This window comes from Coturnix japonica, chromosome 6 (assembly GCF_001577835.2).
Source record: "Coturnix japonica isolate 7356 chromosome 6, Coturnix japonica 2.1, whole genome shotgun sequence".
NCBI classification, from domain to species: Eukaryota; Metazoa; Chordata; class Aves; order Galliformes; family Phasianidae; genus Coturnix; species Coturnix japonica.
The window spans coordinates 25,758,957-25,902,592 of record NC_029521.1 but is presented as its reverse complement, the minus strand read 5'-3'; the positions used below and the strand labels follow the sequence as shown (position 1 = coordinate 25,902,592).

Below are 143,636 nucleotides of genomic sequence, written 5' to 3'. Positions count from 1 at the left end.
GCGTGCGGGGCTGCGCGGAGCTGTGCGGGGCCGCAATGGAAGGGAAAGGGCCGGATCCGCTGGCAGGAAGCTCCCGGCGTGCCCTAACCCAGCGAAAGGCCGTAGGGGGATTGGGGCACCTTTGCTGCCCCCGCACCTGACCCTGCCTCTCTCCCCGGCCCGCAGGTAAAGGTGTGGTTCCAGAACCGACGCACCAAGCAGAAAAAGGACCAGGGCAAAGACTCGGAGCTGCGTTCGGTTGTATCCGAGACCGCCGCCACCTGCAGCGTCCTGCGGCTGCTGGAGCAGGGCCGCCTGCTCTCCCCACCGGGGCTGCCCGGCCTCCTGCCGCCCTGTGCCAGCGGAGCGCTGGGCTCGGCGCTGCGGGGCCCCGGCCTGGCTGCGGGCAGCGGCACTGCGGCGGCGGCGGCGGCGGCGGCGGCTCCTGCCGGGGGATCCCCGCACCCCCCGAGCGCCGGCACCGCGGCGGGGCCGCCCCCTCCGGCAGCGCTGCACGGAGCGGCCGCCGCCGCCGCCGGGCACGGGCTGTTCGGGCTGCCGGTGCCCACGCTGCTGGGCTCGGTGGCGGGGCGGCTCTCCTCCGCACCGCTGGCCGTGGCGGGTTCGCTGGCGGGGAACTTGCAGGAACTGTCGGCCCGCTACCTGAGCTCGTCCGCCTTCGAGCCCTACTCCCGGACCAACAATAAAGAAAGCGCTGAGAAAAAAGCACTGGACTGACTCGAAGTAACTTCCCCGTATTTATATTTATAGTATCTATTTGTGGCGATATTTATGCCCCCCCCCTCCCTCCGTCCCTCTCTGTGAGGCTCCTTCAGAGGGCCGGGGCGGAGCGGGGACCCCGCAGCCCCCGCCTGGCCGGGAGCGTCCGTCCGTCCGTCCGTCCGTCCACCCGGGGTTGTCTGTCCGTGCGTTCGTCCGCTTTGGTAGGAAAGGGAGAGCGTACGGGGCGCTCGATGCCCGGAGACGATTCGGGGAGAGGAGCTGCCAGGTGATGCCCGGGTTGTTTTCTTTTGCTTTTTTTTTTTTTCTTTTTCTTTATTTCTTTTTTTTTTTTCTTTCTTTCTTTTCCCCCCCGGACTTCAGTGACTTAAGCACAAAGGTTTGGCTTTACACACCCCGTCACGGCACCGCTGCCCGGCCCTGGCCGCAGCCGGGCGCTTCCCGGGGGTCGTTCCTCTCTACGGTCGATCCCCGCTGCGGACGGAGCGCTCCGAGCCCGGTGGGACTCAGCCCCGCGCCGAGCTCAGCCCACGGGCTGCAGCAACGCCCTTTTTGCCTTCCGCCCCGCTCTGCTAAACGAGTCCGCGTAGGGAGAACGGAATCGCGACTCGATTTGCACCCAGATCCGTTGCGATGGTCGATTTTTTTTCCCCCTTTCTATTTGATTTGATTTTTTTTCTTTTTTTTTTCTTTTTTTTTTTTTTCTCCCACACAATTTCAGTGCGCATCACAAAGCCGTCAGCGTTCTTCCTCCTAAATAACCCTCTCGGATATCGCTCACACTTCAATTAAAACGAACGTAAAACATACAAAGCTCATCTTTGGTTGTTATTTTTGTACTTTAAGATACATCTCTGTAACGGCCTTATCCCCACCGCTTCCCGCTGCTGTTTTCTCCACCACCGCGTGTATCCCACCGGCTACATCCCGCATCGATCTCCCGTTCGATTCCAGTACTTGAATTTGCCAGAAAAGGGATTCTGTATTTACTTAATTCTTCGGGAAAATAATAATAATAATAATATTCCTTTGCTTTGGTTTGAAGTTTCTTTCTCTAAACTTTAACACATGGCGTTTACAAACTGTATAAATGCGTGCCACCAAACTGTAACCAAAAAAAAACAACAAACCCAGACTGACAACGAGTGGAACGGTTTCTGTAGTGCATAGAATTAATAATAGACCAGAAGTGGACAGAAGGAGCTGGACAGAAAGAAAATAGTAATTTTATTGTAAATTATTGACGTCGGAAGTCTCTAGGCAACTAGTCGGGAAATACGGAACGAACCGAGCGCTGAGCCCTTGCTACTAACTTTTGTTCTGAATGTTTTGGATATTTGGATGTTTTGTATTTATGTGGTGAGAGTGAAATATATTATATCTATATGACGACGGAATTAGGTGTATTTTCGTCTTATATTCGTAGCACCCGAACTGCCTCGATCGAACACTCGCGCTGCCACAAGAAAAAACAAACAAGCAAACAAACAAACAGACAACCCTGTCCCTACAGAACTCCCCTAAGTTTGTATATTTTATTGATTATTTTTAGTGTATTTTCTTCGAAGCGGATACAGGAGCCGCCAGCAGCCGGGCTGGATGCAGACATCGCTCTTCGCCCGCAGCACCCGGCGGCTCCGGCCCCGGTTCGGCCCCGTTCCTCCCGATGCTCCCGGCCCACGGGCGGCTCCTGCCCCACGGTGCTGGGCCTGAGCACTCTGCGAGTGTATTTCTATCTCTTTAAGTGCACAGAAATACATACGCGCTCACAGGCACGTGCCGAACGATGACTATTTAGAAGGGTTTTCTTAGCAGCTGGTGCCTCCATCCCGCTTGGCAGCCCAGCCCTGAGAGCTGTGCGGGGCAGTGACGGCGGGCAGCACCCACGTTTTTCAAAGCCCCCCCAGCTCCTGGGTCCCCCAGGGCCTCTTCTGAGGGGCATCAATGCATATCTGCCTGTGTCCCACCAGCGGGGCACTGCTGGGATGCTCTGAGGCCTGTCCCAGACAGGATGAAGAGGGAATGATACGATGGCTGTGGTGGTTGTGTTTTTCATATTGTTATTACTTTTGCTGCTTTTTCTTCCCTCCCCCCCCTTTTTTTTTTTCTTTTTTTTTTTTTTCATGAACTGAGGAAAGGCAATGTGGGCAAAGGAGGGTTTTGTGGATGACTTTTGAAGAAGCAACACTTCAGCTGCTGGTCAAGGTTGAAAAAGTGCAAGGGGAAGCAGCGTTAGTTAGAAAAGAGTGGAGTGTGGCAAAGCAGAGTTGCCTGCGGGAGACGGTGGTGTTTGGGCTCTGACTCACCGGTGTGTTCAGGGCAGCATCACCTCACGCAGAGTGGGGAGCCCTGACTGCCTTTGCCGAGGAGGTGATCACCATCCCTGGGCCCCCAAACCGGTGTGATGGCTTCACTTTGTACCGCAGGGACCTGTCTGCTTTGTTGGGGCTGATTCCTCACTGAAACCCACTGCCACAGGAGGACGTGAGCAGCGGTGTGCCTTGCCAGGGCTGCCCGTGTGCCTTCAGCCCAAGTAGGGATTTCTCCACTACTTTTCAGCTGGGGGTTTCTGCCTCCTCATACAGTTCTGCGAGGCCCCAGTCTGAGTGCTGGAGCCATGCTCAGTGAAAGCTCTCTGCTCCTAGCCTAGGACCATTTAAGCAACTGTCAAGCTCAATAGTCTGCACCGACACTGGCTACAACCTTATTCAGCAGCTTTGCAGTCCTCTTCAGCATACATATGAAAAGCAAACATTAAAAAAAAAAAATTATATTATTAATTGTTTGCAAGTATTTCTGAATAAGGATCTGCCGCTTGCTGCAGTGGAGTCTTGTATAAGCATTCAAGTGAAAGAAATACTTTGAGACGTTCTTCTTTGAAACATTCTTCTTTTTCCTAATGTCTTTATTTTATTTTATTTTTTCTTGGCTCCAAATCCCATCTGTCCCAGCTTCTCATGGAGACTACACTGGGGCTGGAAGTAGAGGAAATGCCAAACGCTGCACCCCACCAGGGAAGGAGATGATTTGTTTCTATTCAAACTCCCCACACCTCAAAACCATGGAATTCCCCTCTTCTTGTAGCTGGAAAAACTAGAGTACATTCACCTCATTTCTGTAAAAGTGAGGGGAAATGCCACCTGTGGCTGTGTTGCTGCATGGAGAAGTTAGAAGTCATACTCGCATGCACCCATATGTACTGCATGTCTGAACACAAACTGCTGACAAACAGGAGCCCCATTTTTCCTTTCTTTGCCAACTGTATCAGTGCTGTTCTGAGCCAGGCATGCTGCCTGCTTGTGTTGATGTGTTGAATTTCTTCCTCCTAGAGCAACACAAACCTCACTCCTGGAAGTAGCTGCTGCTACTAAAAGCATTATGCTACATCTCATGTGGAATCATTATTTGTGTCCATCCCTGCTGCACCTGAGCTTAAACTGGGGAATATTTAGTAGTAAAGCAAGTAAACAAGAAATAAATCTACTTCCAGTGTGATTTTTGAAGGAAATAGGGAAGGGTTTCTGCAGCAGGCAGACCTCATCAAACTTCAGCAGCAGCTGCACTTACTCAGGGTGATGAAGCAACAACAAAAGAATGGGCTGCTCAGGTTATCACAGCTGATTCTGTTGAGTCTGAGGACTATTTCACAGGTATATCATACAGCATTTGGTCCTGTGGCTCCCAGGAGGGTACAACTCCTAGAATCAGCTCCAGGGTGAACACAAGACAATGTTTGCCAGGTCCACGTAGGGGGAAGAGGAATTAGTCTATTTAGAGGGGTTTTTCAAAAGCATTTGTCCACCCACTTAACATAGGCCCTGCTTTATTTGCTGCTCCTCCACTTCCCTCATGCCAGGGATTAGTGCAGCCCCTGGCCACTTTGTCTCCATTTGCAACCCTGTCATCAGCCCGAGATACATGACCTTGTGACATGTAAAAAAGCACACAAGGTCCCTGATTAACTTCAGAGTATTTTATTTCTTTAGAGAAAAGAAAAACACTTCAAAAGAATAACTCTTGAACAGAATCAAATCGCAGTCACTGGCAAGTGTTTAACAAAATTACCAGGGAAGCGAAAGTGAAATCCATCGATGTAATGCTGTCTATGCAGCAGCCATAGCACGAACGTGACCCTGCATCACAGCCGTGGTCCTGAGTGCTGTCTGGCAGGAGCCAACACGCAACGTTGCTGACACAGAGGTAAGAAGCCTTCAATATGCAGCTTATTCCCCGTGTTAATTTTCTTTGGATAAGTATTGATGAAATTTAAGCACAGTGTTATTGCTTCTATATGTTGTTACAATTAATACTGTTATTTGTATCTGTAGGAGTGAATGACTCTAATCCGAATGTTGTCTTAAACGTTTCTAGTGGCAGTGAGTTGCGTGGTCAATCATATAGGGAAGAAAGATTACATTTTGCATATCCATCTTCTATTTTGTAGCAGTGTGACTAGTCCCTAATTCCGTCATTAGAAGCAAACAATGTGGATTTCACAAACAACCTTCTGAAACAACTTCCTTCCTTTTTAATTCTCTTTTACACGTTACCTCTCCTCCGTCTCCTTTCTATATGAACAATCAAAATCCTTTCAACTTCTTTTCATATGTGATTCTTACAAACTGCACTTAGTATAACTGTTTGCCAAGAGGGCTGCCTTTTCTTTTTTGTTCTCTCTGTGGAAAAAAAAAAAAATCCCACAAAAATAACAAATTCCCAGAGCCTTCCCCCCCCCCCCTTCAACTCTGCATCCCATTCTTCTGTTCGCCCCCCCTGCTGTGAGCGAAGACGAAAACATCTCATCGGTAGGGACTCACCCAGAACACAAACCTTTGCCTGACACATGGTGTTAGAACCAACACAAGAGGGCTGGATCACAGGGTGCAACTTCTGAGCTTCCAGAGCTGGTGTGAAGGAAATGGCATTTCTGACTTTCAGCTGAAGCAGCTAACCCATGAAGCAGGTGTAGCAGAGGACAAGTAACACAAGCCAATCCACACCAAGCTAAACCTTTGGGTATTCCTTATGCATTCAGTGATTCTGAATCAATGGGATTGGAGCTAGATCTGAAAGGTCTCTTCCAACCCAAGACACTCTTTGATTCAGTGGTTCTCTTTTCATTAGCCTGTCTGTGCTGGGTGACACCCATGAATCTGCAGAACATTTTGCAAGGAAACCTCAAGATATTCTAATATTTTTTAAGTTCCTTCTCTAGTTTTGTTTGTCTTATTTTAGAACATAGAAAATGCAGAGGTATAAAAATAAACTCATGCTGGAATGCATCATGTTGGCAAGTCCAGAGCTGCTGCTTCAGGGATTTAGGGTGGACGTTGGAAGGAAGTGACCTAGAATTGACAGAACTCTGGAAAGTTACTGAAACCACATCTAGGAAAAAGCTGAAGATCGCCATTCAAAAAGTCAAACAAAAGAAGCCTCCACCTCACATACAAAAGTGTTGTCAGAGTGAGGTTGGTGAAGAACAGAACTGTGTGTTCAGAAGCATGGAAGGATGTTTTCATGGCTCTAGAAGAAAGAGGAGAAATTAAGAACAGGAGAAACAGTGCTTGTTTAAGTCAAAACAAATTTGACAACCAATATAGTCAGTCATTTCCTGATACAAGCTTGATCTCTCTTCCTTTCCTTCTTTTTCATGCCTGTTCTTTTTAGATTAAAACCTTTAAACAGTGCCAACTGCTATATGGTCATAATCTCCTCGAGGCCTTTGAACAATTTCATGAACCTAATCCTAAATGGAAATCAGAAGTTGAAGAAAGTGTCTGTTTCCACAGAGAGCTAACTGGGGATAAACAGGCAATCCTAGCCATTCTGAGTGCACACTCCAAGATAATCTCTACACTTCTCTGGACACAGCATTACAAGCATCCTCAAGATCACCTGATTACTGGGATGAATTAGTAAATAAGAACCCATTTCATCAGGTGTTGAGGAGGACTTTAATTGTGCTCAAGCTACAAATGTGAAACTTCATACCATGGCCACAGCTGTTAAAACAACAGAGTCTTGTGAAAACAGTCTTGGATTACTGGCCCCATGGAGTGAAACATTTTTAATGAAAAGGGATTAAGTTTATTTTTTTCTTAATGCATTGTGTCTTTTTAAATATCCTTACTGTCATTGTTATTATTTACTAAGAGAGCTGATACACACTCCCACTTAAATGTGTTCTGGCACATGTTTAATGCTCTATTCTATTGGCATAGTTTTGATGTGGGTTTACAGAAAATAGTGTGAGACAAATGAGTTACTTACCCTTCAGCATGTACAAGATTCTGAGAAACTCAGTGTGTTTATCTGCTCCTCTCTCACTTGCCAATTCTCCTATTGATTTACTTGATGAAATCAGATCCCTTGTCAGATAGAATTTAAATAGTGTTTTATGAGCAGATGATCTACACAGATGACACTAATGCTTCTATCTTAATATAGGCAATTTGTGTTTATAACCACTTTAAAAAGAAAAGTGCATTGGGAGATCCAAGTGAGTAAAAATCTAGGGGAAATGATTTAAAATTATAAGTGTGAAATTTATCCTTTGCAAAGAGAAAGCAGCAGCCATATAAGCTGTATTTTCAGCTCTATACATTAGAGCTACATATTAGGCTATATTTGATTTCCAGTATGAGATAATGATGTTTTTATCCAGAACCATGGCAGTCAGATCTACCAGCAAAGATGCTCTAGGGAAAAAGCCTTTTACCATTCACACAGACCTTCACAGAAGCAAGGTCTAAGATTTATATATGGAAGAAGAAATGTCTATTGGCCATCAAATCAGCTAGTGAAACTCTTCCATGGCACATCTTCAATGCCTAAGAAATATGTTCAATGCTGAGAACAAACACATGAGAGCTGTTTGAGCAAACTGGATTAAGAGGGAAAAGATGAATAGGATAGAATAGGGTAGAATAGAATACAATGCAACACAACGCAATACAATACAGCAGGCCTCTCAGCCATCTCTTCTCCAGACTAGACAACTCAAGTGTCCTCAGCCCTTTACCAGCCTTGTTGCCCTCCTCTGGATGCTTTCAAAGACTTTAACATCCCTTTTATATCGTGGAGCCCAGAACTACATGCAGCACATACCTCAATGTATATAACATTTGATATAAACCTGCTTCAAAACTAGTGATGAAGAAAAGCCTTAATCTTAATGGTAGATACTGAAATTGTGCTCTTCAGTCTATGTCCCTAGGAATCGCTTTCTTTGAATGCCTGAGTTCTGAGTATGCAATTGCCAACTGTGAGCTTTGGGGGACAGTGAATACTGTTTTGATGACAAGATGGTGTTACTGACGGAAAACACTTCTGTGAGTCAAACCTTGCATCCATCAGGACATAATTAGCATTAAATCGAAGATCTGAGCTTTATTTCTGCCTTTTTCACCTGTAGAACAGTCAGGCACGTGAATCTAGATGGGGAAGACACAATGCAATCCTTCAGAGCACCAGCTCATCCAATGAGGACAAAGGTATCGCAATTTCAGACAGAAGCCTTTTGTACGAGTGTCCTGAGCACCAATGATGCTTTGGAAAAAAAAATAAATAATAACATCAATAACAGCCACTCCAGGGAGGTGGAGGCGCGGACCTCGGGCTCCGGACGGGCTCAGCACCGCGGACAGCGCCCGCTCCGCCGCGTGGCCGAGTCCCCGCGTGTGCGCGGAGCCTCAGGCGCTTCAATCTGAAGCCTCCGCTGCTCTTTCCAGACCTATGGTTGTGTCTGGAAATCTGCAAGGAATATCACACTGTGACAGTCAGTTGGGCCAGACCGTGCAGACATAGTCTGGCATTCACAAAGCTCCAGTTCTAGCACTTTGTCCATTTGTTTTCCCTATATGTACTCCTCCCACGCTCATTTATACCACTTGCAGGTATAAACTCTCTCCTGCTATGCATTTACATAATTAGGCTAGTCAGTAAGCACTGCTTTAATATGAATAACAACAAAAAACTGCTTTTCTATACTTCAGCATATGGTAAATGCTGAAAACTATAGTTTCGGCATCAAGCTATTTAATGAATTGTAATGCTAGTTTATTTTAAAACCAAGATAAATGATCATTTTCTACCTGTGGATACAGTACCACAATTAAATGCAATTGTTAACTTCCACGAGACTATACTAATAAAATAGAGATTTAAGGAATTCAGTTGTTTGAGAGCTTCCAAGAAGAACTTACTGAGTTTATTTACCAATAAACATGCTTCTGCTAAGAGAGTCCTTGAAACAGCCCAAGCTTCATGACTAATTGACATGCAGATAACACAGATGGCAAGATGGAGAATTTTGGTGACAAATAAGATTTGTAATGTTCAATTCTGTTGGATAAAGCAGTGAAAATTCCAACAGCAGGACAAACAAGTAACAGTAAAGGAATAAAAGTGTATGGGAAATTGGTAATCACAGCCTGAACCTCTGATTAATCAGCTGAGGAAAGTGTTGGGTCAGCTGTGGGAGCACAGTTGAGGGTAATTTGGCTGTGCTCCCGGAAAGGGTGGAGCTTGACTCCATCTCCTATAGACCTCATTTAAGGGCTGACCACCACTAAGGCAGCATCTCTTGGAGACTGCTCCTCAGTGTAGAGTGCCTTAGTGGTTCCCAGCAGACCAAAAGCTTCCATTGGGTGAGTCCTGTAAATAACCTTATGGGTATTTACTACTATCATCTTTTCATTATTTGTCACTGTACAAAAAGCATACAGCCATTTATCTCCTGTGAGCTGCATCAGCATGGAGGGGTCCTTGAGGAAGCATTTCTGCTTCTATGTGGCTCCATAAAGTATGTAGATGTGAAGTATGATCTCTTTCAATCAAGATCCTCAATAGCTCTGGTGCAGCAATTGGTGAAAAGCTGAGTATTTTTACCCTGGTTGTCCTAAACTGCTTATGATTCTAAAGAAGAGATGACAAAAGTTTCAGCTAGGGATTTCTTGACTTTTCATACAGAATTATTACATGCACTGCTCTAAGTTCTGGATGTGTGAAGAGTTGTAGCATTAGAGGCAAGAGGTCACAAATACCAGAAGAAAGAGAAAAACCAATTCAGCTTATGTAAGATACAATTATTATATGTAATGTGCTTCCTGTTAAACAGCTGCAGATTGAGAAAGTGGAGGACTTCTGTACTTGCAGAGATTGATTTGGCAGGCAGTTGGCACAGCATGGGGATTACCCAACTGTGTGTGGGTTAATATCAAATCTATTAATTCCTGGCAGTTCTTGAATACCATCCTTCTAATACCTCTTCTAACAACACTAGCAAGAAGTATATATAGTCTCAATTAATGTAAGAGTTCATCTGCTGGAAGATTTCTAAAGTACTTTTCTAGAGCTGGTGTAGCAAAGGGATGTAGGACTTGCCTTTATCATTTTTTCCATAGTTGGAAATGTTTATGAAGAATGGACAAATTTTCCCCTGCATTTGGGATTCAGGTCTTGAATCCTGAGTGGGATTCAATATATATGAGGAGCTGTGCTTTAGTCTACCTAACAATTTAAAGAGATGTTGAATATTTGCTTTTGGAGCAATGTGTTCTATAACTTACCAATTGCAGGTCAGCTGAAATGCTGGATGTTGGCTGAAGTAGAATACTCCCCAAATGATCAGTAGATAATATAATATGGCATATTGCTATGTAACAAACACAGTTCCAAGCATAGCTGAACACAGGGTGCACTGAGAGAGGGGAAAAAAGAGAGTAGCACAATCAGCACCTCTATTATTTTAATTGATCACACTAGGAAAAAAAAAAAAAAAAGAAAAAAAGAATTGTAATATTTTCTAAAATTACATAGAAAAAAGAAATATTTTTATGAGCAAAAAATTACCAGCCTTAATGGTTGGTTATTTTTTACAGGAGAACAATTCTTCTTTGAAAAGGTGTTTAAGAATTCTGCCGTGGAGAACTTCAAACTTGAACTATACAACTGCACTAGAAGAAAGCTGAAGGGAAGGCTTGGAGTACAAGCTCCCATTTACCTGATGATAAATACTGGAGCATGATCCTGCAGCCCCATTTACAACAAATTCTGTCTGACTGTATTTGGCATCGTAAGGCCTTTGGGGTCAAGATGCTCAGTTTCTAGTTTTGCCTTTTGGGTCTCAGAAGTATGGAAGCATTTCAAACCTTGTGCTTCAAAAAGAATTTAGGAAATGCACAAGAGAGCCAACTTTTAAATGAACTGGAAAGATTTTATGAGGACAGAAGATCAACAAGTGACCAGGACTCCAACTGTGAAAGAAAATGTGAGAAACAGGCACCTCTTCTACTGTGAAATTGGTCTAATTCTTGGGGCCTTTAGAGTGGCAGTATCAAACAACTGGCCAATATCGTGTACACTTTCTGCCATCCACATGGCATCAACTCCATTACCACATTCTGTGAAGCACTCAAATTTGCCACAGGTTTATTTAACCCTTCATTTGAAAGTGGAGGTGGAAATTTCTTTCCTCACTGGAAGCTGAATGTGCTTTTTCTAACACACCTGGGAAGCCAGCCTCAGCCCATGACTCCATCCTACACAGAAATAGCTCTTTAAAAAAAACAAAACAAAACACCTATACAGCTAGGAGCCATATGAACTCAGTATGCAGAGGTAGCTGATGGGGTGCAACCCCCTTTTAGTAGACTGCAGGGTAGGCATGTGGTGTGTTACCCCCCACCCTACAGCTGCAATGCTGGCATGCTATTTATTTAAACATGACAAGTATTTGTGGGGTTTAATTTACAACATCTGATCGTTTTGACGATTTGGGAGAATTCTATGTATCATTAATGAAACAAACTAGAGCTTTGGTAAATGTAGTCATGACCTATGCTTCACAGACCTGATATGTCTTTGCCTCCTGCCCTTCTCTGTCACTTGAAGGAATGAGTGTCAGTGGGTCTGGTTGACAGTTCTGCTTTAGTTTTTATTCTGTGCTTGTGTTGCCAGGACTTAAATCTACTACTGCAAGACTCTATGGTAGGAAAAAAATGCAGTGTGCAGAATAGCTCTTCCTTGTTCCTTGGGAAGCAACTCTTGCTAGCCTAGCCACCCCTCCTGTTTATTGACAGCATGCAGGAGTAGCTTTTTAACGAATGTACGTGCTCTTGTGTGATTGTGTCTTTCTGGAGGGCAAGTCAGGTAAAACTGCTTTTTACTAAAAGTGCAAACACAAAGAATTGTGAGATTCCTTAAACATGGGATCTGATTCCTTACAGTCACAAATTCATAACAGATCCTGGTTCACAATGCTGTATTGATCATCTTTCCAAAGGAAGGAATCTCCACAACGACATTATTGAAGAAAGGAGGAACATTTTGTTGAGGAGCTGTATTTCAAGCAAAATAACCCTCCAAGGAGCATTCACTTTCAAATCAGTAACGTGCAAGTGTAGCTAACTCACAAAACAGCAGCCAGTTACATGCGCAGATTTCAATGAGGCTTTTACAAGAAACAATGGGTCTGTTTTTAAGGGCGGTTGCCCTGTTGAAGTGCATTTCTCTGAATGGATACAATGCTGTAGTGCTGAATGGATTCAATGGTTCTGTCTCAAACATGTCCAGGAGTGTCTAGAAGTGGGTGGAGGTAGAAAGAGCTGGTGAGACCCTTCTGGTGGTTGACTCGGGCTGCCTCTTCCAATCCTTTCTTTGCTCTCACTGGGGCCGCGGTTTCCTTTTCCTCTGCAACAAGCTTCCTTCTCTGCATGAATTTTCCCTGTCTGGATATAATAGACTGAATTTTGCAAAAGTGGACTTAAAGAATTCAGGCATAACTTTGCCTGAATGAGATGTCTGAGTAGCAGAGGAATCTCTTAGGAGAAGTCAGTAATGCCTTGGTTGTCAGGTGCCTTGGCTATTTGAAACTGGGAAGGAAAAATACATGCACAGATAGAATATAACGTAGGAATCAATCCTGCCTTGGCCTCTGTAAGGAAAACAAGTGACCTTAATGATCTATTCTCTCTCTAGAGCACTCACAGAGAAAGCCGTGCTCGTTCCAATTCAGCTGTGTGCCCAGCACACAGCACAATGGATCTCACTCCTCGGGAAGCTCTAAGTACCACTGCAATACAAATAAACAAGTTCTGCACAAGATGGTGAGGGCATCAGCAGCCTACAAAAAGCAGCTCTTGGGGCCACATGGAGACTGGGAGTGGGGGCTGTTTAGCAGCAGTGTTTACTTAAGGAAATTCACTTCCCTCGTTGAAGGCTACAGTTCAAAATGTATGCTTCCCTTTTACCTTTATCGAATTTTGCATGCGCGCTCCTCTGCATGTCAAAATTGGAACACAATGACTGCAAGCTTATGGGGGACACCAATGAACAATGCCATAAAATACAAGAGATGAGGCAGAAATATATAAATAGCTTCAGGCCGTGATCTGCTCTCACTGCTTGTGTGTAGCTCTATTAATACTAATAGGAGTTAAGTGTGCAGAATAAAGTGACAGCTATTGCCCCTCAGCTCTGCCAGCAGTTCTCAAGTACTGCAGTGTCCAGCCAGCACTTCTACATGCTCTACAGGGCTGCCTCTGCCATCACGCAGAAGCTGCCTCAGACCTCAGGAATAACACGCTCTTCCGGTCCTGCCTTCTGCTGTAGGATGTTTTTTAAGGTTCTCACCTCCAGGCTGGGATGAAGTTGCTGAGTATGGCCTGGATAGGGCAGGGAATTTATTCAGCACTGTGTAATGCTCCCAAAGGAATCCTTGGTCTGTTCTTGGAGTGGCATTAGAGGGGTGGGAGGGGTCCTGACTACTTCAGAAGATGAAGTCATTTGATGTTGGAAAGGATGTTGAATGAATAATGTATAAAATAAGGATGGTGGTTACTTCTTTGTTCTTGCACTCCATTTTTGAAACCCATTTCCAATATATTTTCAAATACATTTTAAGTGCAGCTCACTACACTCCAGTCCCATTCCAGTGGTTAGCAGGTTTTTATGTACTGAGCCAGACCTTCAGGGGAAGTTGCTGCGTGAATTACGTGAAGATTTTATTCATCCTAGGGTCTAAACATGTACGTGTTAGCTCACACATAAATAAAAGAAGTTGTAGAGCAGATTGCCCTTGGAGGTTCAGTGTACTTGGACACCTGTGCTCTACTGCCAGCGTTCAGGGTACAGGTTGACCTACTCATCTCTGCTGCTGACGTGCCATCATGGCCCAGCCCCATGCAGTCACAGCCCTCACACCCCTACAGACCTGATGTTCCCATGCAAAATCGTGGGAGCTTGGGACATGATTCACATATCGCTGTCAGGGGGATTCTGGGCACCTGGAAGGAGGGAGATGCTAAGACAAGGTTGTTGCTGCAAAATCAAAGCTACAGGCAGAACTGTGAGGTAAATATTCTTCTAATCCACAATTTAAAGGGAGTGATTTCTCCCTCTTGCCCCTACTACGATGCCCGCTATGCAGGCAGGGTACTTAGACTTGGCTCCAGAAGCAGAACTTGAAGCTTACTGTGCCTTTTGAAAGAAAATATCGAAGGGCCCGTTATATCTCTTTATTAATAGGTTTTGACTAATCCTCTATTCATTGATGTCCATTATGAGATTATACGGCTAAAATTAAGTTAGTACATACAGTATGTCTACAATGAATTCAATAATTGTGTGTTTCTAAAGGAAAAAATGGTTCAATAATTATGGCTGAGACCAGCAACTGGCATCACAGTCTTTGTTGGCTGAGGAATATTGCTAAAGTGGGGCAGCTTTTATTTTCCAAGTTAAACCCCAAAATTGAAGTGGTTCAGCTCGCTTGGAAGAAATGTGAAGGAGTGGAAGTAGTGTGCAAAGGGCACAAGCATGCATTTTTAGGAGGAATCAAAAGCCCCAAGCTGGCATCAGCGAGATGTCTGGTGGCAGGAGCTATTCTCAGAGGAGAAGAGATTTATTAGCAGTAACGTTTGCTGTTTATTTCATTCAATAGGATTTGTATGATCAGAAAATATGTCAAACGGTCTAAATCCTTTTTTGAAATGGCTGTATAAGTGAAAAATTAAATAGTTTTTTTTTTTTTCTTCCCCAACTAATTACATGTATTTTTAAGAGGCTTTTTCGGTGCATATAGTGCATGTATTTGCTTTCAACTCATGCTATTTCTCATAGATAGGCACGTCATTTTCTGCAGAACTTAGATCTAAAATGAGATAATTCCCTGACAAAATAAAAGGGAGGGGGAGGATGTAATTAATTACGCAGTCCTTGGGTTTATAAACTAATTCCATGTGGTAGCTTGGAGGTGGATTTGAGACCGTAGCACTGGACCTGGAGGCCAGGGAACTGGTATGACTCCAAGCTCTGCAACTGTCTGACAGCAATGACAGCAAGACACTCTGCTCCCTTAGGGCACAATGCTAGTGTTGCTCTGCTCCTCAAAGAAGGACTTTCTCACAGCTGTGCCTGTGTAGTAGCCCACCCTTGTCTATTCAGGTGACCTCTTTGAGATGAGGGTTACGTGTCTGATAAGCATCTACTGCAGTTGTGCACAAATGTGGTAGCTATAGTCACCAACAAAGCCAAGCTGTATTACTTGCTCCTGGGAGGTTTTGTGGATCTGACACGCAAAGAACTACATCATCTAGGGACCAAACTATGTTCATGATATTTTGAAGAGAAGATGAGGTTTGTTTGCTGCTTTGTATGATGAAAGGTATTTCTGTGATGCTGAACTAGCTAAAGCATTTCTTTCTATTAATCGTAGTTTACTTTATATCTGGTTCTCATTATGATCAGGCTTGGATGACGCAGCAGTTCTCTATGCTTAAGACAAAAATAGCGTACCTAAAATATTGTTCTGCCTGATTACTACTTACATAGACAGAATATGGGCACAGGTGCCTTTGTGAGGAGCTTCCAAGATGTGCAGAATCTCACTATAAAAATAAAGAGCCCAATACAAGATGTAAGTAAATGCTTCTGGGCAAAGTCAATACTGTATGCTACAAATGGCTACTTGCTTGTTATGAATTGTAAGACCTTTGCAGGATGCTTGCTTCTAACCACAGCAGGTTTTGGTTCCCCCAAGATCTCTCCCTCTGTGTTGGCCCTGCTCCTGGCTGTGCTGCCTGCAGGATGGCACCCAGGAACCAGGCAGGGTGACCTGTGCAGTCCTTAGGCACACTGTTACTGACCCGTGCAGGTGTTACTTGTACAGTCAGGGTAATACCTTTGTTTAGAAGGGGAATCATCTAAAGGGCAGCTGCAAAGAATGAAACAAGGCAACATGAGAGCTCCCATCTTCACACTGCATCTTGACAGTGGGTGAAACCCTGCCCTCATCAAAGTCAGTGAGATTATTGCCTCTGACTTGCAGAACCAGGAGCTTCACATTTTAAATAGATGTGATATGATCTCTGCAGACGCCTGAAAGAACTGCAAGACTGACCTGAACGATTTCCCTCTCCAAATATGATATATTGATCTGACTCATGCCACTCACATTAGCTGTGTTGCCTTTTAAATCCTAGTCTGCCATCTACTCTGGTCCCTGGTGTGTGCACCAGGCCCAAACTGATCTAGATTTCATTTTCTGCTGCTCCTCCTTTTGTCCTTATGTTTAGTAATAGAAATCGGTCAAATCTTTGAGCTAAGGATGACTGCTACTGTGCTTGGATGGGATGCATAGCACCCTAGACTGGCTAAAGAATCCCTCACAGAGAGATAGCATACTCAGTAAAGCAGGCAGTGAAATTCACATCCAAATCCACACAGCAAAGAAGCCTCTTAGCAGGCAGTGAGCTCCCTACAGACCACGGAAGAGCAAGGAAGGAAGGAGAGACGTGCAGCAGAGCAGGCAGCTGAAGAGTAATTCTTAGAGCCATAAAAATTCAGGCAGGGGTTTGTAGTTCCTGAATTATTCCAAATACTCTTTGTTCTTGTTCTATCAGTCTAAAATCAGGAGCAGTGCAACATACCAGGTATAGCTTCTCCTGTTTTGTGTGCTTGCACTCATCCAGTGAGAGTTTGCACTCTGTGTTACAGAAATGGCAAACGCTAAACCCCTGCTGTATGCTGTCTCTGGAGAGATGCTCATGCAAGACATTCACCTGGCCATTCTGAACAGCAAACCAATTTGAAAACCAACAAACAAACAAGAGCCCCAGCAAATTATTTCTCTTGTACACTCATGAAAAGAAAAAGAGAGAAAGTCCTTGAGTACATTACTGGCTATAAATCGTGCCAGCCTTCATAATCATGTTCAGAGACAGTGGAGGAGAACAAATGGTGTACGCCTGTTTGCAGCAAAACTAACCCGGTTGGGTAACAGGAAAACAAGCAGGAAAAAACCCATTAGGAAAATATTTTACATTCTGTCAGCTTTTGCCTTTGTCAGACAAGAAGTAAAAAGGCAGGAGAGCATGATATTAAGATGCCACTACCTAATAATTTCTTGATAATTGCCCTTCAAGAGCAAATGACAATGAAATGAGTAAGGTAGAGCTTTCACCCACTCTATCCTGATTTAGGCAGTCTGCTTTGGTACACACTTCCTTTGAGTAAACAGTACCTATAGTTATACGGGATCTATTCACCCATTGATGTACCAGGGATTTATGTAGGTGAGTCCCATTAATGCTAATGGAAGTTATGTGTGTAATTCCCCTTTTTCAGCAATGAGAGAATAGACCTTTATGTTTCTAAAGTAATTACAGCCTTAGCTCTGGCGAAGCTGTTCTCCCTTCCCTCCCCCCTTTGATAACTTCTATGCTTCCCTCCCCAGCATTGACTCTGGGAGAAAAAAAAGGGATAAATTCCTCCATTCAGAAAGGAAAATTGGAGAAATAGCTGAAAGGTGAAACAAATGTAACTAGATCCACTCATTGTGTGGAGGAAATGCAAATACAGGAAGCCAAGCTACATCCCCTAGGTTTGCTGTACTTTTGGGGACAGAAGTAGGTTCATTTTCCTTAAATTGTGTATTCACTGCGTATTCAGTTTTCTGGGCATGTAGGTTATTTAGAGAGAATGAGTTGGGGTTTATTTTTGGCACTTTATCCTCAATCTGCTTTAGAAAAGCTTCACGTCCTGATACTGCCAGACTTTTGCAGAAGGTGAAGGGTGAAGTGAATGGAAAGTTTCAAGAATGAATTAGTTGATTCACAGAAAACACTGTTATCATCTGGGACTGAGCTGGGGGATAGCATAACCCATCTGGGAGCTCAAGCAGCCCGGAGTTTTGTGACACCTCCTCATAATGGGGTTTCTCAGCCTGGGGCTCAATGCAAGTATCAGAGGGCGTGCTGTACATGCAATCAGACTTTCAAGTTGTAATGTTCCATTCCTGATTTTGTGACAGATTATCACCAACAGTCATATGGCAGCCCTTTTATTAAGCCACCCCATCTCTAACATATAGGTGCTAATATTTTCTGAGTGCGAAGAGAGGGAGTCAGATTCATTGATGCGTACAGGTGTGCAGAACAACTGCTTTATTTACCTGTTTGATCACTGGAGGCTCATCTGCTTAGAAAACCATGGGCATTAATATTTAGCATCCTTTCAGAATGCCTAGGTCAGTTTTGCAGCAGCTGGCACTGTGCACTGTGAGCCCCCCTCCCCAAACTCAGCACAACTGCCCGGTTTGGGGCTCACTGTCGCCTGCAAGCAGGTAACAAGGGCTGTTCTGCATCCTGCTGCTCACTCTGTTCACATCTTGGGGCAACCCCAGCACACTGGGAGCCAATGAGGGCAGGTGTGAGTGTGGCTGTGGAAACTCTCCTTCTGGAAAAGCCACAAATGTAAATCCAAGGGCTGAAAATGCAACTTTAGAAATTGACAGAGGATATGTAGCACACAGCTCAAAGTTTTGGAATCCCACAGCACATTCTGCCTCCACTGCTTTCTTTCATTTAAATTCTTCATCTTTTTTTAAATCTGCACTAGAGATCAGCAGGGACAGACAGGACCCAGCAGGATCAGACCCTCATTTAGGAATCCTTCTATTTTGTTAATCTGCCATAAAAATGAGCTGTATACTCTTGTGGGTCTTTGCCACCTGGCAGGACAAGCAGCAAATATCCAGCAGTTTCCTATAGGCTCACCCAGAGTTTAATACCCCTCCTGCCATGTCAAGAGAAGAAAGGAAGAGTGGGTGGAAACTTTTTTTTTAAGTATCAAATCAGTCAGAATGCTGATTTATTTTCTTAAAAGCTCGGTAGAGATTAACCCCAGTGACATTTACAACACACATACATTAACTGGATTGAAATACCACTGGAGCTGTGACTGTGAGGGGGAGTGAAGGGAAATGATTGGAATGGGGAGGAAAAAAAAGTTCAACCTACACACTATGCACTCACCTCCCCAAGGACACCAGAGTGGTGTTCAGAGGCCACTTCTCTCCCTGTTTTTTTTTTTTTAAGTGCAGTAATAGCGATGGGAAGGCATGGCTTTGTGTATCTTGGACAGGTAGTAGACCACAAGCTTCACCTGAAAGACCAAGGAAAACCAAGAGCTGCTTGGTGCTTTGGAGCAGTTACTTTTTCCTCACTCTGGAAATAAGTAAAATGTGGATTTCTCTCTCTCTCTCTCTCTCTCTCTCTCTCTCTTTTTTATAATTATCCAGTCTGTTTTTCAGGGCAAGCCTTTTCTTTGCTATAAACTTCATCTTCCGCTCTGGATCCCATGCATCTCAAGAGCCCTGCAAGGGCTGTGGGAGGCACAGGTGGGGTCACAGCAGTATTACTCACTCAGTGCATTCCATCTGTTTTGCTGTCTTCAGGCTTGCTTTATAACAAGGACTTTTTTTTGTTGGAATGTCTCAAATATGCCTCTTTTTTCTGGGGACAGATAACTTGTGCTTGTAGGCAGCTCTCCAGGTACATCACAAGACAGTATGTGGTAGCTGCACCCATCAACATCCTGCTCCACAATCACTCCAAATTCCTTCTTCTTGCCTTTGTGCCACGAAGAAGTGAATTAAAAGAGAAATAATCCCATAAAACATCCAACATTATTGGCATATGTGCCTGTGCCTCATGGTGACAAATACACTGACGGTACCTCAACATTGGCAATTAATTTTTGGTACTTCCATTCACTTCATTGTCAGCTTACAAGAAAAAAAATATATTCAGCCTGACCATCTTTTCCACCCATCTCTTATGGTACTTTAGTGGTCCTGCGCTGTTCCCAATATATATTCCTTACCTCAACATTCTAAAGCATTTGGCACAGAGATGATGATAGTGATGAATCAGCCATTCATTTTGAAAATGCACCATGAGATAACCACAAATGACCAAATCCGAACTTCTACCATTTCTTTATTTGGCATTAAAAAAAACACTCGTTTCTCAAAACACAAGCATGGAAGATGCTGACGACCTCATTTGCAGACCTTCCAACATCAGAGATATTTTTTGCTGCTATGTCCAAATGGGTACTCAGCATTTCTTCAGCACATTGTATTCTGAAGCGTTGGTTGGTTTTACACAATTAGTGCAACCGTTGTGCCTTTGTCTCACCTTGCATTTCTAACTACAAGTCCTTGTTCTTTAAACAAGTTTGCTGGTTAAGGGATCTATCATTTTATATGCCTCAAGTTTTTTCTTGCATTGCAAATGCTCATGGAAAAGTCGTTGTCCTTTGGTGCAAGAATTGCTACTGTATTTTCTTTTCTGTGTACACTCATGTTCTATAGAAGCTTTTATTACCAGGTTTTTACATTTAACACCTTGAAACACTTCCATGAAAAGACTCCTAAGTGTTTTGCCCTTGCCTAGAGCAATCTCTAATGAAAAAGATTCATTACGAACAAATGCACAGATGAAAATATACCAAATGTATTCTGTCTAAAAACTTGCGTTCAGCGAAATTATTATAATACGCACACTTGATATCTTTCTGCTTTATCAGGCTGTGGGAGGCAAACTCCTTTGACCTATGAAGTTGATCTGTGAACTGTGTCAAAAAATTCAAAACCTCGCGGTTGAGGTTTGTGCATTCTATTAGCATAATTTACCACCCAAGCTGTAAATGTACACTTTGTACAATGGCATGCTGAACAGATAGCATTTTATAGCGTCCTAAGGGGGATTGTTTACACCTAACATTTCTTCTGCAGGTTTGATTATAAGATTGCAGTAATAGCTATTTTTTTTTTCCTCCATTTTTCCTCCCTCATTTCTTCTTCCACTCCCCCCTCCAGCTGCTCTGAAAGTGCCTAATAGCAATGTCTTCTCGACTTCATACTCTGGATGCTTATTTGTGGCTCAGAAAGGGCAAGTGGAAAGCAGAGGGAAGCATGATTTGACTTGGGCTTGTGCCACTCCGCTTGGGTGATGGAGAGGACATTTGGGGCCCTTTTTCAGACTAGCCTTGTGCAGCTCCCCCCAGGCAATGGGAGAAGCCATGTTGAACCCTCACACTGTGTTTGGGTTTCTCCTTCCACGGCCCCCAGCCTTGCCAGATGCGGTCTGTGCACTGGCAATGCCAACATGGAAGAAGAAAATCCAAACGTGGGGCTGACACACATGCAGCCCACAGCTTTTTGTGTGGAAGGGATGTGTGCTGAGCTTACTTCACTGCTCCTCCTGCTTTGTACACCCGGCTCGGAACCAGGAGGATGTTGTGTGCTGTCCCCCCGCTGCCACAGCCCTCTAGCTACACCCTCCCTTTTTTTTTTAATTCCTGAAATTAAAATGTGTTGGAATGCTCAGTGCCGCTTTTCACTCTCTTTTGAATGGGCCCTTTAGTTTTTCACACCAAGGTGTCCTTTGGGGTGCCAGGTCAGGCTACCAAAACAGCTTCTAGGAGGGGATTAGGACCAATTAACATCTTTGTACACAAAAGCCACTGGCAGCTGAACAGGCGGCCTGGTGGCCTGCTCGGGAGCTGCATTTTAAATAGGGGCCTTCTGTACTTGAGCTCAAGTGGGAAGAGGCGGAGAAAGTTTTTATTTATAATTGAAAATGCTGCTCCTGGATGAAGTCTAATGAAAGGCAGAGTGGTGTTCAAAAGTATCTAACAAATACCATTTGAATATTGGCCTTTATTGTATGATTTCCATCAAGGATAGCGCAACAATATAGTCATTTCTCCTACATATTGAGATGGAGTGATTTTTCTTGTAGAGGAAAACAGCTAAATCCACACGTTGCATCGGCCCTTCTAGTTTTCATTTCTTCTTTTAAAATCAGCTATACATTAAAGGCGGTTGGCAGGGCGGCTGCTCGGGAGTGAGAGGCATCCATCTCGGTGCTTTCTAGGGGGAATTCTGTTATTCAGCCACTTGATCCACCAAAGCTCAAGCCTATAGGAAAAAATATATACATAAAAAGCAAATTCAACTACATACATCAGGATGGAGTGGGAAGGAGACCTACAAGGGAATCTCCGTGTTTTACGCAAGTAAATTTGCATTTCCACCCCTTCAGTTAGTGCAGAGGGGAAGAAAAAGGACTCAAAGCCTGAACCATTGAATTCAGCTGAGCCAGATCCTCAGAAGAGGTAATGGACTTCTTAGCTTGGCCTTGGGTATTTTGCACCTGACTTAATATCTTTACTCATGCCCTGCTTTGTTTTCAGCACCTATCACTTCTAAATCATCACTCTTGCAATCTGGCCAGGCATTAAAGCCGAGGAAAGGGAAGGAAATATATGGTGTGTGAATTACTATTGTACAAGACCCAGTAATTTACAAAGGTTTGTAAGTGGGAGTTTTGTGAATTCTAAGCGATACTATGTTATAAAGATTGTAATGAGACTGATTTCTGTTTGTAGAGGATGAGTCTTTCTCAAATACAATATTTGTAATCACAGCATAAGCATTCAACCTCACCCTTTCATAACAGTAATAGCAGTGCAGTTTTGCATATTTTTATCCCTCGGAATGAAAAGTCATTTCTAGAAGTTTTCTAACCACATGTTTTGTAGGGAGAAGATTCATGACAGGAAAAAATTGCATGACTTCCAGGCAACCTGGAACCAACATCCTGATTGATATGGCTAAAAGGAAGGAATCTCACTCTGGAAAGATGGTGCACAAAGTTTCTGAGAGGCCTGCAATCAGATAAAGGAAAGCAAATAAGAGGGAGACCATGAGCCCACTCTGTGCTGGCTTAGCTGCAGTGATGTGTGTGAAGGATGGGGTGTGTTAGAAGAGCGCTGGGTGCCATTTGATATGGTGTTTATACATTCATTTTTGGTATGTAGCTAAAATATGGATTTTTCCCCCAGTTGACGTGGGTAGAAAAACCCTAATCACGATCATTTTCAGCCTCCCAGCTCAAATAAATAATGAGAGATTCCACAGTGTGGTGTTCTGCAGCAAACATTAATACACTCTATGTGTGGCTTTGCCCCGTCCTACCCCCTCTTTAGTTTCAGATACTGTATTGTATTTCTTCCGACATGTTGATTCTACCTAATGTTAAATGGTAATTGGTAGTAGTATAGGTGGGGAGAGAAACATTGTTATATTTTGTTCATTTTTCACACTTCAGCAGTTATCCCTTTCTCTCTCTGGCTGTACGCTTATTAGTGTATGAAATGCAGGTGTGTGGGAAATGGCAAGCACACATTGACAGGTTATTTTGTTGGCCACTGCCTAATTAGTAGCATAGTGGATGCACCCTGCTAAGCTTTAGTGTGGTGCAGTAGAGCTGGTCTGTTCTAATTTCCTCACAGCTTTGATATTCAGCAAGAGATTGACGGTTAGCACAAAGAGCCAAAGCGCGACGGAGGCCTGCAGAAACAATGGCCCTTCTTGCTTGTAGACACCACAGATGTGAGAGAAAGCTGACTAAAAACAATTGGCCGACACTGTCTAATTGTCTCCAATGTCAGCATCATTAATGTTTTCCCATGTAAAAAGTAAAAGGCCAAGGTTGTATCCTCCCTTTATTTTGAGTCACATGATTATGTAACTTACTGAGATTCAGATTAAGTGTTAATTGTATTTGTGCAATAAAGAAACTGAAGCTACCTTGAATTTAATGAATATGTACTTAATTAATTTTGACAGCCTTTATCTTTATTACCTATTGAATAATCACAATCAGAATTAATAACATTTATAGGCAATTAAAATTACAGCCTATTTAATGATAATATATGTTTACATCTTTTGCTGAGATACAAATTATGAATACTTATTAGCAAAGAAGTTGTTTCCCTGCCAGGAGGGTTTCTTGTCTGTGTTAACAGCAACAAACAACAATAATCAGTTCAACGTGTAATAGTGCTTTTCACATCAGACAATCTCCCAAAGCACTACACAAGGGCACACGAGAAAAGGCTTCACAGAATTTAAAGGTAATCACTAAATGGCAAAAATTGTAGTGTGCCTGGAACAAATGCTTCGAAATTACACACAGTCAGACAAGTCCGACAATATTTTAGCAGTTTTAAAGCTTTATTATTTTCTTTCCAAAGAAAATACTAAAAATATAGAAGATATTTAAGGGTGCAACATCAGATTCTCTGGCGATGTGGTAATATCTGGCCAGAGCCACAACAGGCAGCATCCAGAATGGTTCCACCAATGTCACTGTGGCTTTCTTGGCCTGTAGTTCTTTTGGGCCCAAGGTTTTACACAGAAATCCCAGCTCTTTGGTACTACAGAGTTAGAACAAGCACAGCTCTGGTTTTACCAGTGTTTGCAGGAGAAGCAGCACGATGGGAAAATCATTAAATCTTATAAATAAGCATGTTTTGAAACTATGGATCCTTCCTGCCACCACCAAAAAGTAGTAGGGCCACTGAAATGAAAAGGTCCATAAGCAGCAAGGATACAAGCCAGTCTGAGCCCCTTGTCTTCAGGAATACTGATTTCCCTTGGATCTCTTTTGTTTACTGATATACATATAGGCATTGTAACATATTTCCTATGAGAAACCATCAGTAGCTGACAAACTAACAGTATTCCTAATAAAACCAGCCCTGTCTAGTACGTGAAGAGAACAACAATCTAAAAAAGGGGAGGGGGAAAAAAAAAAAAAAAAAGAAAAACCAACAAAAGGAGCTAATAGTGTGACACAGGTGTGAAAAACAGGAGCTCTAGAACTGAAGCTCTTACAGCTGTTGCAAAGAGGTATGCAGAACCCCACTGTTCTCAGGTGGCTGTTTTCCTAGATGGATGGGCATGGGGCTCCTTAACTGGGAGCAGGGCTGCCCCAGCTGAGGCCACCTACCAATTACTGGGGAAGAAAGAACCTTCCCTGGCTCCTAACTGCACCTGTGGGTACTCTGCTGAGTGCTGGTATTTAAAACAGCCCCATGGGGGAGAGTGTTTTCCTTCAGTTCATATCAACTTGGTGTGAGTGTTCTTCAGGTTTGTGACTTGTGTGTTTGGTTTTTGTTTGACCTTGCATTACCGGTGTGTGTTTCCTGATCTTCTATCTCAACTACTGAGTGATTTAGTTTATGCATTAATTTATTTCATATAAGCAATTTTTTGTATAAAAACATTTAGGTTCTAAACAAGCAGTACCTTTCTGGAAAGTAGGTGTGAAGATAAAATCCTATGCTTTGTGCCACTGTAATCCTAGTGGAACACAGCTGTCAAGAGCTTACTGGTTATGGTGTCTATGTGGAGCTCATGGGATACTGTGCTTGAGTGGCTGCTAAGGAAGCAGTTACCTACGTGCTGGAAAGGAGGAGAGGAGTAGAACAAGTGTGCCAGGGGGTAGAGAAGATTGGGGAACAGGAAGCCTATCATTCAGGGAGGCTGATGGCTTTGTTTGCTCACCTTATCAGGCTGAGAATGGAAAAGTTGAGCATGTATGGAAAAAAAGCCTTAAGAGAGAAAAGCTGTTTAAGCTATATGCTAAGGTTGGTGCAATTAATAGGTAGCTAAATTCCACCTAACCTTTGGCTTATCATCTGCATGGGCTGGCAACTAGGTAAGTGTGAGCAGTGTCTATCTGGTCCCCAAAGGGAGGCTGGTAATAATATGAAAGGTGTGGTAAGAGATGATGCACAGGGCTGGACAGGGCATCTACTGCAGCTCAGGTTTCCTGAGTACTGGAGGATCTGGTCAGATTGGATGTGTGCAGGTATCTTTGGTGTGAGAAAAAGGGCTTTTTGCCTATCCTGACCTGGGAATCTGGGCTGTTAAATTAAACTGAAGTAACAAACAAAATGGCAAAACTAACTGGACATTATATCTCCAAAGAAATGCATGCTAACATTCCTAAAACTGAAGTAGCATATTCAAGGGCTTCTTGCTTACTATCTAAAAATTAGTCATGTGACTGACTCCCAGATAGGCCTTTGGCTGACTGGCCTCATGTGCAGGGAGGGAACAATCAATAACCAGTAACTGCTGGTTATTGACAGGAGCAAAACAGTGCATTGCTTTAGAATAGCTACAGTGTATGAAATCATTATGTTATCTTATAAAATCAATCAGCACTTATATATTAGTACACCACTAATTAAGCTGTGGAGCACATGATTGGTATTTTCTGCAACCCTGAATGTCTGCTGCAGTCTCTTGTATTCAAATGCAAGACCCAATTCGTTAATGCCATAATACATCAACTTTGTTATACTTGAGACTCTGGCTTTTCTTTTTGATCAAGCATAAGGAAAAGAACTACTCATCCATTCTGCAGCTGTATGTACTTACATTAGCTTCGCTCACCTTAGAAACATGTACTTAGTTGTATCTAAGATAATTGAGAGCTCAAAGACAGATTACTTCAATTTAGGGCTGAATGTTACCCTTTTCTGCAGTGCAAGCAGGTGCAGGGAGGCTGTGCTCCTTGCATACCTACTCAAAAAGTGTAAAACAGGGGCAGATGCTGCTTGTGTCAGATGAGCGACCTGGGAGGGCAGAGGCATGTTGGCCTTCTGATGGAATGACAGCTAAAGGTGAGACCTTGGGGGGCTCTCTTAGACCTGATTATTTCCAGGGATTTTATTTCCTATTGTAGAGGTCCTAGGGTTCAAGTCTTACCAAGCAGTTAATTTTTAGTTGTTGGGTGAGTAACTGCTTTTTACAACTTGCCCAGCTGTGTGCTGCAGACAGAGCCTGCCTGCAACTGTGACTTACATTTAAAAAAAAATGAGTATTCAGCTTGGTTTTCCTCACTTGATCTCTAGGCAAAGGGTAAGCTACAGGGGTCTGCAACTTCTAGGGCATCATCTTTTCCTTGGTGTGGCAGAGTAAGCAGTGCTGCTGGATGGTTGTTCACAGTGAAGCACTGCCCTTGCCTTCCTCAGAGCTCTTCAGTGCCATACTTGACAACAAAATGACAGAAGGTAAGCGCTTGTCAAAAACACTGCAGCCATATAAAAAAAAATAAATCACAGGTTCTGTCTGAATTGTACATCTCTAGGGAAAATTCTCCCTTCTTCTGCAAGGTGCTTTGGGAAGCCTTTAAAGGACAGTGCCTTCACTACCTGTGCTGGGAGGCCTTGAACCCCAAATGTTGTGGGACATAAGATCCCTGTTCCCAGCTAGGAGCTTCTGCACCTAGTAAATACCTGTTTTCTCCTTTGGAGTGGTTGGAGCTTTGCCTCTAGAAATTACATTGTATTTCCTGCCAAAAGTACGTACTATATCTAGGTTTCAAAATCTAATCCTCTACAAGTACTCCCCTTACCATTTTTTTTCTTTTCCCTGTGTCTATTTTCTTAGTGCTCTGAGAGTTTACCTGCATGTGTTTTGTTTACCTTAATAAAAGGCAATTTAATTAAATGGTCACGTTTCATCCATTACTATAGCACCCAACAGAGAGATCAACAAATGAAGTGAATCTTCCTGGAAATAAGGAGGCCAAGGAAAAAATGTAGGTGAGTTTTCTAGTATCATTCACTTGGATAATGGCAGCGTGCAGTAATGTATGCAGGAACAACAGTATCGACTTGTAATCCATTATGAACCAAGGTGTTAGCTTTGTTTCATGGTCTTGTTTTCGTTTTCTAAGACTTCCCAGTGGCTTTTAATACTTCACATCTTCATTAAGGATTTTAAAAGCAAAGATCTTTGCTTACATTTAAAATACTTTCCTAGTGCTGTAATGAAGCAGTCACTTGCTAATGGATTTCTGAATGCCATTTTCATTACAATATTTTTCTAAGACCCCTATCTTCCTCTATTATTACATTTGCTTTAGTAAAATGGTTGAGACTGCTCATCATGTACTTTAGGTCCTTTAAACATTGTTCATATTTACCATTATGTGAGGAGTCAGTGTTTTATTTATGTAAGAATAAAGCCATAATCCAGTTTGTATTTGGCAGCTAAGTGCGTTTATGTAGCACATACGTTTGTTCCCAAGACAGATAATAGATCATCCTCCAGTATGAATCAGTTGTGTAGTTCACTTTGAACTGTATGTATGGGATATTGGCTGAAGTATTAGTCAATGCAGTCTTGTATGTGTGTAAGGATACCATGATGCCATAAAACTAAACTCATCTGCATAGGATAAATGGTGTTATTTAGGGGAGATGAGGCAACGTCAGCTTGACCATCTCAAGCCTGACTGTGTAGCCTGTAGGAGCAAAGGAGGATGAAAAGCTATGAAGTCCTACTCGTACGTGAGTAGTTACTGATAGTAGAGGACACATGAAATTACCCTAATTAAGGCACTTTGGAGTGGTTTAGCTAAGGAGGCTTTGGCACAGAGTCCACCCTTTAGTTAATGCGTTAGTCCCCAGGTCTGGCAAGATGCTACCTGCACACCAGACATGGTGGGTTGGCTGCTTTTCTCCAGTCTCTTCAGACAGCTCAGAGGAGAGGCTCATGAGATGGGGACTGAGAGCCCAGATCTTCCCCCATTACTCCAGTGCCTGGCAGATGAAACAGGTCCTTCATTGCTGCTGGCCAGGCTGGTACCTTGGCTGAGGGTTTGTCTCGATGGTGCTTCTCCCAGGGTGTCCAGTACCTCTCTCTGCTTTAAAATTCTCTTCTGAACTGTATTAAAACACAGAGGGAAGGCAATTGTAGTTATTAAAATACAAATATCTCAATGGCAGACTCTCTATCATCATCCTATATTGCAGTTATCTTGTTAATTTTAGTCCAATAGAAAGTAGTGCTGGCTGTTGTTGTTGTTCCCTGGAGATAGTTTTCCAAGTTGATGACCACTTGTATCTTGTGTAAGAATTAAACTAAAACGTATGTTGCTTTTGGTTCCCCAGAGTACAGAGCAATTCTGTGGAGTAATGGTGAAGAGTGACTCTAGTAATAACGTTAAGATGCATCACAAAAACTGCAATAAAGTTCTGTATTTTTACTAATCTTTTCCAGTTATTCCTGAACAAGTATGTCAAGAAGCTGATTCAGCAGCTCAGGATTTGCTCCAGTGGGTAGAAGTCAAGGAAAGAAAAGCAATTCTTGGGCTTCATGAGTGTTATGCTCTACCTTAATGCATCTTTTAACTGATCTGTCAGAAATGTTTCAGACCTATTAATCCTGAAAATCTTCTCTCAGTTCATCTGTGATTCATGCTGATGGCTCTCCTCTCTTGGAGCAATGATAACAATGCTTTGTAGAATTCCTACGCAGTAAAAAGCAAATGTTACCCTTACAAGGGTGATGAATTCCACATGTTGAACGTGCCAAAGCAAGGACAAAAGGCCCAGAGCCTTGAGCCTGAGGGCTGCTGATGGGCAATAGGAGTTGTGAAAAACAGCAACAGAGGTTATTTAATGACAGTACTGGTAGTGCTTCCTTTCTGCAGATTTCTATTCTTGTAATCTATTGAAGATTTCTCTTTTTTTTGGAGGTGGATGTGGGTGGAGAGGCGTAATTGCTACATACTGTCTCCAGGCATTTTTATGACAGGTAGGATGATGAGCATAGGGCTCAGTGAGAGCTGGATAGGTGCCACTGTAAAGCAAACACTGGTTATTGAATGCAACCCCAAACAATTCTGGGTGGGGAATCCCTGCCCCAACTCCAAAGGGTGGGCATCACAACCAGAGTAGCCCCCCAGATCACTGTCATGCTTTTAATCCGCTGAGCAGGTGAGAGAAATGAAGAGGGCAGGAAGGCAGGGGGAGACAAAGTACACACTAGAAGGCTGATTCTTATTACACTGCTCAATATTGTCTGCCTTGTTGAACTCTCATTCCTGTGATACAATCTGACCTTTTGCTTGAGTTTCCCCCTGCATCAGTTCCGCTTCTAACTTGCGCTGTTTGACCATCTGCAGACACCCTGAGCCTGTAGCACTACAGTGGGGTGGTTGGCTTTGTGTTAGACAGGAGAGCACTGAGTGTTCAAAAGGTATTTTTCTCCTGTGCACTTGATGAGAGGATGATTTTTCTGATGTTTGACAAAGCCGGTTTGTTCTTAGCTTGGAACTCATAAGTAAAGACATGTTTTGAAAGCATTACTCAGATACTAACTGTACAGCCTAGAAACAAAAGCTGTGGAGCATTAGAAGCAGCAGAATAAGAAAATCTATATTGAAAGTGCAGCTGGCTTTTAGTAGCTCAGGTTGTGTGGGAATGTGTTCTGGTGCAATGGTGTAAGAGGAGATAGAATTTCAAATACCAAACTGTTCATCTTTAGGCTGTCAGCTCAGATTGGGTCAAGGTTTATTTGCTGATGTCAATAGCAAATAAAATTCTAGAAAGGCATTTGCATCTGTCAGTGCTGCTAAATTTAGATGTGAGTTGTGGGTGGAACAGTTTGCAATGGCCTTTAACTGCAGCGTATTATTCTTCAGCAGGAAGAGTAAGAGTAGGGACTATCTCACCACTATGCTAAGGGCTTTTATCAGATCTGGGTGGGCTTTGGGCCTGCTGTCTTGCTTACACCAGAGCCTACTGGATGGGTGCTCTGGGACCAGCAGCTCTGACCTTAGCAAGCTGTCTGTTTCAAGGCTATTGCCTGCAAGTTTTGTTAGGGAATCTGTTCTCACTTCTACAAAATACACCTAGTTTATTTTTATAAGTCAAGTGATGCTTTGATGGTGTAGAACATGCTGTTCAGACCTGTTAGTCAAGATGGACTATGATCCACGCAATACACAAAAACCTGTTTCTCACTAACCATGCCAGAATGTTGCCTTTACCAGCTTAATGAGCGTGTGCTAGTAAAACAGATGCTAGTCTTGATGTGCTATAGGAAGTAAAATATAAAAGTATATTCTTGCCAAGCATTTGTTCCAAAGAAATCTGCTGCTCACTGAAGGCTGCGTGTCCTTGGCTTTTCCACTTCCAGGCAGGCTCATAGCCATGTGTGCATGTGCACGTGTGTGTTTGTATTTGCTGGGAGGAACAGCAGGGCTTTTATACTTTTTGTTGTTGTGAAATCTATTGTGGCTGTAGGTCAGTTCATCCAGCGTGGGACCCAGAGCCAGGATGTGTCAGTGTAACATTTTTAGTGCAAGATTATGCTATGCCCATTTGAACAGTTAGGCTGCAGACTTTGAAGCTGGTCCAAGATGCTACTGTACAGAAGGATGCCCTGCCCCAGTAGTCTAGTGCCATGAGAAGGGACAGCCTGACTGGCTTGTTTAGCTTGGAGAAGACTCCAAAGAGACACCATTGAGGCCTTGCAGTATGCAGGGAGAGCTTACAAACAGAACTGGGACTGACTTTTTATGTGGTCTGATAGTGGCAGAATGTTTTTCTTTAAACACCTTTAAACTAGAAGAGGGGAGATTTAGGTTAGATGTTGGGAAGAAATTTTTTACTCAGAGGATGGTGAGGTGTTAGAACAGTGTCCAGAAAGACTGCAGATGCCCCATCCATGGAGGCATTCAAGGCCGGGTTGGTTGGAGCTCTAGGCACTTGATCTAGTGCCTGGTAATCCTGCCTGTGGTAGGAGAGTTAGAACAGGATGATCTTAAAGGTCCCCTCCAGCCTAAGCCATTTTATGACTGCAGTGACAGCAGAGAATGAGGCAGCTCTGCATCTCCCCCTGCTCAACCCTATGGCTGTTGACAGGGATGCATGCTGTACCAGCTCCTGCTAACAGGGGTCATTTCCCCTTTGGCTGCATTCCCCCTTTCACTTCCTTTCTCCCACACCTGCCACTGTAAATTCCTGCTCCCCTGAGGAATTGTGGAGATTAGATCCTTTGTTTAGGGCACTCTGACCCAAATCTTTTATTTGCTATGCTGAGTGCCTAAGTTAAGCTCCTTGTAAGGGTGATAATTTTGCATTTGTCTTTAGAATATTACCTAGAGGTCTTAGCAGACTTTGGGTGGGCAAATGCTCAGGTTGTTTTTTGTTTTTGTCTGGAAATCACAATCCTTTAGGCTTTTCTCTAATTAGATGCTTCCTGGCAGAGACCAGAGCAGCTTCACTGATGTTACTGAGCTGTGTAAACCTCTTGCAGCAGAGATTACTGCTTTGCAGTGGCAGCCTTGCAGATGTTCTACTCCAGATGTGTATTACATAAAATGAAAGGGGATGCATCCATTACACTGTGTTCTGGTTGCATCTCCTGGATGGTTCAGAGTCAATGAACACGTGATCTCCCTGACTACTAAGTCTGAGGTTATCATATCTAAAATCCAAATGGAGAATGAAAATGAGAGGAAGCTTTGGGTCAATATATACAGAAAAGCACTGAGCGTTCTTCCAGACAGCAGCCCTGCAGAGTAGCCAGCAGTGGGAGATGAGGCTGTTCCCTTCTGTAGCCAGGGTGGGTGCTATCCACATAGAAGATGAGGTGGTATTAAGGCTCAGATCTTCATCATCCTTCTTTCCACACTGGGGCATGTGGCACCACACCTGGGGTCAAGCAGCTCTTGTAGGGTTGAGCCCCCTTCTGGTATTACTTCTGAAGTGTGCTAGGCAACAGGGTGAGTTTCCTGTCAGTGGCCAGGTGGTAATTTCTTGTTTTATCTGGGATTGCTTGAGCTGGCATGCTTTGTTTTGAAGAGTGCTTGAATAAACTGTAACACCTGATGTATTTTAAGTCTTACTTATAATTCATGTGTACATCTGCTGACTGCCATGAGGAAGTTCTGTGCTGTGAACTCAGTCCTTAAACTAGATCTGAACTCCCTGTGCTCTAGAAAACTTTACACTCAGTGTGGGGAAAATGGAATTACATTGTCAACAAAACAACATGAAGTCTCTCAGACAATGCAAGCAATAATCTTAGCTCAAAGAACAGGATCGTCTTTGATAGTATGTGGTAAGACAATCCAGACCTACTGTGGCAACAAACTCACAAGCTTTTCAGAGTTGAATAATGCTAGAAGTTATGCTTCAGGATGCCGCTTCTGAAGTTTCAGAATATTAATGCCTAGAAGAAGGAAGGATAGGCAGATAGGAACATCCCTGTCCCTTCCCTGCCTGTCTTCTGCTTTGGAAGAAGCAATCTGTGTGGCCAGTGTATCCCTGGTTGGCTCTTAAGAACGATGGCAAGATGATAGAGCTTCTCAGCCAGGTGAGAGTATTTTTTTAATTTATCTAAAATCAGTGGTAATATAAATAATGAAATGTGAAAATGTGGCGTTAGGCAAGAACGTGACCCTGATAACTTTAGCCTAAATCATTGAATTTTTATGGCAATGATAGAAACAAAGATAAGCTACCCCTTATAATAACATATACCTGGCACAAAGAGGCCTGTTTTTTGTTTAGTCTGAAAGCAGTTTCAGCATGTACAGAAATGTTTTGATTCCTATTCATCTGTACGTAAACAGTGAAGTACCTTTGTAGGAAGTGTCAAAAAAAAAAGTAATTAGTGTATTACAGGGTTTTTAAATAGTTATGTGGCCCACTGTGATGTCTGGCTGCAGTACAATGCCCACCAACCCAACCCTTGTCGGTGTTTACAGCCTTTAGCGTTACCTATGAGATCATTCACTGAATGGTGCAAAAGCTGGTTTTATTTTGTTTTGTTCTCCTCAATTTTCAGAGGCACTTAGCATCAGCACAGCCCATCAATGTCTACACATTTAGGTCTAGGCCTTCAAACAACCAGGAAATGAAGTGGATGCTGTCTCTTCAGTTTCTTTATTTGAAGCATAACGTTTTTAAGATCAAAGCTAAGCTCTTTTGTGTGATCTCCTCTCCAGAACTTCAGCTCAGGAATGCAGAAGCAGGGTGATTTAGTTATCTCAGACAGACTTCTGCATGTCATCTTTAAGTGGCTTATACGACAGAATGGCCTGATCTCTGGCAAACAGCATCCCTTCCTTAATGCTTTGTTGAGTGCTTCTGTATGCAGCTGCTGATGATTCAGAGTTTAATGCTTGGCCCTTTGCCTACGAGTGTGCAGTAGCGGTGATGGAAGCAGCATCCTGCAGGAGCCACCGTGGGAATGGCACTGCGGGCCCTGCAGCACGTCCTGCATTGTGCTGCCCGCATCACTTGGGTTGTGTTTTGCATGTAAGCTTTCTCAAAGCATTTTCACCTTATCAGGAGTTGCTTCGTATGGCCAGTGTAAATTATATCCTTATCTTCCTTAAGCAGCAAAAGGAAAAAATAATAGAGGTAGGGATATGGGGGTTGCTTGGCATTCTAGCATGTGGTGTAAGTGTCTATCAATGCAGTGTGAAGCGAGTTCTAATATTTCCTGTTGAGCAAACAGTCAACAATGGCAATAGTTGCTCATTCACTTGCAAGACAACATGGTGAGTTGATGAAAGTAGATGTCTCCATCTCAGACAATGGTAGCGGAAAGCTCTGCTGCAAACATTCAACTTGAAGCTTGAAGTAGCTCAAGCCCTACTTGGGGAACAGTTTTCCCATCCCTGCAGATCAGGGACGTGCAGCTGTGGCCTCTGATCCACATCTGAATGAGACAAGCAAGTCAGGAGTATCCAGTACAAATCAGATCACAAGCATCTCATTCTGAATTTCTCAGCTGAGTGCTTTTGGGGGAGAATAATACAAGATGGCTATGCCGAAGGCTGTAGGGACAGTGCTGCTCTATTCAGACAAGCAGTTAGTACAATTTTTCTGCTTCTTTCTACCTTTTTTCCTTAGGAATAATGTTCTTGAGGAACCTTTTGACTTATTAATGCTTATCATCATCTATATTGTTTTTTATCTTTCAGTTATTGCCACATGTTATTGTAGGTGGTGTTCATAGGAACTTATAGAGAAAGGAAAAATTATTAACCCCTCTTTTGCCCTTCTATCTTCTCTTGATTTTAATAAGACGTGAAAGGCAAAAATTTGAGACATCTGTTGTTTCTTTCAGCCATTTCCACAGAGACATTAGATTGCATTTCAAGCACTCGGCTGAAACAAAACAACTCACCTTGCGATAACACTGCTTTATTAGATTACTGCATTGCACTTGTTTGGAATGATGTAGTTTTTTTTTCTCAGCCTTCCTCCATTTTTGCATTAAAACAGTGTTTTTGTGCAGTTCTATGATAATTTATTATACATGAGTAAGCATGTATGTGATATGCAGAAAAGAAGCTGGTTTAACAAGTGTAACTAATGCCCTGAATCTTTTGATCAGACCTAGAGATGCAGCTAATGCAGGATTTTCCATCCACCTTAATAAGCTGTTGTGCGGAGTCTATATACCAAATAAAAGTGCTGACAGTGAGTAAATGATACACGTTACTTCTGGTGATATAAATAGAATGCTATGACCCAAGGAATGCTGTAGACTTCACTTTGTTAAAATAGATTGAAATTAATAACTTTAAAACCAAGTGGTTAATAAGAACTAATCTTAGCATGCTGAGCAAGGTTTTTACACCAACTGTTCACTCTAAGGAGTTCTTCTGTTTGGATGGGGATAGTATAGTCAGTGTCATGGTCTGCTGGCTAAAGTGCTCTGCACAGGGCCATGGTTCCCCTGTTCACATTCTGTTTGCAGCTTTGGACTCCAAGTAAGAGCTTACAATAACCTCTTGCTGCAGATCTGGAAAGGTCATGTGAGACTGAGAAGTTACAGAGCAAACCATGGGCTCCATCCAGCTCATGCAACAAGTTCATTTGGGTGGCTGAGGGCTCTGAGGAATGAGCTGTTCCGCATAGGTGCCAATAGCAGGGAGAGTCCTCTTCCATGCCAACAAACACTCTGGGCTAGGCTCAGTCCCAGAACAAACTTCTTAGGACTTCTATTGCAAAAGAATGGATTTGATCCATTACGCAGTTCTCTCAGTATATAGCATTGCCAGTAACAGTGCTTGAGGATATTATAGCAGCTGCCCCATGGTATGGCATATCAGCAAAAATTAACCCTGTTGGAAAGGATGTAGATTTCTTTTCCACGTGATGATGAGTGGTTGGGTATGTGGGAGAAAGTTTGCCTGATAGCTCTATGGATGTAAATTTTCTTGTTCCTTGGTCCCTTTATTTCTGTCTTGTTGAAGGACTTCCAGACATGCTAGTTAACTTGGTGAAAACCCTTATGTCAACTTGAAGTACTGTCTCTGGCCCTAAATTCTTACAAATTGCCTGATTTTTCTACTGGAGTGAATTAATAGAGCTCTATAGCATACATTAAAGCCCTGGTGATTTTTATCAGCAAAATACCTGGCATAATTATCTTAGCATAGCAAGTGAGGTCAAGTGGTGTAATGTAATCCAACACCATCTAAAGAATGCATGTGACAGCTTTGTTTTTCAAGAAGGGAGTAGAAGGGCTTGTTGGAAGGAGAGCCCAAATGATCTTTAATTCACAGAACTAGCATCTGACCCTAATTATGTAGTGAAAATGGAGGTAGTGCAGGCACCAGAAAATGGTCAAGTCTGCAGTGGGAACAAAAGCATCAACTACTGTTGAGGTCTATGTAAAGTTCAGCAGAGAGGAGATGAGAAAGAGAGAGAGAGAGGGAGGCAGAGTGGCTCCAGTTGCACATAAATACTTGATGGAAAGTGCATTGAGGAAGCAGGGCATTGGGTTATTTCTCATAAGCTGCAAAATTGCTTGTAAGTGAAATGAATTGTTCTTCCTGGAGAAATTAATTATGAAAGTAACTTTTCAGTGCACTGTAATAAGGATGCAAGCAAAACAACAGTGGTATTGAATTCAAAAGCTGTGCATAATGAAAGGGTTATTAACATGTCTATGATCAGTACCAAGGGACCTTGACTGTTGTATAGTAATGTAAGTTTCTAACTAACTGATTTTATTTTGCCTGACATGAGGTTAGCTGTTTACCAACGAACAAGGTCTAAAACAGCATTATCAACTCCTTGAGTAACTTAGTATGGAATAACTCTTATTCAGAGACACTTCATTAGCTTTTGGTGTGTTCTTTCCTTATGATTTCTCTCATGGTAAACATCTGTGCTTGCTGAAATCTAATTCTGTCCTTGTTCAGCAGTCAATGTATGGGCACAAAGATACTTGCCGAAGATTTTGTGACTAAGATTTATATTTTTTTCATCCAAGCTGGTAGATCACACTTCCTAGGATAGAAAGGTAGCTTGTTTTCTATTGTCATTTACTGTCATTACACAGACCGTCAGGTAAAATACTGCAACTGTTTAGAGGTCTCAGAACTTGAACTTCTGCACTCCACTCCTGATTCAGCCCAGGACACCATCAGCCCCTTCTGTGGCAAGGGCTCATTGCTTGCTCATGTTTTACTTGGTGTTCAGTGTGATCCTCAGAGCCTTCTCTGGAGACCTACTTTCCAGCTGGATGGTGCCCAGCAGGTACTAGTGTGTGGGGTTGCTCCTCCATAATGCACGATGTTGCACTTTCCCTTGCTGAACTTCAGGAGCCCATAAAACCCTGGTGGGTTTCTTCCAGCTTGGGATATTCTGTGTTTCTATGATATTCAAAAGAGTATTTGTGATGCTGTAGAGCACAACAAAAAGTTTATTGCCACAATATCCTCATGCATACCTAAATCTCTGCTCTAATGGTCCATTTTGTCTAAAGAGTGATGGAATACACCAGGGAAATACTTCAGAGAAGTGCATAAGAGAAACTGCAATAACTACTGGAGGTTATTACAGCCTCCCCAGTGTAATACTGGTGAAGCCGGGTTCCATACATCAGGAGAGAGCTCTGGAGACTGAGTCACTTTCTTGCTTTCCGAAAGCATGTTACTTGTCCCTGACAGGCTGGGAGCAAATGAGATCTCTTGTTTTGTGGGTGGGAACATAGTGAATCACTTCTGAGCTATTTGCTTTCTCTAAATTTGTGTCTTTGCATTCGTTGGCAGGTGTTCACATCTCAGTGGGAGAACGTCACCACCTGTCTGTCCTTATAGATAAGGGGAGCGCCTATTTCATCCAAATTATGTGAAGTGAGCATCCATAAAGCAGGGTGTACCACTACGAAGGGCAGGTTGCTGTAATTTGCCTAGTTATCCTTTATAGCTGTAAATTCAATTTGCAGCATTGTTAATTACAACACAAAGTATTTTAAAATGCCATGTTAAATACTTAATCTTCTAATTTATTCTCCAATCAGTTTGTGCCTTTTTTTGTGCATAGGCATGACTGCCATCCTAGGAGGGAGGAACTAGGAAAGATCATGCCTTTATCTCTAATCAAATGGTTATGTTTTTCAAATGAATCCATATTATCTGGGGTTTTTATTTGTAATCATAGTTGTACTTTGCTTTGAATGTGTGCTGATTAGTTACTTGTCATCTTAGGGGAACATGAAATGCTCATATTTACCCAGATACATTATGCTAGCCGTTATTCAGCACTGATTTGTTTGATGAAAAAATATACATTATTTCAGCAGATTATCTGCTTAGTCTTATTCATCGTGTCAATTACGTACTCAAATAGCTATTCTCATTTCATTTTTAGTGGAGATTATTAATAATTGCTTATCTATGCAGTGATTGTGTAGTTTATTTTTCCTTGTCCCTATTCTCTCTGTGTTCCCCTGAAACATGTCTGCTGTAAAGTGATTAACATATGGCTGCAGTCGTGCCCTGAGGGTAACTTCAGCCTGTAGCCACAGTAGTATCCACAGGGCAGCTCTCCTCAGCAGTGCCATGACAAGAATTCATTTAGGCTTTGCAGGGATGGATGGATGTCATGTCTCTAGAGGAGACTGAGAGAATGCAGTGACAGTCACAGAAGGTCCATGCTCCCTTCTTTCTCATAGAATTGGAAGTAATGACCTCAAGTTGTACCAGAGGAGGTTCAGATTGGATATTAAGAAACATTTCTTCTTGGAAAGAGAGGTAATAAAACAGCACAGGCTGCCCAGCAAGCTGGGGTAGTCACCGACCATGGAGGCTTTCAAGAACTATGGAGACATGGCACAGAGAGATGTGGTTAGTGGGGATGGGTTGGGTTTGGACTCGATGATCTTAATCTTCAGCAGGGAAGAGCTGCTATCATTCAGCTCTAGTTCTGTCTCCTATCCCTCTCATAACTTAGAGGCAATCACTGGTTCACATGTCTGTGCAAATCTGCATGGAGATAAGAAATTGTGAAATGCTAGAAAGATCTTTTCATGATATTAGCTTTGGTGTAGATGACGGGAACCAGACACAGAGGTGTGATATTTTGTTCTCAGCCCCATCACCCACAGACCTTATCAGGGTGGCAGAGCATATGGGTCATATAGTCCCATTAGAAATTTCTGGAGACTTTGCTTTCCCTCTTGCTTGTAGCCTGTTTCAGTGCTTTCACTAAGAAAACCCTTTTTTAATACTCATCCCCTTGTCTCCCTCCTTACAGTATAAAACCTGCACAAATTCTCCAATCCAATGATTACTGAGAACAGGTTATAAACAATTTTGAAGTAGTCTATTACTATATATAACTTTTTTTTCCTCTCAGTTTCATCTACAGCAAATAATCTCCCCAAATTCACCCTCATTTTTTCTTGCCAAGTCTTCTTAGTTGGCCTGTGCTTCCATTTGAAGCGTGCCATTAGAAGCTAACATGCTGTTCTCTCTGATGTCCCACCAGAGCTAAACTCAGCATGAAGAAATTACCATGTGTCTTATATATGTATTTATATTCCAGTATTTGTCTTTTGTTTGCAGCCATGTGTTGCCTTAATTTAGTGTAACTTCCAGAAATGATGCACTTATTGTTGCATATATAGAATAGTTCATGTGTAAAATAGTATAGAACTGTGTATAATGATACCCAGCTTAAATCACTGCTCCACTTGAACAAGAACCTGAATTTTAATCCCACTTTCTAAAGTGCCTCTAGTCTTTCCCTAGCAGTAATCAGCTGTGGTTCTCAAAACCATGTACAATCGGTGATTAAAACTATTCCAGGTCTTGGAAGAAGAGGTAGAGAAGGCTAAAACCTAAAGACAGTGGTGAATCCATCTGAATTTTCCCCTCCACAAGGATATGGATAGCTATGATGTCATTCACTGACATGGGTTTTACATCAGGAAATGACCTAATCCAGGGTTTTCTCCCCCATCCCAGTGCTGGTACTACTTGGGAACTAGACAAGTTTAACACATTCAGCCTTAGCTTCCTGATTTAACAAAGAAGTGATACTGTTGAAGTGCTACAACAGACTGGCTATTTATGTTCAAAGTACAATCCTGCTTCTCCTTCTCTTATACAGGAAGCAATAACTACCTAATCTCTATGTAAACATTGTGAAATCCCATGTTGGATGCTTGTATTGCCTGTCCAAGCTTTTTATGGTCTTAATGGTTTACTGCATCAGCTGTCAAATCATGATATAGACATTACTACACAGAATAGTATGGGTAAAATGGGCTATCTCTTATTTAAAATAACTTGGAAACAATGAACTGAATTCATGATCCAAGGAAGCTCTTCTGGAGATGTGAAGTCCTTTTAGAGCACAGGGACATCCATTAGCAAATTCAGCAAGAGTTAATTTCTCTGTTGTCTGCTAACTCGAAAAAAAGTAAGCTTGTCTGGCAATTAATGATTCATTAACACCATGTCAGTGTGGCTTTCATCCTACCTGCTATTGCAACCAAGAGGGTCTGTAACAAAGACATGCTTTAAATGCTTGCTTTTCAAGGTACTGTAACTTGACCTAGTTCAAAGTGAATAAGAACAATGCTGAAGCTGCAATATTGAAATTATGGAAGGGAAATGTTTTTGACCCATAATGCTTTAATTTGAATAAATAAATAAAATAATGGAAGAATTGCTTTACTGTCTCTGTGGAAATCAAAGAGATTTTATGCTCTGTTCTGGCAGCGCACAACAGACAGAACATTGTTGCAAGATGAAGATGCCTGGTGTCTTGGCACAGTGCAACTCTATACAATGGATCTTTTGCAAATCATACTACAGTGCTGTATGAAAGATTGGTTTGGGAACAGAGAGGGTGATATAAGCAAAGGGATGGGGAGTTTGGAATGAAACCTGTGGCTGAAGGGAAGCCAACGGGCAGCCCAAGGAAGGATGCTACAATTCAAAGCACTGGCAAAACTGCTCTGTCTTAAAGTGGGGCTATTTGAAATCAAGGTCAGCCCAGAACTCTGAAGACTTAAATAACACCTCTGTGTTACTCAAAATGGATGCATTTATTGATGTATAATCCTATTTGTAGCCTTCATGTTCAGCTTCTGGTTGCAGACACGGATTCTGGTTGAGTCTTTTCCACTAAGCCAAAAAGCCCTCAAGTACCAAGGATTTTCTCCTGTGAAATTAACATAATCCAATAATTTGCTTCCTGTTTTCTCAATTAAAAAAGATCAACAGTTTGGAGTCTCTCTCCTCAAGCCTCGTAGCACTTAATTTTTCCTATTTTGCTTTTTCTACTAAGAACTCTGTGCCATCTTTTGAAAAGCTGGATTATAGTATCGTTGTTTTGATCTTGTTGATACCATGGGAGAATTTTTTTCCTGTAGTTAGTGAACATCCCCTTCTGCTGCAGCATCTCACGGGCAGCGTGTCTGTTATTATTTGCACGCTGCTTCCCACAGCTGCTACAGAGCCTTTGCTTTCCAGCATAATTTTCCCTTCTCTGAGTATGGCTGCCTGCAGGAGCGTGGATTTATAACTTTACTTTTAGAGGAGTTAAATGCATTTTATGCTGACTAGTTCCAAAGAAGCTGACTAGCTTCTGAACTTCCCCACGTGGCCTCAGTAGCTGTACCTGAGCATATTGCAACTAGTACAGCTCACATGGGCTCCTGGCTCCTTTCCAGGGCACCATTACACGTGTTATTAACCAGGTCTAGTATAGATAACACTACGGAATAACAACACATCTGGTTGTTTTTTAAAGGTTTACTGGGTCAAGAAGAATCCGGGATGCAGTCAGGTAAGAAAGAGGCAGGAGGTCTGAGCACCAATTCCTAGTGAAGCTTTTTTTTTCTTTCTTTCACAGATCTTTCTAACTAAGGTCACCATGTTCCGTTTTCTGGATGCCATGGTGTGCTATGGGCACTTGCCAAGGAAGGAGATGGAAAAGCTTTGCCTTTGCCAGTGCTTAAAGAATGAATCTGAAGACTGCTGCGGTTCAATGGACCGCTACTGTGAGCAGCTCCAGTGTGACTGACAGGAGGTTTTTAAAAGTGAGCTCAACTTCAGATTTATCCTAGCACTGTCCATTATGAATCACGAGACTCACAGCATTTGGTTAGTTAGCAACAAAGACAGCAATTTTATTTCAAACTTTTCACTTTTTAAAGTTTCTAAAGTTCAGCAAAAAAATAAATAAATAAATAAATAAATAGGGTAGAAACAAACTCTGCAGTGACTGTGTGCATTCAGGGCCAGGATCCAGAGGAGCTTGGTAGGGTCACTGCTTTAGCACAGGGATAGAATCAGAGAGAGAGCTCTGGTCTGCTGTGATAGGACAACAGGAAATGGTTTCAAACTGAGAGAGGGGAGATTTAGACTGGATATAAGGAAGAAGAGACTGGATGTAAGGAAGAAGTTTATTACAATAAGGCCAGTGAAGCACTGGCACAAGTTGCCCAGAAAGGTGGTGGATGCCCCATCCCTGGAGACACCCATCAGGCTGGATGGGGCTCTTAGCACCTGATGGAGCTGTAGGTGTCCCCATTCATTGCAAGGAGTTAGACCAGACAGTCAAATGCTTCTGTGATTCTATGCTCATGGCCAGATCCTCTCCTTCCCCCCTCTGGGGTTGCTGGCAAGAACAAATGTGTTCTTCACAGACAAACAGAGCACGACCTCCACCAAAACCTGATATTATCCCAACTTTTAGTCTGCGTTGGACGCTGGAATCACCCCGCAGCTGCTTCAGGAATCTTTGGGAATGCTGCTCTCCGTACAAGCGCTCATTAAAGTCCCCTTTCTCTGCCCAGGAGCTCTTCCCTCCTGTACCAGCCGGGACAAGGCGAACATGACGAGAAGGCAGTTTTCATCTGCTCACAGACCCCTCGCATAGCAGCACACCCAGCACACCCAGCACACCGCCTGCCTCCTTCGCACCCCTCCGGATCCCGCTCCCTCCCCGCCGCCCCGGGGGTCGCTCCGTGCCGTCATTACGGTCCTCACGGCCGCCCCCCATCACGGAGGTGCCCGCTCACAGCCCGGGGCTCGGCTCCGCCGCACCCCGCACATGCTCACTGTGGTGCCGGGGGAGTCTGGGCATGTGCAGAGCGGAGCGGGCCGGGCCGTTCGCCGCGCCCAACGCGCCCCGGGGCTACGAGAACCGCCCGAACCGTGCCAGGTGCGGCCGGGAGAGGTGAGATAGAGCGGGGCAGGATGAACAGCTCGGATGAGGAGAAGCAGCTGGAGCTGCTGGCCGGCGTGAAGGACACAGGTAGGGGCGGGCGGCGGCTCTGGGCGGACCGGCTGTCCCTGCTTCCTTCCCTCGGCTGCTGCGGAGCTCGGAGCGCGGCCGCAGGGAGGGGTTGAAGCGGGGGCTGTGCGGGGCCGGGGCGCGGCCTGCGGCGTGGGGATGGCGGTGCGGCCTGGGCGGCCACGCTCGATTCCAGGCCCCTTTTGGGGGAAAAAAGCCTCGGATACGGGCCTGTCTGCACCTGCCGGATTTGTGTGCTGTCAGGGTGGGCATCGAGTGAGTGATGGCGTGGGGCTGGCACGTGTCTGGGTGCTGCTGCCTCGCGTGTAGTCTGGGTGTCAGTCTGGGCTTCCACGGTGTCGGTCCGTCCTCTCCCCTTTGGAAGTGGAACTGGGCAGGAGTGCTGAGGGATGGAGAAGTGAAAACGTGTCTGTGATGGGCTTCCTGCAGAGAAACTCTGTGTCTGTGGTACCTGTCAGGAGGTGTTAAACCAGCCCATGAAACGTCCTCTGCTCCTCTCCTAATCAGCACATGAACTTCTTGGTGATAGAACCCAGGGCTAGTCCTGATATGCCACGAGTTTCTATGGAGCCTTTGTAGTTCCAATGTAAATGAATGGAGGGCTCGTTGGGTTCCCTGTGTGAGTCACTGCTCAGTGCTTTTGTAGGGAAATTCAGTGCTTTGGCCTTATGAACACTCAGGTTCTAAAATATTGGAACACACTGTGTTGTTGGGAAGAATGGGCAAGGAAAGAAGTTGGATACTCAAAAGGTAGCTGGTATTTTCACTAGTCAGTCTGCTTCCAAACCAGACTGGTCTAGAAAAGTTTCTGTCTTGCCTGGTTAAGCAGGTGGCAGTCATTGGGCTTAGTTATCACTCATCTGAGTCGTGAATGTTTTCTTTTTGGTTGTCCCAGCTGGATTCTGACTTGTAAGGATTACAGTTGTTGTGAAGTGTATCATAGTACATAACTATGAGTTTTAATAGCGCGGGACCAAAAAATAAGGCTAAAAAGCTGTTCCCAGTTGGTTGCTTCCTTCTAGTGCTGTTGGCTTCTGAAGAGTTGTCTGTACCAAAATGATGGCTGCTAAAATGGCAATAGTTATTCTTCAGAAATCCCAACATCTTGAAATTGCTTTGAGTTTTCTCATTGACTTCAATACTGATGTCTGAAAGTCTTCTGCTCGGGTAGACTGAATGTCCTTTAATGTCTGAAGAAACTTTATGGGACTTCATGAGTTAGTTCAAAGGAGGGACGCTGTAACTTGAGTGCCCTAGATCCTCTTAAGCTGTTGAAATAGAAACTAACAGGCAGATCCTGCTGTTCTTGATAGATGTTCCCCAAATGTGGGAGTATTAGTAAGTTGTTGTGGGACTGACAGATGTTTTTCTAATTGTATGGCTGGCTGGGAAGCTGATCTTTATGGGAGAAGAATTATCCTGTGGAAAACTATTTGAAAATATTTACTTTTTGAGATTGCATTGTTTTAGATGGAAACCAGCACGTTATGCTACCATGCTGCAGTTCAATGGTGTTAACTGGCGGGGCTGAAGTGTCCTTAGTAAAGAGCCCAGAGAGGGTTGGAAAGAGGAAGAAAAAAAACCAAGTAATTTTCCTCCTTGCTGCTTCTAGGTATATAGATAAGAATATTACACTGAAAGTAAATGCAGGTGGTGGAATGACCTGCAGTTCCTGAAGGCTTTGAGATTCTGGGTGTATGTACTGTTCAGGAGTCCTGTGTTTATTGCATTCAAAGTGGTATATGGCTTCAGCTTACTGCGGTGTTATGGTCTGTTGTCAGATTTCTGGATTACATGCATTGATTTGAAGGACTTCAAACACGTTCTCTCGGTAGCCTGCACTCAGTGTGTTTTTCCAGTGTTGAGAAACATCCTGGGTGTGATGCCAGGTAGCTGTGCTGGCTGGGTAGGTGAAGAGGGCAGCAGTTGTGTACGTGGCTGATTGCAGTAACGTCCCGGTGCTGCTTTTACTTCCCTTCCCAAGGTCAGCAGATTGCACCTGAGGCAGGTATGGTGGCTGCTGTGCGATTCTCAGTGGCAGCTGTGACACTGACTGGTGTCTGGACAAATTCACTTGGCTGTTTGGCACAGCTCTGCGCAGCGACAAGGACACTGAAACTATCTGTGAGCATGATAGGCTTATCTTTCACCCATGCTGAATTTTCCAGGTCCTGTGGATTAGACCTGGATATTTGACACTGCTTGTTCTTCTTCTTGCTCTGTTGCCAAGTTTAAGGTGAATGTTGTGGAGAAACACGATCTCTGTATCAATGATATTTAAGCCTTACAAGTATTATTTTAATTTTCATTCTGTAAGTAGCTTTCTGAGATGGCTTGATTAGATAAAGCAGGTATGCTGTGAATATTAGCATTACCTAAAAACTCCTTTTTTTACCTATAAGTGGTGTTTTCAGCACCACTTTTTTTACCTGCCTAACAGCTGCATCGCAACCAGCATGGAAGTTTGCCATGTTTGTCTTTGACTTTATTGATGCTGCTGAAACTTTGCTCGTAAAGAAGCACCTTCAGCTGTGTCACGTCTTTGTTCAGCTGAAGACAGCAGTCATCAACCACAACATTGGGAGTTATATATTGTGTAAGTGCTTCACCTGCCACAAACTCCTGGTCACGTTTAGAGTACTGCGTGTTATTGACAAGCTCTTGATGTGATCACACAAACTTGTTCTTTGTGGCAGGAAGGTAATTTTTTTATGGTCAGAGGGATTTCTTTATTCAGTTGGGATGTCCTGGTGGCTTCTGCATTCCCTTCTGTAGGGAATGTATCTGTGTTTTTGTATGCAGAAGCCATCGTTTCCCCAGCAGAACCCATCGTGTTTAAGTGTTTTCTTCATTTGTTAAACAGTGTTTCCTGCTTCAGCTTTTTGGTGCAACACTATCTGGCTTTTTTTCTTCTCAGAAAGTTGTGAAGGCAAATTGTTTGATATAAGCTTAATGATTACGCTTTATCAGGCTGTGGTATGTTTAATTTCCCTTTCTGTTTTCCAGGGAGCTGTGGGACTCCCAGGATGCAGTGCAGGATACAGTGTAGTGCTTGCTAATTGTGTAGTTTGTACGTGGCTGAGATGTCCAATGCCATGTCCTGCTGGAAGAGAGGTTGCCTGGGCTTAATGCAAGGGATCTTTGACTGCAAAATTGGGAACAACAGAATAATAACAGAATAACAGTCCTTCTGGCCTTTTACTCTTGGAAACAGTTCACAGGTCTTCTGTGCACTTGGCTAGTCAGGAGATTGTTGTACTAATGATATCCCTGATAGCAACAGATTTGGCCTGACTCTTCATTTTCCAGGTACACTGGGATAAGGAGTGTGGCAGAAGCCAGCCTGATGGAGCTTCTCTTGTGCTCTCCCTGTCAGGAATGTTTCTCCCCTTCACGGTGTCCAAAGCTGCCAAAGGCCAATTGTGGATTTGCTGCTACCAACACATCAACTTCATTAGGGTAGTTTTTTGCACTGCAAGCTTTGGCTCTTGCCTGCACCAGTAAATACATGCCCAGCCTGCAGTGCAGAAGGACGGGTAGTGGAGTGACATGTGCTTTCCTTGTACACTGCTTATTTTTTATGATTAAGTCTGGAATGCTGAAGTGGCATTATAGGCTGATTTGACGTGGAAGGGCTCTCCATCTACTTGAAGGCCACTCTGGTTTGCAGTATAAATGCTGAAGTATATGAGTGTAGGATTTTCTTATTTGTGGTTTTTAATATGCGGCTTTAGAAGGTGGTGGGTTTTTTTGTTTGTTTTAATAAAAGACTGGGAAATCTCACTGTGTATACATGCAGGTGTCTTTTCTGTTGTTCAGTGTAAATTATAATCATTACATGCTTGTTAGTAAAACAAGGTCAAAAGAGTAACAAGTGCTTTTTAACGTAACATGTATGTAAATTTATAAATCAACTAATTGAGGTGACGCATCTTCTGTTAGTAAATCCAGGTTCAGGCTAGTTAAAAATCAGTGCTGGCTGGGAGTACATTTTACGTGGGCTGGGAGCTGTAGCCAAGAATATTCTGTTCTTTTTCCTTCACAAAATGTTTGTTTCCTTGGTGTTGAAATCAACTCATAGCATTGTACCTCAGTCTGCATGGTTAACCAGCAGCAAAGGAATTTATATCCTGCTACGTTATTTCCAACACACTAATGTGTATCAGGGATAAGTCTGTTAAACTGAAATCAGTGTCAGGCAGTGGCAGTATTCCAAGGTATGTGACAGGTATTTAGTAAGGTGGTTCAGGGGAGGTGAGTGGATGCAGACTAGGAATTTTACAATCCATATGTGTTACAGTGCTGGTCCTTTGAGAAAATGATGTAAAGCTCTAGAATTTCAGTAGCATCTTTTTAGTATGGCATCTTCCCTTGTTTGTTTTGCACGTCGCTAATCTTTATTTGCAGGGTAATGTAAGTATTGCATGATCTGAATGAGCCAATGTGAGGCGTAAGATTTCAGATGCTGAGATGCCATTGTCAAGGATACACAGTGTGGGAGCCTTCGTAGAGTAAGGAGGAAAAGTAGTCCTGGCTTCTACAGAGGAGTTAGATGCTGTTGTACCAGGACTTGCCTATGGTTTGTCAATTAAGGGAAAAGTGATAATGATGCTTTTTCTCCCAAAAATGTTTTTAGGGCTAAAAACCCTGAGTTCTATATCATGAAGTGACATCTAGTTGCTGCTGTATTAGTTTTCCTAGGGCAGCTTGAGAGTGACGAGATCATTTCCACCTTTATGCACTTCAGCACTTGCGTGAACGTTGGTTAGATTTGTGACACATTCAGGGGTAGCCTCAGAACTCTGTTGAACATTAAACTTTGAAAAGGTTTGTATAAAATCTCCTCTATCTAATTAAAAAAACTCACACAACCTCTGCTGTTAAAAATTACAAGATCCACCAACTTTTCACTCACCCTTCATAACTTCTAAGTTGTTTGTTTTATTTTTTTTTGGTGGAGAATCTAATATACAGCAGAAAATTTATGGTCATTTTTTAATCATTATTTCACTTTTCTCATAAAAAGAATGGACTCTTCATTAGTATTTTGTAAATCCATACCTGAAGAACCATAGAGTTAGATCAGTATGGAAACATGATGATCCAGAACTTGCCTTGTGTGAAGATCTCAAAGTCAGATTGCAGAATGTTGCTACTTATATTATTTTCTTAATTCTAACAAGGGGGGGTGGCTGTAGTGAAAAAGACACAACAGAGTGAGTTTGGCACAAAGCAGCTGATGATTTTATGTTCTCATTCCATGATGGATGTGCTCTGCTCTACCACAACAGCAGCTGGAGAGGGAATGGCTTCCTCCAACGTGCAGTTCAATTCCCAGTCACATACAGGTGAGCTGCAAGCACGGGTTGCTGGAGGGTTGTGTAAGTTCCTGTCTGCCTGGCTTCGTACTAACTTGTTCCTGTGTCCCGGCCTGAGGGGCTTATGACTTCAGAACTGTTGGTTCACAGAGCAGATGAGAGCTGCACTCACATTTTTCAGTCATTTACAAAGTGTTGCATAACAAATGTGAGTTGGCCTTAAAGTGAGCACATGATATCAGTTTCCAAGTACAAGGAAGCAGTATCTGCAGACACAGTCTTCATCCTTCTCTTGCATGTCAGCGCTGGAGCACAGAAATGGCTTAAAGTAGAGCAGTGATCAGGAGGTGTAGCTTTTAAATTCCTATGTAAGAAGTGGGTTTTGTTTCGCTTCACGAGCTCTTTTTTAGAGCAGCTACACCAGCGTGGTTGCTTTCAGGTTAACTTAGCAGCAAGGTTTTGCCATGGCCCTGTGCCACCAGAGCCCTGTGTCAGAGTGACTGTCCGAGGAGCTCCAACTGCAGCCTGTCTCCCAGACTCCTTGTACTTTGCAACCACATCACTAAAATAAAACGATCTTGGAGAAAATAATGTGAGTTTGCTATGTTTGATATATTTCTATGTGAGTAACAGATGTGCTTAGTGCAAGCAGAGCTGTGATGTCTTGGACACAGCTTTCAGGAGTGAGCTGAATTTCTTTTATTTCGACAGATTTTGAAACACTGGGGGTAGGGGAGAAGAGAAACATCACAGCAGTGCACAGTGGAACAAAAAATCGGGGTATTTAAAAGCTAGAAAGGAATAGTGTGTTTTCAGGTGGCTCATCTACCAGACTTTACGTGGTCATGCCTTCAGATGAAGCTTCTCTTACCATCTTACCCTACAACATGTCTATTGCCTGTAAGCTATGTATTAATAACCTTTATCCAGTTCTGCTTAAGTTGGCTTAAAATAACACTGGTGTGCTGGTGTAACTTCCTCTTTTATGTGAGAACATTTTGAAGAAGTGGGTACTGAGGGGCTGGAATAAGAGGTAGGATAATGTCTCATTTTATTTGTATCGTATGCCTCTTAAGGACTGAAGAGCTTCCCTCTAGCACCCTTAGTTTCTTTACCACTTTGAAGGTTTCTTTACCGCTTTGAAGGTGTGTTCACACTTTTCATAGCAATGGTAGAATTTCTTAAAGGCCAAAACAGTTCTGGCACGCACAGAAAAATATCCCATTATTTTTATATATTCCTGATTATTTCTGTGCATCATTTACTGATTTGAAACAAGGACCTTCAGCAGCCCGGAGGCAGAGCTGTTCCTTGCTGATCCCTGCAGCCAAGTTCTTGTGTGATCTTGGACAAATCATGCTGTCTTCTTATGTCTTCCTCATGGAGTATAAAGGAAAAAAGCGTCTCATGGGACTTCTGCTGTGAGAAAATAGTTAAATAAATAAGGTGATCAGCTCTTCTGGAGGTACATATGCGTATCTGTGTGTAACAGATTTGCATTAAACACCCTTTCTGCCATTAATCTGTAACCTGAGCCAGTGTGGGTTTAAACTGGAGTCTACAAGGCAGTACATTCACCTTGTAATTTTTGAACTCAGTCAATAAGATTGTTTAACTTTCCATTGATCAAAAATTGATTGTTTTGAGAGCTACTGTCTTTTTCAGATGCTTTTCAATTACTTCAGTTCTGAAAGGATGTCCAGTTCATCCATAGGCTACTAATAAAGTTTACGATCCACGCTATTCAAAATCTGTGTAGATGGTCAGAAGATCTTTAAAATGAATAAGTAGAAAGCTAATCTGAATAAAAGAGATGCTGCAATGTTAACCTTTTTCTTTCTTTTTCTTTTATAGATATTGGCGAATATGAAGAGCTTAGAGCAGAAAATAAGAAAGCAAAAGAAGAGGTTTGTATTGAAGGACAATTTCCTTAATACCAAAATGTTAAATACCAGAATACTTCATTGGATATGAGTGATTAATCTCTGCTTTTGTCAGCTCAGCTGATTATTTAAAATGGCATCATTAATCAGTACTTCTTGTACCAATGTGTTGAGGAGCAAATGAAATAACTCCCAGCACCTATTCTAGCTTTCTTAGACCAGAAAGGTTGCTATAAATGTATGTGTATATATATTTAAGTGACTATTTCTATAGCTGGTTTATGTTGTCAGTGTAGGCCAAAACAAGTGTTTAAATATTCTTAGGAAAACTTGTTTCCCTTGGATCTAATCGTGGTTATGTTACAGCTTGATTTGTGTACTGATACTTAACAAAGAGGAAATAAAACAACTTCTGCCCTAACCCAGCCCTTCTAAAAATTCACAATGTGGGAGTAATATTTCTGAAGGCACTCAGTTCTCCCCACAAAATTCCTTTGAATAGGAGATATCTCACCTCAATGTTCAAATGCAGCTTAATACAGATTTGCAGTATATGGCATATCCTTTTGTGAAATATGTGCACCTGTGTAACTTGAAAAGAGACTTTGAATTTATGGACTGAACTCCATTCATTACTGCAGGCTTTATTTTTTTAATGTTCCGAAGTTTGCTGGTACAAACATAAGGGCCACTTTCCTTGTTGTTTAGTGTAATTATGATAAGCTGTCTTTCTAGTAGTGAAATTCAGCATATTTGGCAAGTATCTCTTCTTACCCCAGACTCTTGTTCATACAACACACTTGTTTTCTGTGAGGAAGCCCAACAAGAAGAGAGAACTTGGAGAGGGGTTAGATGACAGTGTTGTCAATCATTAAATCATTGTCAATGTTGTCAATCACTAAATCATTGTCAGTGTGCAAAAGGTTTTTAGTAGGTGTTTGCCAGAAGAAACTGTGACCAGTGAAAACCTCTTTAACAGTTCTAGATAGTGGGGAATGCAGTGAGGGCACTGCCCCTCTGTGTGGTGAGCAGAAAATTCCCCTTTCTCCGGTACTAGGAGACATTATTAGCTGCCAGAGCATGAAGGTTTAGTTCTGCTTTCTGTGAAGTCATTTCTAAAACACCAGTTTTAGTCCGGTTGTTATAAATGTTGCAATTCAAGGCTCTAATGGGGGGACCTTGTCCTTAACTACTTTCTCATTATTAAAAAAAACCTCAGAGCTTCTTTTCATATTATGTTTCAACAATGATTCTGTATATGTCCACTGAGCTCAGCATATTCTGCTTCGCTCCCTCCTTCCCACTGATACTGTCTCTTCTGTGCTTGTTCCTGCATTCCCATTCACTGTCCTACACCAGAGCCCCAGATATCCCAGGAAATCTGTCCTCAATATTCATTGTGGCAGTTAACTTCTAGTGCATGGTAGGAGTCTGTCTAGCACAGTACACAGTCTCTGGCAAAGGCCAGCAGCGGAGAGGGAGGAGCGTAAGGTCATATGTAACACCTCAGAGTATTCCTCTAGTCTTCAGGCTGTCTGTAACTGTATCTTGAGCTGTGTGTTTTCTGTGTGTTCTGCCCCCAACAACTCTGTCTTTATTGCATGCATGGTCCATAAATCCACCAGCCCCCTGAGTTGGTGAATTGGCTTCCATCACATGCAGGGAGTTTCCCATGCCTGGAAAATGAGTGCTCCAGCTTTGCCCTGAAACCTTGTTCTACTTCCTTGGGAGTTTCTTCAGCAAAGCTTTTTTTTTTATGTAAGGGGAAGGACAGGGATTATTGTTCAGGAAGGTTTCTTTGAACTGCATTTTTATTAAGAGTTTTTTTTTTTTTTTGCTTTCCAAGGGCACTTTAAATGAAAAACAATCTTTCCAAAATCAAGATGAAATGAGATGTTCTGAGGTTACTGCTACATTCTGCTTTTCTTTCCTGTTCCTCTTTTCCACAAGATGTCTTATTACTGCATATGTGTAGTCACTGTCGTGTGCTTCTTCTGAAACCTGCTATGATGTTTTTCAAAGTACTTGCATAACAGTTGAGAATCCTCCAGCACTGAGCACGTTCTTAACTGATTTGCCCAGCTGTAAGATGAGAGATGGAAGAACCTCCATCCTATGGACTGGTGAGCTTATGTATGCAGTTCTGCTTAATTGTTGAAGTGCTCGGACTCAAGTGGTTAAGTGCGAGGCTGTAAGTGCATTTCTTCTGTGCAAAAAGAATCTACTGTTAAGGAGTTCATGGCTGTGTTTTCTTACAGCATTCTTACAGTATTAGTACTGGAATAAACTATTGTAGGGCTGTGTAATCCCGCAAGTTTATTAGTGTAAACAGTGTATATAGTATGCACAGCTCTGTAACTATATGTCTAGTTTATGCTGTGCAGGATCAAACACGATGTTGGAGGAATTATGACGCAGGCTATCTGTGCCTTTGCCTCATGGAAGCTGCAAGTAAACTGTTCCAATTTCTGCCACTGGCTTCCTCTGTATCTATTATGGATGCTACAATTGCATTCAAGATGAGAGAGAATCTTCTAAAGACTTGCAGATGATTTGTGGGAAGTACCACATAAATGTAGACTTTATGTCTGTGATTTTGACACACTCAGTGTAGTTTTTTTTCCCTAAGTCACCAGTACATACATATGACTGAAACATGAACTATCTCAGTTAAATAATGGGAAAACGATCCTGCTTAATATTAGATCTTATTGGGATTAAGTGCATTGCAGACATGTAACTCAGAATCAAATGTAATTTTAGTTTTTGAAAATATGTGCTCTTTATCCCTTAACTTTTTCTTTTTCAGATTAGAAAGTAAATTGTCTTTTATGCGTGTCACTTTGTTTTTAAACGCTGCTTAAGAGATTGCTACTAACCTTGAACATTCAGGGGTAAAACGTCAGATCTTTGGTCCACCGTGTCTCTTCCTCACTCCCTCATTTAATTAAGTAACCAACTAAATATGTGCTAGTTCACAAAAAATGAAAGGTAACTAACATTCAGTTACGCACAAATATAGTTGATATGCAGTTCTGACGTATTCATAGTCAGATCATGAATAAATATTTGACTACTTGCTAATCAGCCAGAAATGACTCCAAACGCTGGTTTTGACAGTGTTTTGTCATTCTGCCAGTAGGGAGAAAAAAAGAGCGAGACAGCTTTCCAAAACAGTAGGTGTAATACTGTATCTCTGATACATCATTCATGGTGTTTGTTCTGCTAAAGCACGTGTGCAGACTGGATTATATGTTTTGTCACCAGATGGGAACAGAGAAGGGATTCTGCCATGATGACATGTTCATTCTTTCTAGGAGCGTAGCAAATGTCATAGGATACTTTTGCACACTGCGCCAAACTAATAATTTTAGAACAAGCATTAAATCTGCATAAATTGTACAATCTGTGGAAAAGGGACAGAATGTATCTTGTGTTGCTTAGCAATGGCTTAATTGACTATATGGCTACTATGTGAACTTCTTGCATTTTAATATCTGGGCTGAACAATCTCCTTCTTGTTTTTGCCCTTTGAAGGCCTTTTACTGAAAGCAGTAGGAGCTTATGCAAAAAGTAGCTGGCAAAATAGATGACTGTTAGATGAAAATCAGAGAAGAAATCCACCAATTGCCTCCATGAAACTAATGGCAAAAGATCACGGGGTGAGCAGAGTGGGTGTGCAGACCACAGCGTTCCAGGTGGTTGCATGCACTAACTGTACATCTCCTGGTCGTATCAGGTTCCCATGCTGGCATAGCACCCTCTTGGGACTGTGCTTGTTCCCAGTGCAGGCCAAGTTCATTTACTATCAGTCATGTTACTGAGTATGGAGTGTTTGGAGTGAGCACCACTGTTTGCCATGTCGGTGATTCCCTTCTAAGCAGTCGGCATTTTAGTCAGTTCTCTGCATTAGAATGGAAAGGATCATCTCCGATTGTTTGCCTCAAAAGCAAAAATCTCATATTGAGCTGCATTGGCAAAGGTCTTAACATTGCTACTTTAAAGGTGAAGAATCAAGGAATTAAAAGAATGAGTTTTGGAAACTGAGCTGTTACTTCTTTCTAAATGTACGAATGCAATGACTTCTTATTGCCAGGAATTTAACGTTGGCTCCTGTACCAAGTTTAGGACTAGAATGTCTTTTGCCTATTAGCATGGGTTTATATTGGGATAATGATTCTATAAACACTAGGCTAAAACATAGTAAATAAGATGCTATAAATGGATATTTTACTGGAACTCTTAGCAGAATAAAGTTTAAAACAGCCAGGTATAATCTACTTTTATTCCATTTGAGGATATTCTTGAGTTTGGAGCTGTTGGTTACTTCTGACAAAGGAACGTTTGCTTGAAAACTGCTCTTCTCTGTGACAGTTCATGCACTTGAATGTGAAAAGCAAGTGAAGTATTTTACAGGACACTGCTTCTCTTTTAACATTTTAGGATGAGTAGCACGTTTGTTAATTAACAACTCTGCTGTATGTGCCTCGTGCTGCCTTTTTGAAATGAAGCGGCCTTGAATTTTGATGACTTCTGTACATTTTGTCAGAGCAGTTAATATATCTGCATTTGATGTTTTTCACCATTTCCTATCGGTGTTTTTTTGTCACGAATCTTAATTGCTTTGTGTGAATAGCTTGCAGAACTTTCAGGTTATAAACAGTACAAGGAGTTAAAGATGGTCTCACCTTTCTCTTATTTTTATCCAGTTTGAAGATAAACTATTTTTTGTTTTTGTGGGGCTGTGTAATGGCTCTGCTTGTGCAGGTCTGATTGCAAGACAAAAGGCAAACCGCTTTCCATTGATCATTTCAGCGAGGGCAACAATCTGCCACTGGCCTTTTCTTCTTGCTCTTTTATTCTGAAGTGCAGCAGCCACCAACAGCAAATATTCAGAAAGCTGTAACTGGGAGCAGGAATTGCTCTGCAGAGACCCAAACCTGCGGACCCTGATTGTGCAAAGAAATGTGTAGCTATCAGGAGAATCATCTAGTTTGCTGTGGTCCGAGTGGAGCTCTCTGCAAATAGCACTCAAGGTGAAGTGGAATGGGTCATTTAACTTCCCCTTTTGCTGTATGGGGAAAGCTGTTACGCTTTGCAGCATGTTACTGGGGGATTTCAATAGGAGCTTTTTCTACTGTGATAGAGGATGCAATATGCTCGCTACATCAAGGCTTCCATCAGCAGGAAAGCATCTTTTTGACTTCCACAGGCAACAGATTAGATACTTAAAATGCTATTTTTTTGTATATATTTTTTTATAGTGAGCATTAAAAAGTACTTTCTCGCTTAATGTTCAGTGGGCTGTAAGCCTGCAGAGTGCAAAAAAGTCCGTGGGTGAACTATGCCAGTATAGCACAGTGTCTCTGTTGTAAGATGTGAAGAGGCAGCAGCAGCTCACGCTGCTCCTCCTTTGCAGTGCAGCTGTGCTCTGCAGGAACAATCAGAACTGCTTCCTTTCTGTGTCTTACTGCCTTCTGTTCTTAGACTGAGCTGCTGCTGGTAAGGTAAGACAAAATTCTGCTGAGGAAGCTAAGAGGGAGGGTGGCAAGTGGCAGGATTCTAGCACACATTTCCCTTTCCACCTTTCCTATGCAAGGCTCTCCTGACTTCTTTAACACCCCACAGTGCCAGATGAAACAGTGCATCTTTGTCTGGCACTGCCTGGGCAGCATAACTTGTTCCTTCTGCATCTCTTCCCTGTTTCACAGACCCTCATCTCTGCTTAACAGCTGTCCCTCATCTCATCACCCCAAAGCAGGAAGAGGAGAGATTGCTCGAGTGCAGCTCCTGCAGGCAGCCATCGGCAGTAGCTTCCAGTGCTAGAGCTGAGACTGCTCCCGTGGTGCCACCGATGACAGCCTTTCCTTATCCAAGAGCAGGTCCTTCTTTGGGATTCATCCAAAGTCCCTTGGTGCTGAGAGAAGGCCTCTCTTGAATTTGGCTTACTGTGAATCGAGCTCTCCCCCTTGTTACTTAACAGCAGGCTCCTTTCCTGGCTAACTCAAAGTGGGTCCTCATGTGGAAAAACTGAAAATCGAGCAAAATCGTTTCAGCTTTCTTCTTTTCCCAGTTCTGTTCCAGTGATTGGAATCCTTGTAACTGCAGGAGGAGTTGCACTGTAAGGAACTCAGTCACATAGATCTTTTCCAGTAGTTGATTTGTGATCTTGAATACGCACAGCTGTGTGCGAGGAAGAATGTTGGTACACCATGAGTGTGAGATGTGTTATGTGCCAGTCATACTTCCCCTCGGGTCATGTGTTTCTCAGTGTGGTTAATCTCTGACTGTGCCTCTTGTGAAGTTTACTCATTTCTGTGGTTTCTTTCATTTGCTTATAAAAGAGGTCTTATTAGAAAAGTCTACTGAATGTCTGTTTTGTTCTTTGTCTTTGATGAAATCTTTCCATCGTAAGATTGGTGATTGCAACCCTTTGTAGTATTACTGTTAACCTGAAAATTAATGAAAGTGAGATAGTATGAGAATGAGTATCCATTCCTTTTTGAGATTGACTCCCTGATAGTATGAAAATGAGTATCCTTCCTGTTTTGAGATTGAGTTCATAGTGTTAGGAAACTCAATTGAATGCCCCTGGTTATTGACTGTGGGTATTTCTATCACATGTGGTACGAATAGAAAGGGATATATTTTCTAAATCTGTTTATGCCAAAGGAACTGGACTTAAAGTATATTCATGACATACAAAGCATTACCTTTTCTGTCACGTGGTACCTGGATGACTTTGTTTTTAACAATTTTGGATAAAATAGATTTTCTAAAACGTTTTGAGTAGCACTGAGGTGGAGCCAAAAATCAAGTATTTGCCATTCTGTAAAGAAACGCTCTGGATGATGACTTTCAAATTAAAGCTTCCATCAATCTAATGTGACTGAAGGTAAAAAGATATTATGCTTTGATAGGCTTCTGTACGTTATTGTTCCAGTAGGTGATCTTTGTTTATTTTTGCGTGTTGTGACTGACTGCTAATTAAGTAACTGGGATCAATGTTTCATTTCAGTTTTCTCTTTTCCTAGTGTGACAAAATCAAGCAAGAACGAGATGAGGCTGTCAAAAAACTGGAGGAGTTTCAGAAGAGTAAGTTGATGTGTTAGTGGAAATTTCGTTGATGTAAAGGGGTTACGAATATAGTTCTACATTCTATAAAGTGATGTGCTGAGATTGAGGTCCACTTGCTGTTTCTCCTCCAAAGTCTTATTTTAAGGAGCTAATCGGTAAGTGTTCAATCATTGCCAGACAAATTGCTGTTGAAGAGTTTACAGGTTCTGACACAGGTAGCTATTTTTAAGGTACAAAGTGGTAAAAACAGTGGTACAGATGTGGCACTGTCTCAGCAGGACATTGCAAGTGAGAGAGTAACACGTGCTTGGAGTAAGTGGGATTTATCCTACTGTTGAAGCTACTGCTATTAATAATATTTTTATTGAGAAAGCAAAAAATTGCTTTAAGCACAGACATATCACCAGAAGTTTTTAAGATGATCTGACATCTCTTGATAACTTTGAGAGCAAGTTCTTCCTCGCCTAGGCTGCGAGAATGTCAATATTCGGTTCTGCACTTCTATGGTAATGGTTCTATTGAAACTGTATGGTGTCTGGAAGCAACAAAGCACATCTAATGGGAGTGGAAGTATCCTGGTGGACTAGCTCCTTAGAAGAGACAATTACAATAAGATTGTGGTCTGTTGTGTCTGGTTTATGCCAGTACGGTGAACTGCACGATGAAGAATTAGCAACATGGTTGAAGTTAATGCAGGATAAGGAAATCACATGATCTATACTTTTGTGTGTGACTGCGTTAATAGAGGAACTTGTTTGCTTCTGTTTTATAATTGTTCACATGATACAATTATGGAAAACACTGTAAGATCAACAGGAATCATCTACTGCCCTAAATGATCGTAGATAACTATTCTGTGAGGCAAGAATGTTCTCTAAGAAGTCTGTTTCCTCTGGGAAAAAATGAAGCCCGTTCTGTTTTTGTTACGATACGAGGAATACCAGAGTGTGGCAGAAAATGCCAAGTAGTTAAGACATAAAATTTGAAGTAATATTTGATGTTGTAAAATTTTATAGGTTTCTTTTATCTTCCTTTCACGTTTCTAAAGGACATACCTTGTAAACATAGTGATAAAATGCCAGAAATATTAGGATTTTAAGGCAATAATAGAGCCCATTATTTAAACGACAATATAAAAGGCAATTATATTGATGAAGAGCTACATCGGCTTTGTGTCTATGAATAAACTTGGCCTGTACTCAGCTTCTATTTGTTCTCCTGGCATAAACACATATTGTGTGTGATTCCAGTTTAATGGGGCCCCGTTTGTATGCCAAGCAGCTGCATTTTAGGCCCTATTGCGTGATTTCATAGCTCTCTGAAAATTGGTTCTATTGAGCACAAGAGATAGAAGGTGGTGGTGGGGGGGAAAGCTTCAACACACAATCATTTCTTTTCAATTGGAGCCAGCAAGGTTGATGACAACATGACCATTGTGTTATAATGATAAGACCACTAAGGATCTGTACCTCTCATCAAGGCTTTCACACAACAGCAGATACAATTTAATTCACTGCTCTGTCAGCAGTGCTGATACCATTATGCCGTCTGTCTCCACAGTTATAATCACTGTCCTCCGAGAAATGCAGTTGAAATGATCTTGAGCAGTCAAAGAAACTCTCAATTAAGGCTGCCACTTCCAATGTGTCAGATTGTGTCTTATGCACTTGGTACAATTTTCACTTCCAATCCTGTTTATTTACAATGTCTACCAGTAATTACGCTTAACATGTCATTTAGTGAGGGTGCCCCTGCCAAGGAGATTGTTGGGTGCTGTAGTACCATTGAGTGGGAGTTTCTCGCAGTCAATGCCATCAGCGGCTTTTAGTCCCTGATGGGATGCAGTAGTAATGTTGATAATGCAAGTATCGTGCTCATCAAGTCATAATTAGATGCCACTCAAATGTGCCACTTGTAATAACAGTGTTGATTCATGTTTTCTCGGTGACTGCAACTACTAATTAGTTAAGTGGTTTTTGGTTGGCCTGCATTTGCTGCAGATTATTATTACCCCTGAAAAAAACTGTCAAGGTTAGAGATGTTTCAGGCCACTTAGTGCTGCTTTATGAATTTTAATATTGACATAATAAGAACTTTGGAAAGACTTAGGAAATAATATATTTTTGTATTTAATTTGGAAAGATTTTTTTTCCCCTGAGTTAATCATAATTGCAGGTTAATTAAGTTTAAATGAACCAAGAGTAATCCCTAGTTCTACCATGTGAGCCCAATCCTTGTTTCCTAACTTGAGCTGGCTTGATTTGGGGGCACTGGATTTCTGTCTATGAAATGGGGGCAGCTCTGGGTCTCCATGGGCCCCTCATCCTGGGTAGAGCATTTCATTGCTTCAAATTTCTAGAGCTAAGTGGAATAAAAGCAGAACAGAGATGAAGCTTTCCCTCATTCAAATCAAACGTAGCCTCTGGTAATGGAGTACTTAGAGCACATAACTTCTCTAAAGCTAGAAGAAAGGGAAATAAAAGACAACCAAAGATAGATGTGGTGGTTCTGCTATTAGAAGACATTATGAATACAGTCTGTGGACCATGATTTCCCAGTTCTCCCCTATTCTTTTTTTCCTGATTTGGAGGGCAGTTAACAGCCAGTGCTTCAGAGGATTGAACTGCAGTCCTTCAACTCAGTTGATCTGTGGAATGCCATTAAAACTGCTTACATTTTGTAGAACTTGTTAATTGCATGCAGCTACTGATTTGGCAGCACCTTCCAGTGTATTGCTGGCTTCCTATGTTATTAACTATAACATTAATTAAAATTGATTAAGTACCAATAAAGGTGCATAAAACTTGTCAGCAGTCTATGTTTCCTGTCCCGAAGCCTTGTTCTGTAGCCATTAAGATGAACTCTGGATGTCAAAGGGGACGTAAGTGTCTCTCTTCAGGTTTCAGGCAAAAGCCTCAGAAGAGGAAGGCACTTTCTATTTATTACTGTTATTCTATTACTGTATTACTTTTGAAACCTGAGGACTGGAGGGTGGAAATAATCTCTTTGTAGTGCTTGGGTTGATCTTGTAGATTAAACATGAGGGGTTCTCATCTTGTAAAATCTGCATCTGTACCAAATTGTTATAGACCCATAGGATGGCTTGGGTTGGAAAGGGACCTGAGGGATCATTGGGCTCCAACCCCCGGCTGCAGGCAATGTCGCCAACCTCCATATCTAATGTTAGACCAGGGCCACATCCTGTCTGGCCTTGAACACCTCCAGTGGTGGGGTGTGTAAAGCCTTTCTGGGCAAATTATTCAGTTTTCAACTGAAATTCAGTTTTCAGGGCAATTATGATGGCAGTATGGAGGGACAGTCCTTAAGATATCGCTCTGGTTCCTTGAATGTTAATGAAGTAAAGCTGGTGAATAACGATGATCAGGGAGACTTCAGCTGGCCTTCTGCTTCCTTAAGTTCACTCTGGATTCTTCAGTTCCCTGTCTGGCTTGAGGGAGTTGCTTAAAGCAGTGATTCGTATTCAGTGTTCAGAGCAGTTCCTATCCATACAGGTTATCTAATTATGTACTTCCCAGTTTTTGACATTTTTATGTAGACATTAAAAAGGTGCAGTACTTTTGATCACAGGATGCATGTGTCAAATGCAGGAAAACAGTGACTAATTTTTAAATTCTCCACATAGTTTCTCACATGGTTATTGAGGAAGTAAACTGTATTCAGAATCATCTTGAAATTGAGAAGACATGCCGTGAAAGTGCTGAGGCTTTGGCTTCTAAGGTGAGAATGACACTGTTTCTGTTTCATACCATTTCTATTATCTTTTTAACTTGTTATTGTGTGCATCCCCCATATATGTTTTTGCATCATCTTATGGATCTGTGAAATGGTTTTGAAGTAGCAAAAGCTAATGCTGTACATGAGATGCAAAATACAGTTTTTGACTGAGGATAAAAAGAACACCCATGTTTTTTGCTATTTTGGAAGAGTAAGTCACGGGCCAACTTGTTGATATCTCCATTTTATATGCATTTAGGTTAAATGGAAAGCAAGTTTTAGAGCTGTCCTGTGTGAGATATAAAACAGTAATGAGCATTTCAGTGTCTGAATCAAATGGAAAAAGTCAACCACTGCATTACATTTCAGGTGATTGTTTGTGAAAGCAAAGCGAGGGCAGGGGAAAGGTGACCTCCGCTGCTCTGTTGATTGCGTCTAGTCTGATGAATTTAGCAAGTGTGTAATTTTCTATATTCCATCTCATCAGAAGTGCATTATTATTAAAGAATGTTTTTATCTCTCTGTTGTATATTTTTGGTTGTATAAAATGCATCTGAGCCACTTCATCAGAAAATGGATTACAGCAATTTTGAACCAAATTTCATTAGCAATGCTGACTGCTTTTTTTTCCCCCCTTCCTCTCCTCCCCATCCCCTGCCCGAAGTACATCTTTAGACATGGTAAAAATAACACCAGCAAGAAATCACTTTAATTTAGATGCATTAGCAATGTACTTTCTGGAGGTATTTACTTAATTGTTTCCATAATGACACTATATTAGAATTCATAAGATAGGCAATAAGCATATACATAAGAAAATGAATGTATTTATGTAACTTTTCTTCTTTGCGCTCTTTCTGTAATGGGTATATGGGGGCAGTTCTGAGACCAGGTTCATCCGCTGGGGCTGCTTTGCCAAAGCAGATTTGGTGCCTTAAGCTGACTGCACTGTGTAAGGTTCCATACACCCTTCTCATTTTCACAGCTTTGTTCTTTGGGAAGGAGATGAAGTTCTGGGGTAAATCTCCTTAAGTTAGGGGGCCGAGGAAAAGCTTGGATCAAAAGCTATTGCTCAAGCAGGAGGTCAGGGTAAGCTTAGTTATAAACCAGGTATGTGCCTAAGCATCCAGCCCAGATTGGTTTCTGTCTTAAGGTCTGATACGTAAAGAGTTGGTATGTGATATGTCTTTCATTTCACATATGTTGACTCTTTAGAATACTGTGGTAGTTCTGTCCACGGTGGAAGTACAGTGATTGTTTTGTATTTGTAGTTTACAAGCTAAGTAAGAGGTTTTCTTTGACCAGTTGATAGAAGTGGCAAAACCAGACAAGCTTTCAGGGGCACGGCCTCTTTCTTCAGGTCATTCAGCTGGGGCTGCTGTTGGTGCTGGTACGTGCTTGACAGTCTGGAGCTGAAGCAGCTATCAGAGACAGCATAGCATTATGAAACCTTAATAGTAGATTTGGTTTGAGCCTATGCAGGTTTTTTATTAGTCAGAAGTACCAGAAAGGAATGTCTTCTGTGATGGAAAAAGGGCATGGATGTGAATTACAATGTTAAATTCAAGCCCGCTTACAGGAGAAGGAGGGAAGCTTCCCATTTTCAGACCATTTTAATACTGAATGGAGCATTTAAAGTAATGTCACTTTGTCTTGCTCTTTGTTCCTTTCAGTACAGGGGGAAAAAAGTTGTTGGTTTTTTTTTGTTGCACAACAGCTTAAGGAAAGAGTAACCAGCTTCTTACTGTTTGCACTCTTGAACTTTCAGCTGAACAAAGAAAATAAGACCTTGAAACGAATTAGTATGCTTTATATGGCAAAGCTGGGCCCAGAAATTATCACTGAAGAGATTAACATCGATGAGGATGATCCATCCACAGATACGGAAGCTAACTCTGGATCATGCAATTCTGTGCATTGTCAACAGCAAATAAAAGGTAAGCATTGTTGCTGGGCCTACAACACTATAGCAGAAGTGGTCTAGAAAGTGGCCATGTTGGCCTTGGGACTAGGTGTCTGACTGGCTCCCAATCATGTTTCTGTGAGTGGTTCTCAAAGAATTTATGGGAAAGTCTGTAAGGACATGGTAGGCCTGTAGTGATACTGTGTAATGGATATGATAGGAATATGTCCTGCAAAGTAAATTGCAGTGCAGTTGGAAAATGGGATCTATGCAGCCAAGAGACTTTAATGCGACTGAGTTGGTAAAAGAAACATTTCCTCCTGTCCCTAACAAAGCAAAAGTTAAGCAGAAGGACAAGGACACCTTGATACTCAGCTGCGCTGTAACTGTTTCAGAGCTTGTGAAACAAGACCCTCCACTGATGTTTGTGCTGTGTACCTTTGTATACACAAACTTGGTTTATATTCCGGAGTTACTGCCAAATAAGCAAGTTCAATAAGGGACCGCTGTACTGGGAAAAGCAGTGAAGTTTGGGAAGTGTTAATACAAGAAATCTCTGGTTTCTTTTTGTCAGGCTATTTGTATTTTGATACACAAAATCTGCCATTCTTTCTAGTCTAACTCCGTGGTGAAGTCCTTGTAATTCTATGTGGTGTTATATCACCACAGAATAGGAGGGTGCCTGCATTCTGCATTTTGAGACAGAGACTTATGTAGTTGCTCACTTTAAAAGAGCAACCAAGCAAAACTCATCGTGGTTGATTTTTTTTTCTCTGATAATAAGTTACAATAGCAACTGCTGTGTAAGTACAACTGTCTTAAACTTTCAGCTTGACCTTGTTAACTGTTGTCTGTCCAAATATTGCAGCCCCAGTGAAGTGAATTGCTGAAAAGAACAGTGTTTTTAAAAGCTTTTTTCTTTTTTAATCACCAAAAAAAACTCCCAAGAAATAGAAGTGTAGAATGAAATCCTATAGTAAACAGTTTTCCATCCTACAGATGTAGGAAAGGAGGCAAGAATGATGTGATCCACACCGTGCAACCCATCTAAATTACAAATAAGATTCTGGAGTTCCTCCTGTCTTAAATTGGAGAAAGATGTCAGATATTCTGTTAGAGAAGGCAGAGATTCTGGCTGCACATCAGAGGATGGTTTGGGAGGGTAACAGAGCCAAATCTGAGATATCCAAGCAAGTCTGCACTATGTTTGCTTTCTGCCTTACTGAAGAATTCACTAAATAACGGAATGTGAAACATATAGGACTTCTCCTTTCTCTGTCCTTATTATTAAATGTTAATGGCCTTGCTTTTACAAGTGCTGAGTACTTTGGAAGCATTGGGCTAAGTCCAAGCTAAGTCCAAATGGTTGGCATCAGTATTGAGGAAGAAGTCTAGTTACATCTCAGATTACCTGCAAAGTGAAAGATTGCATGCAATGAGAGGTGTTTTCAAATCTTCCCTTAATGTTCTGTGGTGCTGCCCAAGCTGATATCTGCTCTTCTGTTTATGTCTATGCTTTCAAGCAGTTCTACGTTGTGTTGGAGGTCCTGGAAGTCTTTCAGGTTTCTCAGCAAAATTCTGGATGTTTCTTTCAATGATTCACTCCCACTGCTTTTCTAGAAGTTGTACCAGTAAGGTAGCACAGTTTGAGGTTTGATGAATCCTCTCGTTTTTTGAAAGGATAAAGTTTTAATCCTATCATATAAACATAGAGAAAGGCAGCTCATCCATTAGGGAGAGGTGACAGCGAAGCCAGGGCTCCAAATGGAAATGGAGGGCGATCTCAGAGCAGTTCCTAAAATTCATTTCTAGGTTTTGCATTGCTTTTCCATTGTAGCTGCTCTTTTCAGATGTAACAAGAACTGAAAACTCAACTGTGCTGTTAAAGCAGCTTAGTCTGGGAAAATAAACATTTATTTTATGCATTTATAAAGATTTAGGTATATGGATGTGCCTCCTTCTCTGTATACAGAGGTTGATAGATGTACTGTAAGACCTGAATTAATCCAGTTGCCACATGTTTTGGTGAGAGATCATTTTCCCATTAATTTCACTGAAAAGCATACAGAAAAAAAGACTTGGTTCAAGAATCTTTTGGGAAAAACAAGCCGTCTTCTTTCCTTCAGAATGCATGTGCCATTAATTGAGAGGAAAAGAAATGTCTTGAACTGGGATGGGAGAGTGGGGGGTAATCAACATTTTGAAGATCATTGTCATCATCTGCAATTGATTAGCAATGGTTTTCTTAACTAGTGGCTGGTGTTCAGTGAGCAGCAGTGTCATGAAATACTGGAAGCAGGTGGGAAATGAGAGCACTTACTGCAAGCTAATATGTATCAATAAATTTGTGTTTTTATGGTGTTTTGATGTTAACCTAAGCCTTGATATATTATGTATGCAAACTGATCTCCTGTTAGGAAGTTATTATAATCAAATGGTTTATTCCATTGTGAATTTAATTTATTTCATATTTTCATAATTAAGGAACAAAAATTCTGAGGGGAAAATTACAAGCATTAACTCTTCCATCAGTAAAGGTTATATTCTGACTCTGTTCACATAATGTTACAAAGACTGAAAACTGGCAGCTGTTCAGGACAATTTCTTCAGTGCAAATCTCCCAAGTATTAACTGCCTGTTGTTTTGTTTATTTCCCTTGTGATAAGAACTCATGATTCAAAAAGAACTGAAGTGCATTAATTTGTTTCAAAGGATGCCTATTAAAAATTGCTTTCTGCTACCCGAGTACCAGAGTCTCTGTGATGTGAGTCTCCTGAGTAGGACTGAGGATGCTTTGCAGTGACAGGATCGGTCCAGTTATAGCACAAAATGAATCATTCAGAATGCAGATAAAGACGGCAGCACTGAACAAGGCAGGCTGCCACAATAGGGTGAATCTGGAGCTGGAGCCCAGTTAGACATCTACTATTTGACACCTCTACAAAGTTCCTAAATCATTGCGGATGTGCCTTGAATAATTCCGATGCTTTGTTCAGAGTCATTTTTTGTTTGTCTACTTGCACTGATATGATGTTTCTTTTGTTATTTTCTTCCAAGAATAAAATAAAAATGTATTTTTCATTTCCTCCCTCAAACTGTAGAGCTGCGAGATCAAATCATATCTGTTCATGAGGAAAAGAAGACCTTAGCCATTGAACTGGAAAACCTGAGGTGCAAACTTGTAGAAGTAATTGAAGAAGTATGTATTGTACCATGGAAAGCGAGACCACGTTAGTGTGTAGTCAGTACTTTTTGTATCTCATTTTGCTAAAAATGCTCACTTGTGAAGTTAATTGAATGCTGTCAAGTCAGAAGTCCTGCCAGCCTGCCCATAGGATGGTGCATTTAGAGTACACGTCTTGAAGGGACTTTCTACGTCAGAGTCCAGGCTTGCTGCTATTACTGGCAGATGGTTCTTCATTATGTGTTCCAGTGCATGTATTTTCACTCTTATCTCCCTTGCTTGACATACTCTCACCTATCAGCCTGCTGTTTATTTTTTCTTTCTTAAGCCTGTGCATGTGCAATAAATACTTCTGAAGAATTTCTGTTTTAATCACTGCTGCTACTTCATTGAACACGTCCTTGAGTTTAGCCATTGGCAGTGCCCTGTCATGGTAATTAGACCAGCAAATTGGCTTTCTGAGCCAGCCGAATTTTATTCCTGTTTGAAAACTGGATAAGCCATGTGCTGATGCAGATCGGGACTCAGTGGTTCTTCCTGTCTGTGCAACACTTGAATTCAGAAAGACACAGCTGACAGCTCTCGTACAATGTACAGAGCTCAGGGGAAAAGAAGCAAAAACAACTAAAAACCAGCAGCTTGTCTGTATTAAAAGGCAAGCGGTCCAGGGCAAGCTGGTAACTTTTTAACCAAGTGCTGTGATGCCTCATCCAGAAAGGTTGAAAAGATGTTGTATCTGGGGATAGTACATGCTGTGAGAATGGGCCATGGGAGCCCCACTGTAAGGATTAGTTTGTAACGCTTTAATCCTGCTTGTGATAGGGGTCTGTAAGTTGGGGTCAAAATTCTTTCCATCCCACAGGAAGCCATAGCATCAAAACAATAGTAAGAAACAGAATTACTGAAAGCAAAATGTTGCTTGCATTGTGTAATGTGTTACATGCCTTATGCCTATAACTAAAATAGCCTTTTTTTTTTTTATTTATTCTTTATAATTTTTTAGGTGAATAAAGTGAAAGAAGAAAAGGCTGCTTTGACAACAGAAGTTAATAAACAGCAAAAACTGTTGGAAAAATGTAACAGAGGTATGTTCCCTCAGTAGATGCTCTAAAATATGTTATAATCTTTGCAGAAGGTTATGTTATTATTTCAGAATTGGAAAGACTATGAAAAATGTACATAGTCTGTGTTTTCAAAGAAATGAGTGAGTGCTGAAATACAGACAAATATATGAACTCCTAGAGGGACAGTATTTTACCTTCTGTGGATGCTGCAGGTGCCCTTTACCATAGGGATGTTTGCTTAGTAGGGCATGTTCTGTAAGCTTTCGGGTGTTCTTTTCTTGTCCCTGTCGTGTCTGCACTGCTTGAGCCTGTGACAGGCAATACTTGAAGACTCTTAAAACATTGATCTTTGGTTAGATTGATTAAACAGATTAGCTTGAGGAAGCATTTTATGGGTTGGTGTTACCGATTAAAGGTTTCCAAAATGTTTTATTTTTTCCTAAGGACAATAAAAAAAACTACCCTTTATTTCATGTTTGCCTGTTACTCTGGCCCCATGAAATCATATTGCAGAGGGACATTCCAAACCTCGCTCAACCAAGGCTGGCAAATACAGTTGCCTTCAACATGCATAGTAATGCTTAATAGGTTGAGCAGGGCTCCCCTGAGGCTTTGGTTGCACTTACATGCAAAAGCGAAATATGGTCTGTTACTGGAGTTTTGAGGCGCGACTCCACCAGAAGGTGCACCACCTTTATTCATTAAAAAGAATTAACAATCTTGGAGCAACAGAGAGGGAAATTTTTATGCCTGGATGCTTTGTTAGAAGATTTCGTAGGACAGTGAATCTGCTCTCCTTTCATCTAAAGAGCGCTGATGAGAAGTAGCATTCAGTGCAAATTATCCACCCAAATATGCATATTTTTAAAGACCTATTTTGCAACTGTAAGCTGCACATCTTGCATGTTTTTTAAGGTGGTAGCTTGTAATACTTAGCCTGTAGGCTTAGTAACACACAGATGTGTGTGTTACTGTGTTACACACAGATACTTTACCCTGCAAGGTGAGTAATGGCGTTTCTGTAGAGTTGTGACTTGGCAACTTGGAATATACCTACCTAAACTGATAATAGCAAGCATGCTTCTTTGTGGAACAGTCATGAAAGAATAGGTGAAACTGCTTTCCAACTGTGGGTGTTTTCACTGATAATTGAAGCTAAAAGTGATCTGAGAGGATCAAGGAAGCTGAGAATTTGCATGACCACCTCTAGCTGGTGTTGGTAATGCTGAGGAGAAGGCTACCCTCTTCTGAGCAAATGAAAAGAGGTGGTTTTCTTGCAAAAGACTGAAATAAATGGAGGGATCCTTTCTTGTACTGGGGTGATAGAAGAATGCCGTGTTGTAGATCAACAGTTTCAAGCTCTGCACACCTCTGCCTGACAGTGAGAATAAGGAAGGTGTAAGGTATGTTGACTGTGAAATGGAGATGAGAAGCACCAATGTTGTGGCATTCTCAACCTGATGCTAACTAAAACCGGAGGGTAGAGATTATGTAGATATGAGACGTTGCCTCAAACACCTGATTTTGTGGTAAAGCCTTTTGATTTAGAGTTCACAAGTTAACACAGCAGTAAATTTGCTCAGCACTGCAGGGCAGGAAGGGTGTTACTCTGTTCAGAAGATCAATAATTGTGTGTATATATAGTGAGCAAAGAGGATAAATATTGCAACATGGTCTATATACAGGAAAGAAAAATTAACTTACAACTTCATTCAGGAATTTGCAGTACTGGAGAATAAGAGCCTAAATGCCTGAATCAAGCAGTACTTTCTTCTTATGCTGTTGTATGGGAAACTGGTTATCACAGCCTGAACCTCTGATTAATCAGCTGAGGCAAGTGTCGGGTCAGCCATGGGGGCACAGGTGAGGGTAATTCAGCTGTGCTCCCGGAAGGGGTGGAGCTTGACTCCAACTCTTGAAGACATCATTTAAGGGCCGACCACCACTAAGCTGTGGTTTGACATCCATTCTGCTTTTACTTCTGTTTTTCTTTTGTTCTTATAAACAGTGTCAGTGCTAGCAGTAGAGGAGTATGAAGAGCTTCATGTAAACTTTGAACTGGAAAAGAACCTACGAAAGAAAGCAGAGTCGTTTGCTCAAGAGGTGAGTAATCAAGAAAAGGGGATCTCTTTTGGTTGGCCAAAGCCCGACCAGCCTACTTGATTTCAATTCCTGGCTCATGCAAAAGCTGTCTTTAAATTTCCATGTGCTACATAACGAACATATATTTTATATGTGAAACGGATTTACTGTTTACAGAACTTATAAAGCATTGCATAATTATCCACACAATCTTGCCTTTTTCAGGTGAGGCTTTCAAGTTACAATGGGCTTTATCAGCTACAGCATTTCAGTGTGTTGCACGTAGTGATTGGGTCTGGGAAGAATTAGTTGCCTTTCTAGAGATACAACTCAAAGCATTGTGTGTTTCTTGAAAATAAAGCTCACAAGAAAAAACAACCCTAAAACAACCAAGTGATAAAATAGAGCATTAATTGAGCCTGATGTGAGTTCAGCTGTTATTTAACACGTGCCTTTCAAATTACCAACTGCAAAGAACCTTCCAGTTGAAAAATTGCTTCTGTGTGCTATAAAAATATAAACTCTTGAAGAGGAAAATGAGGTGCTGTGTAGCAGTATGGAATGGCCAGTGATTGCTCAGGTGGCTTCCAGCTGGCAGTGTCGCTTGCCCCAGAAAACACTGATAAACTGTCATTCTGTTGATAGACCAAAGCTATATATATATTTTTTTCCCTCAGGTGCATTTTCTGTTTGCAGTCTGGATTTTGAGAGTTCTGCACATGGGTTATATTTCAGCTTTTCTAACCTGTGCCTTGTGTGCTATATTTTCCTTAGTAATAGCTGGGCTTCCTAAATAATTGTTTTACCAGGAGCTCTGCTTTTAAAGAAAGCCATTTTACATCAGAGCTATGTGTTGTCGTTATTGAAATACCGTAAGTAAGGAAAACATCTGATTTCAGATTTCGTAGCTATGGCTGCTAGAGGGAAATCTTTAGCCTTCAGGAGATCAGCTTTGCATAGGGAGATCTTTTGCTTTTTGTTCTTTGCTGCTACTGGTTCCTTTTCTCACTCTCTTAGTAGGAGTAATTTGTTTTTACTACTCTGGATCTTACTGTGTCTGGTCAGGGCTGGTAAATGAGAGCATATTAGTAATTTGGGAACTGTATGGAAAACACTGAGTATGCTTATTGTGCTCAGTTAGTATTGTGTTTTGTGCTGGCTATTTGATTTCTTCGGGTATGAACAGAGTCATATAGGAACATTTTAAGCAAAATGTTTTGTGGAATTGAGATAAAACTGTATACAAACTAGAAAACCTAGAAGGTTGTGGTGAGGAAGTCAACCAGGTACTGCTTGTGAGCTCTCTCTGACTGTGTATGTAAAGGCTGGAGAACATCACAGTAGCTAATAATTTCCTAGTTATTAAAATATCCATCTACTTTCTAGATTTGTTATATGAAGCTGGACTTAGTGGGATGCTGTTCAAATCAAGAGATATTGGAGAAAAACTGCTCAAGAGAAATAATTTAAGTCAGAGAGACTGCACATAGAGCATCCTCCAAAGCCCAGTTATACAGAGCTCTGTGAGATGGAGCCCGTGTTCCTCTGTGGGACGGAACTTCCCATCTCCCTTTGCCACGGCTTCAGTGCCATTTGCACATTGAAATTCTGCTGTGGTGGGTTTTCTGTTGGTTTGTTTCTCCCTTAGAAATAAAAAAATCTGCAAATTCCCTTGAAATTATTTCAGGTTTTTTAGCAGCCCAAAGTTGTAAAGTCAAATGTTGCCTATCTATCTATAACACTATGTTTTACAAGCAGGTTTGGTTAGCTGTGGTATCTGTGGAACTGTTATTTTCTGGAAACAAATTCCAAAGAGTGAAGCATGTTCACTTAGCAGGTGTTATTACAGAATCTGTCTCACATTTCATACTGTTGCTTTGCTTTATCTTTTGTATGGAACAATTACGTGTTTCTGTTCATTAACTGACAATAGAAGACTGTGTGTAAAGGTCTTGCATCCCTCAGATGTGAGTAATTTGCGACTGTGCAGTTAAACTGGCTTTTGGGTCATACAAGAATATTACCTGGTACTGCAGGCCCAGAATGTTGCTTTTGTTCGGATGCATAATGTGGCATTCAGGTGTACCTTGATATATCTTCCAAAATGGATTTTCTGAGTTTTAAATGATGAACTGATGTTCCAGCTGTTCAATACAGTGATGCCTAAGAAATTCTGGTTATTTGCTAACAACTGCTTCTTCCTTTTTTGTTTTTGTTTCATGTCATTATGTAAAGATGGAAATATTCACAAATTAAACATTATAGAATCCTTTGAGTTGGAAGGGACCTTTAAAGGTCACTTCATTCAACCCCATGCAGTGGGCAGGGCCATGCAGAGCTCCCCCAGGTGCTTTGAGGTGGCTGTCCAACAGTGTGGTGTGTTGCCTGAACCCTTTCACCCCTGGAGCACTTTGAGAAGGGAAACAGGCTCAGATTTGTGTGCTTGTCTATGCTGCAGCACTGCAGTGACTTTAGTATATTTTAGTGTGCTGTTTTAGTTTGTGATGTCTCCAATAGCCTGTCTATGGACGCAGCCTATGCAGAGCTCTGTAGCAGAGGATGCCACGAGCAGCTGCCACAGCTGTGCTCCAAGTGCTGCCCTTTCCATCCTGTGCTTCTGACAGGAGATGGGGATTTGCCACAGGATGTGAGCAATTGGGACTGCTGGTGTGAGAGAAAGGGGAGGGGTGTGTGTGTGCAGGAGCAAATGCAGTTGGGGTGAGACAAAAGACAGAGGAAGCAAGTGCATTGGGGAGTGAGAGAACACTTGAAAATCAGCTTTTGATTAAAAATATAAAATAAAACCCAGTGCAGCTTTAATTATAGTCATTCTACTGGCACCACCATAATATATATTTAATTAATCAAAAATGATCCAACTTCAAACATTAGAATTCATGCTCTTTAGAGGTTCTAAAGAAACTGAGTAAATATTGTCAGCCACGGTGTGGAGAGCGGGAAGGAAAAAGAAAAGGGTTTGAAGTGAGTCACAATCCATTATGAAAGGTACAGGAATCTGCATAAAAGAACTAAATAAATAGAGTGTGTAAGGGGTGGGGGCATGGAAAAATCTGTAGCTACCTGAATAAAACAGGGTTGTTAACACGGGAATCTTGGCAAGCTTAACCAGAATTCTAGTGTCATGTTTTAAGAGACACTTTAAGATCTCTCAGCTCTTTGTAGAGCAGTTTATAAGCAAACAAAGGAAGGTAGAGAGTATCTTGAAGGCCATTGCAATAATATAGAGGCTAGCCCTGAAAAGCACTCTTCCACAAAGATGAGCAAAGTACAATGCATCCAGCCAAAGCAAGCCAAAAGGGGTGGAACACAGTGCAAGATGTAAATTGAAAGTCTTAACAATGTAAATATCCCAGGACTTTCAGGGAAAAAATCTGGCATAAATGGTTGATTAAGCACACAACCAACCCTGCAACAATATTTTGTAAAGTGAACAGTTTATTACAGTCCTGTATGTGGGCACGGAGGTTGCAGCTGCACCTGAAATTGCTTTGGAAACCTCCCTGAGAAGAGGCAGCGTGCTCCCGGAGTTAGTCATGAGCTGTTCTTATCTCTGCATCTCAGGTAAATACAAATGGAGTGTCAAACTGTTGATGAGATCTGTTGGATTCCTTTCACTCTCTTTGGTTTCCCAGATGTTTATGTTTATCTGTAAAGTATTTTGTGATTGGAGAAGCTGCACTCAGAACCGTCATCCAGATGGATTAAGAACAAAGTGGGTCTGTAATGTGCCTTGCTTATCTTTTCCCTGACTTCGCTCCTATTTTTCACTGCTTATTAATTTGTTTCCCTCAAACCATCTTTACCTTTATCAGTGCATAGCTGACGTGTTACTTTATCAGAGACTGAATCTTCCAGTATTGAATGGTAAAAGGTGGCTGTCATTTTACATCACTCAGGAAAAACTACTGTCTTTCTTCACAGATGTCTGCACTACTCATGGGATTGATTGTGTGCTATGAGTTTGGTTATCTCAGTGATTTGTGTGCGAGCTCTGGAAGAACTCTTCATTGGATGCGTTTGTGACTTTGGGGTTAATTCGTGAGGACTTTTGTGTTACCGTGCTACGTCTATGAGTGGGTACTACAAAGCCAGCACTTGTAGAGCGGCTCTCTCTGCTTACAAGTACCGCGCTCTGTGCATTGCCAAGGATGGTTTGACAGAAACTGGTGTCTGAAGATAATTAATTTGCAGTCCAGCTGATTGAACTGGAAATAATAATTAAAGAGAGTGGTTAGTGCTTGAATTCTCCCAAGCTTGGATGTTAGAATTTTTGAAGCATGATCCAGCACTAATATGTTTCATCAAGCTTTTTCCCAGGAACAAGCTTGTGAGATGGTGACAGATTAACAGGTGTATATAGGAAACTCTTTGGTCTCTCTCTTTTTTTTTCCCCTCCTGTTTGTTGTTGTATTTTGCTGTTCAGGCACTTACTCTGTTGGGGAAAAAAATGAAGAGTTTCCCTTCTCGTTCATAACATACTATGGATCATTTGGGAAGAGGGGAGTGACTATTGGCTGCCTGTTGCTGTGCGATGCTTAAAGGTGTGGTTGCAATTGACAGTCCGGTTGGTTCTGTGGTAGTTTGACAGTCTGGGGTTATTTGTTTGCTCATTTGAAAACCCCAATCTGTGAAATTACTGGAAACACAATGGTTTTCCATAACTCATACTGTTCTTTGTTAAAGAGAGCCTCGTTGTGTACCATCCATGCCCAGGCTATTAGCTGTTTTAGTAGTCTTGTCTTTCTGTTTGACATCTCAGGATGGTAATTCTCCATAGGAGCAGATCCGATCCAAGGCAGGAATATAAGCCCCTGATACAGAGTTTTCAGATCTGAGTAATGCTGTGAGCACTTAAAGCTAAGCACGTGCCAAACTAAGTTACCTTCAGAACCATTTATTTGTTGTAGCTTTTTTCCCTGAGTAGTGCTTCAGAAACCTATGAACCCACTAGAACACACAGGCTTTGTAACTCACACTGGGCTAATGTCACTGCTCGATACGTAGCATTGAGCCTGAGTGTAGGGAGAGCATTTCTAGGTCAATGTCCAAACTATGGCTGAGTTTCTTAATGTGCTTTAATGAGGTGTGTCTGTTTATCGACTCTTCTTCAAAAGCCCCTCCTCAACACTAGCCATTGTCTCCTGCTGTAATATTCATATGAAGTGAAGCTCACGAGTCCAGATGTCCTTGGTAATAAGGCTCCATTCAGCAGTTACGAAGTTGAAGTGTGTGTGTGTGTGTGTGTGTGTATGCATATTTTTCCTTATTAGCCACTGAACTAAAATACACTCTTGGACTTGCATTTCAAATCCAGAGTGCCTCCTGAATTCGGAGCCACTTATTGCTCTGTCAAGCCATAATCAGGCAAGATCACTCTTTGCCCCACATCACATGAAGTCTTTCTTACAGCCTGTTTGTTCCCTTGGGGAGATGCAGGTACCTTGATTCTGCCTCTCTTGGGGACTTAATGCACATACGAACATGGGAATATAAAGCCTCAGGTTATCAGTATTGCAAAAGACATTGGCTCCTGTAGATTATGGCTTATGTAAACGAGTGCTTTACCACACCAGGAGGTTGATTTATTGATTCCTCAGTAGGATGTGGAGGAGATGGAGCTGTCCTGACAGGGGTTCGACATCAGGTCCAGCTGGTCAGTTGACTGATCTTGTTCTCTTTTCTGTTTGAGCTTCCATATTTTGTCCCTGCTTGGATATGTACGTAGTTTTATTCCTTGACTTTTGCACTTGACTTTTCTTTCACTTTATGCTGCCAATGATTGCCTTAATATAGCAGTGCTGCAGTATTCGGATGTTATTCTGCCCTTCAAACTGCAGCTAAGACAATAAAGTTATTTCATGTAGCGAGTACTCAAATGAGTAGTAGCTGTATAAGAAACATCACAGCACATGGATATTAAAGCATTTCCTTTGGCCTCATTTTGCTCCTGGGAGAAGAGTTAGTTGGAAAGCATCCAGTTGTACCCTCAGCATCGCTTGAATGAGGCTCGCAGTTCCCAGGGACTCGACACTGACAGGGTTGCTTTCTAACTCTTTTCTTTAATTAGGAAGAATTCTTTTTTGTAGCTCTGGTGTAAACAAAAACCAGCTGCAGCGAATGCTTTGTAGGGTAATGGTTAGTGCAGGGTGCTGAGAATGAGGCGTGGCCTCATTGAGGTCAAGGGAAAAGCCTTTATTATTTTCAGGGTTTCCCTTCCCTCCCTCCCCAGTTTTTGTGCAGACTTTTGATGCAGTGTGGCCAAGTCGCAGATTTCAGTTTATAAACTGAGGGGAAAGATGCACTGCTGCTTTGTACAGCACTTGCAGGGTTGTAAAAGGAAGATGATAGGTGGGCATCCTTTGTGCTCTGCCTTTGGTTGCAGTTTCTGTGGATTCCCCCAGCACTGACTGACGTTTCTAGCATTGATTAGGGATACTCAGCAGATAATTGTCGAGCAGGTGGCAGAGTCGGAACTAATCCATCAATTGGTTAAATTCCACCTGGTCCAAATAATCCTGTTAGTAGCTATTTTGCCCTTTCAGCAGTTTCTTTAGTTAATATTCAGGGTTGTGCAGGCAGACAGGTTCCAACCTCGCTAAAGCGGTAATTGTTTTAATTTAACATTAGAATTGATTTTACGGGTCTCTTTTGTCCCGTGTCAAACACACGGAGCAACCCCTCATAAACTTGCAGCTGGTTCATCGCCAGCTCTTTTCTGTGTTATCTGTTATGACCATCGTGTCTCGTTTTGGCCTTTCATTTAGAATGTGCTGGTATGTGAAGTGGGAATCAGTTCTGGAATAGATGGGACTTGCAGTGAGAAATTGGTTGTCACGTCAAAAGCAAGAAGGACTTTTTTACTTTCCTAGCGGAGTCTTTCGTGCTTATTGTAAGAAGAAAGATACTTGGTGTGTCATGGAAGTAACTAATAAGGCTAATTGGAAATGAAGGACTTCTCTTTTCTCAGGTGGCAAGTGAAGGGATGTGAGGTGATGGTCTCCAATAGTGCCGGGGGAGGTTGAGACTGAATAGTAGGAAAAATTTAGGGTGGTTCTGAATCGGTGGAGTCTCCCCAGGAGAGGGTTTAAGAGACATGAGTGTGGCACTAAGGGATGTGGCTTGGCGGTGGGACTTGGTAAGTCAGGTTGATGGTTGGACTTGGTGATCTTGAAGGTCTTTTCCAACCTAAATGATTCTGTGATTTAGACATGTGTGACTATTTTCAAGATGCAGTCTCTCTTAGGAAGACAAAAGGTTAAACAAATACAGGAGTTGCAGTACAAAGGTAAACCTTCACAGGTCAAAGTGGGTAGCACTGATTCCCAGCTTCTTTTGCCTTTCAATTGTTCTTGCCACAGATGTGACTGTGTTGGTTTTGGGATGGGAAACCGATACACCATGGGCGTTTTGGCTCCCAGCAGTGCTCAGTTTATGGTGTGCTTGCTTTCTGTGCATGTTGGCTCTGTGTGGCAGGCTCACTTCTGATGACATCCGTGCAGCTCACCGGAGAGGCCATGAACTGAGGGCAGTGAGCAGGGGCTGGCTGTGACCTCCTGCTGTCTGCACACAGCCCCTGATGATGGCCGTGCCCCAGGCCTGCTCGCAGTGAGCCATGCAGAAAGCAGGGGGAGGGTTACGCTCTTAGCTGCAGTAAGCATGGGCAGTTCACCCCGTTTCATTGAGTAGGTCAGACAGGAAGAAGGCAAGCTCTTTCTCTGCTCTCTGTGTGTTATAGTAAATTTGTTAGGGTTTGTTTTAAAACAAAGCTTAGTACTAGAGCCTGCATTCATTGTTTCCCCTTCATCGAATGCTTCCAGTTCTTTATTGCCTGCCTCGTGGCGCAGCATTGCCCAATGAAGTGTTCTCTATTGGTTTTATTAGTATTAAGGCCGCATCATTTGGCTCTTCCTGGCACGCAGAGTCAAGCAGGATATGTTACGAGTTCAGAGTGGCCAGGAGGTTTCTCATTCTGCATACCAGAGGAGAGGTGCTTTCTAGAAAGACACAGTTAAAGCGTCTGTGCAAATCGCAGAGCAGAGTGTTTGCTCACAAATCTGCATCAGCTGATGGTTCCTTACAATCCGATTGTACTGAAAAAAATACAAATCACCTGGCAGTGTGCAACAGCACCGAGCAGGAAGAAACCATCCGTCACTGTGTAGTATGTGCAGTTTTGGCTGGTGAGAAGTAGTATAGGAGCCTGGCAAAATCTCATGGAACTTTTATACATGAAATACTGCATTTTTTAAAGTATCTACTTGCTTTTGCTGTGCTGTGGAGCGGTGTTTTCACAGTCTGAAGGAGCCTGTGGCTGTTCTCCGCTCTCCTGCTGTAAGTGGTGCTTTGCTGAGCTGTGCACACTCATCTCCAGTCTCAGCATGACCCAGTCCCTGTTTCTGCTGTAAGAACTGAAACAGCTGAGCTGTGCAGAAGTGCAGATTGCTGTTTGCTGGGCACCTTCTTGCTACCTGGAAGAGACATCAGGATGAAGAAGAAATTCACCAAGGAATTAGTAGGGACAGGAAATAATTCTTCTTCTCCAAGCTCCTCAATAGACTGCAAGAAGCTGGTTTTCTCTCTTACGGGAATCTCACATGCTGATGTGGGTGAAGCCTAGGAAAATATGTGATATTTGTATCAGTGTCATGCCTCTAAATGGATGGATTTTTTTCCTCATGTATCCATTCCCTGGATCTAAAATATAACTGAAAAAGAGAAAACATGAACTTCAGCAGTCAAAGTCTGAAATGGATCTGAGGGCAATTACATACACTGATTAATCAAACATGAGCTGAAATGCATTTCCCAAAGACACTCCATCATGTACATACCCAGGTGATGGTGCATTAAGTGGGCTGCATGCCAAGGTTGGCTGACATGGTTGAGGAGATCGCTTGTGAATTCATTGACTTTTCTTCCTCCACCTTGAATCCCTTTAATCTTCCCAGAGCCCCCAGAACCGGGTCGTTCATTTTTCCAGGAAATAAATCTCAGATACTCAGTTAAATCCCTTTTTCTGCCATCGTGCAGGTAATAGAGGTGTGGCAGAGCGTTGTTCTGGTATCTTTCAGTTTAAGCTCAGTTCTTGTAAATTTTACTCTCAGACTTTCTTTTCCCTTCTTTCTCACCACCTTTTCCTTTATTCCTGCTGTATTAACTCAATATTGACTTTGTTGCTTTCTTTCCAATTATTTCTTTTTCTTTCCAAGATAGCGTCAGGCTTTGCTTAACTGTTGTTTTTGTTGGGGCTGGCTGTTTTTTTCTCAGATGTTTATTGAACAAAACAAGATGAAAAGGCAAAGCCAGCTGCTTCTGCAGAATTCTGCCCCCGATCAGCAGCTTCTGAAGGCGCTGGATGACAATGCTAAGCTAACCCACGCGTTAGAAGAAGAGAGGCTTCAGCATCAACAAAAGGTAAAACTGCTTCTCATTTCATGCAGAAATCTTTGAAAGCTTCTTGAATTGGAGGATGAATTAATGCCGTGGTTTGCCAACTACAGGTCAAAGAATTAGAAGAGAAGCTAGAAAACCAGGCACTGCATAAGGAGATTAGTCGCCTTAAACAGCAGCTGGAACTCTTAGAAGAAGATAAAAAGGAACTAGAGCTTAAATGTCAGAACTCTGAAGAAAAAGCAAGAGACCTAAAGCATACAGGTAAAACTGTGTAATGAGTTTACTTCTAGAGGTATAACACAGCTCCTGCTGTGTGTAGCCTTGCTATGAGGACTGTGGGCCTATGGTTTGTTGATTTGATGGTCTTTGTTTTCAGTCCTTTATTCAGCTGAAGGCCTAAGCAGGTACTGGTTTTAAGTTTGAACCCCAGTCAAAGTCCCAAATCCTTATCGTAAGATAAATGAAACATATTCCTAAGAGCAGTATTAACACTTGTTAGCAGTGTTTTTTGTTGGAGCTTTACATTACCCAGCCTTAAAAATACACTGAAACAGCCTTTTCTCAACTGTCTTTGGACAGATCTAAACATCACAGCAGAATTTGTCCTTCCAGATTGGTTTGTCTTTCAGAAGGAATTTGTCAACATTAAGTTTGTACCTGGGGTTTAAAGTCACTCCGTTATTTATGCTTCTTACTTTACCATTTAAAGACTGGAATTTCAGTTTGAATTAATCATAATGAGAACTGAAGAGTTATATGCAGAAAGTGGGATAATCCCATTCCCCCTCAGCTTGAGCTGTTTGGTGAGGAAAAAAAGACGACAAAGTCCATCAGGAAGACATGATATCAGTTTCTAGCTTCATCTTTGTTAATTTCTCTCATCTCTTATTTAGTTTGTTATTTAAGGCTGCATACGATGCCATTCTGTGTTTTCTGATGTACACTGAGGACTCATTCAGCTTCCATGGAAGTACAGGAGGCTGATGTGCCTCAGACCTCATGTAGATTGCAGTAGTGTGAATGTGATAAACTTTTATCTGTCCTGAGATTTTACAGAAAGAATTCTGTTTGAGGAGTGTCATTTTAGTTTCAAAGGTAGCCCAGGTTGCAGTAAATGGTATAGTGTGATTTCTGTGCTATTAGGAGGCTGCTGAGAGTAGAAAACATTGCCTGAAATAGGACTTCCTAGCAACTGAGTGGTTTTGGGGTTAATTAGTAGCTTCTTTTGCTTAAGCTGTCGAAGTTTTTAGAGCAGATGCGAGAAGCAGAGTCCTCACTCAAGGTTTTTTCTCTTGCACAGTTGATGAACTTCAAAAACGAATACATCAATCTGAAAATCCTGCACCTCCTCCTCCGCCGCCACCACCGCCCCCTCTCCCTCCTCCACCTCCTCCTAACCCCATACGGTGAGTGCTTAAAGAGTCAGTGCTCTTCACTGAAGGATAAGTCGGAATACAGAATATCTCACCAGGAAAAGTGTCTTTAAAAAAGGAAGGTTTTCTGTCTGATCTGGGTTTTATTCCTTCCACTTTGCAAGCTGGACACTCTGTTCACTAACAGTCTTGCACCCTGACCAGTTGTGAACAGTGTTTGTCTTCCCAAACCTAATCTATTGTCTGGACTGTGACTTTGGATGAGGAGAGACACCCGTCTCCTCTAAATTTAGGCAATGTTTTTTTTATTCACCTGATAGCTGTAATTACAGACTTGTGAGGTGCTTGTCTGAGTCTGCTTCCAAGAGTACCCCTTTGTACCAGAGGATGTCTTGGATGATAACTGTTGTCCCTTCCTGTCAGATAAAATTAAGATTGAAGTTTTCAAAGAATCATAAAAGAAGTGAGCCAATACCATGTGTTGGGCACTAACCACAAGTAAGTGGAGTCCCTAAAGCATTTGGCTTAATTTTAGGAACTCAGCTAACGTTCCTGTAGACTCTATATTTGCTTGAAATAAAACACATGCTGCAGTGCACTGTTGAACTGTGAGGAAACAGATATTGGCATCCAATATGTTTTCTTCCATAACAGTCCCCATTTGGTTTAGAAATACCACTTCCAAAAAATCTTGGAAGTCGAAGAGCTGTCCTTGCTGTGCATGAGTCCTTGTTTTGGGTGATCTTTCCCTCCATTTTATTTATGTATTTATTTTTAAATGGATTCAGATAACCCTTTCTAACTTCTGTATGGGAAGTACATCCAGATTTCTTGCTAAGTACTGGATTAAATGTGTTAAGACAAGTGGTGAGTGGGGGAAATTCAGACCTTTGTCCATCTTGCTCTGTTTTTAAGAATCTAAACGTATCCTGAACAATTGTGTTAGATCTTTTGCTGCTTTTATCTTCATTAACAAATTTGGTTTTGCCAGCTTCTTTCTCATTAATGTATGGCACAAATCAACTTTTGAGTGATTTTTCTTTTTGAGTCCTTTCCTAATTAGGGTAGGTAGCACTATCCATTTTCAGCCCTGTGGTAGCTAAATCAGAGCATTTCTTTCCAGTACCATAAAATGTATGTGAACATAAACTATTTCAGAATCTGGGTGCTGGATGGAGCTTTGATGCTTTATCTCAGGGACGTCTACCAGCTTCTTAAAGAGAAACAGGGAGTGATAAAGCCCCACTGACACACTGGATGCGTGTAGGAGCATCTACTTGGGCTTTAAAATGAATCATTTCCTTGCCTGGGTTTTTACAGTTTGACTGTGGTGAAGGGATAATTATTTAACACTGTAAGAAGATTACAAACATGGAATTGGTGAGAAGATACTGATCACCGTATTTAAGTGTCCTCTGGAGAATAATACTTCACTTTGATATCTACAGCTCTTCCTTCTTGGCTTTTTTTTCAGTGCTGGAACAGCTTCAATTTGTCATTTGTCACAATGAGACGCTGTCTTTTAATATTCAAATCTGAAGTGTTTTGATTTGTGCCTAATGTCTGTTAAAAAGAAATAAATTTCTCTGGTGCATTTTGATGGGGGAGGCGTTGTGGGGGGTAATTCAGAACATACATCTGCATTCAGGATCTGCTAAATGAGTCTGTTGTAAGTAGCTGTGTAATCAGGTATAAGCAATCTGTTTGTGTGATGTGTTCACAGTTCATTCTAGCAGGGAGTAGTAGAGAACGGAGTGATAGTCTGCAGTTTTCTTTTCCTCAAAGGTCTCTCATGTCAATGATTCGCAAGCGGTCTCACGCCAACACCAACGTGAGCAAGAAGGAGAAACCCCCTCAGCAGGAGTCAGGTATGTCTCACCCTGCCACAAGTCGTGTATATCGTTCACTAGATAAAGCTAGTGAAAATGAACTGCGTGTACCAATTGTTATGCAAACACTTGCAGTTGTCAGCATTAACGATCGCTGTCCGTGTCCCAGCATATTCATCTACCTTGCAGTCCAGAAGTGTGATTGCAGCCCAGTTATACAAGCTCTGAGATGGCAGATGGTATCTTTGGCATTGTAGCTTTGCTCATGTAAACTCCATCAAGATCCCAAGCAGATTTGCATAGCCCTCTTTAGTTATCAGTTCCCCTGCAGCTGAGCTTCTGATCAACATCCAATGTATTTTTTCCAAATGGATTTTAGTGTGAACAATCACAAACCTTAGGGAAGATTTGCTGTAACCAAAAGGAAGATCCTGTCTTCCTGCTTCTGGGTGTCATGCTTATTAGAGACATCAATGCACTAATTTCACTCACTGATGTGACAGAGAAATGTATCTTATTATTATTTTTTTCCTGTGAGGAGATGGATGTTCCTGTTTATCTCAGACTTGCAGGAGCTGGTTGAAATGCTGCAGTTTTTATTCCTTGATCTATGTCTCGTGAAATGATCTCTCAGAGCTGACCGTACTGCTAATCCTTTAATAATACTGAAATACTGAAAAACTAAAACAGAACAGTCACGTGCTAAGGTGGCTCTGAATGCAGAATATCAGCTGAAACTGCATTTTATTGTTGTTTAATGGAAGCTGGAATCTTGATAGGTTGATAATGGGAGTTAAGTACAGATTTATAGATGACCATGCATGCTTGAAGTGGCAGAGCTAGTCAGACAAGAGTTGCCAGTTAAAAGAAAAGCAAGATTTTCCTCATTATTTCTCTCTCATAAAACAGTAGAAGTTCGTTTGTAGCGAATTGCTTGGCTTATTTGGTGCCACTTATGCAAAGAAGGGGGCTAGAGAAGGGAGCCAGGGTGAAATGATGGAGGGTGTAACTGTTACAGAAGAATTACTGCTTACTGATGGTAGCAGTATTGCAAGCATGGCTGGACTAATGGATGGGACCAAAAAGCAGAAAGAGAAAGGAAGCGTTACCACCCCTGTTTTTTAGGGGAGGAACTGAGAAGTGAACTTGGGCTTGGGGGATCTTTGGGAAATGGTGACCTGTCTGAGAAACAAGGTGCTGGTGTGGATAAAATGATGAGACGTGACCTTGTGCTGATGAAGAGTCCATCTTATCTTTCAGTAATTGTTAAATTGTGTTCCCTTCGTTTATCAAGTTTCCTTACTTCGAAGCAGCGTAGATGTTTTGATTGCATCTTTTTGTTGATAGTTACAAACGGCGATTGCAGGGAATACTATGAAATTGATGAGCTCTCAAAATCCTACTTCGTTATTTACTAGGAAACTTGAACACTTCTGACCTTCCTTCAGTCACGTGAGCTGCTGCTTCTCCTAATAGTTGAATTGTTCTTGAAATAAAAATAAAAAAGAGGAAAAGTTCTTTCTCGATCAAGTTGTTATATCCAACCCAGGGCTTGTTTTGACCCTCGTTAAGGACTTAGGATGAGTGGTTTCGATCCCATACCGCCAATTAAGCTTTTATATTTGAAACAGCCTATTTGTGAAATGAAAGCCTGACGTTAAATTGGCTTACAATACAGAAACTGCATTTCTATGAATCATCAATAGTACCCTGACAAGTGAGAGTTCAAAAGTCTATTTAAAATTCTTATTATGTAAGGTACAACGTTGCAGCTTTGAATAGCATCAACCATATTTCTCCGTGTGTTTCTTTTATATGGTCTTTTTTTCCCTTTTTGGTCTGTGACATTGAGTGTCTATTGTTAGAGTGTCCAGAACTCTGAAAAGTTAACGGGTGTTGTTGAAGTTCATCGCAAAGCTTCCAGTTTCTCCTGTATGTTATGCAGTCGTGATAGAGAATCTCTTGAAGATCAGCCTGTTTGTTTCATGATATGTGAGTTTGGGGCTGGATAAGGCAAGCAAGCTGTTTTGGAGACTGTTTAACATGGTATTTTCTTTCTGCTAATCCTCTGTAGTTCGTATGTAGAATGTGGTTATCCTCTTTGATGTTGGAACAGGTGAAGAAGTTACGGATCTGAAGAGACAAGCTGTTGAAGAGATGATGGACAGAATTAAGAAGGGAGTTCATCTCAGACCAGTCAACCAGTCAAGCAGACCGAAAACAAAGGTTTGGAATAAGTAGCAAAGCAGCAGTACTAACTGAGCATAATAGTTTATACGAAAAACAGTTTTCTGTAGAAGATTCAAAAGAATACATTTGCCTTGTGTTCCTCTTTTGCTTTGCTCTGAGTTTATCATGGCCTATTTCCTCTGGGCCAGATTAGTAAGCATGTGTTTTATTAACATATGTGTGTTATGTTTATTTACAGCCAGAAACACCAAAGCCCTCTGAAAGTGCAATGAAAGAATTAAAAGGGATTCTGGTGAGATCACTTGTACTTTATATTTCATTGTTTTCTTTTCATGGAGCTGACAACGACCTTCTGTGCATAAAAGCTTGTAACTGAAAGTTCTGTGTTGATGTTTTGGTTTGAAGCAGCAGAGCAGTGTATTCTCGTTAATCCCTCAGTCATCCTCACTTTTGACTTCAGTGCTATGGAAAGAATGATGTTGGTCTTGCTGAGAGAACATACATTGGAGAAAGCAAAGCTAACCTGTTAACTGTGCTCCAGGTGTGTACGTTCCTGCCACTAGAGGGGTTGTTGTGTTCTGCATCTGCCATAGGACCTTTGGAGGCTTTCCAGATACTCAGAGTGTTTTGCCTTTCTAAGATGGAATATGGTAAAATCCTACCTATGTCAGAGCAGAACACATACACAGTAGATGAGACTTTCTGATCAGCCATAAGAGCACCTAAATAATAACTTCAGTATTGCATTGGTTGGTACAAGACAGTACAGCAAAGAGAATAACCACTGCAATGCAAATAGCTAATTGGGACTTAAAATCATAATGTATTAAACAGAGTCTTTTCCATCACATTAAAAGAGGAGGAGAAGGGAAGAAGTAATGTGGAGAGCCACCAGATCTGAATGCCAAGCTGTAATTAGAGGGGTGCTTAATTGACTATGGAGGTAAAGAGAAAAGGAAGAAAATGCAACATTGCTTTAAATGGCACTCCATACATATGTGCATTGTTTGCTGTGGTGTGCTGTTTGTACTTGTGCAGGCTCAACAACCCTGCTGAAGGCCCTTTCATTTTCTAATAGCAGTTTCATTTCTTTGATGCTGTATCACTGACGTGGAGGGAGACTTGATTATGTACTTCAGAGGAAGCAGAAGGAGATCTATAGTTACAGTGTCTGACTCGTTGTTTTTGAGTTCTTAAGGATATTTGCAGTGTAAGACATACTAAATAAAACCCAGTTCCTGTCTGCTCTTGAGACCAGTCATTATGCACAGTCAGACAACAAACATGGGGGTGGGATGTGATGGGGTAAACGGTTGTTGTTACTACGCTAATTACGCATTTCACATAGACCTCCATATAATTGTTGCATACAAAGCATTTTTGTTCTGTAAGGCGCAGAGTTTGAGCACAACTCAGTTGCTCAGGTTGCTTTTGTATACGTATGTTAGTACAGACCTGCAGCACAGCGCTCAGAAATAATATATTTCTCAGTTAAATTTCAAATAGCCAAAGAAACCATGTTGGGAGCAGGATGTGTATTCTATCCTGCATGTGTAAAACGCTGTTTTAACTTGAGAGCTAATCCCGTGTGTCAGAGAAACCATCAAGTGCATGGAAATATGCTCACATTTATGCCAGATCAACCAGATCCTATGATATAATGACACGTTTTAGCTGGTGCTCAGTGAGTTTTCCAGGTGTGTGCACACCTGAGTACAACACAAGCACACTAAATTCACGGCAAGCTGAGTGAGAGAAGGGTGGCTCTTTGGTAATAGAGGCAATGTGCAATGTTTGAAGATCTTCTAAATTTTAAAAGGGAAGAAGTCAGAGCATCGATGCAAGCACCAGTGTTTGTTTATTAGGGGTCCGCAGCATTGTTTCTTAAGACTGATGTCAACCCTCAAAGGTAGGCAGGTAAGGTTAATCCATAGATAGGGTTTAGATGCTCTCAAGATGTAGGGAGAGTTTTTCAATTCACCTAGGACTGTGCTTGTCTTCCAGAAACTCAGAAGGTTGTCGTCACAAAGCAGGTGTGGGAGGTGTGGTGCAGTTTGTTGTATACTCTTAGAGCTTTGTGTGTCTGTTTCTTGCTGCAGGAAACACTGAACAAATCCACTAGTTCCCGAAGCTTGAAGTCCCTCGAAACAGACAGTGGTGAGACAGAGCTGGAACGAGTTCTGCGGCGTCGGAAAGTGACCACTGACCAGGACAGTGGCAGTAAGTGCCCTGACTTTCCTACATCTCTACCTGTCCCTGCATTGAGACACTCTAGAAGATTTTCTTTCTCTTCCATAGCGTTGCTCTTTTAGCCATAATGTCTTTAAAATTACTCTTTAAAATTCCATTTTGATTCCTGCTGGTGACTTGAGTTTTTAAGCCTTGTCTCTAGAACTTGGCTATCATAAGCTTTAAACTTTCTTTGGTTTTTAGATCCCACTGGAATCTTGGCCACGTCAGAATCCAAATCTCTGCCTGTGTTAGGTTCAGAAGCCAGCGGTGTGCAAACAGCATCGAAGAAGAAAGATCTAGAGACAGATTTCAGTTCCAAAGCACCCGATTCAGGTCCTGTTTCCAACCAGCTGAAAGATGTCACAGGTTCCAAAGTTTTGCTACAGTAAGTAAAGTATGGTTTTCTAGATAGCGTTCAATATCACATCTGTTTAGCTGATGCATTTTGAAAGTGGTTTCACTTCAGTGCTGCTTAACAGGATAAATGTAGTATCTACAGCTCTTTGCAGTGACTCCTCAGATAATTCAGTCTCACGTGTAGACGGTTAAATTTTTTTGTAGTAAAGCTCCTTTCCTTGTAGAATCTGTGGTTGTTGTTCATTGAGATAAAATGTTCTTCTCTGCCACCAAAAAAAGAAAGACCTCAAGATTTTTTGAGGAGTAGCAAAGTTGAGGGATTTTCCATATCCCAAAGAGCACGTTTAGTTCCATGGGTAACTCCTGATTTTATTTTCTAAGATAGTTTTGGCTCAGTGTTTTCAATATAATAATATTTTCAGATAGAATCATAGAAGTCTTGCTGGTCTGTATGCAGTTGTGCTGGGCGGTTGCTGTCAGAATGAAATGAATGCAGCCTATTACCCTTAAACATCTTTGGATAAAAACTGACTTATCTTGAGATGTCAAAATTAAGGTTCTTCAGAGGAAGAAATAAAAAGCAGTTAGTCCTGTACTGGCATAGATGGAGAGAGGGGTCTTTTATCACAGCGGATTGAAGATCCAAGGTGCCAGTTTGGTATCAAGGAGTTAAACCTGCTTCAGGAATACTGGTTTCAGACAGATCTGCTGGAGGACTGGCTTTGTAACAGCACCACCCTCCTTGTGAAGCTGGGCTGTGCTCTTGCTTGGAAGTTCTCCTCGTGCCTGTTTTTATGAGCTGATATTTCCTTCACTCTCCTGCTGGTACTTCTGTCATTTATTTTTGAATGGGTGAAGAGCCCCATTTCCTTTCTGTGCCCTGTGATTTTATTTAATTTAAAGCAGCCAGTTTTCAAAGCAGGCTGCTTTTTCCACTCGTGTTTTCCCCTTTTATTTCATCAAAGTATTCTTAGAAGTAGGATAATCTTCAGTTTAATTTAATCAGAAAGACGAAGATTTGTTCAGCAGGTAATTGGAGATGTGAATAATGCAGTTGTGTTTGGTTGGGCTGCCGGGAAGGTCCACCCTGTCAGAAAGGTGAGGCTGTTCCTGGAAAATATTGTTTGTAGTTTGTGGATTTCCACAGTTTGGAGCAAATAACCTTCATCAGCAAAACACAGCAACTCCCACCACCTTTTGTCTACCTTTTATTCCACCAAACTAAGTGGAAATTGCATTTGCAAGAAAGGAAATGAAATAATTGCAGGCCCCAAGGTCTTGTAGAATGCGTGGTGAATTGACAGTGAAAAGGATCTTGTGTTGACAGTCACAGTTGTTATGTGTTATAAAAGCGTACGTGAAGCTCAATTTATTTCTCAGCTTGCCTATTCAGTGACATCCTAAAAGACACATTTCATTTTAATTTATCTGTTTAAAGCATTAAAACAAACGTGATGGGCCAGATTCCTCAGTGCTGCAGGGCTGCTTTGCGCCCAGTCACTGGTGTAAACCTCAGAAAGCACTGGGGATGGTTTTCCAGTGGGAGAGAGAAGGTGCCAGGGCACCACAGCCCATCTGCTGGGTGGGCAGGGAGGTGCTGCTGAAGTGCAGGGACTTTTCTTTGCCTCCTGGGTGCTGCATATAGCAAAAGTGAGTAGAGGCAGCCTGCAGACTGCAGGGAGTGTGGTGCTGTTGTGAGACAGGGCTCATTCCAAACAGATGTTGGAAGGAAGTTCATTTGTCGTACGCATCTGGCAGCTTAGATCTGTAAGCAGTGTTCTAGGCTTCCCTGGGTGCAGCTGTACAGGCAGTTTAGTTTGCGGTGTATTTCTGAAGGGAATCTCCCTGTTGTCCCCTTCTGCTGTGCTCTGATGTGCATCCTGCAAGTGGTTTCAGTGCAAGAACCAGATCCCTGAGTTCACTGTGGGTTGAAGCTAAGTCAGAGATGTGGTGCAGCCTTCAGTGGCTGGCCCAGAGGCCACATAAGAGCCAGTTCAGTGTGTAAGCCCTGAAGGGTACTGTGAGGACATGGGTGCAAAGCGCGGGCTGTTTCTCCCTGCTGCTCCGCTGTTTCCTAAAGCAGTCTGTGTTAACTAAACGAACCGCGTGCGGCTTTCACCAGGAACCCGCCCTGACAAAGGCATACAAAAGACTTATTGTGGCACTTCTCCCTATTCATACCTGCGATAGAACGATGCAGCTGCCTCATCATTTGTGATTCCTTGAAGTCTGACAAAGGTGTGACCTCCCTCAGCTGTTTGCAGCAGCCGAGCGAACCTTTTATGGCACGGCAGAGGATTGCGTGTCTCATAATCCCCAGGTGTCTCTTCCAGTGCACTGCTGAGCTCTTTTGTTTGTTTCCAGCTAGATTTTAAAGTGCAGCTTCATACAGAAAACCTTACAGGTAGTCATGCATGAGGTGTTCGTCTTTGCCACACTGTCCCTTCACTAAGACTTGTGGTCTCAAAGAGGCGGGGTAATACTTAGAAGCATTTAAGTGATACCAGCCTTATGCATCTTTGTTATTCACATTAAGTACAGCTGTTCTCATGGAGAAAGAAGGATGTGAACAACACTGACAGAATTTGGCTCGTTGAATGAAGTCCAGGTTCCCACACCAACTTGGTGGCAACCTAAATGCTGATGAGCCAGTGAGACTGCAGCCTTTGGTTCAGGCAGGGCTCTGTGCATGATGTGATTGTTGCTGCAGCTCAGTGCTTCCCAAGCATCACCCCCAGCACAATTAGATGGGCAGCTGATGCTGGTCACCAAAAGAGGAATAGTGGAAAAAGGTTGTGATGTAAGTCAGTGTGGTTCACCCTGAGATTTCCTGGTATTTGAACTAAGTGATGGTAACTCAGTTAATTCAGGAGGAAAACTTAGGGTGCAAACCACAAGGTTAGGGGTAATTTCAGAGCAGGGAATTGCTGAAACACAGGTGTGCTGCCTTGAAGCAGATGGCTTGGAATGTGGGAAGCTTAGGTGTGGTATGATGTGCCCTATAGAGGGACTCAGGCCTTATCTCAATGTTCAGGTAACTTCCTCTGGAAATCATTTCCCAGATGTTTAACCCAGCATGGCAGTAATTCTGTGACAATTGCTTAGCAGACGGCAGGTGACAGTGTGGCTCCTTTGGGAACGCAGAGCATTCCGTGACTCCCTGCAGTGCAGACACAGGAGGGAAAGGTGTGTCTGCTTCTGCCCCATCTGATTGTTTTTCCTGTTCCTCCCCCCAGAATTTGGTAAACATTTTGTTTCTGGACAGCAGAGACCTCTGAGAACGGTGAACCGCAGAGAGGGTTAGTCTTAATCTCATGATTTTATACAATTAAAGGATTTGTCCTCCTTCTCCTGGCTGTAATCTTAGTACCCCTGAATCATCCACCAGCGCTGCAGGAAGCGGCTCAGCCGCAGTGAGGCAGAGCTACAAAGGTTTTCCAGGGCAGCTTTTGAGCATGGGCAATTTGGTCTGAACAACAAATGAAGGAAACAATGGGATGTTCTGGAAGTTTGAGGTCTCCCATAGTTTTAACTGTTTTAAAAGCTACTGTCACATGTGTTTCTTAGGCACTGCACTGCACTGTCTGACTTGCTGCAGGCAGAAACTCTTGAAGGTTCCTCGTGGAAATTAATTAGCTGATCATTTTTGAGTGTTTTCCAAGCAGTGCCTAAAATGGGAAGGCTTTGCCATGACTTGATCCTGCAGAGCAGTCAGTCTGCAAGTGTTTTCTGCTCGCTGCTGCATCGTCGCAGAGGAGCTTCTGAAATGGGGAATGGTGCGTTCTTCATGGACACCTGTTGGCAGACACCGGCAGAGGAAGGAGCCAGCAAACTAATTCACTTGTGTCACTGACTGCATCCCATGGTAGCTTGCATTGGACAAGTGCTTAATTGAAGCCCTTCAGGCTTGTAATCGGTGTTTTTCTTACTATTGTTTGGTTTTAGCCTTTTGGTTCCACCTATTGCTGTGTTTAAAAATTCTGAAGTATTCAGTAAACAGGGAAGGATTGATTTGCAGTTTAAGAGGAGTTTTATTTGAAGGACTACAGGTGTCTCAGTGCTCCAGAGCAGGGACCTCACTGAGAGACAAGGACTGTGAATTTGGAGTTGTGCAAATGCTGGCTTTTCTATCAGAGATCCTCAGCCTGGGTTCTGTGCAGAAGACCCACCTGCAGTTCCCATAATTGCACAGTGGGCATTGCTGGAGTAGATTTGGGGCAGTATTTTCTAAATAGAGTGTTTAAATAAATGAATAAATTTTCTTGGATGGTCCATTTAGGGTTTTGCATGTTGTTAGAAAATTGGATGAGACTTCTTCCAAAATTCTTTTCTTTAATATTTAAATAACATCCTGGTTTCTAATGGAATTATGTTTCAGTGATGTCATGAACAGAGCATCAAGGACGGTTAAATCCTAGTAAGGTTATCATCCTAACCAGAGGAAACAAAGAAAATCATAGAATTATAGAAGGCCTGTGTTGAGAAGGCCCACAGTGCTCATCCAGTTCCAACTCCCTGCTATGTGCAGGATCTCCAACCAGCAGCCCAGGCTGCCCAGAGCCACATCAGCCTGGCCTTGAATGCCTCCAGGGATGGAGCATCCACAACCTCCCTGGGCAACCTGTTCCAGTGCGTCACCACCCTCTGTGTGAAAAACATCAACCTAATATCCAACCTAAACGTCCCCGTATCACTTTAAAACCATTCCCCCTTGTCCTATCACTATCCACCCTTGTAAACAGCCGTTCCCCCTTTTGTTTATTTTCTACCTTCAAGTACTGGATGGCCACAAGGAAAATCCAAGTCTCAGTCATCTGTCTGATACTGAGTTTGTTCTTTTGCATTCATACTGTTGGTGATATACAGAAGGCCCAGCAGCACTGCTTCACTAATGATCCATTGGTTATAACCCTTTAATTGCTTTTGATATTCTCCTATCGCAAGCAGTCCTTCTTAAAGCTGCATGGAACTTTGTGTACCTCATACCATTAATCTAAAAAGCATTTGTCCTTTAAATTAGGTTTTCATAGGACAGAGTTTATGTACTGAGTCATAAGAATAGACCTACGAACAGTTACATATGAATAATAGAACTAGGAGCTCAGTTTCTGGCTTAAAGCTGTAGTTGGACAAACAGCAGGAATACGGATAGTAATATTAACAATCTCAGTGAGGGAAGAGCTTTTACGTAGGGCCGGACTGGACAAATCTGTCATCATTCAAAGCTGGCTAACTACAGCTATACTAATTGCTTTATTTGTAATAGCAAAAACTGCTCTTTGAAAGAGGGCACCAAAATTACGTTCATTCTTGCACTGAAACTTTGTTATGGCTGCATTCTGCTCTTGACAACTATTAAGCAGGAGCTACAAATCCCTAATAAATAGGGTTCATAATTTCCAACAATACCTCGGCTCTAATAGCAGCACTGTCAGGCTGGAGCTGCAGCAGCGTAAAGGATTTGAAGAAGGGGATGCTCGCACAACGCTGGCTGAATAGTAGTTCTTATTTTTATGCTCAAAACTCTGGTTTAATCACTGGTTTTCTCCATTAAACTACCTTATATCGACATCTTTCATTTTTCTGACCTTTGAAGGTGGTAAATATGATTGCTGTTTTATCCATTTTTGTTATAAATGAAAAAGACTTCAGAGCGTTTGGCCGTGCATCAGTTGTTGGAATGCTGCCATACACTAATGCAGACTCCCCACTGTGAGCCCAGCGAAGAATTATACTTTGATTCACCAGATTGTATTAAATAGTCCAGCTGTTGGGATTTGAAAGATAGTTACCTCCAAAGTGAAATAGAAATGAACTTGGCATTTACAGCTTTGACCATTTTGATAGTGTTGGGCAATCAGCTTTTCAGAGGTAGCACTTTTAAAAATAACCCTCTTCTGCTTACACTGCTTTAAAAACTTTAATTTGCTGTAATGTTCCAAATAGTTCACCATGTATTCCCTGGAATGATCGGCAACTTTTGCATAAAATAAACATTATTTTCCTGGTGATATCAGTAGATTCCCACGGTAATCAAATGAGTCTGAAACTGCAGCTATTAGCACCGATTTCTGAATTAATTAACTTACACCGAAGTTCTAATGGTGGAGACAGCTCTTGTAATTAAGACTTCAACGTGGAGTTTCATTCAGTACATCCAGCGCTTCAGTAGTGAATGTTACCTTTGCAGTAAAAAAAGGCCATTCCTTATGAAGAAGCATGAATATTAAGAGAATAAAAGTGGCTCTAGGTTAGTAAATGGGCGTAGTGCACATAGGGCCTTCTTATGGTAACGTTTTCCATCCGTTTTGGTGGCTGCAGCTATGTAGTCATCCATGCAGAGCCCACCCTGTGGTGTAGGGCTCTATCTGAAGACGTGTTGGGTGTAGGTGTGTAGCTGTAAGAATCTCTCTTTGAGCATATCTGGTTGTACACCCATATGCATCAGAGCCAGCTGCTCTGGAGGGGTGGTGAAGGAGCCCGTGTATGTGAGCTGTGCCTGCAGAGCAAGGCAGCTCGTGGGGCAGCCTGAGGATGGCGTGGGAAATATCCCCACCTGCCACGTGTTCGGGTCATGCTGTCCTCTTGTTGGCCTTGTTCTATTCTGGTGCATGCTGGCTAATCTAAGGATTTACCTGCATGCTCTCAGCACTGAGACAGGGCTTTTGAATGTGGACGAGTGTCGTTAGTGCTTAAGCCAGCCTCAGTGTATAATCCTCGTGACTCTGACCTTTCCTTCCTCTCTCCTTGCTCTGAGGGATTTTCATCTGCAAGAATCTGCTCTGCAAGCAGTCAAGGCCTACTCTCATTTCTAAAGCAGGGAACACAGGTCAAGCGCTGCTCTGTATTTCAGCAAGCCCATTGGGTGAATTATCAGAGCTCACCTGCACTCCCTCCCAGCATGTTGGTGCTGAGCTACAGTAGAAAACCTGGTTTTGCTGCCTTTAGCTTCTGGTGTGCAGTCAGGTACAGTGCAGTGAAAGCCCCGGGATGCAGATGTGGAGAAGCAGCCACGTTTTGGGCTACAGAAAACAGGAACAGGCAGCATTTTCTCTTGGTGCAGCTGCTGTGTTGGATAAGGGGATCCTCAATCCAGCTCAGAGATGACGAGAGAGAAAATGAATTCTTACGCTTATCTTTCAAATGATACCCTGTGCTCTGCGGGTTTGTTTTTGTGATAAAGCATCTGACTTCACTTGTGTAACAAATGATTCAGGAAGGGTATTGTGACTGCTGCGTTCTGTGCGCTGCTATCCGTATGTAACAGCTGTGATCTGTAAAGCCTAGCAGACCAGCCTAGGTCACAACAGTAATAACATACGTGCTTTTCTGAAATATGTGCGTTGTTGCCTGAATTCATCTCTCTGTCCTTTTTCCTTTAGATCACCGAGTCATACGGAGTTGTCAAGAAAAGCTTCTACTAGTGAAAAAGAGACAGAGTCTGTTGTAGTGTTAGATCCCGTGTCTGCTGGTGGACATCGGATGACTGAAAACGCACTGAATCAGAACAAAACAAAGGAAGAAAAAAGCGCGTCGCTGCATAAAGAAAGTAATGTTGAGAAAATAAGAGAGACAGACAGTTCTAACTGTTAATCCCCGTTCTGAAAGGCTGTAGCTTTTGGGAGTCACGTCAATCTCTTAGGTGCTGTACTGGGGGCTGCAGCCTGTGCTCCAGTTGTCAGTAACATGGATTGAAATGGTCTTTTGTATGCAGTTTTGTTACGTGCAGTAGTGTTAAATAATGATATATCACTCAAAATCCCTTTCCCTGTTTAGTTTTCAGGTACGGTTTATATATCTTTAGGTATGGACGGTTGCCTTACTTTTCTTTAAACTGCATTTGAAAAGGCTTTTTCAGTTATTCTTTTATTGAGAAGCTGCTCTGCTAAAGGTCCAGAAGCCCCTCATGTCCCTGTTGAGTTTGGGACAGAGCCTATGCAGATGACTGCGCTCCCCTCAGCTTTACTATGGGGGTATTTTGATAATTAAAAAAACAAAAGCAAAGCAATTTTTAGACACGTTGCTTTAAAAATATTTTGATATCTACTGATGAAGTTTTGTACATCTGCACACAGCTGCCTCCATGCCGGCCACTTGGATGACGCTGAAAGCACAAAACGTAACATTTCTGTTGTAGTTTCCCAAGCACACAGCAAACCCGGAGGTGGAGGCAGCTCAGCGTGTCGTTTTGTCACCATGGCTTCTGGTGATGATAGTGCCAGAAGTCTGTGGGGAGAGAGCGGTGCTCTCTTTTGGATCAACACCTCTTCAAATGAGGATTTATCTCCTGGTTTCTCTTTCAGTCTTACGTAGCACTTTGGTACAGATGCAGCTGAAGTCTGCGTGTGCTGCTGCAAGAATGAGTTATCGTGGGCTTCTCGGAATTCCTGCATTTGGGATGCAGCCATTCTAGGACTGCAGGTCATTTGGAGTCAACATCATGAGACGTTTCCCGGTGAAACCCATAGCATCAACAAAGAATCCTTTGCTTTGATCCTAGTACAGAGCAGGGGTTTGAAGTTCTCTTTTAGGTAACACTTTAGATTTCTGTAGTTGGTAACACAGCTCCTTGTCTCCCTCAGCCCTGATTTCCTATGAGGACAGGGAGGTTGGTGCATCGCTGACTTGCTGCGCTGCCACTTCCTGTTCACTGTAGCTTGTTTTTAAATCCAGCACAATATCTCATTCTTTTATAGTGAACAAACCAACATCATCAGGGAACAAATGCAAAACCTAAGGAGGATCGGTGTAACTGAAATTGCGTGGTCGCGTACCTGAATGCACTTGGGTTATTTTCTGTTTAATGGTTTGAAACAGCGATAGTGCTGAAGGATGACTGTTCTGAGTTTGTTAGTTTGGCTCTGCATGCAACTGTCTGGTGCTTTTTCTCCAAGTGAAGTGATAGTAACGAGTGTGGTGGTTTCACAGCTTTTCTGGTGTTTCTGCATGTTTGCTAAGATAATCCTGGATTTGATCGAATTACTGAACTGTGTTTAATTGCTAAACCTGGGGAAATTTGTCTCTCCTTATCTGACGCTTTGCTTTCTGGAGGGTAGTGGTGGTTAATTTTTCACTCGTGTCTATTACAGTCTATTACACTGAATATAAAATGCAGTGTTTTATATATGCCCTTTTCCTTGAATTATTACTGCTGTATGATATATGTTCAAATTTTCAAATTATAAAAAAAAAAAAGTTTAAAAAAAACAAACAACCCAAACTTCTTTTATGTGAACTCTTTGTTACCTGCAACATAAATAATTTATTTATCTTTTCTCTGGTGCTTATTAAAGAGACTACTGACGAGTTTCCCAGACCTTGTGAAGTTGTTATTCCTTGCTTCAGACTGAAGCGAGCTTCCTAGTGATGCAAATTACAGCTCTGTGCCCTACATTTGGAGTTTGCACTGATGCACTTGTATTGATAGCTCGCTAGAACTGGAGCGACATTTCCCTTGTAGGCCAGATCTAAGAGCAGCATTGAGGGTTGTGTGGGGGGGATGGAGCAGCGTTAACAGTCAGGGCCTTTGTTTTTGTGTAAAATGCTATTTTTTTTTGCTGTTTGTCACTGGCTTGCTCTTTGTGTGGAGAGAGAGCTCTGCTTTCTCAAAACAAACATTTGGTTTTGAAGTTAACACAGAGGTTTTGTCAGCTTGTAAATACAGCATAGAATTTTGCGGTGTTTTCAAACTGCAGTCAGTGTTCAGTTAACTTGGTTTCAGCTGAAAGCAATGGTCTCCTGGGGAAAGAGAAATGAGCGTTTGAATGCTTTTAAAAATTTTTAGCTGAGGTGCTGGAAAATAAATGGGTTAAAGAACAGGCAGTGAATGGATTCCTTACCAAAAATAGTGCTCAGAAATTTACCTGACAGACAGTTATTTTGGGCAACCTAGGTCAGTGTGCTGCTCTCCAGGAGCTGAGCAGGCGTGTTGTGACCCTGCAGGGCTGGCACAGTGAGCTCTGAAGGCACCGAATCTTGCTGTGGGGGAGGAAGGATTTCAGACTCTTGTTCTTCTGGCTGTAATTCTTCAGTGAAATCAGTAAATTCAAAATTGGCATCATACCCTGCATTAGAAGAAAATAAAGAAGCTTGTTCTTTGCTCAAATTTGGTTTCTTATAATGTTCTCTGATGCACTCAGATTTTCTTTCTAAACGTCTAGATAATGTTTACATCAGTCTTTAAACATCATGAAAGTTTGGTCTTAAGAACCAAATGGTTACAGGGTTAGGATGTGGTGCAGGGAGGTGGAGGTGTGTCTGCCTGCAGCAAGGACAGAACTGGATGAGCTGTTGGGTCCCTTTCACCTCAAACCCTTCTATGATTCCAAACAGCCTGAGCTGGGATATTTATTGCATTTCCTTCTTCACATACCACCTCACCTGTTGCTTACTACCCTCACTTTTGCTGCCCTTTCTTTGATCATCCATATTCCTCTGCACTGGTGTTCTTGCAGATGTTCCCACTAGCTGCCTGTGCCTCCTTCCTCCTCAACCCCAGTCTAACAACTTTATATAAGCTCAGGTTCAGATGTTGCTTTTGACACTTAACACCTCACTACTGTTTTTCCTCACATCACACTCACTGCTGATTTTTTGTTTGTATCTTTTTTTTTTTTTCCGTGCATACAAAGTCTGCCCATTCACTGAATAGGTCACATCTGTCTGTGAGTTCCCAGCAAAGGGTTGACCAGTCTGTGATTTCATCTTACAGCAGTTGTCGTCTGCCTTTCAGGTGCACTCACGGACTGAAACATAGTGTCAGCATTGGGGAGAGTTCTGTGTGATCTCAGAGCCTGACAGTGAGAGAGGAAGGCAGCAGGCAGAGCCTGGCTCCCTGTAGCTGCAGTGCTCCTGGGCCAGCTGTGTGCCCCATTCAACCAGTCCTAACGGGGACTCCTGATGGGTCAATGTCACCTTCCATCCACGAACCATTTACAGAGACCTCCATGCTCAGCCCTCCAGTGTATTTTGTAGCTTGCAGCCCAGCCAAATGAAGAGTTTGGTATGCAGCTCAGACATGCTATCTCAGTATTTCCCTGCTGTTGATTTAATTACTGGATTTCATTTCTGCCAAATGATTAACAGCTTCAGGAATTGTTGCTATTTCATTTTATGAGGTGCAGTTTTAAACATGTCAAACTCAAGCCTTTTTGTTTAGACTATATCCATCTGAATAGGGGATATATCAATATTGCTAAGGCAGTGAAAGGTCACTGTTCTTTGTAATTATTATGACTTGGTTTTGAAAACACATTCTATGGAACTCATCAAAACAAATCTGTGTACATTTCTGGTTGTGGTTTTTTTTTTAATGACAACTGTGTGAGCAAGTGAAAAATGTCCCAGACTTGAAATATTTTCAGCAGTTTCTTTTTTTGCTTGTCAAATGTTGCTATTCCATGTGTAGAACATAAAGAAAACAATAACAACAATAGAAACAAGGTCAGATGACTTAGTTCTCTTTCATTTTCCTTCACTTAGCCATAATAAATTTGTGCAAACTCTTTCCTTCCTTCCTGCCTTCCTGTGCCTCTGCCCTCCCACCCCCCAAGACTGTATGCCTTTATCCTGTCTTGATAGATACCTGAGCAAGTGAGAAGTGGCTCTAATGGTGTAAAAAGAAGATGCAGATGAGGAAATGCAGGCAGATGCATACCAGTGGCTAAGGCTAAATGTGCATCCTCAACTTGGATTTGCCTTGGGTTTTATTTAGTACTTACCCATGCAAATGTAACTTTCCAAACACATTTTGCTGTACATATGGCACACAAAAGGATGGTGAAATGAAGTTTTGCTAGCAGTATATATTTAGGGGCTTAAAGGAAGTGTGGGCTATTGGGCCTAAAATTCCATTTTGGCAGCTTTTCGGAGTGTTATCTGCATGGTTTTTGTTTTGTTCCTTTTGCACCGTGGGCTTCAAGACTCCTACCAATTAATTCTGGAAAAAGGCTTAATGTAGGCTACTCCTCAAGAAGGGGTCTATTTTAACATTCAGTAAACAGATAATCCATTAGGACAACAATATACATTGTGGCAAGTGCTATCCTAGGTTTTTTTTGTCAGCACTTATTTATAGTCTTTTGATTTCACTTCCCTCCTGCGGTGCAGTTTCAATCATTCTCCCTCCAATCTTTGTTCCCGTATTCATTGCAAGCTGAAAACAAAGTAAGAAAGAAGCTCATACGTAGCGTTCTATTCTTGGCCAGTTCTTCCTCTATAGCAAGAAGGCGGTTGTATTTGGTCACCCTTTCTCCGCGGGAAAGACCTCCCAACTTGACAAACCTGGCACCCAGTCCAACAGCCTTGAAACGAGAAAGTGCGTATTTTAAACCTATTTGCTTTGGGGAGTGAAGTCATTTGTAATAATTATACATGGTACCCTACTTCCAACTTAACAATTTTCTTATCTTTTTACAGATAATAAACCTCCTTTAAGCAGAATTAAAATCTCCCGATGAGAGATTTGCTGGATGCAAACAATAATTTTCACTGGCATACAAGGTGGAATTTTATTTGCAAAGGTAGCTTTAATACAAAAAGCCTAAATATATCACTGTTTAACAATTTTATAGCTAATATTATTACCATTCGGAAATGTTTTAAGTAACTCACTTTTTTATAAACTAATGCAACCAAATAGATCATATACCCTTGTGAATATGCTCCCTGCTTTGGCAAATTTCCTGCATCTTCTTTTTAGACTCAACGATTAACTCTCTGTGAGGGAATAAAAAACAACCCTAGAAAAAGGCCGTTTTGTAAAGTGTTTCTTTCTCACACAGAAACAGGCTTTCTCCTAAAAAATAATTCCTGTTCAAAGCAGTGTTTTGGCAATTCTGCAATGGAATAGCTTTCAGTACTTACCAGATCCACAAGGCTATCATCAGAAGATTCTCCATCTGGACTTCCTAATATGGTAATACGTCTTTGACCTATATATAACAGCATTGTGCAACCTTCATTAGTATATTTTATAAATACGACAGAGATATCGTTTACATTTTTTGTTCTTTTTTTTTTTCCATTGGGCTAAGATGAAATGCAACTCACTTCACGAAAATGGGAACTATTCTGGTTTGCTGCAGTGATGGCATTAACGGTATGTTTTCTTTTATTTTCAGTACAAATAAAGGGATATCCAACATCCTATCTCACCTACCTCTAGCAGATGTGTCCGGTAATGTATCGTACACGCCAGGAGGCTGTTCTGTTTCTTTAAACATGTTTTTTTTCCTACAGTAATGATTTTTCTTCACTGTGAAAAGGAGTTTACCCTCATGACTGAATGAAACGTTTACGTTGCTTTTCACTCACTTTGGTAGAGCGATTCCGGAATTTTTGAGTGAATAAGGAGGAGGAAATTATATAAAATTTGTCTATTTCTGGGGATAAAGATGGATAGAATAAAAAAAAATGATACAAAGAAATCTTATGTAAGAAATCACACAGGTTTTAATACTGGTACTATAAAGGCTCAGTAATATGTAAACTGTCCTTTTAAATGTTTTGGACTAGTTTGGATTTCTTAATTATTAATACTAATCTGAAGCAAAATTCAAATTCCTCAGCTGTATCATCTGTTTCATTTTAATTCTGACATTGAATGGCGTGACTCTTATCTGCTGTGTCAAAGGGCACCCACATTCAAAACATACACAATGTACTCGCTACGCCTGCGTCCTGTTTCAGGCTCCTGAATGAGAGATTTGCGAACAGAACGTGACTGTTCCTTCTGACAAATGCTTGCTAAAATAGAAGTGGTGATGATTAAATATAAAGGTGTAATATTTGTAGGTGTAGCAACATGATTTTTTGACTTGGAGGGCTTGCATGCAAGCTTTTTTTATCTCTCTACTCACCATCTAGAAGTCCAGTCAGTTCTACAAGGTCTGATATCTTGGTTTGATTAACATATTTTAGGACAATACCACTGCATGTTGGTATGTTTATATTCTGGTCTGTTTTAAGTTTGGAAGTATTTGTGGCAGCATCTTCAGCAATCAGGTAACATTTGGAACCGAGAGCACAACACACGTTATTCCACTGCTGCCTGTCCTGCACAAACAAGCAAGCAAATACCTGAGGTTTAAAACACCAAACTGAATGAAAACTCGAACTGTAAAGGCACAATTTAAACTTGGAAAAGTATTTTTGGATTTCAACCTACTCTCAATACAAAGATACATTTTATATTTTGAATCTGTCTCTCTATGAAAATAGAATAATTTTGCTTAGCTTTTAAGATTTTGCTAGAAAACATAAATTTGTACCTGTAATTAATCAAAGATAGTTACCCAGCAGGAAGTTTCAAATACTTCAAATTAAACTAACCATAGAGCTTTGCTATTTTAATTTCCTCTCTTGTGTTGTATTTAATTTATGTGGATGATAAAACAATTTTCTATTGTTTCATTCAGATGACTCATTCTTGTGTTCATATTTGCAGTATCATTTTATATATATATTTTTAATATAAAGTAATGAGATAGGAGGCAGCCACAGACTCAGTGAAGTATATCAGGAGAGGATGATACACAGCTACAAAACTGACCCATAGGGAACTGTGGAATATAACACTCTGGTTCCAGCAAAGCACCAGTTTTTTAGGCTGTTAATTTGAATGCACTGTCTGCCTGGTACTGAGATTTAAAGATAAACAGAGGAGAGGAATGTATAATTTGGAAAAAAAAAAAAAAAAAAAAAAAAAGATATATATATATATATTTGTTTTCTTTGTGTCTCCAGAATGCAAAGTTCTCACGTTAAAATCATGCGCAATTTCAAGTTAATAATTGTGAAACTGATAATTCTTGGTCTGTGGGTCACATTGAAATGTGTAGCTGTATACCTGCAATACACTCAGGTGTCTATTCTCACAAAGCTGTCAAGCCCATAAGTAACTGAAAATGAAGGTTTGACACATGGTCGAATGCTTAAACTTAACCACTTCAGTATTCTTCTATCTGGCAGCGGATTGTTGAATTGGTACCACAGCTAATCATCAAGGACCTCATTATCTGTGGCAAAGATGTAGCTTGGATTAGCTTCATAGATGTGCTGTGGGGGGAGGAGGACAGGCGTTTTCCTTAACAGTACTGTCTGTAGCAGTTAAATCAAATTTATATCTTTTGGTAATATGTGGAAACTGAATTATATGTATTAATGCTACTCTTTGAGGTTCACCTATCTGTAACCTGATAAAATATTTGTCTTCTACTTCAGTGTTTTAATCTGTTGCCCACATCAATGATCTCCTCTAACACTGATCACAGTAATAAAATGCACTTTGCAAGTTCTGCTGAGCAATGCTGCCAGCTACAGATTTGTTCTGGCTTTGGTATATGTCTCAGTCATAGGGAAGAGCAGCTATGTGAGTTTTTTGAGTGGTTCTAAGGAATGCACAGCCATATAGCTATGTAGAAATTTTTAGCTCCTTCCATATGATGTTATAATGTTCCATATGATGTTTGTATAGCACATGAATTTTGTAATTTGTTTTTTATAATACAATCTGTGTTATTTGTTTTCATAGGAAGGGAAATGCAATATGTAATATGACGGTAGAATCAGGAAGAATTGGCATTTTCTTCTAATAGTTGTGCTATCCATATTCTGTTCACATCAGGATTATTTTCTGTCAGGAATTAGCTCAAACATTAAAAAAAAACAACCTTGAATTATAGTCAATTAAAGATATGCAAATGAATTAATTCATGTGTTTTTTTTATACTAGTACTTCTGTGCATAAACACTCTGAAAACAGAAGCCTCATATTTGGTCTGTTTTGTAAAAGCATGAAAAGTTCAGTGGTTTCACATAATCTCTTACCTCTTTCCTTAAGGGATCTACTAAGGCAATAATAGAAGGAAATTTATTAACCAGTTCCACGTACGTGTCGACCATTTCATCAGGACTTTTGAACGTTCCAGTGAGTATTTCATATTTTCCTTTAGTCTAGAAAGTATAGGACAAAGTGTAAGAGAATGGCAGTTCTTTAATAGACACTGTACTAATATAAGCACGCAGGTCTTGTGACTCTGGTATCTCCATTAGGGCATATTGTGTGTTCTTCAATAAGCACACATTCACTCTGCCTACTTTATTCTATGTCTGTGTGAACATTATGGAAATCTCTGCCTGCAGTAACAGTAAGCTCTTGCCAAATGTTCCATTCCCAAAACAAGGGAGATCTCTTTCAGCATTTCCTAGGCAACACTGTCAGTTTTACGCAACTTTGTGATAAAGTTATTAATATTTGACATTTTTATTAAATCTTGCATGAAAAATCTCATTTCACTTCCCACCCCCCCCACAAAAAAGGTTAATTCTTAGTCCTTATTTGCATAAAGGAAATGTTGCTATGAGAAAAGGAGCACACCCTCCATGGTCAGAAATAGGGTACGGCCTTTCCTTGGTTCCTTCCCATTTTTAACAAATAACTTAAAAACAAAAAGGGGAGGAGGAAGTGATCAAACAATCAAGAACAAAAAATAGGGAAAAAAATCAATAAAAAAAAAATCCCCTTATCCCCCCCCCAAACACACTGAACCAAAACAAACAAACAACTCCCCCCCTCCTCCTCCACACACACAGAACAGCCAACCCACCACCACCAAATAAAAGCTAGCTTCAAACCAGTCCCAATTTTAAGGAAAACTTAAACCATAACACACAAGTAGAAGGATTATTAAGGGATTGTGAGCACCCTATCAAATCTTGCCAGAAAGAAAACACTGCTTTATTGAACGCTGCAGTTAAATAACAGAATTATTCATAATTCTTTAAGATATTGCTCATTAAAACTGTTAGGAAAGCAACTGTTTTCACAGAAGATCCTGTGCAAATAGGAGGCTTGTCTGTACAGTGTACCCAGACAGACACAGTGTCACGCAATGCTGAATCACAGACAGCAGCAAGTTTCTTTTTCTGCTGAGAGAAAACACTAAGTGATATCAGAACGAGGGCTTAGAACTTTAAGACTTAAGCTGGAGATGAATAAACTTTGTCAAATAGAAAACTTGAAATCTAATCATTGTATAGGAATGCTGATATAAAGTGAGATAAATGTTACCGGGTATCCAGTACTGTAGTAAAAATATACAAAAAGGTCAAGAACAGATGTAGTGTAATAAAACAGAGAAATAAGCATCAAGTGGTGCAAAGGGATTACAGAAGTATATTTGCATAAATAACTTGTTCTTCATCTTTAAAGACAAGATAGATAGAAGATTAATTTGAGATAATTACTTAATTAACTCCTCATTGTGAACTGAACAAAACAGCATTTGCTGCTTACTTCTCTGATTCAAAATTGCCTGAGATGCTCTGTGACAGGAAGCTGGTTTGCTGAACAGAAGGCAGTATGTGCTTTCCTATTAAGTTTGCTACCTTTAACACAGACTCATCTGAAAAATGTTACTAAATAAATAAGCAGAAAAAAGAAATAAATGTGGCTGACGCAGGGCGGCCTGTACCATTTGAATGATAAAAGTTAAACTGTAAAAGCAGCAGAGATTTTTGTAGGCAGGATGCAGGGTATAAGGAGAGGCTGCCTTGCTCCACTGAGCCTTATTCCACATGAGGTGTGTCAGTGTGCTGCTACAGCAGCAAAGGAGGAAGACACACCAGCTCTCATAGCTCCCACTGCACTGAGCAACAAAAAGGGTGTCTGCGTGACTTGCCCTTTCCTGAACCTGTAGCACTGATTCAAACATTATTTATATATGCAGAGATACTTCTTTTTCTTTGCTATGGAAAACGAAGTCAAAAGATTCTGGGCGAGTCTGCATTACAGTAGTAAAGTATTAACAAAGAACTATTTTAATAAATAGCAGAAGTAACTTACATAGTCCATTAATTCATGAGCAGCACAATTAATTGCTAAATACATATCTGTTCCTAGCTCCAGACCTATATTGTTGCAAGCCGTTTGCATTAGGAGGAGAGGTTGCTCTAGGTTATCATATCCCATTATTAGGCAGCCTAAGTGTGATATTCTTAAGGCTGGTGGCTGAAAGTAAAACAAAAAATAATTAATTTATTTACAAGTATATAAAACTCGCATATATATTCATTGTCATTACAGCCTGCCTTCAATAATCGTCACATAAATCTGTTCTCAAAAACAGTATTAGCATCTTTAAGGTTAGTTCTGAATGAAAGAGAATTTACCAAGCATGAAAACTTTTTCTCATCCTGTGTTTCAGACACTCCACAAAAGCACGAGTTCTTATCTGGTAAGATTTTAATCATCTCACCATGGGAAGCACAGCCAGCATGGCATTTCCATCCCACTATTTGGAAACTCATCTGTAAACTACAGATTATGAAGTGGAAATAAAGAAACAATAAAACAACAAAAGATCATTTGAGTCATGCAAAATAACGCCCTGCCACTATTGTGAGTGCTGCCCTTCAGCTTCTTTTTCTTATCTGCCATTATCTATAACCTCAAGCAGGATCAGGGAATTCAATGCAGCATGACTAAGAGGGGAGTTAAATTTCCAATGTTTAGGAAGCAGCACGATACACAAGTCTTACAGGTAACGGTTGTGGGCTTACAAGATCAGAGGTGCTTGTACACTGCTAGTGCTACAGGCCTACAGAACATTCTGTTGGATTACTTAGTAGGTTTTCATTTTCTATATCAGAAAAAATGCCCAGGTTCCAGAAGTATTCCCCCTTTCTGTTACTGTTCCACAGGAGGGAATGGTGTAGTCAGAAGAATCCAAATTATTACATGAAATAGGGGCATGTGGTGTATTTAAAATGGTAATGCAGATTTATGTTTCATTTCTTAAGAACATTTTGGTTCCCTTCAGTTTTTAATACCTTACTGAAAACTTAAAATCTCTTTTCTTACCGAAGCTTTCTTCTCTTTACTTTGTGCTTTGCCTTTCTTACTGTCTGCTAGTTGAGGATTGGGCTGTTGGCATTGAAGGAAGAGAGAACCAATGAAACAATGCCATGTAAAGGTCCAAAAATAACAGACTTTACATTAAAAAAAAAATAAAGTTAATGCCTTGACCAAATTTTGGCTTTAAGAGATTGCATATATTTAATTTAGGAGATAGTATTCAAGACAAGGAAACTATAAGCAATTAACTCATCTTATTTTGAGGTGGTAGCTCATTTGAAATATTTATTTCTATGCATGCATCACCCAAAACATCAGTTTTTCAAAATATTTCTACCATTCCCACAATACAGAGCTCTAAGAAATATGCAAAAAGCATATGGAAATACTGAGCTTGATAAACTACTGCAATAATACTACTTTGAACAATACATGATTTGTTTGTGTGAGACTTAGCAGAATCAGAAACATACAGCATATGTTCGCTGTGACAGTATTCTTCCCTAGCAGACTTTTCATGATGTATGTAATGAAATAGAAAAGTCTTCCTATACCTAGAATGATGTTTTATTCTGTCTTCATTAATGTAATATCACTAAATGCCCAGTGTTTTATTCATCAGTCAGGGAGCAATAATTCTATTCTGTGCAATAAGACTAAATGTGATAATATGCAAAATATTCTATGTTTAATGTTAAACAGACAATAGAAATAGAAAGGCCAAATGAAGTACATCACATTAATAACACATTTTTATTGTACCCCTTTCCCTGCAGGCTCCAGCAGTCTCATCATTTCTTTTTGAATGTCCAGAGCTCTTTCAATGCCCTGAAATTAAACATCATTATTCTTCATAAGAAAGATCAATTATTTCATTTTAACTGCTTGAATCAGAGCACTTCCAAACACAGACCTCAATATAAAGTCTTTAAAAAATATATATTACAGACTTCCTAAACACATTTTTCCTCCGAGTGTCCAGAGCTAAAGGATTAGTAGCAGTGGAATGAACAGAAATATTTGATTATGCCATTAAAAACAACGGCAAAAAAGTGGCCTCTTCCACTAAAAAAAAAAACAACAAACCCTTTCCAAGTGAAACAAGTAAGCAACATCTTGATCTGCCTAATATTCAAGAGTGGGAGTGTCCACAACTGTGAATATCTCTAAGGCTACCTAACTGAAAACTGACGTTTCCAGACAGCAGGGAAAGAAATGCTGTCTTTGTTTCTAGAACTAGGGAATGGAGGAACGCTCCACTAAAATCAATCTGCTGCTTTTAACACAAGACTGGTTTTGGCTGAGTTAGGGAAAGTTTAATGCTAACTCCGTAAATCACATTTCACGTTTCCTTTAGCTGTGCCTGTAAAAGAAAACTGAAAAACTGAAGGGGGCAGAAGTCAGTCACAGCTGACAGCGTATCAGCACAGGGGGAACTGCTGTGCTGACTGCACTGCAGCGAACAGCTTGCTGCTCTCCCTTGGGCACTGGGAGGAATTAAGTCTTTGAGTAGTAAGGAATTGGTAACCTTATTATGAGCTCTATGTGACAGTTCTGAAAAGTTAAAGGAAAAGGAAGAAGAAAGAATCAAACTCAGCTATTTGTTCAGGACACCAGCATACAAAATAGAAATCACAGCCCTAATGTAGGCATCTTGTGCAGATACATTCTTTAATGCACCATATGGCTAAACAAAAAGAGGGTGTTGACCCAGTCTGTCTCATCCATCCTTCCTGCCCCTTGAATAGATTTTGTCCTGCTTTGTATCCCCTTCTAGCTTCACAATTTCATTTTTAAAGCAGTTTATTCTCAAAGATTCGATGCTCTGCTGTGAATTTGTTGGTGTTTCTGTTTGGTATGTGCTACAAATAACTAACAGTATTTATCACCTAGGAATGTAAAGTCACATTTTTGAAAAGACTCAAGTGTTTTATAACAGATATCTGTATCTTCTTTAATGCACTGATTTGTTTCTGGTATTCTAACACATATATCCATTTCAAAACGTTAAAACTTGGGCCATACAAGTAAACAAAAAATGAAAAATGCACTTTCTAAGGATTCTACTGAAAAGTTCGATGTGCTCACTCACGTATATATGAAATGTATAGAATATATTAACTAAAAAAATAGGATGTATTATTAAAAACACCAACAAAACAATACCTGTTTGATCGATAACTGAACTGGTGGTATGAGCATAACTTCTTTCATTAATTTGAGTTTTGCAAGTGACAATTTTTCACAGCTCAACAGAGTAACCATTGGGAGTGGCAGAGTCATTTCTTTAGGTGAATCCTGTCATTGAGATTGGAAGTGGAAAAAAAAAGAGAATCATTTACTGTATGTTTTAAGTATGGCACAGGGCTGCTTCTAAGCCTGCTACAAGCAATTGGTTTAAGAACGTATTTTATGAGGTCTATTTAATCCCTGTTTCATGACAGATTCCCAACTTCACGATTGTGGTAATTAAAATAAACAAGATGACAGAATTCGCATGTACCTGACTGTGTTTCAGCAGTGCAATGTGTAAGTACAATGGGGTGTGATTAATAGAGGCACCAGCCTTAGCTATAGCGAGTGATGTTCCCCCAATGGCTAAGCTGCCACAGAGCACTGATTCACTGGGTTCTGCAGGTGGGATTGTTATCTCTGTATTTGACTTCTTCCCTGCAAGACAGAGAATAGTAGCTAAATATTTTACTGCTTTAAAACATGTGCCCATGTACCAGGGTTATGCAAGCAAATAAAATATTCACATTTCAGTACTGTACTCAATATATTACAAAAATAATAATACTTAGTTGTTTAATTTAATCTTGTCATTTGCAGTATATGACATGACCTTACAAATAAGTAAAGTACCTGTCCTCACTTTGATTTCAAATGTGTTTCAAATCCATCGCTTTCAGCCATTGAAATCTGTGTATGTTTATTTACATGGAGTATTGACAAATCATTTTTTAGGTTTTCTGTGTTGTTATTTATTGTTCTCCTCATATGCTCAGCTTTTGCACAAAAGACTTGGAATATTACATTATAAGCTGATTTGGAGTCTACATACTTGATTCCAGCTAATAATGAGCATGAAAAAAAAAACTGCAGGCCTATTAGAGTTGGATTTTCAACAAAAGAACACGTCTTTTAAATATTCCACACACACAGACTTGTTAAGATCTTGTTAAATTTTCAAAGGAACTTATTTCCCTTTCACACACAGTAAAATAACTTTTGTCAAAATGCTTGAAGCCCAGCAGTTCCCACTATTATTACCTACCCTGCTAAGATGTACAGCAAGCACCTATGTGGATCTGAAATCATATGCATCAGGTACTTTTTTGTGAATCAGCCAAAGAAACTGCCTTGGTTCCTACTAACAATGATATACAATTTTTCCTTCCCTGTGGAAGTTTTCAATAAAATATTTAAATACTGCAGCATACAACTAAGATGGGCAACAATAGAGGCCCAGCAGGACCTTCCGTGGATATGCTGATTAGATTAAGCATTATTTGCATACAGCTTTTATACCTCTTACGTAGAGGATAAAGAGTTACGCATACACAACATCAGTAATCCAGTACTGAGACGCTCTGGTAAACAGACGGCTGCAGATGTTCCATTTCAGGTTAAAGGTGGACTTACTGTGCACATGTTGAACATATGAATTGGGAGGTTATACCAGTATTTTATGACAGTTCTAACTAAACTGATAAGCAACTGACAATTTGTCAAAATGGTATGACTTCCAGTAAATGAAAACAGGAAGATCTTAATGTACCTCAGTAACATATTGTGCCTTTTTTCTTTTCTTTTTTGCTGTATACATTAATTCTGTTTCTCTACTCTCATACCATTCAGTACCATTGTCTCCTTACTTCTTTTTTGCCTGTCTTTCCCACCTCATCCCCTTCCTTTCACTTCTCACCTTTATTTCCTCCCTTTGTCAGTGTTAGCCACAATTTTCCCTTCCTCCCTTCCCCTTTCAATTCTTTTCAACTTCTATATTCAAACTATTTCCATTTTCCTTTTCAGTTCTATGATTCTTTTCTTTCCTTATCATTTTCATTTTTATTCTTCATTTGCATCCTCCTCCATTCTTATTCCACATTCTGAAGAGTAATAACCTCCTGTCTACGCCAACCATAAAACAAAGGCAGAAACTCTGTTCAATAAATGCAAGCGAATGATGACAAAACTGTGTATTTTTCCTCTCTCATTTCTGAAGTAGAAACTGCTGTGATCAGAAAGAAGGACAGAAAGAAAAAAGATGGTTTCAGACAGACTAACGTAACTCTCCAAACAGGTGACACTACTCCTTAATGAGATTACTACAGGAAGTATTTTAGCATCTTTGTCAAATTTGGTATTGCAGAAAATATTACAAGGAAATCAATAAAAACCTCCTTTTGCTTCCTTTTTTTGCCCAGATGGTGCCACTGCTGGTGGAGCACAAGAAGTTATGGAAGCAGTGTCGTCTTCTTCTTTCTCTTTTTCAGTTTCTTTTTTTTCTTCTACCTTTTTTGAAAAGTATTCACTGAGAAAAAGAACAAAGGTTAGCAGCTCAAAATGTTGTCATGCATGTCAGAGGAGGCACGCTATGCTCGCTGGAGAACATGCTGGAGATGGATTAAGAGCATCTGTTTGAGATTCTGCCCTGATTGTGTGAAGCTGGAAAAGTCAGTAAATTACTGTTTTTGACAGTTATCTGCAACACTGGATAAAGAAAAAGAACCACAAGCGAGCGTAACAGTCCTCAGCACATGATTTTCAGATTGCACTGGTTTGAAAGTGAGTTCTCTGTAGACACAATCTTGAAGATAATCTTAGTGTACAAGATCCCCATTTACTTTGTATGGGTGGTACAGCGGTAAACCTGTCATAACTTTATGACATGTAGCAACTTGTTCTAAGTTGCTAATTCAGTAGGTCAGCTGTGTGCTGTCAGGCAGGTGATTGCAGTCCCAGAGTGGCTGAATTCAACTGCCTGCATGAAACACAAACTGCATACATATGTGGTCACAGCCACCCACTTCAGGCAGACCGAGTATATAAGCTATATACAGCAATGCAAACAATATATCTAGATTCACCTCAGTACTCTAAATCTAATTGGCACAAATTCTTATTAAAAATGGCATAATTCTCACATCAAAGTTATAAATCAGCAGCGAATCATACACTGAACGGGCTTCTCATGCTTAGCATATAGTATACATAATACACAAAAATACTTAAAAAAACATTAATTATTGTATATGCATTTCCCTTAAAGTATAAATTAATAGTATTTCAAGTGAATAATTTGTTCTGCAGTAGCTAAAAAGAGTAGAAATATTGTGCGAAGCTTACCCAAGCATCTTATCAATTTCACACTGGTCAGTGGGCTTCAAGTCTCTTAACATTGTGTTTAGTGATTCATTCACCCATTCCACAGCAATGGTAACAGAGTCATTTCTTTCTTTTTCATCAGCTTCAGTTCCAGATAAAGCATTCTCAGGTATTTGATAATGAGAAGAAATTACAGCAGAACAAATCCTCTGCAAAATAATACAGAAAGGCTGACAACATTAATTCTCACTTGGAAATATCTTTCTTAAAGATTAAGTAGTTTTCCTTATCAGTGCTACAAGTACCCATCTGCAAATCAGTTTGCTCCATTTAACTTATTTTTTTTAATCCAGTTCCTCCTTCCTGCTCTCTTACACCTCGGTACTCAGAGACCTTGTTTAAGTTTCTCAATCTAAAGTATAACTACTTAAGAAAAAAACCTTGTGACAGATCTGTTTTACATATATATATATGTTGTTATCAGAACGGAAGGATTCCAAAGATCACACTCGTGTCATGGCATCTTTTACTGCAGCTGTTGTTCGCCTGCTGTACCGCAATTCATCAGCATTTGTGCTTAGTGCCATTTGACTCAGCTATCACCCACATCAGCCCATTGGCTCAAAGAAAAGTTGTTCCCTCACCAGTGCTTTGTGGATACCGTACAACAGGGTTTTTGCACATCACTATTTACTGAACTGATGAATCACAGGGATACACATCCACTCACTAAAGCTGCAAAATAAAATGCTCACGAGTAGAACAGTACATTTCCGTGGCAGCGTCTTATTCAATAAACAAGGAGCAGCTCACACCTTCTCGTAGTTTTTCACAGTGCAGTGTATTTCCACTTCTAATGTTGGTTGACCAACTCCATCAAGAACTTTTCTTCCAGCCACTTTGCATATGACTGGAGCTTTGGAAAATTTAGAGAAGTAGTTAGCCTTAAAGGAAAGAGAAGGAGCTCATTAGGAGACGCTTTCTATGCAAACAGGTTTTTATTCCATTTAACAGATTTAAATCATATCCACCATTGAGCATATCTATTTACTCGTCCCAATATCAGACATACTCCTGTTTATGTCTGCAGTATCTGCTTATGAATCATCTTGGTACGAATCCAACTTGAATCTGAGCCTGGAATTCTGCCCAGGGAGGTTGTGGATGCCCCGTCCTTGGAGGTGTTCAAGACCAGGTTGGACGGGGCCCTGGGCAACCTGATCTAGTAAAGGTGTATGTTTGGTGGCTCTGCCAGGCAGGGGGGTTGGAACTACATGATCCTTGAGGTCCCTTCCAACCCGGGTCATTCTGTGATTCTGTGCGATCTGTGGAAAGTCCAAAACTACATCCAGGTTAGAGAGTGTGTTTTATTTTGCAAAGTTAGTGATGGGTATCATCAAATACCTCCAAAGCCTTCTAGAAAACAGGTGTTTATCCAAGGTTTAATTGGATTTACACTATAAAATGAAATAAAAATCGTGTAATTCAAATGCTACTCGTGAAATCTGCTTACATGAAGGGTCACACAGGAAGGTTCAGTGAGTTGATAGACTGTCGTTATTTTATCTGTGGATAAGATCTAAGAAAAAAAATGCATCTCTTTGTCTGGATTTTGTCAGGAGAAAGATTCCAGAAAGGAATAACCCTCATAAATGCCTGCAGAGCTGTGCTGGGCGCTGTGTTACCACAGAAAACAACTGACGCAGCACAGAGGTCAGCGCGTGGTGAAGCTGGGATTTCACACGGAGGTGCAAGCAGAGCGCTCTTAATTATTTATCAGACATGGTCTTTAATGGGCTGTGGCACTGACGTGAATATAGCTGGGGCTCATCTGTATTTCATGAACAACGGTGTCGCTTTAAATATCACATAGCTAAGTGAGGCTTATTACAGACTTTCTCGGCGGTTTCAGACGGTCACCAGAGCAAAAGCACGGCTCAGCTTATAAGGAGCCACGATAGAACACAGGCCAAACATCCAGCAAAGCCGGAAGATCGCCAGCTCCATCTCCCATGGGGATGGCGATGCACTCGGACACAGGAAACACTACAACGCTCCGCCCCGCCCGCCACATCCAGCGCCCGCTTCAGCCCCCGCCCCACCGCCCTACAAGGGGAGCGCCTGCGTGCTGCGGTACCAAATCCCCGTAGAGATCTGCGGGGCACAGCGGGAAGAGGGCGTTCAGAGCGTCCTCCATTCGCTGCTGCACTCCGTGGTTGCTATAATACTCCGCCGCCTCCCGCCGAAGCTGCTCGATGGTGCCGGCCTCCATCGCGGGGCCGCTGCTAAGAGATGGCGCAGCCCGCCCCTCGCGGCCGTTACCCCGAGGCGGGAAAGCCCTGAGGGGGCGGCGCTGCCCTTGGGGCGTTGTTTCTTTGCTTAAAGCTGCTCACCTGCTCCTTCCTCTCAGGCTGAGTTATGAGCAGGTATTGTTTAGTTCTAAAAGTCTCCGAACGATAAAATTGTGTTAAGATTATCATCCTGAAAGAGAGACAGATTATGGTCTGTGGAAACGTCTGGTGAGGGGTAGCTCCACCGCTGCCTTTAAAAGCCCTTTACTTTGGATGAAAAGAAACGTTTCGCAACCTAAATGATCATTTTTAGTCGGCGATTTCCTACAGAAACTTTCACTTTGTTACGCTGCCCATTGGTAATTTTGTTGAAGTAACTGAAAATGGAGATACTTAAAAAGCTGTTAGCCACACGCTTCCTCGGCTCTAAAATCAATACGTGTGGACCTCTGCTCATTGTACGTTTGCTTCTCTGGGCTGGGTGATAATGAAGAAAAATCCCCACTGAATCGTTTTCTTTTCCTTTCACATCCTTCAGAAATAACATGGTGCCTCTCCAGAGAGTTAAACCTTCTCATTTATATTTTTTTTCCTTTTAGCTTTTTCCTCTGGGGAGGTTTCAGGACTGGCATTAGCCATGCCATAAAGACAGTGGAAAGAGGATGTGTGGTGAGGCTTTCCTGGCTCGGAGCAGCTCAGCGTGGTGTCTGCTGCTCCTTTATATCATAGAATGGCATGGGTTGAAAAGAACCACAGTGATTATCTGGTTTCAACCCCCTGCTGTGTGCAGGGTCTCCATCCACCAGCCCAGGCTGCCCAGAGTCACATCCAGCCTGGCCTTGAATGCCTGCAGGGATGGGGCATCCACAGCCTCCTTGGGCAACCTGTTCCAGTGTGTCACCACCCTATGTGTGGAAAAACTTCCTCCACATATCTAACCTAAACCTCCCTTGGAGGGTCACTCAGCTGGGTGTGACGTGCATAGTAGCTTCATACCTTTGTGGCACAAGGCTTGGCCCACAGCGTTCCCATTTAGTTAAATGTTCCTGTGGGAATGTGGTTCTTTGAGGTAATGATGCTTGTGTGGTGCTTTGGGGGCACCAATACTTGATTACTGCGTAATACAATGTGGTTTGGGGGTGCTGCCTGCTGATGGATTTGGGGTTTCTTTAACTCTGCTTCCCACCTTCTGCTTTTTAAGGGCTTCAGAGTAAAATATGGAGGAACAGCATTGTGACTGTGTGGATATTGATCAACAGTCTGGGAGGAGAAACTTGTCAATTTCCCTTGCTAGTTTTAGGCAAACAATGAATCACAGCAAGTTGGTAGTCGCTTTCTACAGTAACCTCTCATTCTGTCTGAATTTGCTGTTTGAAATGCTCCCAAGGCTTCCAACTATTTATCACTTTTATGATAGTGAACATTGCATGAATTATTGGCGTAGTCTGGTAATTTCCATTAACAGTAATAGGAGCTGTAAGCATGTAGAAAGAAGATGGCTTATCCTATGATCCCACCTATTATGAAGTATTTAACTGATTAGTTAGGGTGCTGCAAGCCACTTCATACCGTCAGTGAACTCTCGGCAACCCCATTATCTTCATTAGGCTTGTGTGGGTGTAATTAATTGGTGTTTAGTTAACAGTTGTGTTGAATGAAAAGAATTTAGTTCTATTTCTTTTAGTTTTATTGGCCCCGTAGTGCTAACAGGCTAAAGTGTAATTAAAAACTCACTAATCAAAGAGTGGCGAGCTCTAAGGAACTCACAAGTGAGGGAGAAGCATGTGATTGGTGTGGATCTGTCCTTTGCCAGATGAGCAGGTACAAATGTTGCTGTAAGGGCATAAACGTGGCCCTTAAATCAGTTAAGATCTCACTGCCATCTCTGTTCTCGTAGGGTTTCACAGAGGAGTAATGGGTGCTTATTGAGCTGGCAGGGTTCTGTGAAGTCAAGTCTGAGTGCATAAAAACTTCATGACATTCCCAATGAAGTCAGGATGATACTAATACTCTCACACAAATATATTACCGGCTTTAAGGCATCCTCATTTCTTAAAAAGGCTTTTTAAGGTTCTTCCCTTTACATGTAAGAATAATTTGAGTGTTGATTTATTATTATTATTATTATTATTTTCTCTAATTCTTAATATTCTGTATAGGCAAATATAAGTCACAAAGTTGAATACAGTTTGATATGAAGGACCAAGACAAGGCTTGAGTTATAGGGTGCAGCTAAGCATAACGTTTAGGTTGAACTGTCCAGCTAAAAGTTATCCAAGAACTTCTGTGATATATCTAATAGATATTAGGAAATGCATCTTAACAATTCAGCTTCTTTGAAGTACCCATTATGAATTTTAAAGACATTATTGAAGCCTACCTATTTCTAGGGCGTTGACATGATGGATTATAAAGATTTTTGTCAGTATATTTTCAATGGGATACCCTGCAATGTTTAGTACCCTTGTGAATATTTGCAGAGTTAAGATGTTACTGGGCTTTGTAAAACTCACATACAAACATTTTCTATGATGTGAAGAGTGTTCATGCATCAGTTACTGTGTCTGAGTTATTGATACAATGTTACAGGTCGTATGGCGAGCTGGCCATGCTGCATTTGGTGCTCAGACAAAGCAGTGATCAAATCCAGAGAGCTGAAAAGCAGGAGCATCTACTTCAGTCTTCTATGTCTAGGGAAGAAAAAACTTTTTTACATAAATCAGTGGAATTTTTTCTTTCATCTTTTTTATTATTACTCATTCACACTCAGAATGGTTTCCTTGGATGTGCTGGTTTTGTTTTTCTTTAATTTTTCAATTTTTATTTTTATAAAACCTTTTGTTTTCAAAGGAAGTTGCCAACGTTGTTTTAAATCTGAATTAGATTTTAGCTTTACCCTTTGGGTTTTCCCCTTTCTTTTAAGAATCTCATATTTTATATTGGATTGAAAAACCCCTTTGTTTTCTCAACCATAGCAGAAGCGTTACGTGCAGTTCCGAGTACAGAAAGTTTTGGGGTGGTTGGAGCCAATCTGGTCCTGACTACAAGTCAAAGGCTCATATGGTTGAGAGGCTGAACTAGTGCAGGTTATCTATGAGATATATGAAAATTAAAGTTTTAAATCAGATTTACAGAGAACCTTGTAATAGTTGGAGCGTGAATATTGTGATGAATGAGAAATACTTGCTGACAGATTTTCAGAGAAGCTGTTCTGTTTCTGTCTAGGAGAAGCAATGCTGATCGCAGAGGACTTTAAGGTGTTCAAATTAAAAGGTAATTTTCACATTACTGTTTAGAATGGAGGCTTTTCTATGTCCTGTATTTTTTTCTTTCTTTAACACGTTTTTTGGGACCAAACTGAGTATGGAAGAAAAGGAAGAATGGCATTTTTTTTCCCCCATGGTATATCTCCTGATTTTTGCAACCTTAATCACTTGGGGCATGTCTTGAACTTTTAACCTTCTTTCTCCAGCAATGATGCTGTGAATAATGGACTCTCCTGCTTGACACATAACTAGATTGCAGTTCAAAGTGGATGTCACAAACACTATTGCACCATCTGGAACAAAAGCTTGACCTATCGTTTTGGGATAAGCCCACAAGATTATATGAATTTATAACCGACTTTGTTTGTTATCGAGGTATCTAAACTGGTGCATTTCTAAAGATATTTTTTCCCAGTTTTTGCCTCTCTGGATGGTATTTTTTGCACAGAACTCCCTGAATATTCAGATCTCAGATGAAAGTGAGTGGGGGGAATCCCACACCCCCCAGAAATGTTAAAAATTTCCTATGAGGTCAGGGAAATGCTGTGTGCATTGCAACGCTAAAATTGCCTGTTTCCTACTATCTATTATTGCCATTGTTACCTTTAACAGTTTAGTTCAGTTTGAGACTCGTTCAGTAAAAAGAGAGAAATATTGTTCCTATGTACTCCTGGAAGAAATAGTAATAAAATAAGCTGGATGCAAACTGAAAAGCTTTTGGGGAGTGTAGCTCCTGAAGAATACACAGTGTTTGCAGTTCCTTGTATGATACTCAGTTACAAATTTGAATCCCCCCTCTCAGTTATTGGTATGGATTGATAAGATAACCCCAGGCCTTTTCCAATTGAATGGTTCCAGCTCTCTTGGTTTCACTCAGTACGAGAGATGCTCCACTCCTTTCATCATCTTTGTGCACTGTGCTAAACAGACTCCAGTAACTTCATATCTTTCTTGCATAAGTTGCATGCATGGAAATTGCAAAGCTATATTTGCTTATGCTAGTGTAAGAAAGGTTTGAAGAAGTAAGTATAACTGGAACTATGCTTAAGAATAGTATAGTAATAGTATATGTATCAGGCCCTGGGTTTCTATCAGGATTTATAAAAAAACCCGTGTGTAAGCCACTGAAAATACTACAGGCTCGTTCATTACATATGGCATTGATAGGAATGTACCTTTATCTCTGATACAGGTCTGTTGTCTAGTCTTCATTTCTTACAAGAGCTACTAACAGCAATGTGAGAGGAGAAACTGATAGAAATAAGTGTTTGGTAGAAGTTCCTCTAGAACTGGAGGAAGGGAACACATCTGCAACTGTATGTTTTGTGATATTGTATGTAGAACAATGAAAAAGACAGGATGGAAAACATGTCAGCCAGAAGGCAATCAGTGCAAATAATATGTCCAAACAGCCGTTATAAAAACCACCACTTTCCACAGCAAGGAAAGAGGACATGTTAGTTGTTAATGCTGGTATCTACCCATCAGGCCTAGAGTAATACCCCACCTGCACAGCTGCATTTGTCAGAGTTGTTTAAAAAACAATTGTTTTTTCCCTTTGCCAGTTTATTAATACCCAGTTTCTCCGTCCATTCATGAGGGGGTAACAGCCCAATATGCACAATCTTGGACACTTCAGGCACTGCATGCTCTGTTTCAAAAAGAAAATGTGGAATTATTTCTGAGTAGTGCCTGTTCTATTTTAAAGTTAAATGAAATCCTGGTGCTTGTATTTTTAGAAGCTTAAATCCACAGCGGACTATCAGATCATTTACTCTTGACCTGCCATGTATACCAAGCTCTGCATTGCTTTTTTTGCATGTGATTTAAAAGATTAAACAGTTTTAGTTTTAATTTGAGAATAATTGCTGCCTGCTTGCAGCATAATATCTTAATAAAGAGCATAGCATAATATCTTAATAAAGAGCATAAATCTTTTAATTATGTATTCTGTGAGCATTGACTGTAACAGGCAAGAAAATGAGCATAGGAACATCTTAAATTCCCTGGCTGCTTGTCAGAAGATCGTAGAGCTTTTCTTTTATGTTTCCTACTTCTAAACAGTCGGTTTTCAGGGCTGCCATGAAGTGTTTGTGAAGCTACTGCGCCAGCCTGCCCTGTGATGGGAGTTCATTCAAAGGCCATGTTGTTTCAGGACAAGCATCAGTAGCAATTACCACTTCCAGCTTTTCTCTGGAAGTGTGAGTTTTTGCCAGGGGCTCCAGAGTCAGTCTGCCAGCTTAAGCTTCAGACAGAAAGAAAGATCGGTTATTCTCAGCTTCCTCTGTCAGTTCTTAATGTTTAAATTTTAGATAGGAATTGTACTCAGCGACTAGTTGTGGGGTTGCATATTTGAAAAAATAACATAGCGATTGCAATTATTGAATCTTATTGCAAATAAGGATAGGAGGGAACTATTTCAGGCATCTGCTGGATCCTCTTTATTTCCTTGCTATGGAGCATTACATCATTCAAGATATTTTTAAAGTAATTCTGAGCAAGTTATATAGTGGACTTGACAAACTGCTGCTTAGGTTCAATGGATACCTTCACTAGAAGTCACTCAGCTTATCAGCAGAACTGTGACATTAGTTCCAGCATGGGAGTTCAGGTTTTGAAATATTTAACGTATAAACCATCTGTGCAGGCAGTTCTCTGCTCCATGCAGTTACAGTTACACTAGTTTAAGTCTGCTTCAGTTATATTGCAAGATTATAGCGTGGATCTTTCCAGATGATCTTTTCAGTCAAGCTGATTGGTGTGTGATACTGTGTAAAACAGCCACCATGTAGCTGCCTATGTTAGAGGTATTACCAAAGCATGAGGAATTTCACCGCAGTGATGACTCAGCACATGGATAGCTTATAATGATCCACTTCTCTGACCTTTTCCCCAGCCTCTAAAACACTTTCAAAAGCTATTTCTTCTTTCTGGATTTTGTGATTTTAAAAAAACACCCCAAAGACTTGTGAGTTTGTGATGGTGTATTATTGACAGTATGTGAAGATGTAAAAAAAATATTAATAAATTCATAAAATGAGGGAAGATGAGATTTCATGCAGTTTATCAGATTCTTTTTTCTGATTAAGTTTTTACAAATATGGGCTGTTTTGGTTTTTTTTCCCCCTATTTGCACAGTCAGCCAAATGAATTGTGATCTTAATTTTGTACCAAATCTTTCAAGCCTACCTGCTGAAGTGGTGAAAATCATGATGCCTTTGGGTGCACTCTTGAACCACAGAGTTCTTGTTGTTAGTTACTGCGTGCTTGAAGTGAAGAAAGGAATTAAATATGGTCTCTAGATATTTCTGTTTTGATTGTTATTAGAATCAGAGCGTCCATATGGCATTTTTTATAAGCTATTGCTTTGTAAAGCTGTGGAGCGGGGCAACACAAAATGTGGTCTTGTCTGAATAGCTGATAAGTCACTGTAAGCAAATGACTGATTTGGAGGGGATTAAAATCATGGTACTGTTCAATAACTACACCCACTTCTTTGGGCCACTCTGGGCTTTCTGTAAGGGCCTTCTGCATACGTATAATTTTTTAAGCTTAAAAAGAAATTACATTAGTCTGGTTTTAGAAATGTAATAGGAAATGGAGAAAATGCAAAAGATGCAATTATCTAATCTTATCCTTCAAAGGTAAAAGAAAGAACGTATTAATTCAATCTAAATGGGAAAAAATTTGTCCTATGTGAATTGTTTTTTGCTGTTGTTTAGCTTCTTTAAAAATAGTCATGAAAACATAAAATATGTGAAAGTGGTTCTCATAAAGCACAATCAGCCACAAGAGCTGCCCATGGCAGACTTGCTCTATATGCCCAGATGTGTCCATATACGGGAGCTGCTGCTTTTTTTGCCTCCTTGTTCTTGAACTTCACTAAGAGCTTTCAATTGCTCTGACATTTTCAGCCAAGGAAGTAATAGTTGTTGCTGAGCAGTATTCTACAACCAATTATCTGATCATTGGTGCAATCCTCGCTAGAAAGGAACCAATACGATCAAGTTAAATCATTACAGAATCATTACAGAATGGCAAGAGAAACAGAAGGAGGAACAAACCGAGAAAAAGGGGCTCATCTCATTAACGGGTGCCTATGCTGCAGGCTTCGGAACAGCAGACAATGAAGTTGGCGTGTAAGACAAAGCTGTGGAGTTGCCTCCTGTAGCTGTTGACAGGTCTGAATCCTCTCTTCAGAGCCCTTTGTGGTTATAGTGTGAGGCACCTGCAGAAAATGTGCCAAAACTAGGCAGGGAGCACGAGCTTTTCAATAGGCTGTCACCTCTCTCTCCCTGTGCCCACCCCTCCGATTCTCAGCAGGAGAGGAGAAACCATACTGAAGAACTAGACTGGAAAATAGTCATGTGATGGGAAAAGGGGTCAGATATAGACACCTTACTGTTACCAACTTTCTGTGCCTTTTAGAATTCGGCTTCCTCAACCATTCCTGAGTATTTACTATTTGCCTAATACTGCTTTTAGTCTAATGCCTCTAAACAACAGCATTGTAAGAACAGGCAAGCCACCATCTGATTACTGTCAGCAAGTGCATTTTTTTGCATAGTTTATGTTTTCCTATTTCTGTTTTGTAAGGGAAGATACAGATTTTGTTTTCATTAACAGACTGTTAAACAGTGATTTGAGTACGGCCAAAATTGCTGCTGACTTTATCTTACTGCTGAGTCAGGGGATCAAGCCAGGCTTCCTGCATGGGTTTCTAGATTTGGTCTTGTGCTTTAGCAATCTGTATTTAGAAGTCTGAATTGTTTTAATGTTTCTAGAGTGGCCTATGCATACTTATATAAAAGGAGAATGAATGCACTTGGGTACGTACAGACTCATTAAGAATTTATATGGAATAATCTTTAGAGCTTGAAGAATTTTCAAAGGAGGGAGTTTTAACTATTCGGTAAATGGTCTTTGTGGTTCTGAGCATGTTCACATATATGCCTTGTACCTGTGTAACATTTTTTGTTTTCATGTACAATCTTGCTATTGTGCACAGATGGTGTTATTAGTGCAGGGGGCTCGGTGTCCTAATCAACCCTTTTTGTACTCAGCACAAACACAAGATAGACTGTTTTCTGAAAAGCAACTCAGTGGATTAACAGTGCTTGTATCTGCACTCCAGGGTCTTGTATCTGCACTCCATTTGTCTTGCATCCTCATTGTGGCATTTTGCTTACAAAACTTGGCTCCATCTCAGTCAGAGTTCAGGAGATGTGTAAAGTATCAGATATACTCATCTGTATCAGCAAATAGCTTTTTGTATGCATTTTGCTGCCAGCAGTAACTCAAATAAGGTAGGTCTTTAATATGCCTGAGTGATGTTTTTTGGTAATGTTCTATCAAAAGCAAAATGAAATTATTTGAAGAAATGTTCGGAGGACAGAGTACCCTTAGACCTTCATCCTTATATATTGCTCTAACACCTGATAGCTCCATCAGGGAGTTGCAGACTCTGATTAGGTACCTATATTCTTTTAACAGAAAAAGCAAGTACATGAGGAATACAGTTAGAGCAATAAGATGAATATGAGATCGTGTATTTCTTTATTCCAGTATGGGTTGTGCATACTTTACCTTTCTGATGTCCCCTGAGAGATGTTGCAGGTAAGATCGCTTTTAGTTGTTTGTTCACTCACCAGCACACTCCCCAAAAGGCAAAGGTTTGTATCTGATTGTTTAAGACCTTGTTTCTTCTTTGAACATGTCTAGTTCCCTTGGAAAAACGTTCTCCACATCCCCATCCCCCTTTGGAGAAAACAAGTGAACTATTCATGCAAAAAAGTGTGTGTGTGGTTGGGAGAGTGGGGGGGCGTGCAGTGCCACCGACAAACCCTATTGAAATGCATTGGCTGTTCATTTACATTCACACTTTTTTTAATAAAAATGTTAACTAATGATGTTAAATGCTTTGCCAAAGGTCCTGGCGGGTCAGTAGCCGAAGTGCCATTTCTGCCTAATTAGGGCTCTTGTGGCAGCCCAGGGGCCTCCTGATGCAGTGGGTGACAAGCCAGGAGCTGACAGCTTCAATCGGCTCCAACAGGAAGGTTGGGCTGGTCATGTTTTCTAACTCAGCCAGGTGTTAGCTGAATGTAGGGGGGGGCTTGGCCAGACCTGAGCATTCGTTTGATCTTCCTTTCTTTCACTTGCTCTATTTTGAGCTCTTCCCTTTGCCTGTCCCGTCTTGTGTCAAGGTCAAGAATGAGCTTGACTAAATCAGCAATTTCATTTATCTCTGGGAGATCATTAGCAGTCCTTCTTTCTCGCCTCCCCACATAAACCTTAGGCACTGGTGCAGAAACAGCACTGGTTCCGAAAACCAGGCACTGAGTAGTCCAAATATAGAAAGACATAAAAAAGAATAAATATAGATCCTTACATAAATACAAACCTTTCTACTTCTCTGGTACAACTCTTTTCCTTATTGTTAATATATATTAACATTTTTCATCAAAACACTGTAGCTAACTCTTAAGATACAGACAGAAAAAGCCTATGCTTAAGGTTTTGTTTCTCGCTACTACTGTAGTGAAAGCAGTAGAAAACAGTGCTGTTGAGCTACAAGAAAACTAACAGGGTAAATTAGGTTTTCCTTTGTCCTCACCTGTCTTTTAGTAGCAAACTGACCATATTCATACGTGGCCACGTTCTTTTGATAATTGGCCAGTCTTAGGTGCCTCAACATCTAACAACTGTAAAATCAGACCATCAGTATATCGGGGGATTGGCTTTTTTAATTGAGTGTCTTCTCTTGATTACTCAATAGCACTTTAACTTCAGCTGAGTTGTGTTAGTTACTGTTAACTGAAAAAAAATAGCCCTTTATTTATAAAGCATAAACACATTGGTGGCAATTGTATAAGTAACTTGGGACTGTAAAATACTTTACCGGATAATGGCCAAAAGCCTTTAGATTAGACCAATTAGACCTGATTAAAATGGTAAAAATTTACTAGATTTCTTTCCATTTTCAATGTAGGAGGAATCTGATATTCAGATGAGGTTCATTTTTTCAGATCTTACAACTAGGTTTCAGACATCTCAGTTTAAACAGATGAATTGAACTAATTCCTATTCACATAAAAGTCACTGTGCAAGAATTGCTTTGATTTTGATGGAATGAAACTGCAGTTGAGGTAAAAGGTAGCACTTGGGTGGTAACAGATAACTGCTTACTGATGCTCATGGTATAATGGCAGGAAACAATAAGGGAAATTATAAATTGCTGAATAGCTGTAGTCATGCTGTAATGTTAGATTTATATTTTTATCTTTACAAAAAGAAAAATTCAGCTCTGGGGAAAACAAATATGCTTCTGTTGTATTTAGCAAAACTGAGCTATGAAACAGTGTGAAATTAGAACTGACAGCCAACAAGCAGTTACACTTTTAGAGCATGAACAATTCCAATATTTTATTAAATACTTGTTTTCAGAGAGGACAACAGACTTCCATACTGGGAGTCTTATAAGTTTTGTTATGTAGTCTAGGACAGTCTCCCTGACTTTCAAGAGAGAAACTGCTGAAGCACAGAGGTAATTGTGGGAAATCCATTCCTTTCAGTGGAAAATTTAAATAGAAAATGTGATGAGTCACATTAGTCCACACCTTGTCTGATCTACTTTCTGGATCTGCACTGTACATCTAACTTAGACTATATTGGCAGAAGAAGAATTTGGCATGTGAGACTGTTACTGTGTATAAAGCAAGCTACGGGGTAATTTCCAGAGAAGATATTATTTCTTTTCTTCTTTTTGATGTGATTTTTCATAGTTATGCTTCTGTTATACACATGGAAGTGTTTCATTGATACTTGGAATCAAATAACATGAAGCAGAATGCTTGCTGTTTCCATATTACTAATTTCCTTTGCTCTAAGGTAATTCTAGCCTTCCATTTATTTATTTACTGGTTTTGGAAGGCTGGTAACAACAATAGAACACAGACTGTCACTGGCAGATAGTTTCAGTGGGAGCACTATGATTATGCAGGTGTGCTCTGGTGATATCAAAAATACCAGTCACCAATTTGATCATATTCATTCACTGTATTCTGCGTTCTGCCTTCTGTTCTGCTTGTGTAGTTTTAATGGCTACTACCGTACAATGCACAGATCTTCATTAGGTTTCAGAAATACATGTGTAGCTAAGAGAAAATAATTGGCTTCTGTTGCACCCCAAAATACTTTGTTTGTGTAATAACATACAAATAGTAGCAATGTACATATCAAACATAAATTTTTAACATCTTAAAGCGCAGTTCATGAAAAGGTAATACTTATGAGAAGCTGTTGGAGTGAAGAACACAGTAATAACATGTAGAGTACAATAAGGATGTTGATATTTTCTGAAGTTACTGAAATCTATCCTTTATCCATTTTACTGTATTTACCTATTGCGGCACATCACTTAGCCTCCAATATATGTATAATTCATGAACCTTAAGAGGGACATGTGGAAAAGACAAGGCTTCTCTACAAAAGCATTTCTCCTACTCTTCACTGTCCTTGGAGTCTGTCCAGAAATTCCTGCTGGATAATCCAAGGGTTATATTAAACTGCAGCACACAGCCTTATAGCTTATCTTCGTAAAATAGATCAAGTGAATTGAACTAAGGAGAAAGCATCAGGTTTCTTTATCTGTTTGCTCCTTAAGCTGAAACTGGATAGTCGTGCTGAATGTTCACATTGTAGAAGTTCGGTTGTTTCCTTTCTTTGAGACTAACTGGTTCACATGTCTATTTTTCTAAGAATGTCTTTCTTTATTCGTTATTGTTTAAAATTATCAATGTGTTTTTGCACAGATGAAGAATAATTCCCTTCACTGAAATCTGAACCTGTGAGGAAGTTTTTATTTACTCAGTCTGACCACCAACAACAAGAAAGTCCATGCACAGATAGGAGAAGTTTTGCTCTTCTGCAGAAATCTTCACTACTCAGAGCAATAGCTCTTGCTTTCATTAGATAGATCTTGGTGATTCTCAGAACTGAAACTTATTTTAAACTCTAGTTGTCTGTTAGGAATAGTCATGGCCTTGGAGATGCAGTGTGTGCCAGCAGTCCTTCCTCCTCTCACCAACTTGCATGTTACAGGAGATTAGCAGCAGTCACCTTCTTAATGGAGTCTTCTTAAGTCATGTGCAGTTTAGGGCAGGAACAAGCTGCGAGTCTTGGTCAATGACCCATGAATCCAGTGAAGATTCACCCAGTGACCTGCAGTTAGTGATAATTCAAGGCTCTAATGAATCTATATTTTTCCACTCTTTTTGTGTTTTCAGTCTTTTATTTCTGTTTTCATGTCAGATTGGTAGAATCCATCTGTTAAAGCTAAATACAGTGACATGAGGTCTGAAAGGGTCAGGAGCAGAAGAGATTTCTTTCCTCCAGATGGAAGCTTTAAAACAACAGGGAATAATTACATATAAATGCAGGAATGCTCAGGTAACTGATCGGATTTTATCTGCCTGATCCTTACATGATGCGAATAGTAGATCGACCTGTCCCTGAACTCTCTTGGCAGCTTCACGGAATGACTTAAACGAGATCAGCTAAAACGATTACGCTAGATGGGTTTTAATGATTTGTCAAACCAATTCATCAGCTTGTTTCTCATTGGTACTTTCGTTCCATCACGATACACAGGCTGGCTTTATGGGCTGGTTGCATCTTGTCAACAAAACCATTTAAAATTCTGGCGGCACTGTTTTTGGCTCTAAATGGGAAGTTGCTTCAGGAAATACCCGTGCATTGGACATGCACACTGTGATCCAGCAGCAATAGACAGTAACAGTGAAGTTGCTGGAATTCTCAGCTTCCTACAAATGAGTTTTTGTCACTAAAGAGACAGCTTTAAATAAGGAAAATCTGAAATAAAATCAGTCTAAAACATTCCCACTATGATCCAAAGTGTCTGGAAAGATGGGAATGAAAAACGTTGATTGCTTCATCTAAACTTTAGGGGGTCTGTGAGGGAAGAGGATATTCCAACTGAACATAATAGAACAAATTCCAGAATGATTAGAGACTGTGTTGTCTAATTAATTAGCTTTTGTGGTAGTTAATTAAGTGGTCAGGAGTAGTATATGAGGCAATAAAATGTGCTGTTAGTATTTAGAAGAGGCAAATGTTATTTCTAGGGAACTGAGTGATTAAATTCTGTTACACTGCAAAATCTTCATAGACACACATTCATTAATATGTTTAAAGATTTGAAATGTTCTTAAATGGAAGAATGACAGTTCAGTCTGTGGAAGAAAATCTCATCATTAATATTTGGGCAAGGCAACTATATATAGACATGTGTTCTCATTTTCTCTCGTAGATGCCTACCCTTGGGGATTAAAATTCTATTTCTCATCAGTAAAATGAAGAGGACTTAAACCAAAGCAGAGAACTTCTGTCTCATAAAGAACAAAGGTAGAAATATTCTTCTGTTTTCAATAATGTTCATGTTGTATGTAAAAATAGGTTTTTGAAGAAGGAAGGAGGCTGATTTATCTCTAGGATTGCTTCGTACATTTATGAATCTGAACTTCTGGCTTTTAAAGGGCTCCCTTGATGCTTAAGAGCAAAGTCTGTATGACTTCTGAATATAAACTGACATAGCATCTCCTGGGCTATTGCAAGATTGCTTGGCATGCCACTGTAAGATCCTTGGGATAAGAGTTAAATTTCTTGCCTGAATTCAGTAAGCTGAAACTGCTGTATATTACTGCTAGTATTTGAGATGTCACTGTTGATTAGCTGTCTTTCAGTGTTGATTTATCCTGAAGACTGCATAACTTCCTTTGAGAGCCATCTTATTTGATAGCAGAAATAGGTATAGTGCTCAACAGTCCTGGCATGTAAGTTAAGTTTATATGAATCTATGGAAAGAGGGGGATTCTGAGTTGGGTGTGCTTAGGCCTTAATCATCCTGAGAACAGCCAGGTCAGACACCTAAAGGTCTCTCCAGTCACCAGAAGGGGCTCTTGCTGTTCAATAGATTATACTAGCTTTCAGTGCCTTCATATTTGAACTTGTATGAATTGCACAGCCATCACGTTGCTAGGACCCAGTTGTGAATAGGCTGAGTACACGTACTTTGGCAGCCCACATATGGTGCTATAATGTTAGTTTGCTTAAGATGGTTGCGCGTCAGATGCCACGCTTGAGTCCTGCAGGGACAGCAGGCAGAGATCTGCAGAGAGGAAAACTAGGAAGAAGTGAAATGAGTGGGAAGAGTGGACAAGGAATCCATCACTTTACAGTGACTTGTATCGAATGGGTGAGTGCTGATGGTGATACCAACCCTGTACCTTTTCCATATGGACACTTTCCCAAATGTGTGTTTTTTTCCCCATTTCTCTATCCAGTATGGTAGCTATACAGTGTTCCCTTTTCATTTACCCATCTTTTTTCTTTCTTTTCTTTCCTCTTTTTTTCAGGTCTTCTACGCCTTGTGGTAATACGTCTTTCTTCTTTTTCTATTATTCACAGTTAAAGACTTATCCTGTATCTCCAATCCTTTCTGATAGATTCCATAGAGAAGAAAATGATTCAGGGGAAAAAAAAAATAATAATAAAAATCTTTGAATGCATTTTTTGAAAAATATTAGGACTTAAAACTACCTTAAAACTCCCTGCGGGTTTAATGAGAGTGCTTGTTAAATTTTCTAGATACAGAAGAACAATTTGCTAAACAAAATCCTTGCTATCGTACCTTGGTTGCCTGTCTTTCTTTCTTTCTCTCTCTTTTTTTTTTTTTTCTTCTTTTAAACTTCAGAATAAATGAAAAAATTGATCTGTGTGGTCACTGAAACATTAAATTGTCTTATCTGTCACTTGTTCAACATTGGCTTCTTAAAAGGGAAAACAACAATCACAATCAGCAGTTTCACAGCGCCTAGAAGAAAATAGAAGCTATAAATGGACAGATGAATTATGTGCTTCCAGTGGTTTTCAAGGGAAGCATTTACTGAGGGAGAAAATTGTTTTAATCTTATAACAACTAAGGAGTGTGGAGTTTGTAAAAACACGGAACACCTACACATAAACTTAATTTTTGTTGCATAGGAACATATACAAAGTAGCTTTCAACAAAAATGGCTGGGAAACAAGCTCTTTCATTGTTCGATATGTTATTTTATATCTTTAACAAATCTCTGTGAAGCACTTAGGGAAACCTAAACACAGTGGGTCAGTTGAGTGTTCAGCTTTAACAGTATTGAGTGAATAAAAAATAGGAGTGAATCTTCTTTTACAATGGAAATAAATAGAAATTTGGGTCACGTGGCATAAGTCTTTCCTTATTTTAACAGAGTGGAGGAAAGAGGAAGCTAGAATCAAACCCAAACAACTGCCTCTGCAGTCTTGTTTTTTTATTTTCCTGGCCTCTCTGCATTGATAGTTTTTGCCAAGATAAACTGTAAGAAAATGCACATTTTCAAACCTGCCACTAGGAGGCATCGGATCAATTAATCCTGGCCATCTGAGCACCCCCCTCCCTCCTTTTGTCCAGCTGTTTTGCATTCAGCAACACAATGGAACCACATAAATTGTGGGGAGGGGCAAAATCGGGAATCTTTCAGGAATTAAATTTTCTCTTTTTTTTTTTTTTCTTTTCCTCGGAGAAATTAAGTAAATAAAGTTACATGCATCCAAAATAAATAATATTAATTATCTGTTATAAAGCCAGAAATATAACCTCTGAATCCTGTGTTATGATGTGACAGTAATCAGAATCATAATTTGTTTCATAAAATGAAGCTGTTTTTTTTTTTTGAATGAAGACTGCCAGGTAAGGCAAAGTAGAGTTATCTTTTATAATATCATTGGATTGTACTTCCAAGTGTAACTGTGGGATTTTCTTATGGTTTCCCTCTGTGCTGGAGTGAAAGAACTGCTTACAATACTGAGTAGAAAGAAGGAAGAGAAGGACTGGGAAGTGAGGATGTGCTTTTTTTTTCTGTTCTAAAGTGTATAGAACAGGGGGCAGAAAAGACATACCTTTTGTACACAGCATTGATGAGTATAGGAGCTGGTTTTTCTGCAAAAAAAGTAAATAAATTCAATTCTAAGTGGAAACATGCGGATGCATTATTTAGAGGTGAGCTGGAAGCGTCAATCCCATCCCTGTTTGTGTATGACCCACTATTGGTAGAGCTGTGATCAAAACCTAAGCGAGAAGAAGTGAACTGGTGGGATTTCTTTTTAGAAAGTTGGTTTTGTTATGGAGATCTCATTAAGGATTCCTAAGCTTTTCTTGCTGCTCAAAGGTGTGAAGTTAGGTACAGCCTAACTTTGTGCCTAGGTGCCAAGCTGGTTCCCACCTGGTTTGTTTTGATGGAGATGAGTATAGTCTGAGGCTGTGCTAGTAGAGTTGTTTTGAAGGCTGACTGCAGTTCTATAAGGGTTAGTGAAACAGGTTGATGGTGAAGCACAAAATATTTTTGTTATTCCAAATGCAGCGAGTGGAATTTTGGAAGTGGAATGTGGAAGGCTCAACTTGTATGATGGAAACTGATAACAAGAGGCTCAGAGCCAGTGTGGAACTTAAACAGCTGTTTTTACTTAGGGATTTCTGTTCTTTTGACAGTGTGTAAAGGAGAAGGGATATCTCTGCATAGGACAGGTTTTATTTCACTTTGATCAGAAGTAGCAGTCAACAAGGTTTGCTCAGACTTCTGTATCTAAAGAAAAAGGGCAGAAAGAAAGCAAGTAACTGTTCTGTTATGCAGAGTGGCATGATTGATTACTATTAGAACCTTCAACATGGGATTCCTTGGTGACTTCTCTGAGTTCTCTCACAGTTTTCTAACATACAGGTGGGATATTGATACCTACTTGACTTTAAATTTTAATGTTTGATTCTTTTTCTGCAACTCATTGCCAGTGCTGGCTACCTTGTATGATAGAGAGTAAGATTTGCATTTTGTTTAAAAGGTTCTGGCATGAATTAGTACTGTATGTTTTAAATAGCATATCTGCCTGGGATTGGTCCACAATCACATACAAAACAGCATTTGAATTTTATTTGATTACTTGGGATAATATGGACTGTATATGTCCTATGTCTCTAGATGTAATGAAATAAAAAAAGTACATTAAGATGTTCTAGCCTAGCAGTTGCTTAAAGTTCAGGACATAAAGAACAAATGCAATTGCATATTACTGTTAGAGAGCCAGTGCAGTAGGAGTGACTGTTCAATCTGTGGTTTTCATTTACAGGGAGAGATAAAATAGTTAATGCCTTAAAGAACATTTAAAAGAACCATTTATTTTTTTCCGGCCTTGTTTTGCTTTACTTTTTTTATGCTTGTATTTGTGAGAAAAATGATTATCCTAACGTATTATCCCCTTGTTTATATAGAGTTATTGTATGGGACTCCTACAGAAGATCGTGTGCATCAAAAGAAGCTTGCTGCATCCATCAGTGTGGAATGGATGGTACACATGACCATACAGAGACTCTCTGCATAGAGGTATTCCTCGGTTCTTAGTTTTTCTTAATGTAGCTCTAAAGGTGATGAAATGTCAGATCAGAGAGAGAAATGTTAGAAATAACCAAAATTGTGCCCGCAGTGAAAAGCAGTGGGGGATATGATGATGAGGAAGGGAGGTAAACATATGGAATAATCTAGAAAATTAGAGCTCATAAATAGCTGCAGCCTTAAGGCTTTTAATATGCCACTCACCAACCTTTTCCACTTAGAGTGGCTGAAATGTTTACAGTGCTTTTTTGGGTGGATAATATTTAAGACCTCAGTCACCTTTTCATTTTAAGAAACTGCATATAAACATGTATTTATGAAATGTAATTTTGGATTGCTACAAAGAGACTTAAAAGTAGGCATAAGTCAGTTCACAAGTATTACCTTCTCCATAAGTACTTCCTCATTGCCTTTAGATTCTGTAAATTAAGGGGAGAGAAAAAAACAAAATTCATGTGATTGTATTTATTTCTTTAAGGGCTGATCAGTAGCATATGGGAAAAAGTAATGTCAACAAAATCATTTTTGAAGAAATACTGGCTAGATCTTCAAGTTCTCATCCTATTGCGTTTTCTTGCAAAAATGCAAAAACCTCATGAAGAAACAAAATTTAACTTACAAACCTCTCAGGTCTCTAATCTTCAGATGTGAAATTTCATGTGCTGAGCACCCATTTCTGTGCAAATTTAGGTGATAAGCATCTGTCCAGTCATCAAAAAAACTGAGTCCTGGAGCACTCAGCTTTAAGAAGAGAGCATGCCTTCTAGCAGGGCTCTTGTCAGCACTGGGTTCTGCTAAACACATATTCCACAGCTGCAGTGCCAGTACTATGACCTTTCTTTTGCTCCTTGACCCACACATCAGATGCAGCTGGTCAGATAATCACAGATCAGACTGACCACCTGCGTCTGATGTGTGGGATCCAAAAGTGGGAGAGGGCCATGGCACTGCTGTATAAAAATGTGCAACTCTGGCAGTGACAGAGTGCAATACAAAAGAATGAGTCAGTGCATGAGACTTGACAGGTCTGCTTTATAGCACAGCTGGGGATTCACCAGATCCCACAGCACAGGGAGTGGGAAGGGAAGTGCTTTGTGTGCTGCCAATTCCCCCCTCTTTGCAGAACAATCCTTAGAAGTCTGTTTCTGCCTGCATAACTTACCAGCCTACCTAATGAGATTTGCGGTGCAAATGCCACAGCTAAATTTGTCTTACAGATAGTGAGGAAAACACTTTAGTCTAAGAAAGCATGATTTTTTACCTCTTCCCTATTTATTTCATAGAGACTTCTTGTTAAGCATTCAGTTTTTGAGTCAATGTTATCAAAGCTACATGTTTTGACAGGTTCTCTCCTGTGTGTGTGTATGTGGAAAGGTTCTTCATGTACCTCATAAGTTGAGAGATATAATTTGAACAGGGAAAATTATGGTTCATAATGCACTCTTGTTAGGTGACATGACTATGCTTAGTCCACTGCAGGACAGCCTACACAGAGAAATGCATATTTCCATATAAATTACAGTATACTGCAGCCAAGAGATCAATTAGAATGTCTGCGACCAAGAACTCTCAAGTGTCTCCATTCAGTCTGCCATTCAAACGAGACGAGAAATGCGTTCAATTGGTGTAAAGAATTTGAACTCTTTCAGGGAATGTGTAGAGACTGCTGGAAAGTGGCATTCCCTGCAGGGTGGGACTTGCAGATTCTGTGAGATCCAGCAGGGAATTTTAAGGGTTCTGTAACCTAACATTTTGTCTCCTGTTGAGAGAACAATTGCAGAACCTGCTGAATATTGTGGAAGAAATAATGATTTTTCATTGGCCAGATACAACTGACTATGCTGGCCCTGCTATGTGTTTTATCACAACTCGATTGTCTTAAATCTGTGATATAATTTATTTGAAAAGGAGCTTGGAGGACTTCACAAGTTATGTTGCAGATACAAGTGTTGAAACGCAGGTCTTCTGGAATGAAATATCATGGAATGAAATAACTATTTAACAATACACTGTAATGTTTCAATGATTGAGACAGGAAATTCATTCTTAAAAAATTGAGTTTTTTGACCAGAAGTTGTCGAAAGTTGTGTCTAATTATTAATACCTGACTTTTACCAGGAAGTTCTAAGATCCTTCCCTTTGCCCAGAGCTGTAAAGCTCCTCTTGTCTTTGATAAGGCAGCAGCAGAAGGTAGAAGATGTGATAGTTATTCCAGCTTGGGAATGTCCTTACCTTATGAGGAAGTAATACAAATGTAATAACATGTAAATATTAAAAATACCTCTGATTTTTATTTCTGTCTAAATATAGCTATGTAGCAGTTAAGAATATAACAAAAAATATATTTAAAGTAAAGAAACATTCATATACATCACAATTTTCTTGAAATATACTTTTCCTACAGTTGATTTTTACTTTATTTTCACCACTTGATGGTCTGAATATTGTTTTGCTGCATTCTAAGCAAGCATACATCTCCCAGCAGTTTCTGAACCTTTCCTTATTTCCATGGCTTGCTTTTCCTCTTGAAAAATATTGTTTGAATGTAGGAAAGATGGTAAACAAAAAGATTTCTGTTCATAAAAGATATGTATTGAAGGAGAACTTTTATTCAGAGGGATGTTTTCTTCCATTTCTGATTTATTAATTGAATCATAGTATTTCTAGAAAATGCAAAGTTTGTAGATGTTTTCTATAGGGCTCCAAATTAAGTGTTCTACATTAATTGATGTCCCAGAAGGTTTGTAGTATTTCAGGACACATCTTCTCTCTCATTTTGGCATCTGTTCATCATGTTGATGTGGCTGCAGGGTGTCCAGTTTTGAACAACCTTCTCCATGAGTGACAGGAGAGCTGTTCTTTGGTAGAAACTGGTTCAGGTGCAACACTAAGTGTGGGTTGGAAGAGAGAGGACAGAGCCTTGGAGAGGCCACAAGAAGGGTGAGAGACCAGCCAGGTTCCAGGTCCTGCTGGGTTACAGTGAGCCCTCAGCCTTACCAGGAGCTCATGAGGCATAGTTTGCTCGCTTGCCTCTCTTTGCGTGTGTGTGGTATGTGTACTGCTGATCTTATGCTGTTGTACAGCGCCCTGGTTCTTCCCCCCCTCCCCACAGAGAAAGGGCTTCAGCTGCAGGATGGCTGATCGCCATACAAAGCAATAGCACGCCCTCGTCTGGATTACTGTGTCCAGATGCAATCAGTGCGTGCAAAAAGGGACACAGGAAGGGAAACAAACAACTAGGGGTGGGAAGGATGGGGAAAACTTCTCAATGAACTGTGTTTCATGGAAAATTATAAGAAGCGTGTAATACAATGTATGATGAATAACATTGAATTACCTGTGGGATATTTCAGTGTACATGTGCTCCCAGTATGACAGTGAGGGCTATGCTATGAATATGCAGTTTCCTTTTAGTTTCAATGGTAACGTAAATTTAAATGTGCACATGTATATACAAACTTACACATATGAGTCTTGTACATTTCTCTCTATATGTGAGTGCATATACATGGCTGGAGGAAAAAAGATTTGATTTTTGATTGTTTTGATTTAGATTAGAAAGATCTGTATTACTACGTTCCAGTACATAATGTAAGAGTGCTAACAATGGGGTCTTCCCCCATTTACATGCTGCAAGAAGTACCTAGTATGAGCTTTGAACTCATCATCTATAGGCAAGTTGTTCCTTATTTGAAAGTAGAAGATGGAGTGTTGCAGCAGCATCTCTAAGCAGTCCTTGTGAATAAAAATAAAACCAGTCTTTTTAAACAAGCTGTTGCTTCCCATGGTGCAATTACAGCTCTGAGGCCATACCTGTGGTAGCCTACCATGTCTGAGTCAAATTCCTAAAAGGGATCATGAGTGCTATGTATGACTTCTCAATTCTCTGGCTAGCACTGACTTCCTTACACTCTGAAGCCTGATTAATTGTGTTTAAAGCTGGAGTATCTGTTAAAAACAGCTGATTTTAATTAGCCAGAGGGATATTTAAGTTATTCCTTATTTTCAGTGAGACAACAAAATGTATGATGTATTGATAAGCAGAACTGGTACATTCAGTATTGTCAGGTGTGCAGAGGATATCACAGCAGAATAGCAGGGTGATAAGAATACAGTGAGCCCGAGAATCTCTTTTGGATTAAGAAATAAAAAGAGAGAGAGGTTGGAAGTGTTTTAAATTAGCAATAATCCACTATTACAGTCAAGGAAACAAAATATAGTGTATTTTGAAAGAACTTAATAGAAATATTTAACTTATTAATTTGAAGAAAGAATCACATTGTTTCTTTTTTTCTGTTTTTCTTAAATGAACGGTGGAAATTCCATGAAAATATAACGCTGGCATAGGAACGGCTTTATAGGAATTAAAGCAATGAGAGATTTTTGTATGCGTCCTGGGAGTGTTGCATGGGTTTATTTTAATGGGTACTGTGCTTGGTGAGTTGAACCACACGATGGCAGTGTACTGTAGGATAAAGACAGGAGTCTGCTGAACCAATCTGAAGAACAGCCTCGCATATCATGCTTTGCCATAGTGTTACAGTAACTTTTGTCTTTAGCATCGTGGAATTCTAATTTTAGCACAAGGAGGATTTTCCCAAGGATCTGGTTAAATATACCCAGAAATAAATGTTTTGAAAAACAACTCAAGCTTATTTCAAATAAACCCAAGAGCATAAGAAACTGAAGAGGTTATAGCTTCTTCTAGATTCCTAATACCATGACCTTGGGAAAATGCATCGTCTTTGAATGCCAAATATAACTTAATGTTTCTAATCCCAATGAAGCCAATATTAAAACTGTTGTACTTAGTGAATTTAGGGCTTGATAAACCTTATAACCAGGGACAGCAAAGAAAGATCCCAGTTCTTATTTGTGTTGCAAGGAGCCCCTGCAGAATGACCTTTGAAAGGTCACATGGAGAATTCTGGGTCCATATATGTGTCTCTTTGAAAAGGTGGGCACTTGAGTTTTGTCTGAGGCTGGGGCCTCTCCTGAGGTAAAGAAAGAAGCAGCAATTAACTCACTGACAGATTAGAAGAAAGTGAGTGGATTGAGTGCATGGAACCTGATCTTTCTTTCACATAAATTAATAATAACTGCTAAACAGAATTTTCTAGAAGTTTTTGTATGTGGCCTTTTGTCTTGCTCATGAACTGCCAAGTCAAGCACCCCGGCAATGGTCCTGTCTCTTCTTATAAAGAAAAAAAAAAGAAAGGTGGTAAAAGAAAAATACCCTGCAATACCCTGCCCTGCTTATTCCAATTCACCAATATCCATAATCCACAGCATGCCTTTAAAACAATTGCAGAAGCAAAAATGCAATGGGTTTTGCCACACATGTTGAAATTCTTCTTTCTTCCAAAGTGTGAGGGATGAGTATCACACTGTGCTCTGATAGTTGAGTTCTGATGGATTAGGGTTAAAACAAAATCCTGAATTGGGTCTCCTTCTCTTCCCTGTTTTGAATGGCAGGCGATTAGCTTGAGGCCTGTTCAGCCTTTGTTATTACAGAGCTAAGTGAGGGCAGTTTCCGAGGCATGCTGCTCATTCTGGCTGCAGTTTTAAAAGATTTTTTGAGATTATCTTTTTCTAGGAGCCATAGGAGAATTCTCACATTGTGGTTTTACAGACACTTCTTTAAGCACTGATCTTAATTGAAGAACTTGCACAACTGCAGTTTAGTATGTCCAGTATTTGCAAAGAACACTGACTTTGCCTTGCTGCAACCCATTCAAAACTGTACATATACAGACATAAAGCAGCACTGGGCCCGTGGGCAATAAATGCAATAAAACCAGATCTTCCAGCAGCTGGGTCACACTCTGGTTAGCTGCAGCGTGCCAGGAGAGCACAGCAAATGGCATTGTCCTGCCTCTGGCAGCAGGCATGTGACGTGTTAGGATGGAAAGGCTGAACGCATCTGAACCAGCTGAAAAGGTCACCATGAAGCTGTTCTCTAAGACCAGAAAGTTCTGTCCATCTGTGACACCTTTTGATACTTGCTGTTAAGATTTACAATTTTAAAATACTCCCTGGTATTTACTATAAACGCTCCTTTTTGTCCTTTCATTTTGTTATGCTTTTAACGTTGTAGTAACAATTATCTCACATTACTCTGAATGTAACTCCATATTTCTCATAATCTTGTCAAAGGTTGGTAATGTTGGTTACACCCATGTTTGTTAACCACTGCTTTCTGAAGTAATTAAATATGTACTGCTCAAGCATCTTAGTCATTTTTACTTCTCTCTGAATTCCCTCCAACTTGTCATTAGACTTTGTTATAATTTTAAAGATTAGCAACCAGGATTTAATCCTTTTCTCAATTTCTAAGTCATCTTAATGTAGCTCAACAAATAATGGAGTAGCGTGAAAATAGCAGCAGTTCCAGCAAGAGATTTAAAGAACAGCGTGATTCCCAGTAACCTGTAAATTCTTTTGGGGAAATGAGCCAGAAGGACAGCTTAAGAAAAAGTTTGTATATTAGACATACGCAATTTCCTGGCTTGGCTTAGGAAATGTCAGAATTTTCCAACTCGTGCTGGAGACTCTTCATTCATCCCTTAGTGTTAAATACAAATTGTTCATAGTCTATTAGAGGTAGAGTTTGGAGGAGGCAAAAACAGCGGGCACCTTCCTGGTGTGTTTCTGAGCTGACACTTTCATTTCAGTAGAAGGATAAGCAGTTTCTGTCCCACAGGACAGCTGTGTCCTTTTTCTTACTTCCCAAGGTCCTATAAACTGCTGATATATGTAATTGGGGTGACAAATTTCTATTATTATCTTAATCAAGGGAAACAATCGAGATTAAACAGGATAAAATATCAGCTGCTATGAAAGTATGGCACAAGATAGCACTGCTATATTTTGTGGTAGCCATTCAATGTAAGTTTTGGCCACATTTTTGGGTCATATTCTGGGGAGTTGGACTAGATGACTTGTTAGAGTCTCTTCCAACTCAAGTGATCCATGATTCTATGACTCTATATTGCATGTTCTATGGCACATCTTCTGATTTTCTTTAAACCTAATTCCAGGCAGCATGTAACTGTTGTACATCCTAATGCTGAAAATAAACTAAGAAGAAGAATGGTATCAGAAATGGTATCAATAGCTGAATAATTTTAAATAAAACCATTAATCAGTAAGATTTGAAAATGAAGCTGGCAGGACAGATGCTTTTCCATCCATGTGAGCTATGTGCTGAGCACTGACTGTGTATTTCTGCAGTTCTTGTCATTTTTATTTTTATTGTTTTGCTTGTTGTACACCATGCATGGGGATGATCAAAAAGCAAACACGGTGTGAGCAACATTGAAAAGATCTGAACATTTTGTCACTGAATGCTTGTGTGTTTTATAGAGCTCACTGAACGAGGCCTACTTCATTTGCACAGAAGTAGGAAAGGAAAGCTAAAAATGCAGATTTGCTTTAAAATTCAGGCCTTTGGGCAAACAGGCTGAGCAGTGTGGCATCTTGCCCTTGTGAAACGTGGGGACGTGGTTGTAAACTTATTCTCTCTGATCGGTTGGTTCAGCTTTTCTTTTAGATCCCTGTGATTGTTCTTCCATTTGATCTTGTGTGTAGTTTTGTTTCTAAGACATGCCCTGTTCCTCACCAACACATTGGTTGTTCTGGTTTTGGTTCCTAATTGGATCTGTGGTAATCAAAGTAATATTTATTTAAGAATGTTACTGAGTTCAGGTTTGTCTGTCAAGTCAGCATACTGTTGTTTTGTAAGGAGTGGATTTCCATTTTGTTCGCACCTGAGTGTGTTTAACTTCCATTGGCTTTAAAGAGGGTCATACAGGTTAGTCAAAGGACAAAACAAGCGTTGCACAAACAAACTAGATAATGAGAGTGGAGTTTCTGAAGATGATATTGTGCCATTCTGAATACGTCCTTGGGTGTTTCAGAATGCTTAGATAGCAGCAGCTGCCAGGAATGCTTTTGTCATCTGTGTTTGCTCAAGAGCCTGCAACCTTTCCTTTTAGATGCTGGCCTTACACAGCTTTCTGTGCCTCTGTCACCTCTGGAGTAGATTAGTGTAGTACGTGCTATCTTGAGTAATGCACTGCAATCGCTGGAGACTTTGGCTGCTGTGGAAAGTGGCTGCTGTCTTATTTAAAGAGATGGATTCAAGTGTTCAAAGTCCTGAACAGTCTGAATCCAGCATGATTTTGAAATCATCTGTCTGGAGGACTTCAAACTGCAGAAGCTGATGTTACTGCAAGAGCACAGGATGATAGCCTTACCCTTCCCTTCTCTGGACCTCAAGGGATTAGATACAAGGAGTTAGAGCTCCTTGACCTCATTGGCATGTGTTTAACTTGCATCTTTTACATATTTGATCTTTTGATCACAACGTATTTTTCTATTCTCATAGGTTTTCCTGAAGAGTTTATTGATTTGTGTAGGAAAGATTGAGGATCTTTTACTGATGAAAGTCTGCAAAGAGTTTTATTTGGGCCTTTGTAGCAGAGTTTTATAGGTCATGTCTGCTGGTTTGTGAGGATGGCTGTTATGCAAACAGGTATGAAGTTGTGATCAATTTTTTTGTCTTGTTCTGCAAACCCACATGCCTTTGTTCCCCCTTTGTTACTTTTAAATATAAATCCACATTTCACTTCAGCTTTGTATCATAAATCTATTCAATTTAGGGGTTTCTGTATATGTACAAATATATGTAATCTGGCATCTTTGCAATACCTAAATGTGTATTTTATATTATGCTACACTGCAGTCTCAGTGTCATCAGTAGGCCTTTGAAATTTGAAATGCTTTACAGGTTTACATTGTGCTCTTTTGAGACAAATAACATCATTCACATGACAGTGTTCAAAAGGCCTCTTCTGTATCTCCCTTGCAAGAGAAACTTCATCACACTATCAAGACACTGTCTGAAAGCAAGGGAAGAAAGGTACCTGTTTCTTCCAGTGTGCACATCTGTAGAGCTCATCACCTTTTGACTTAAGCACACTCAAAGCATCTGAAAAGATCACAAGACATTAACACTGAAAACATTGGAACTCACTTTAAAAATCCCATTTCAGATCCCAAAGCATCAGCTGGGGCTGAAGCTGCAGGCAGCTTACTAGCAATAAAGCAATATCAGAATATCAGCCTCTTCCAGATAGCTGTAACCCAGGTACAGAAACGTACAGGTTTAGAGATATCACTACAAGAGCACAGTAGTCCCTGAAGGGTGAGCAAGAGCCTAGGGAGAGGCCGGCCCACTGCTGCTGCACTGGTTGACTGGGACTAACCAAATCTGGAGGCATTACAAACCAAAGAGCCTTAATAGTGAGGCTTAGTAGTGACTTGAAAGGAACTGTGTTAGTGGCTACTCACCTATAATTGTTTTGTCTATTAACTGTACCACAATCAGGAAATTACAGCAGGTATCCACGTAAAATTTGTTCACACATAAGAGAAAAAATTTCTTCTGTAAGTGCAAGTGTGTCCCTTCTCCAGCCATAGTAATTGTATGTCCTTAGTATCTCTAAATCCTTAGAACTGTATGTTCTTGCAGTTTCAAATACTTGTAGGAAGTTGCCATTCTAACAAGGCAAACTTAATAATCATTCCAGCCAAAATCCTCACAATTGCAAGCAGAGTATAAAATCTCACAAACTCTCTCAAAATGTGTAGATATACAAAAACGTATTACAGGGTAAAACACTTGTTCCAATGAGGCTGTCAAAGGACCTAGAAATTGAGACAGTTTGCCAGCTGGCTTTGGTAAACATCTTCACAGTTATCTGCTGTGATTTTCATGGAGGATTAGGTGCCTGACTGAACTGGGAAGTCAAAGCACCTGGCTGACTCTGAAGGCTCTGTTCGCTATTTGATCTTTCAGACATTAATCAGCTGCATCTCATAGAAAGTAGCAGTATGTTAAATGGTTTGAGAATCAAAATTAATCAGAGTTAGAGAGTCCTTCTGAATTATTATTTTCCTTGGCTTACGTTTGCAGAGATACTGGGTATTTGCTATACCTGTGCAGTGCTACAGGAAATGAATTGTGGATTCCTGTGAAACACTGACTGTAAAATACCTTGTTTGAGTTACCTCAGGTGCAAAACTGAGATGATGAGAGCCTGCTTTTGCAGTAATTAAGCATCTAGCACTTAAGTTTGAACATGGAAGGCTGACTATAGTCTTCATGAAAGTGTTTGGATTGCTTATGTGTCTATTGTCTACATAGTCAGTTTACAACTGGAAATACAGTTTTAAATTGTTATTTCAGACTCATTTATCTGCAGAAAATGCCCCTCAGATCTTGCATCACTGAACAGGAAAACGTATCTGATACAAGCACTCTATTTTCCCTGTAGGTATATACAGTATTTCATGTCTTATTAACATAATATATCTACAGTGAAGTTTATAGGTCTTGACAGATAGCACCTCGGGTGAGAAAAAGGATGACAGAGAAAATTTACTTTTACAGTGTCAGTCTTTCTGGAACTATTCTTGGACAGCTTGACACCAAAGGCTATAAACGGAGACTGGAATCTGAAACTTCTTCTGCAGTGACCTTGTTTTAGAAAACGCTATTCTTATCTCCTCATGCTTATTTCTCTCTTTCGGCAGACACTCCTCATAGTATGTTCCCTACCATGTGCTCCTGTTTCTTGAGCAATGCCTTCGTACCCACTGTTTGTTTACTGTCTTCTTTTATTGAAGTCATGCAATCTGAAGGCCGGCTTTATGCAAGAACAAGAATTACGTTAGTAAGCCATGTGGTATGATGTAGGCTTGTCTCCTCTGTTTCTTTTGCATTTCTTTGGCACAAAGATTCTTCAGGAGGAGGATTGGGCCTATGCTGAGCACCACATGAAATTATACTTTAGTGGCAATAGTTTTGTACAGGAAAAATTGAAATTGGCTATTCTTTATATTAGTAAAAATGTCACTGCTGTCTAAATAACAGTGCAGCCATATTCAAGCTTAAGGCAAAAGATTAAAAATATGGACAGAGCCAAAAATACAGTCCTTTGGAAGAGAGATGTCAAATGGGTTTTAAAAGTATTTTTGCACATATTTCACTATTTATAAACAGCGTCAAGTACTTATTTTCACATGAAAGTTTAAATACAGCTTTCTTTGGTGATGCTTTTCACGTTGGGCTTGCTTAAAATCCACATGACACACTTTTTCCTCTGAACTTTCACTGCCTGTTGTTTCAGACACAGGAGACCTTGGGTGAACAATGATAATCCAAGGTGTGAACGCATTAATAGTCTCTGTGCATTTGATATGTTTGGGTTTCCAGATGTCCTTGCTGAGATCTGCTGGTGTTGCATGATCCTGAAAACAATCTTGTCCCCTTCTCAGCATGTTCTGTCCTCATGCTTTCTTAAAAAAATAATCCTATTGTGTGGCAGACCTACTAAAACATCTGAATTTAAACTGTGTGAGGTCCGATGCTATAGATGAGCTATATGCTGTTTTCTGCAAAACGGCACAGATTCATGAAGTGTGAGCTCAAGAATATCTGCATCAGAAACATTATGTCTGCTTTTATATTGTCTGTGGATACGGGGACAGCTGTCACTTAACTTCAGTGTTTGTTCTAAAATGACCGAAACCAATGGGAGAGCTTCCATTAATTCGAAAAGACTTTAAATCTAGCTGAAAGAAGCTGTGATCACAGCTTGCCACCATGCCTTAAGTACTAAAAGGCAAGGCATATTTTTGCGGTCAGTGAAAATCCTAGTTTTATAAGATACACATGCACGCAGAGTATATTAAAACAACTGGTTGTATTTTTTCCTAAATTATAATATTCACAAAGAAATGGAAACCAGATCCAGATCTTTTATTACATCTAATAGGATCAGTATTACAGGATTCTTCTTTTGCAATGAAAAAGCAAACTAACATGATTAAAGGATTGTTTCTTTGAGGCATTAAAACAATGCCATAGACATTAAGCTTAAAAAAGAGGCATCGTTTAAGGAAGAATCAGTTTTTCTCTTGAACAAATTCTTGGTATATTGAATTACGAGACTAAAGCAGTTTAGCAATAATTTAGCCTAAACACTTAGAGGAATGTCAACAACATTCTTTTCTGCTGGCAAAGAAGACCACAATAATAAATCATTATTGAAAAGACCAAAAGCAAATTCAACAGACTTATTAAGAGGAAGGATGTTTCATGCATTGTATGCTCCAGCTTAATGATTTTGGTGCAGTTTGTTATACTTAAATGAAATTGGACAAATATCAGTGTTCTCCAACGTGCAGCTCTATGTATCATCAAAGCCAGTTTTGAATTACCGCTTCCTATTTCGTTTGTAAGCCAGTGGAGCTCTGCCATCTTTCTTTATCTGTTATTGAATTGTGAGGTCAGAGGCAGACAGTGTTCTTGTTTACATTTGTGTAAATACAGGAAACGGTTTATTTTTGTTTCTGTTTTTTTATGTAGCCTTTGTAATTATTTCAGCATCCATTTATAGAAGCCGTCTCAGAGATATTAGTCCTGCATAAGTTGAACCATTTTTCTTAAGAA

The 143,636-nt window shown here is 40.8% G+C and overlaps 3 protein-coding genes and 2 long non-coding RNA genes across 12 annotated transcripts in view; 4 read left to right on the top strand and 1 right to left on the bottom strand.

Moving 5' to 3' along the window:
- The window catches only part of VAX1 (ventral anterior homeobox 1), a 4,858-nt gene extending 2,741 nt beyond the window's left edge, over window positions 1–2,117 (top strand). The window contains exon 3 of the mRNA XM_015867401.2: window positions 166–2,117. Coding sequence (XP_015722887.1) covers window positions 166–717 — 552 coding nt within the window. The 3' untranslated portion in view covers window positions 718–2,117. The remainder of the gene's footprint in view (window positions 1–165) is intronic.
- A 7,170-nt stretch (window positions 2,118–9,287) lies between these two features.
- On the top strand, window positions 9,288–12,823 carry LOC107316163. The gene is made up of 2 exons (XR_001556203.1): window positions 9,288–9,368; window positions 10,602–12,823. It is a non-coding gene; the product is annotated as an uncharacterized LOC107316163 (long non-coding RNA).
- A 12,154-nt stretch (window positions 12,824–24,977) lies between these two features.
- LOC107316165 lies at window positions 24,978–39,456 on the top strand. 2 transcript variants are annotated; one of them, XR_004307833.1, is made up of 4 exons: window positions 24,978–25,009; window positions 26,785–26,943; window positions 27,409–27,473; window positions 37,752–39,456. It is a non-coding gene; the product is annotated as an uncharacterized LOC107316165 (long non-coding RNA). The 2 variants fall into 2 exon arrangements; XR_001556205.2 differs by having other exon boundaries at window positions 27,409–27,477.
- Window positions 39,457–43,053: 3,597 nt separating this feature from the next.
- On the top strand, window positions 43,054–108,080 carry SHTN1 (shootin 1). Of its 3 annotated transcripts, none has more exons than XM_032445526.1 (21): window positions 43,054–43,254; window positions 48,546–48,602; window positions 50,427–50,479; window positions 57,490–57,550; window positions 61,176–61,270; window positions 63,036–63,204; window positions 66,272–66,369; window positions 67,358–67,439; window positions 69,427–69,521; window positions 78,789–78,935; window positions 79,022–79,175; window positions 80,215–80,320; window positions 82,073–82,155; window positions 84,233–84,342; window positions 84,545–84,598; window positions 86,406–86,526; window positions 86,740–86,923; window positions 94,278–99,811; window positions 100,017–100,072; window positions 102,737–102,823; window positions 105,102–108,080. In XM_032445526.1, exons 1-18 carry the CDS (start codon window positions 43,197–43,199, stop codon window positions 94,486–94,488), a joined length of 1,938 nt encoding a protein of 645 aa, XP_032301417.1. In that variant the 5' UTR covers window positions 43,054–43,196; the 3' UTR covers window positions 94,489–99,811; window positions 100,017–100,072; window positions 102,737–102,823; window positions 105,102–108,080. The 3 variants fall into 3 exon arrangements, with proteins under 3 accessions (XP_032301417.1, XP_015722913.1, XP_015722914.1); XM_015867427.2 differs by lacking the exon at window positions 100,017–100,072 and adding an exon at window positions 99,930–99,994; XM_015867428.2 differs by lacking the exons at window positions 48,546–48,602; window positions 100,017–100,072; window positions 102,737–102,823; window positions 105,102–108,080 and having other exon boundaries at window positions 94,278–96,209.
- ENO4 (enolase 4) lies at window positions 94,888–113,417 on the bottom strand. 5 transcript variants are annotated; one of them, XM_015867429.2, is made up of 15 exons: window positions 113,220–113,417; window positions 111,898–112,026; window positions 111,104–111,291; window positions 110,155–110,288; window positions 108,255–108,421; window positions 107,918–108,049; window positions 106,514–106,579; window positions 105,758–105,820; window positions 104,741–104,905; window positions 102,724–102,849; window positions 100,755–100,950; window positions 99,760–99,827; window positions 99,080–99,197; window positions 96,759–96,959; window positions 94,888–96,633 (listed from the first exon to the last, which is right to left on the bottom strand). In XM_015867429.2, the coding sequence occupies exons 1-14, from the start codon at window positions 113,352–113,354 to the stop codon at window positions 96,784–96,786; spliced, it is 1,863 nt and encodes a 620-aa protein (XP_015722915.1). In that variant the 5' UTR covers window positions 113,355–113,417; the 3' UTR covers window positions 94,888–96,633; window positions 96,759–96,783. The 5 variants fall into 5 exon arrangements, 4 of the variants coding, with proteins under 4 accessions (XP_015722915.1, XP_015722916.1, XP_015722917.1 ...); XM_015867430.2 differs by lacking the exon at window positions 99,080–99,197; XM_015867431.2 differs by lacking the exons at window positions 94,888–96,633; window positions 96,759–96,959; window positions 99,080–99,197 and adding an exon at window positions 97,500–99,049.
- Window positions 113,418–143,636: the final 30,219 nt, after the last annotated feature.

Excerpts from the sequence above, each read along its gene's own strand:
- SHTN1 (XM_032445526.1), top strand. The coding sequence starts at position 43,197 with ATGAACAGCTCGGATGAGGAGAAGCAGCTGGAGCTGCTGGCCGGCGTG. Across the intron at positions 50,480-57,489 it reads ATAAGAAAGCAAAAGAAGAG|TGTGACAAAATCAAGCAAGA; the intron begins GTTTGTATTGAA and ends CTCTTTTCCTAG. Across the intron at positions 86,924-94,277 it reads GGTTCCAAAGTTTTGCTACA|ATCACCGAGTCATACGGAGT; the intron begins GTAAGTAAAGTA and ends TTTTTCCTTTAG.
- ENO4 (XM_015867429.2), bottom strand. The coding sequence starts at position 113,354 with ATGGAGGCCGGCACCATCGAGCAGCTTCGGCGGGAGGCGGCGGAGTAT. Across the intron at positions 108,422-110,154 it reads AAAAAAGGAAGCAAAAGGAG|GGAAGAAGTCAAATACAGAG; the intron begins GTTTTTATTGAT and ends TCTGTCTTGCAG. Across the intron at positions 99,828-100,754 it reads ACTGACTGGACTTCTAGATG|GTCAAAGACGTATTACCATA; the intron begins GTGAGTAGAGAG and ends TGTTATATATAG.